We start from the raw sequence: 144,179 nt of genomic DNA, 5'->3' as shown, positions 1-144,179 counted from the left end.
TTACACCACATTTGGCAAAGAGGTAGTCCTTGGTTCAGACTCATGCCTTTTTGTTCAATGGTGTAAATCTGTTCAGTAGTTCTTTAGATATCAAAGGTAGAAATATACATATATCTGGGCAGAGCCTAACGACACATCTCATTGTGAGATCTGATTGGCAGTCAGCACTTTATCTAAGATGTGTTGGCAGCTATCTTGGGAACAATATTCATGACAGCACCTCGTTAAAAAGCATTGCAGTTAATAGAAGGTTTTTAAGACTTCACTTACATTATAAATCATTTGTTGATGGTACCATACTCATTTTAGGAATTGTGGTGTGTTCTAAGGTGATTTTACCAAGTGAAAAAGCCTTCTGCTGGGATATCATGAATCATGTTTGAGAGCAAAAAAAATGTTCTCATGCTTTTACCACAGAGGTTTGGAAGGTGATCTATAAGCTAAACTGAGAGCACATTTTCTGTAAATTCACATTATCTTTCTCAGCCATGTGAGAATCAAGTCTGACATTCTCAGTAAAACATGTACATCCAACAGAGACTGTCAATGGATTCCTTTGTGTTCTACTGCAGCTTCCCAGAGTGTTCTAAAGAACAACTAGAGTGCTAACAGCCTTAATTATGACAAAGGTTTAGCACACCTAAAGCCATCTTGATTGGAATAAAGTGGTAACTCTTAATCCGTTTAATATAAAAAGGAACAACATGAGGGGGTTCATTTTGCCATTGAAAGTTTGGTTAGTGGTGCCGAAAGAAAAATTAGGGCACATTTTGAGTGACTTCTCAAATCCTCTTCTATTTCACTAAAAGAAATTCTGAAATGCAGACCTAAACATGCACTTTGAATACCAGCAGCAGATTTCCCTGGTGAGCAGTAGCTTTACTACAGAGATCTAATGAGCAACTAGAGTGCTAACATACTGAATTTATGGCAAATGTGTGACACATCTGAATGCCTTCTTGATGGAATCAAAGAAAAATAACTGAAAGTATGTCCTACTGACGAGACTATAGTAAATAAGGAAATTAGGAAACTTCATAAGAAAGAAGTCTCCCAAGATGGCCACCAGAGACAAAAGAGCCCAAATGTAGCACAAATATCACCCAGATGTAGCCCAAGTATAGCCCAATGACATAATGTCCCAAAGTGTTCCAAAGAACAATTACAGCCCTAACAGTCTTACTTATGACGAAAGTATGGAACACCTGAAGCCATCTTGATTGGGATCAAGTGGTAATGCTTAAAATATTTAATTTGCAAAGGAACAAAATGAGGGGGTTTATCTTGCCATATAAATTATGACTAGTGCTGCAGAAAGAAAAATTAGGGCACATTTTGACTTCTCAAATCCTCTTCTATTTCATTAAAAAATTCTGACATGCAGACTGAAACATGCACTTTAAATACCCACAGCAGACTTCTGTGGTGAGCTGTATCTTTACTACAGCGATCTAATGAGCAACTAGAGTGCTAACATTCAGAATTTTTGGCAAATGTGTTACATATCTGAATACGTTCTTGATGGAATCAAAGCAATAAACTGAAAGCATTACCTACTAAGGAGACTGCAGTAAATGAGGAAATTAGGAAACTTCAAAACAAATAAATCTCCCAGGATGGCCAACAGAGACAAAAGTAGCACAAATATCACCCAGATATAGCCCAAGTATAGCCCAATGACAGAATGTCAAAGACTGTTCTAAAGAACAACTAGAGCGCTAACAGTCTTACTTATGACAAAAGTATGGCACACCTGAAGCCATCTTGATTGGAATAAAGTGGTAACATCTAAAACATTTTATTTGCAAAGGAACAAAATGAGGAGTTTCATTTTGCCATAGAAATTATGATTAGTGCTACAGAAAGAAAAATTAGGGCACATTTTGAGTAACTTCTTAAATCCTCTCCATTTTCATGAAAAAAATTCTGACATGCAGACGGAAACATGCACTTTAAATACCAGCGGCAGACTTCCGTGGTGAGCAGTAGCTTTACTAAAGTGATCTAATGAGCAACTACAGTGCTAACATTCATAATTTATTGCAAACGTGTTACATATCTGAATGCCTTCTTGATGGAATCAAAGTAATAAACTGAAAGCATTACCTACTGAGGAGACTGCAGTAAATGAGGAAATTAGGAAACTTCATAACAAATAAATCTCCCAAGATGGCCAACAGAGACAAAAGTAGCACAAATATCACTCAGTTGTAGCCCAAGTATAGCCCAATGAGGGAATGTCCTAGGGTGTTCTAAAGAACAACTAGAGCGCTATTAGTCTTACTTATGACAAAAGTATGGCACACCTGAAGCCATCTAGATTGGAATAAAGTGGTAACTTCTAAAACATGTAATTTGCAAAGGAACACAATGAGGGGTTTCTTTTTGCCATATAAATTATGATTAGTTTTGCAGAAAGAAAAACAAGGGCACATTTTGAGTGACTTCTCAAATCTTCTTCTATTTCATAAAAAAAAATCTTAAATGCAGACTGAAACATGCACTTTAAATACCAGCAGCAGACTTCCCTGGTGAGCAGTAGCTTTACTACAGTGATCTGATGAGCAACTAGAGTGCTAACATTCAGAATTTATGGCAAATGTGTGACACATCTGAATGTCTTCTTGATGGAACCAAAGTAAAAAACTGATAGTATTTCCTATGGAAGAGACTGTAGTAAATCTGGAAATTAGGAAACTTCATAACAAATAAGTATCCCAAGATGGTCACCAGAGACAAAAGACCCCAAATGTAGCACAAATATCACTCTGATGTAGCCCAAGTATAGCCCAATGACAGAGTGACACAGAGAGTTCTGAAGAACTAGAGCACTAACAGTCTTACTTATGACAAAAGTATGGAACACCTGAAGCCATCTTGATTGGGATCAAGTGGCAACACTTAAAACATTTAATTTGCAAAGGAAAAAAATGAGGGGGTTTATTTTGCCATTGAAATTATGATTAGTGCTGAAGAATGAAACATTAGGGCTCATTTTGAGTGACTGCTGAAATCCTCTTCAATTTCATTAAAGAAAATCTGACATGCAGACTGAAACATGCACTTTGAATACCAGCAGCAGACTTGCCTGGTGAGCAGTAGCCTTACTACAGTGATCTAATGAATAACTAGAGTGCTAACATTCATAATATATGGCAAATGTGTGACACATCTGAATGCCTTCTTGAGGGAACCAAAGTAAAAAACTGAAACTATTTCCTACTGAGGATACTGCAGTAAATTAGGAAATTAGGAAACTTCATAACACATACGTCTCCCAAGATGGCCAACAGAGACAAAAGAGCCCAAATGTAGCACAAATATTACCCAGATGCAGCCCATGTATAGCCCAATGACAGAATGTCCCAGAGTGTTCTAAAGAACAACTAGAGCGCTAACAGTCTTACATATGACAAAAATATGGCACACGTTAAGCCTTCTTGATTGGAATAAAGTGGTAACACTTGAAACATTTAATTTGCAAAGGAACAAAATGAGGGGGTTCCTTTTGCCATAGAAATTATGATTAGTGCTGAAGAAAGAAAAATTAGGGCACATTTTGAGTGACATTTCAAATCTTCTTCTATTTCATGAAAAGAAATTCTGACATGCAGACTGAAACATGCACTTTTAATACCAGTAGCAGACTTCTGTGGTGAGCAGTAGCTTTACTACAGTGATCTAATGAGCAACTAGAGTGCTAACATTCAGAATGTTTGGCAAATCTGTGACACATATGAATGCCTTCTTGAACGGAATCAAAATAAAAAACTGAAAGTGTTTCATACTGAGGACACTGTAGTAAATGAGAACAATAGGAAACTTCAAAACAAATAAATCTCCCGAGATGGCCAACAGAGACAAAAGACCCCAAATGTAGCACACATATCACCCAGGTGTAGCCAAAATATAGCCCAATGAGAGAATGTACCAGAGTGTTCTAAAGAACGACTAGTGTACTAACAGTCTTACTTATGAAACAATTATGGCACACCTGAAGCCATCTTGACTGGAATAAAGTGGTAACACTTACAACATTTAATTTGCAAAGGAACAAAATGAGGGGGTTCATTTTGCCATAGAAATGATGATTAGTGCTGAAGAAAGAAAAATTAGGGCTCATTTTGAGTGACTGTTGAAATCTTCTTCAATTTCATTAAAGAAAATCTGACATGCAGACTGAAACATGCACTTTGAATAGCAGCAGCAGACTTCCCTGGTGAGCAGTAGCCTTACTACAGTGATCTAATGAGTAACTAGAGTGCTAACATTCAAAATATATGGCAAATGTGTGATACATCTGAATGCCTTCTTGATGGAACCAAAGTAATGAACTGAAACTATTTCCTACTGAGGAGACTGCAGTAAATTAGGAAATTAGGAAACTTCATAACACATAAGTCTCCCAAGATGGCCACCAGAGACAAAAGTGCCCAAATGTAGCACACATATTACCCAGATGCAGCCCAAGTTTAGCCTAATGACAGAATGTCCCAAAGAGTTCTAAAGAACAACTAGAGCGCTAACAGTCTTACTTATGACAAAAGTATGGCACGCCTGAAGCCATCTTGATTGGAATAAAGTGGTAACACTTAAAACATTTAAGTTGCAAAGGAACACAATGAGGGGGTTAATTTTGCCATAGAAATTATGATTAGTGCTGAAGAAAGAAAAATTAGGGCACATTTTGAGTGGCTGCTCAAACCTTTTCAATTTCATTAAAAAAAATCTGACATGCAGACTGAAACATGCACTTTGAATAGCAGCAGCAGACTTTCCTGGTGAGCAGTAGCTTTACTACAGTGATCTAATGAGTAACACAAGTGCTAACATTCATAATATATGGCAAATGTGTGACACATCTGAATGCCTTCTTGATGGTATCAAAGTAATAAACTGAATGTATTTCCTACTGAGGAGACTGCAGTAAATGAAGAAATTAGGACACTTCATAAGAAAAAAGTCTCCCAAGATGGCCACCAGATACAAAAGAGCCCAAATGTAGTACAAATATCACCCAGATGTAGCCCAAATGTAGCCCAATGAGAAAGTTTTTCAGAGTGTTCGAAGGAACAACTAGAGCGCTAACAGTCTTACTTATGACACAATTATGGCACACCTGAAGCCATCTCGATGGGAATAAAGTGGTCACACTTAAAACATTTACTTTGCAAAGGAATAAAATGAGGGTGTTCATTTTGCCATAGAAATTACGATTAGTGCTGCAGAAAGAAAAATTAAGGCACATTTTGAGTGACTTCTCAAATCCTCTCCAATTTCATGAAAAACAATTCTGACATGCAGACAGAAACATGCACTTTAAATACTAGCATCAGACTTCTGTGGTGAGCAGTAGCTTTACTACAGTGATCTAATGAGCAACTAGAGTGCTAACATTCAGAATGTATGGCAAATGTGTGACACATCTGAATGCCTTCTTGAATGGAATCAAAATAAAAAACTGAAAGTATTTCATACTGAAGACACTTGAGGAAATGAGGAAAATAGGAAACTTCATAACAAATAAATCTCCCAAGATGGCCAACATAGACAAAAGACCCCAAATGTAGCACACATATCACCCAGATGTAGCCCAAATATAGCCCAATGAGAGAATGTACCATAGTGTTCTAAAGAACGACTAGTGTGCTAACAGTCTTACTTATGAAACAATTATGGCACACCTGAAGCCATCTTGATTGGAATAAAGTGGGAACACTTACAACATTTAATTTGCAAAGGAACAAAATGAGGGGGTTCATTTTGCCATAGAAAATATAAGTAATGCTGAAGAAAGAAAAATTAGGGCTCATTTTGAGTGACTGTGAAACCCTCTTCAATTTCATTAAATAAAATCTGACATGCAGACTGAAACATGCACTTTGAATACCAGCAGCATACTTCCCTGGTGAGCAGTAGCCTTACTACAGTGCTCTAATCAGCAACTAGAGTGCTAACATTCTGAATTTATGGCAAATGTTTGACACATCTGAATGCCTTCTTGGTGGTCTCATCCTCTTCTTCTTAAAGATCATTTCCATACACCAAATGTGATATAGGATGGGTCTTTCAATTTTATGTTGAGGTTCTCTTTCTTTGGAAGTGTACCCTTTTTCTGTTCCTTCTTCCTCTTGAAATCAGTCTGTCACAGTAGGAGATACTCTGAGGTTCCACAGCACAAGCCATGGGAGTGACTAGAGTTCGCACCTGGATGTCAGTCACAAACATATATGTGTCAAAAGGTTAATGTTAAATCTCACCTGCTGTTTCCGCAGGAGCGATTTGTAAGTTCAGAAGAAAAGGTCCCAACTTCCCTTTCCCACCAAGCATGCCCAAAAGTGTCAAAGCAAAACCGGTATAATGGGGGAAACAGGGACATAAGGGAAGAAAAATTAACCCAGCATACACAGAGAAGCAGGTAAGGTGAATGCAGTCAATTGTGTTCCCTGTCTGTAAAGAGCAAGAAAGGATGATTAATGTATGTACTAGTTTTATATTAATGCTTCACACTTCTATTTAAGTATGTGTTTTGTAGATGCCTTCGCTACCCACTTAACTCCTCTCCTCCTCTATAAATCAATCACAGTACATACAGAAACATTGATGCAATCTATATGAGAGAGAATAGAGACATATTTTATAATCCCATGTTGGTAGAGCAACTATGCCGAATATAAATACATGTGCCAATGAAACACTCACCTGCTATAAGGAGGTAGCAGTGAGTTAAGTATAGCCCACAATGCCATCTATTCATAAGAGAACTGATAAGGAAGTTTTTCACAGCATGAACTGCTTCCTTTAAAAAATAATGAAACGAAAAATATGCAAAAATATGCAGGCTAAATGATGTCTCCTTAACTTCAGATAACACTAATGAGATGTTTCTATTTTACAGTTTTACTTAGCATGCGCAGAGAGAATATGGAATTTCAAAGGCCGTAGAGACAACAATCAGATAAGTTATGTTATGTTATGTTATGTTATAAAGAGCTTCTACAGCGCACGTACACCAGGTGGCTTCATGGTGCTAACTCTAGAGTGTGTCGGGCCATAGGATGAAGTTACTCATGAGCCTGCACAAACAGCCATGTCTTGAGCATTTTCCTAAAGCTCAGAAGATTGTTGCATGACCAGATCTCCAGTGGAAGGGAATTCCACAATTTGAGGGCCAAGGAGGCAAACCTGTTTTAACTTGAAGGCAGGGGTGGTTAATAGCTGAAGGTGAGCTGAGCGCAGGTTGCAGAATGGGGTGTAATTAGATAATAGGCAGTTAATGAATTTAGGGCTCTGGCAGTATAGAGACTTAAAAATTACGCAACCCATCTTGAAGGCCGTGCATTGGGAAACGAGGAGCTGTTGGAGTTTTTGGAAAAAAGGTCTGGCAGATTGCCATCTTAGTTGCTCGTGGATCAGTCTCGCTGCTTGGTTCTGGACCATCTGGAGTTGTTTGATTAATCACAGTGGCATGCCGAGGTAAATTGAGTTTAAAGTGGGGTTGCGGGGTGCACTCCTTATTTCCGTCGCTGTAACCTTTCAGTATGATTATCCTGTGTTTTAATGGGTGTGCTGGAAGGGGAGGAGAGGCCAATCTCCACAGTGAAAGAATGAATTAGTACTAGTGACTGTCGTCATTAGACCCTGTCCGCACTACCTTTGGCTGAAATCCATCTGCCTTTGTAATCCCAATGAATAAACAATGCTTAAAGTTTCCAAACAAAATTTATTGTTGTGGCTGTTATCCGTGTTTTTCAAGATTCATTCACTTATATGTTTTGAGATTGATACTTGTTCATGTTTTTGTTATACAAGTTCAATTCACTGATTTGATAAACAAGACACGCTCATAAGTAACGTAAAATGATAGTTTTTCTTCTCCCAATGCATTTCGGGATTATATCCCTACGTCAGGGGCACTAAAAAACATAAATTTTTAAGCATTTTTATCTTCTGTTTTTCAGCACACAGTGTTATGAATTATTAAGTTTAACAAACTAGAATTCATGGATCACAAAAAACATATAACTCTTTTTTAGAAACTAACTCTGTTGATCATGCTGGTAAATTGCCTTCATACAAGGTGAACATTGTAAGGTAAGAAAAAGAAAGTAGGTGAAAGAACCAATAGTAGTGTACCAAGTCTGTTGTATGAAAAATGGACAAATCTCATACCTATTGGAAACTAATTGAGAACTATTAAAGTTGTATGTCCCCAAAGGTCATAATTTTAACTGAAAGAAGTGTAATGGGGCTGGGGTTGTTAGGGACACAATACAGTGCTGAGTTACATACCATGTCTTGAGTGTCCGTTGTTACTAGAATCTGAATCTTAGAAAAGATAATGGATGACCACTTCTGTAAGTTGGACTGCTGCAAAGTCTACAAGATAAATAATATTAATGTGATTGTAAATCAGAAGTGTGGGCACGATTCCTAACTGAATAACTGAAAAATGAAGGGTCACCTTAGATAATAATATTAATGTGATTGTAAATCAGAAGTGTGGGCACGATTCCTAACTGAATAACTGAAAAATGAAGGGTCACCTTAGTTCTTTCAATAATTCAGACATGGTTTTCGAGAGCGGCGTCCTCTTAGAAATGGTGGGTTCTGTGAAAGATGAAACTCGTACGAGGTTTCTGCAGTAGGAATCTAAATATGAAGATATTATGATAAAATGTAGTAATAAGATGATATCAAAAAATTGATAAGATGGTGACCGAGCTAGGTGAATGAACTGATATGAACTCGTATATACCTATTTGGTTTGAAAATCCCGTAAATGCGTAAATACGTGGAGCTGTCTGGCTATCTGTCCCCTTCCAATTGGCTGTGAACTGGTTTCAAAAAACAAAGACAGGTCATTTTAGTTGCATAGTCACAAGGAAATCCTTGTGCTTAATATGTAAGTGACACAGAATGAGTACCTGTAGTTCCGCAATAATTTTGGAAGACTGAAGCTCCCTCGAGCTGTGATGTCTATCACGGATGCTTTTCAAATGCGGAAATGTCGGCGCTTGTCTAAAATTAAAGTAAAAAGGATCAATTCTAAAATTCTTACTGGAATTTTTGCGTGACTTGTTGGCATTCAGAGTGTTCCATGAAATTAGACAAACACTTTGGCCAAGTAGGGGAGCAAGGAGATGGGGCAGTAGTTAGATAGATTCAGGGGGCCAGCTCCCGGTTTCTTTAGGAGGGGGACCACTATGGCATCCTTAAATGCATTAGGGACCTTGCCCTGTGAGAGGGACTCGTTCAGAAAGGGCATTATGGTATGCGGCAGGACGGAGAGGGTGTCTTTTAAAATATGGGGTGGGCAGCAGTCCCTGGGGGAGCCTGATTTGACTCTGGACAACAAGACCAGGAAGGACTGAGTGCTGAGGGCAGGGAAGTGATCTAGGATGGACGGATTTGTTATCGTGGTGGCGTGAGTCTGCATTGAGCTGGGTGTAGGGATGCTAACTTTAATGTTGGAGATTTTTTCCACGAAGTAGTTGTTCAACTAACTTATACATCTTTTTAACTTGCCAACGTGAGCGTTTTTACCGCAATTCATATGCCGTGTGGTACTTTAGAAATGTTCTCCTTGCTTTCATTTTCTTTGCAGGAATTTCCAATAATGGGTACAGAAGTACAGATGAGGAAGAAAAAAGCAGGAGCTGCAGAGACCTGCTGCACTGGACTGACAAAGGAACGCTGACCACAGAGTGAACCCCACAATCCGAAGAAAGAAGATGAGTGAATCAGACACAGGAGAGCAGAACGCGTTTAGGTGAGGCGTTCTTCTGGTCACAAGGCCTCTTTAAGCGCACACCGCTCCACACCACACCACCCCTGCTGCATCCTGCAGCGGAGGTAGAGCATTTCCTGACAGTTAATTCCAGGCTCCAGCCCAACTCTTTGATTCCTTTATCAGCCCAATCTCTTTCCTGAGATGTGTCCAGGCCTCTTCCTTGGGATCTAGCACTAAATCAAAGAGCACCCTTTTGAAGTGAGTCCCTCTCTTTTCCTTCCTCCAGTGCATCCCACCCAGCTCTCAGGAGTGCAGCAATACAAACATCTGTCTAAGGGATACCGCTATTTCTCATGTCTTCACCAGAAAGGCCTGGGCTTCCCAAAATGACACCCAAAGTCCTGCATGTAATGTACCATTGCAGGCACAATGGCACTCAGTGTATATACACAGCACACATACTGTCCAGTACTGTCACATCCATATGTATAGTTCCACCCCAGAGACACATACATTCAGCACGCACAATCACTCTGTGAGCACTGGTCAGTACTGTATTCTTTCTGAATTGAGCCATGGTGTGCTATTTGCAAACACACACTGCCAGCCATGACTTCACCATGTGCACTGAACACCACTCATTATGCTGCTATGTGCAGCATTCTAAAAGCAACTCATGCAGGCCAATGATGAATTAGTTACACAGCAGCAGAAATGTATAAATTATATGTGAGCCTGTATACCTCAGTCCAGTGACACAGGGTAAAAAGGGCCTGTTCACTCCTACAGTATGCTGCCACCACCACTCATGCTGCTTAACTCTGGGTGAAGGTGATAGACTTTCACCACTATAAAGGTAACTCTTTAGGCATCCCTCTGGGTCCAGCAAGACTACAATAATTGAGAGTGGGCTATGTCATGGCGTACATGTATGATCCATCTTTGCCTATAACAACAAAAATCAGCGCCTTGATACCTGCGGGCTACTGTTCTGCGCATTATAAATCTCATTTCAATTCAATTCAATTCACTAGAAATCCAGACATCAATGTAGTTTGGCACTCAGGGCAGGGTACATGTCTTTTACCACACAGAGTTATTTTCTATATCAACAGGTCCTTTTTAAGGATCATTAATTATGTTCTCCTCACAAGCTGAACCCATGCGAAAAATTCGCTCATGCATGTGAATGATGGACTGTAAATGTGTATTTACAAGGAGAAATATGGTAGTGATTTGCGTCTGATAAATACTTCACTGCAGCAGCATGTTAAATGCTACCAATAGTGGGATATGAGAAAACGTATGGATGATATACAGGAGAATGAAAACAAATGTGTTGTGAGGTGCGAATAAATGCACTTCATTGTACAGGCAATGATTGCTATGGTGCAGGAAATATACGAAGAAAAAAATGAAAATTATACCTCTGACAATTCAAGCGCCAGAAAAACTTTTGAAAAAGCATCATTTGAGAATGCCTACAATAAAAACAGACACTTTATGAACGGTCCACTTAGAGATCAAAGTGGCCAATACTGCTATTATCCGAAGCCTGCTTTCTAATTGTCTTGTAGTTTACAGTCTGGTTCCAGGACTATTTGAAATATTAAACATATTCACATGGATAGCTCAACCCGTGTAACAGATGGCTGAAAATGGCAAGTTCAGAGACAAAATACAAGTGAGAAGAGGAGGGCTTCTACAGGGCATCATGTCACCATTTCTTTTCCCACATTCGGTAAGGACCCAGGCAAGTGTAGTTGCAGCTGAACTGCCATTCTTGGGTGAAAGGTCACAGGGCTCTTATATGCTAATAAGACACTTTTTTGGTACACCTAAAAGACTTCAATCAGCAGTCTTTTGACTCAATTCAAAATTGATTGTGATGTCAGGGAAATTACTGTAAATGTATTAAAGTGTAAGGTTAGGGTTTGTAGTAATGTGTTAAAATACATGTTCTCTTTAGCGAAATCAATAGACTTTATCAATCAATCAATCAATCAATCAATCAGGGAATTATGAAGCATGATACTCACCCATGAGGGTCTCAAGGCGCTGGGGGTAGGGGACCAGCTCCGGTCAGTCGAAGAGCCAGGTCTTGAGGGTCTTCCTTAAGATGTGCAGAGAGGGAGCACATCTAATGTTGATCGGAAGCTCGTTCCAGGTCTTAGCTGCAATGTAGGAGAAGGATCTTCCACCGGTTCTTGCTCTGAGTATTCGTGGTGCTTCGACGTGGGTAAGGTCGGTGGATCAGACATTTTTCCTGAGTACGCAGAAGGAGATACTTTAGTTGCGATAACGGGGCCGGTGTTATGAGGCATTTGTAGGCATGGGTGAGTATCTTGAAGGTTACTCTCTTCTCGACGGGGAGCCGGTGGAGGTCTCGCAGGTGTAGAGTGATGTGTTTGTGTTGTGGGATGTCAAGGGCGGGTATGGCTGCAGTGTTCTGTATGGTCTGGAACTTGCGGAGGAGAGACTTGGTGATTCCGGCGTAGAGGGCATTTCCGCAGTCCACTCTGCTGGTTATGAGTGTGTGGGTGATGGACTTCTTTGATTTGGTGGGGATCCATTTGAAGGTTTTCCGAAGGATGCGGAGTGTGTTGAAACAGGTGGAGGCGATGGCGTTGATTTTTTGGGTCATGGAGATGGAGGAGTCGAGTATGATGCCGAGGTTCCCGGCGTTGTCTGTGGGGTGTGGGGGCTGCCAAGGGCAGTGGGCCACCAGGTGTTGTCCAGTGCAGAGTTGAGCTTTAGGCAGCTGCTGCTCATCCTGGATGCAACATCTTTCATTCCTTTCCTAGAAGCTGAGTCTGGTGGTGACGGGGTCCTTGGTGAAGGAGAGGATGAGCTGGGTGTTGTCGGTGTAGGATAATATGCTGAGGCCGTGCTGTATGACGATGGCGGCAAGTGGGGCATATAGATGTTGAACAGCGTAGGACTGAGTGATGATCCTTGGGGTATTCCGTAGTTGATCTCTGTGGGTTCCGACAGGAAGGGTGGCAGTCTGGTTCTTTGAGTTCTAACAGTGAGAAAGGAGTGGAGCCATTCAAGGGTGATTCCCAGTATGCTGGCGTCATGGAGTGCGCGAGGTGATCGCGCAGTGGGAGAGGGTGTCGAAGGCTGCGGAGAGGTCGAGTGGGATCAGCGCTGCGGTGTGGCCCCTGGCTGAGGAGGGTGCAGAGGTCCCCTGTAGCTGTGAGTTGAGCGGTCTTGGTGCTATGGTTGCTGGGGATTCCGGATTGGGAGGGGTCGAGGATGGCGTTCTCTTTGATGAATTTTGTTAGTTGGATGTTGACAGTCTTCTCAGTGACTTAGGCTGCAAAGGGGAGGAGGGAGATAGGTTGGTAGTTTTTGAGGTTGGTAGGATCTGCTGAGTGCTTCTTGAGTAGGGGCTTGATTTCTGCGCATTTACAGTCATCAGTGAAATTGCTGGTTTCGAACGTGGTGTTGATGGTGCATCGTAGTTCAGGTGCAATGGTGGTGGTGGTACTGTGGAAAATGTGCGGAGGGCAAGGGTCCTTGGGGGCTCATGAGTGGATGCCTTTCATGGTCAATTAGGTGTCTTCTATGGTGGCAGAGGTCTTGGGAGGGGGTGATGTCCGTGGCTTCGTTGGGGGTTTTAGTGAATTCCTGGAGGATGCTGAAGTGTCCCTTTGAGTTGCTCGAGTTGGCAAGGATCTTGTTCTGGATGAAGGTCCTTTTGATAGATCTGATGAATTTGTGGTATTCTGTCATGGTGTTCTTGTATGTGGTGCAGTCGTCTGAGGATTTGCTGTTTTACAATTCTTCTTGAGGCATCTGCAGGTGAGTCTGAATTCTTGGGGGTTGCAGTGAACCAGGTGGCCTTTCTGAGGCGTTATCTGTTGGGGTTGCGGAGGGATGCAAGCTCTTCTGCGCACATGGTGATCCATCTGTGAAGTTCTTTGACTGCAAGGTTGATGTTGGTTGAGGTGGGGGGGCATTGCGATGGAGGGCGGAGTTAAGGTGCTCTTCGGTGACCAGTTCCTTCGCAGTGGGCATGGTGCTGGTTTGGGTGCAGTGGGTTTGTTGACGTGGAAGTGTACTCAGTGGTGGTCCATACAGGGGGGTTGTGTGGTGTGGCTGAATTGGATGTTGTTTCCTCCTGCAAAGATGGGGTTGAGGGTGTATCCTGCCTTGTGGGTGGGGGTGGTGACGAGTTGTGTCAGTCTGAAGTTGGTGAGGTTGTCCAGTAGGGTGGCGGAGTTGTGGGTCGTTGAGGTTGCTGAGCTGAAAGTTGAGGTCTCCGACAAGTATGTAGTCCAGGGAGGTGATGGTGTGGGGTGCGATGAGGTCAGTGATGGTAGTGGTGAATGCATTTCAAGGTCCAGGAGGTCTGTAAGTGAGGGTGCATCTGGGGCTGGTTTGGATCTGGAAATGGTGGTGTTCGGTGGTGTGCGGGCTGTCGCTTGTGCTGGAGGTGGTGAGTCGGAGGAAGCTCTTGTGTGCATTGGTGAGTCCTCCTCCTGGGCGTTTGGAGCAGTCCTTTTTATGGATCTTGTATCCATCTGGATGGCAATGGCGATGTCAGGGAGGAGGTGGAGTTGGTTCAGGTTTCCGTGGAGAAGGCGTTGTCTGGCGAGATGGTGTCGAGGAGGTCCCAAATCCCTACGGCATGTCTGTGCAGGGAGCGCATGTTGAGGAGGATGCACCTCTGGGCTTGGGGGTGCTGGTGTCCAGCGTGGGGTCAGCGGCCGCGGGGGGGCGGAGGGTGGTAAAGGTTTGACAGCAGTGTCTGCAGTGTCGGCAGGAGAACTGGCCATGGGTCGTGTTTGGTGCAAATGGCTAGCAGTTGTTGTTCCTTCCGGGGTTGAGTGCGAGGAGGACAGCTGAGTCATAGTGGTGGGTGGCCAGAGAACCAGGGTCCCTTGCACTCATCGCTGTCGGGTCTCGGCAGGTGCAGAAGGGCTTGACTTTAGTGTCTTCATCACACCAGCGGCAAGCCTGCTTCATGCGTCTACTGTGCGGCCATGCAGCGGCCGTCATTAAGTAGGGAAGAGGGAGGGAAGTGCAGCTAGGAGGCGGGAGTAAGACATGGCGAGGGAGAGGGGCCACGGGGCCTGCAAAGGCTGGAAAAAAGGGTGGCAAAAAATAAGCACAGTGGACAGGGGCATCGTTAAGGAAACATGCAAAAAGGATAAGATCCAAACAATGAGAGAAAATAACAGAAAACGGACAGAGAAACAGTAACCGGGCACAACATGCAGATTTAGGGCCTCTAACCCAACCTACACTGCACAGCAGCAGTGGCACAACAGCAGAGCTGCTGGGAGAGAGAGCAGGTCTCTGACCAGGAGGTCAGAGATCTTGCTCAAACACCCAAACAGTGGCCGCCATTAATTCGGGAAGGGGGGAATGAAGCTGGGAGGTGGGAGCGGGAAACAGCAGGGAGAGGTGCCGCGGGACAGCAGCGGCTGGAAAAAAGGGCGGCGAAAAGCAGGCACAGAGGACAGGGGCACGGGTAAAGAAACAGGCAAAAAGGACAAAATCCAGACAATGAGAGAAAATTCCAGAGCACTAGGAAAATTCAACCCCCCACAGAATCCGTGGGAAGAGTTATCCATAGACATCTTGAGGCCGATTTTAGATGGACAAGGCATTCAAAAATACGTATGCGTCCTCATTGACAGATATTCAAAATGGCCTGAAATGAAAGTGGATGAGGTGATGGACACAGAGACAATCTTAAAGTTCCTGTCCGGCACTTTTGTGAGAGAGGGCATTCCTAAATCCATCTTGAGTGACAATGGCCCCCAATTTACGTCCGACAAGTGGAACAACTTTATGCAGAGAAATGGCATCCTCTCCAAACATACTTCTATCTACCATCCCGCTGGAAATGGGCTGGTAGAACGTTTCAATAGAGTAGTGATGGGGTCAGTGCAAGCAGCGATATCAAGCAACAAAGACTGGGAGATGGAGATATGGCACATGGTGTGGGCGTACAGAATCACCCCCACAGGGATAGGATATAGCCCCTTCCAAATATTGAGGGGTCGTGAACCATTTACCAGGGACAACCGTGTATGGAAAGAGAAAACCATAACGAGCAAATGGTCCCCAGCAGTGGTTCAAGCCAACTTGGAAAAAGCACAGGCCATCTATGCCAAACATTACAACAACCACAGAAACATGAAGAGGACGGAACTGGAAGAAGGCGAGTGGGTGCGAGTCAAGTTAGCAACGCTACAAAAGAAGGGGGACAGCAAGTACAGTAAACCTATGCAGGACAAGGAGGTGTACGACAGAGCGGCTTTGTTGAGCGACGGAAACGTGTGGTCCCAAGACCGCATGGCAAGATGCAACAAAGTATTACGATGGAGTCAAGGTGGATTAGAACTAGAAGATGTGGAGGAAACCAATGCAGAGTTGGAACAAGCGGAGGAGAAGTTGTATGAGAGAAGAGGAGAACAGAACGAGGAACAAGATGACGACAGCAGCCAGGGAGCTGCGAGGGAAATGGACATGAGGAGACATGGAGAGAGCGTGGCTGCGCTAAGAGATGGAGGGGGTGACGTAGAGACTCAGGAGAGGGAGACCACGTCCACCCCGGTAAGACTGATACGGAGGGGAAGAACTGTGGTGAGACCGGCCAGGTTTCGAGACTTTGACATGAGCGGCGGACTGTAAGTTAAACGTTTCATTGTTTGGAAAAAGGGGAGATATGTGGTGTTGCGTTCTAGTGGTTGCACGTCACGTAGTGACGTGACGTGCTGGCGGCCATGTTGGCGGCTGCGCGCGCATCGCATTGCGAGAGGCGCGAAAGCCGTGAGAGAGTGCGCATTGGCTCGGCGCTCTCTAGACGACAATAAGTTAAATAAACAGCGTGAACTACCACTCCGGTGTTATCCGTGTTTTTCAAGATTCATTCACTTATATGTTTTGAGATTGATACTTGTTCATGTTTTTGTTATACAAGTTCAATTCACTGATTTGATAAACAAGACACGCTCATAAGTAACGTAAAATGATAGTTTTTCTTCTCCCAATGCATTTCGGGATTATATCCCTACGTCAGGGGCACTAAAAAACATAAATTTTTAAGCATTTTTATCTTCTGTTTTTCAGCACACAGTGTTATGAATTATTAAGTTTAACAAACTAGAATTCATGGATCACAAAAAACATATAACTCTTTTTTAGAAACTAACTCTGTTGATCATGCTGGTAAATTGCCATCATACAAGGTGAACATTGTAAGGTAAGAAAAAGAAAGTAGGTGAAAGAACCAATAGTAGTGTACCAAGTCTGTTGTATGAAAAATGGACAAATCTCATACCTATTGGAAACTAATTGAGAACTATTAAAGTTGTATGTCCCCAAAGGTCATAATTTTAACTGAAAGAAGTGTAATGGGGCTGGGGTTGTTAGGGACACAATACAGTGCTGAGTTACATACCATGTCTTGAGTGTCCGTTGTTGCTAGAATCTGAATCTTAGAAAAGATAATGGATGACCACTTCTGTAAGTTGGACTGCTGCAAAGTCTACAAGATAAATAATATTAATGTGATTGTAAATCAGAAGTGTGGGCACGATTCCTAACTGAATAACTGAAAAATGAAGGGTCACCTTAGATAATAATATTAATGTGATTGTAAATCAGAAGTGTGGGCACGATTCCTAACTGAATAACTGAAAAATGAAGGGTCACCTTAGTTCTTTCAATAATTCAGACGTGGTTTTCGAGAGCGGCGTCCTCTTAGAAATGGTGGGTTCTGTGAAAGATGAAACTCGTACGAGGTTTCTGCAGTAGGAATCTAAATATGAAGATATTATGATAAAATGTAGTAATAAGATGATATCAAAAAATTGATAAGATGGTGACCGAGCTAGGTGAATGAACTGATATGAACTCGTATATACCTATTTGGTTTGAAAATCCCGTAAATGCGTAAATACGTGGAGCTGTCTGGCTATCTGTCCCCTTCCAATTGGCTGTGAACTGGTTTCAAAAAACAAAGACAGGTCATTTTAGTTGCATAGTCACAAGGAAATCCTTGTGCTTAATATGTAAGTGACACAGAATGAGTACCTGTAGTTCCGCAATAATTTTGGAAGACTGAAGCTCCCTCGAGCTGTGATGTCTATCACGGATGCTTTTCAAATGCGGAAATGTCGGCGCTTGTCTAAAATTAAAGTAAAAAGGATCAATTCTAAAATTCTTACTGGAATTTTTGCGTGACTTGTTGGCATTCAGAGTGTTCCATGAAATTAGACAAACACTTTGGCCAAGTAGGGGAGCAAGGAGATGGGGCAGTAGTTAGATAGATTCAGGGGGCCAGCTCCCGGTTTCTTTAGGAGGGGGACCACTATGGCATCCTTAAATGCATTAGGGACCTTGCCCTGTGAGAGGGACTCGTTCAGAAAGGGCATTATGGTATGCGGCAGGACGGAGAGGGTGTCTTTTAAAATATGGGGTGGGCAGCAGTCCCTGGGGGAGCCTGATTTGACTCTGGACAACAAGACCAGGAAGGACTGAGTGCTGAGGGCAGGGAAGTGATCTAGGATGGACGGATTTGTTATCGTGGTGGCGTGAGTCTGCATTGAGCTGGGTGTAGGGATGCTAACTTTAATGTTGGAGATTTTTTCCACGAAGTAGTTGTTCAACTAACTTATACATCTTTTTAACTTGCCAACGTGAGCGTTTTTACCGCAATTCATATGCCGTGTGGTACTTTAGAAATGTTCTCCTTGCTTTCATTTTCTTTGCAGGAATTTCCAATAATGGGTACAGAAGTACAGATGAGGAAGAAAAAAGCAGGAGCTGCAGAGACCTGCTGCACTGGACTGACAAAGGAACGCTGACCACAGAGTGAACCCCACAATCCGAAGAAACAAGATGAGTGAATCAGACACAGGAGAGCAGAACGCGTTTAGGTGAGGCGTTCTTCTGGTCACAAGGCCTCTTTAAGCGCACACCGCTCCACACCACACCACCCCTGCTGCATCCTGCAGCGGAGGTAGAGCATTTCCTGACAGTTAATTCCAGGCTCCAGCCCAACTCTTTGATTCCTTTATCAGCCCAATCTCTTTCCTGAGATGTGTCCAGGCCTCTTCCTTGGGATCTATCACTAAATCAAAGAGCACCCTTTTGAAGTGAGTCCCTCTCTTTTCCTTCCTCCAGTGCATCCCACCCAGCTCTCAGGAGTGCAGCAATACAAACATCTGTCTAAGGGATACCGCTATTTCTCATGTCTTCACCAGAAAGGCCTGGGCTTCCCAAAATGACACCCAAAGTCCTGCATGTAATGTACCATTGCAGGCACAATGGCACTCAGTGTATATACACAGCACACATACTGTCCAGTACTGTCACATCCATATGTATAGTTCCACCCCAGAGACACATACATTCAGCACGCACAATCACTCTGTGAGCACTGGTCAGTACTGTATTCTTTCTGAATTGAGCCATGGTGTGCTATTTGCAAACACACACTGCCAGCCATGACTTCACCATGTGCACTGAACACCACTCATTATGCTGCTATGTGCAGCATTCTAAAAGCAACTCATGCAGGCCAATGATGAATTAGTTACACAGCAGCAGAAATGTATAAATTATATGTGAGCCTGTATACCTCAGTCCAGTGACACAGGGTAAAAAGGGCCTGTTCACTCCTACAGTATGCTGCCACCACCACTCATGCTGCTTAACTCTGGGTGAAGGTGATAGACTTTCACCACTATAAAGGTAACTCTTTAGGCATCCCTCTGGGTCCAGCAAGACTACAATAATTGAGAGTGGGCTATGTCATGGCGTACATGTATGATCCATCTTTGCCTATAACAACAAAAATCAGCGCCTTGATACCTGCGGGCTACTGTTCTGCGCATTATAAATCTCATTTCAATTCAATTCAATTCACTAGAAATCCAGACATCAATGTAGTTTGGCACTCAGGGCAGGGTACATGTCTTTTACCACACAGAGTTATTTTCTATATCAACAGGTCCTTTTTAAGGATCATTAATTATGTTCTCCTCACAAGCTGAACCCATGCGAAAAATTCGCTCATGCATGTGAATGATGGACTGTAAATGTGTATTTACAAGGAGAAATATGGTAGTGATTTGCGTCTGATAAATACTTCACTGCAGCAGCATGTTAAATGCTACCAATAGTGGGATATGAGAAAACGTATGGATGATATACAGGAGAATGAAAACAAATGTGTTGTGAGGTGCGAATAAATGCACTTCATTGTACAGGTAATGATTGCTATGGTGTAGGAAATATACGAAGAAAAAAATGAAAATTATACCTCTGACAATTCAAGCGCCAGAAAAACTTTTGAAAAAGCATCATTTGAGAATGCCTACAATAAAAACAGACACTTTATGAACGGTCCACTTAGAGATCAAAGTGGCCAATACTGCTATTATCCGAAGCCTGCTTTCTAATTGTCTTGTAGTTTACAGTCTGGTTCCAGGACTATTTGAAATATTAAACATATTCACATGGATAGCTCAACCCGTGTAACAGATGGCTGAAAATGGCAAGTTCAGAGACAAAATACAAGTGAGAAGAGGAGGGCTTCTACAGGGCATCATGTCACCATTTCTTTTCCCACATTCGGTAAGGACCCAGGCAAGTGTAGTTGCAGCTGAACTGCCATTCTTGGGTGAAAGGTCACAGGGCTCTTATATGCTAATAAGACACTTTTTTGGTACACCTAAAAGACTTCAATCAGCAGTCTTTTGACTCAATTCAAAATTGATTGTGATGTCAGGGAAATTACTGTAAATGTATTAAAGTGTAAGGTTAGGGTTTGTAGTAATGTGTTAAAATACATGTTCTCTTTAGCGAAATCAATAGACTTTATCAATCAATCAATCAATCAATCAATCAGGGAATTATGAAGCATGATACTCACCCATGAGGGTCTCAAGGCGCTGGGGGTAGGGGACCAGCTCCGGTCAGTCGAAGAGCCAGGTCTTGAGGGTCTTCCTTAAGATGTGCAGAGAGGGAGCACATCTAATGTTGATCGGAAGCTCGTTCCAGGTCTTAGCTGCAATGTAGGAGAAGGATCTTCCACCGGTTCTTGCTCTGAGTATTCGTGGTGCTTCGACGTGGGTAAGGTCGGTGGATCAGACATTTTTCCTGAGTACGCAGAAGGAGATACTTTAGTTGCGATAACGGGGCCGGTGTTATGAGGCATTTGTAGGCATGGGTGAGTATCTTGAAGGTTACTCTCTTCTCGACGGGGAGCCGGTGGAGGTCTCGCAGGTGTAGAGTGATGTGTTTGTGTTGTGGGATGTCAAGGGCGGGTATGGCTGCAGTGTTCTGTATGGTCTGGAACTTGCGGAGGAGAGACTTGGTGATTCCGGCGTAGAGGGCATTTCCGCAGTCCACTCTGCTGGTTATGAGTGTGTGGGTGATGGACTTCTTTGATTTGGTGGGGATCCATGTGAAGGTTTTCCGAAGGATGCGGAGTGTGTTGAAACAGGTGGAGGCGATGGCGTTGATTTTTTGAGTCATGGAGATGGAGGAGTCGAGTATGATGCCGAGGTTCCCGGCGTTGTCTGTGGGGTGTGGGGGCTGCCAAGGGCAGTGGGCCACCAGGTGTTGTCCAGTGCAGAGTTGAGCTTTAGGCAGCTGCTGCTCATCCTGGATGCAACATCTTTCATTCCTTTCCTAGAAGCTGAGTCTGGTGGTGACGGGGTCCTTGGTGAAGGAGAGGATGAGCTGGGTGTTGTCGGTGCAGGATAATATGCTGAGGCCGTGCTGTATGACGATGGCGGCAAGTGGGGCATATAGATGTTGAAGAGCGTAGGACTGAGTGATGATCCTTGGGGTATTCCGTAGTTGATCTCTGTGGGTTCCGACAGGAAGGGTGGCAGTCTGGTTCTTTGAGTTCTAACAGTGAGAAAGGAGTGGAGCCATTCAAGGGTGATTCCCAGTATGCTGGCGTCATGGAGTGCGCGAGGTGATCGCGCAGTGGGAGAGGGTGTCGAAGGCTGCGGAGAGGTCGAGTGGGATCAGCGCTGCGGTGTGGCCCCTGGCTGAGGAGGGTGCAGATGTCCCCTGTAGCTCTGAGTTGAGCGGTCTTGGTGCTATGGTTGCTGGGGATTCCGGATTGGGAGGGGTCGAGGATGGCGTTCTCTTTGATGAATTTTGTTAGTTGGATGTTGACAGTCTTCTCAGTGACTTAGGCTGCAAAGGGGAGGAGGGAGATAGGTTGGTAGTTTTTGAGGTTGGTAGGATCTGCTGAGTGCTTCTTGAGTAGGGGCTTGACTTCTGCGCATTTACAGTCATCGGTGAAATTGCTGGTTTCGAACGTGGTGTTGATGGTGCATCGTAGTTCAGGTGCAATGGTGGTGGTGGTACTGTGGAAAATGTGCGGAGGGCAAGGGTCCTTGGGGGCTCCTGAGTGGATGCCTTTCATGGTCAATTAGGTGTCTTCTATGGTGGCAGAGGTCTTGGGAGGGGGTGATGTCCGTGGCTTCGTTGGGGGTTTTAGTGAATTCCTGGAGGATGCTGAAGTGTCCCTTTGAGTTGCTCGAGTTGGCAAGGATCTTGTTCTGGATGAAGGTCCTTTTGATAGATCTGATGAATTTGTGGTATTCTGTCATGGTGTTCTTGTATGTGGTGCAGTCGTCTGAGGATTTGCTGTTTTACAATTCTTCTTGAGGCATCTGCAGGTGAGTCTGAATTCTTGGGGGTTGCAGTGAACCAGGTGGCCTTTCTGAGGCGTTATCTGTTGGGGTTGCGGAGGGATGCAAGCTCTTCTGCGCACATGGTGATCCATCTGTGAAGTTCTTTGACTGCAAGGTTGATGTTGGTTGAGGTGGGGGGGCATTGCGATGGAGGGCGGAGTTAAGGTGCTCTTCGGTGACCAGTTCCTTCGCAGTGGGCATGGTGCTGGTTTGGGTGCAGTGGGTTTGTTGACGTGGAAGTGTACTCAGTGGTGGTCCATACAGGGGGGTTGTGTGGTGTGGCTGAATTGGATGTTGTTTCCTCCTGCAAAGATGGGGTTGAGGGTGTATCCTGCCTTGTGGGTGGGGGTGGTGACGAGTTGTGTCAGTCTGAAGTTGGTGAGGTTGTCCAGTAGGGTGGCGGAGTTGTGGGTCGTTGAGGTTGCTGAGCTGAAAGTTGAGGTCTCCGACAAGTATGTAGTCCAGGGAGGTGATGGTGTGGGGTGCGATGAGGTCAGTGATGGTAGTGGTGAATGCATTTCAAGGTCCAGGAGGTCTGTAAGTGAGGGTGCATCTGGGGCTGGTTTGGATCTGGAAATGGTGGTGTTCGGTGGTGTGCGGGCTGTCGCTTGTGCTGGAGGTGGTGAGTCGGAGGAAGCTCTTGTGTGCATTGGTGAGTCCTCCTCCTGGGCGTTTGGAGCAGTCCTTTTTATGGATCTTGTATCCATCTGGATGGCAATGGCGATGTCAGAGAGGAGGTGGAGTTGGTTCAGGTTTCCGTGGAGAAGGCGTTGTCTGGCGAGATGGTGTCGAGGAGGTCCCAAATCCCTACGGCATGTCTGTGCAGGAGCGCATGTTGAGGAGGATGCACCTCTGGGCTTGGGGGTGCTGGTGTCCAGCGTGGGGTCAGCGGCCGCGGGGGGGCGGAGGGTGGTAAAGGTTTGACAGCAGTGTCTGCAGTGTCGGCAGGAGAACTGGCCATGGGTCGTGTTTGGTGCAAATGGCTAGCAGTTGTTGTTCCTTCCGGGGTTGAGTGCGAGGAGGACAGCTGAGTCATAGTGGTGGGTGGCCAGAGAACCAGGGTCCCTTGCACTCATCGCTGTCGGGTCTCGGCAGGTGCAGAAGGGCTTGACTTTAGTGTCTTCATCACACCAGCGGCAAGCCTGCTTCATGCGTCTACTGTGCGGCCATGCAGCGGCCGTCATTAAGTAGGGAAGAGGGAGGGAAGTGCAGCTAGGAGGCGGGAGTAAGACATGGCGAGGGAGAGGGGCCACGGGGCCTGCAAAGGCTGGAAAAAAGGGTGGCAAAAAATAAGCACAGTGGACAGGGGCATCGTTAAAGAAACATGCAAAAAGGATAAGATCCAAACAATGAGAGAAAATAACAGAAAACGGACAGAGAAACAGTAACCGGGCACAACATGCAGATTTAGGGCCTCTAACCCAACCTACACTGCACAGCAGCAGTGGCACAACAGCAGAGCTGCTGGGAGAGAGAGCAGGTCTCTGACCAGGAGGTCAGAGATCTTGCTCAAACACCCAAACAGTGGCCGCCATTAATTCGGGAAGGGGGGAATGAAGCTGGGAGGTGGGAGCGGGAAACAGCAGGGAGAGGTGCCGCGGGACAGCAGCGGCTGGAAAAAAGGGCGGCGAAAAGCAGGCACAGAGGACAGGGGCACGGGTAAAGAAACAGGCAAAAAGGACAAAATCCAGACAATGAGAGAAAATTCCAGAGCAAGGCACAATAAAGAAAAAAAAACTGACAGAGAAACAGAAACCAGGCACAACACACAGACAGAGGGCCTCGAACCCTACCTACACATGGCAGCAGCATCGGCACAACAGCCGAGCTGCTGGGGGAAAGTGCAGAACTCTGACCAGGAGGTCAGAGATCTTGCTCAAACACCCGAGCCTTGGCTGCCATCAAATACGGAAGGGGGGAGTGCAGCTGGGAGGCAGGAGTGGGAAACAGCAGGGGAGGGGCCACTGGGGCAGCAGTGGCTGGAAAAAAGGGCAGCGAAAAACAGGCACAGAGGAAAGGGCACAGGCAAAAAGGACAAGATCCGGACAATGAGAGAAAATAACAGAACAAGGAACAATAAAGAAAAAGAAACAGACAGAGAAACAGAAACCGGGCACAACACGCAGACACAGAGGACAGGGGCACGGGTAAAGAAACAGGCAAAAAGGACAAAATCCAGACAATGAGAGAAAATTCCAGAACATGGCACAACAAAGAAAAAAACTGACAGAGAAACAGAAACCGGGCACAACACACAGACAGAGGGCCTTGAACCCTACCTACACATGGCAGCAGCATCGGCACAACAGCAGAGCTGCTGGGGGAAGTGCAGAACTCTTACCAGGAGGTCAGAGATCTTGCTCAAACACCCGAGCAGTGGCTGCCATTAAATAGGGAAGGGGGGTGTGAAGCTGGGGGAGGGGCCACTGGGGCAGCAGTGGCTAGAAAAAAAGGCAGCGAAAAACAGGCACAGAGGAAAGGGCACAGGCAAAAAGGACAAGATCCTGACAATGAGAGAAAATAACAGAAACAAGGAACAATAAAGAAAAAGAAACAGACAGAGAAACAGACTCCGGGCATAACACACAGACAGAGGGCTTGAACCCTATCTACACAGGGCAGCGGCACAACAGCAGAGCTGCTGAAGGAGAGAGCAGGTCTCTGAGGTCAGAGGTCTTGCTCAGACACCCGAGTAGCGGCCACCATTAAATAGGGAAGGGGGAGGGAAGTGCAGCTGGGAGGTGGGAGATGGAAACCAAAGAAGGAGGGGCCGTGGGTGCAACAACGGCTGGAAAAAAGGGCGGCAGAAAAACGGCACAGAGGTGTGAAGGTGCAGTTTCCCCAATGAAGACAGGACACCGGAGTGGTAGTTCACGCTGTTTATTTAACTTATTGTCGTCTAGAGAGCGCCGAGCCACTGCGCACTCTCTCACGGCTTTCGCGCCTCTCGCAATGCGATGCGCGCGCAGCCGCCAACATGGCCGCCAGCACGTCACGTCACTACGTGACGTGCAACCACTAGAACGCAACACCACATATCTCCCCTTTTTCCAAACAATGAAACGTTTAACTTACAGTCCGCCGCTCATGTCAAAGTCTCGAAACCTGGCCGGTCTCACCACAGTTCTTCCCCTCCGGATCAGTCTTACCGGGGTGGACGTGGTCTCCCTCTCCTGAGTCTCTACGTCACCCCCTCCATCTCTTAGCGCAGCCAGGCTCTCTCCATGTCTCCTCATGTCCATTTCCCTCGCAGCTCCCTGGCTGCTGTCGTCATCTTGTTCCTCGTTCTGTTCTCCTCTTCTCTCATACAACTTCTCCTCCGCTTGTTCCAACTCTGCATTGGTTTCCTCCACATCTTCTAGTTCTAATCCACCTTGACTCCATCGTAATACTTTGTTGCATCTTGCCATGCGGTCTTGGGACCACACGTTTCCGTCGCTCAACAAAGCCGCTCTGTCGTACACCTCCTTGTCCTGCATAGGTTTACTGTACTTGCTGTCCCCCTTCTTTTGTAGCGTTGCTAACTTGACTCGCACCCACTCGCCTTCTTCCAGTTCCGTCCTCTTCATGTTTCTGTGGTTGTTGTAATGTTTGGCATAGATGGCCTGTGCTTTTTCCAAGTTGGCTTGAACCACTGCTGGGGACCATTTGCTCGTTATGGTTTTCTCTTTCCATACACGGTTGTCCCTGGTAAATGGTTCACGACCCCTCAATATTTGGAAGGGGCTATATCCTATCCCTGTGGGGGTGATTCTGTACGCCCACACCATGTGCCATATCTCCATCTCCCAGTCTTTGTTGCTTGATATCGCTGCTTGCACTGACCCCATCACTACTCTATTGAAACGTTCTACCAGCCCATTTCCAGCGGGATGGTAGATAGAAGTATGTTTGGAGAGGATGCCATTTCTCTGCATAAAGTTGTTCCACTTGTCGGACGTAAATTGGGGGCCATTGTCACTCAAGATGGATTTAGGAATGCCCTCTCTCACAAAAGTGTCGGACAGGAACTTTAAGATTGTCTCTGTGTCCATCACCTCATCCACTTTCATTTCAGGCCATTTTGAATATCTGTCAATGAGGACGCATACGTATTTTTGAATGCCTTGTCCATCTAAAATCGGCCTCAAGATGTCTATGGATAACTCTTCCCACGGATTCTGTGGGGGGTTGAATTTTCCTAGTGCTGGGCATAGGAGTTTGAGTGTCTTGTCTGCTCCTTGGCACTGTAGGCAGTCTCTGACGTGCCTCTCAGCTCGTAGGTCCATACTTGGCCACCAGTAATTTTGCTTGGTCCTCAATTCCATCTTTCCAATTCCCAAATGGCCTTCATGGAGCATCGTCAGTAACTTGGGAATGATGTTTGCCGGGGAATGACCTTGTCTCCCCTGTTCACGAACACCCCTTGATCGTCCATCGATAGCTCTTCCCTGACCTCGTAGTATGGATTTAGGCTCTCGTTGGTTTGTCGTTTGTCCGGCCAGCCCTTCGTAATGTACCATTTCACCTCTTGTATGATCTGGTCTTCGTAATAGGCTTCTTTCCATTCCTGATTGCAAATGGCTCTTTCTCAGTTCTCCGTGAGTGCCACCATTTCTTACTTCCCTGCTTGGTCTTCTTCACCCGGTTCCATGGCCGCCGCCCTGCTTAAGTAGTCCGCCACTCTGTTCCGGCTGCCTGGGATGTGTTCTACATCGTATCTGAATTCCAGTAATTTCAGGGTCATCTTCGAAATCGTGGGCGTGGCACTCGCATGTCCGCTGGATGTTAGTACCTTCAGTAGGGGCTTGTGATCCGTCTTCAACTAGAACCGTGTGCCCCACAGGAATTGCCTGAACCATGTCATTGCCCACACAACTGCCAACATCTCCTTCTCTATGACACTGTATTCCTTTTCTGTGTCGCTCAGTGTGCGGGATGCAAAGCTGAGTGTTTCCATCCCTCGTTGCCCTCGGTCCTACATCAACACAGCACCCAGCCCCTTGTCGCTGGCGTCCGTTGTAAGCACTGTCTTGCCCTGGGGGTCGTATCCCTGGAGTGGTATGGCTCCTAAAACGTCTTTCTTGATGATTTCGAATTCTCCTTGAGCTTCCTCCGTCCAACGAAACACTGAACTTTCTCTTGTCAGCTTTCTCATGTGATGTGTCTTTGTGGGGAAGTGTTGCACAAATTTACTGTAGTATTCTGCCATACCTAAAAATGACCTGACCTCCTCCTTGTTGGTGGGTGGCGGTGCTTCGCAAATTGCTCTTACGTTCTCTGTTTTTAAAGTGATTCCTCGCACTCCTATTTCATGGCCTAGGTAGGTCACGGACTCCATGCCCAACCGGCACTTAGTCCATTCAGCTGTGAGGCCCTTATCGTCCAGGAACTTCAGTACCCTGTTGAGCTTTGCGTCGTGGTCTATTTTGTCTCGCATAAAAAGAAACCAAGCGTCGCCGCTTGCCCTCTGCGCACTGTTGCAACCCCACTATGGGGAAATGTTAAACATTAGACTTTTCAATTTCTTTAACTTAAGTTCAAAAATATAGTAAACAATAAAGTATCACCAATATTCTGTGTCATTGATTTTATGTCTTTTACTGATATATCTTTTTTTACTCATACGATATATACTTCATATGCATGTAAATCATGATCACATCAATGAATAACAAACAATTTTCTTTCAAAAGAAATAATGTCGGTTCATAACAACATCCTGATTATTTTATCCCTGCCCAATGCATTTCGGGCCACCAGGCCCTTCGTCAGGGGCGGTACCTAAAAAAGGAAAATAAATGCTGTCACTTACATGTGTATTATCCTGCAGCAATGCAAAGTTCATAGCTTGTCTACAAGTGCAATCATTATATACATAGACCAATAGGTTTGAGAAAAAAACCTTAAGAAACGTGTTAGTCTTGTACTCACTAGAACCATGTGCTTGTGGTGTGCCGAAAACGGTGAGTTCCGGTAAGTCAAATGTGAAGGAAAATTAATCCGAAGTTCTAGAAAGAACAAATATTGTTGACTGCCATGTTTGTGATTGACAACAAAAAATAACCATGGTCTGAGGCTTGAGATTCAAAGACTTACGAAATGCTAGGGAGCATCAATTGGAGATACCGTCATGGTTTGTACAAAATAAACTGGATGATGTGGACTGGTAAAACACTAGTGCAGAAGGATCAAAACGACCGGAGAATCCCCTGGGAAAACACCATCTAAAGAGACATAAGCAAGCGGCATTGGTGACATATACTTTCACACCGGGCGAATCAGCTCTACCTTTAAATAAATACAAATCAACGCGGTCACCACTCGAATAGTAAACACAACGCGCACCTCATTCAGATCCGCAGCTGCTAATGAACTGAGTCGATATACATTTCCACGTGAAATAACCAAATTCGAATGAACTGCAAAAAACGGGAAACCACACTGTTAGTCTATGGGCGCGTGGTCGAGACGCTATACAATTAAACCCTACTGAGAAACAAATAAGGTTTTGGATCCTACGTCTACCTAGCCCGGATCTCAACAGTAAAGTTAACAGAAAAAAGTGGCTAAATAGGGAAAATTTGTGACATAAGTATTAGTGACGCAGTCAATATGTACCACGTAACTACGGTCAACAGTACCAAAACAAATTTGTTACTGTTGACCGTAGTTACGTGGTACATATTGGTACATATTGACTGCGTCACTAATACTTATGTCACAAATTTTCCCTATTTAGCCACTTTTTTCTGTTAACTATACAATTAAACCCAGCATTCTATCTACCTGAATCAGCCAGCGGCGAACGCGTGATCAGCGCCGGTCGACCCTCACTCCATCCTCATAAGCTCCCTCTCTCCTTCCACGTAAACTCCAATAACGCGGTGTGCATCAGTATCCTGCACTCCGTGAAATAATAACGCTCATAGTGATGACGTGTAACGGACGCCTCAGACTGGAAACTAGAAACTGAAGACGGACTACGAATGTTCTAACATAATAATAAGAATACCGTGAAACAGCGCCATGTTGGTGTGGTGTAGTGGGAAAAAATGCATATAACACATGATCAGTGTATACAAGTAATCTGACAGAAAAACTAAATTCATGTACATAACATTACCAATGACAGTGACTTATGGCCTCAAGCGTGCTCTTGGGTGCATATATCAAAGAAAACACGTAAAGTCTACTCGGTCATTGATCCCTTTGGGATCTTGTGTCTGCAACTTTCTGATCCAATAAATTTCTCGCTGTAATAACAGTTTGGTGAGACTTTTTCCGGGTGTAGGGGTCACCATCTCAAGTATCTGGAATTTGAGTTGAGCTATAGTGTGTCTGTGTTTGTCCCAATGCACTGCCAAACTGCTTTTCACATTTTTGTTGCGAATAGTACTTTTGTGTTCTGAAATACGTGTTTTAATCTTTCTCTCTGTTTTCCCCACGTATAACAATCCACAGGGACATTTGATAGCGTATATAACGTTTATCGAATTACAATCTGCATTGATTTTAATGGGGATGGTTTCCCCAGTGTGTGGGTGTTTCACAGTGTTGGTGATGATCACATTATTGCAATGGGTGCAATTATGACATTTCTTCATGCCTTTGAAATTTCCTAAGATTTTCGTGGTGTTGGGTTTCAGTAATTCTTTCACGTTGCGAGATCTTTTATAGGCAAAAATGGGTTTGTCTTTAAACAACTCCTTGAAGTCAGTTTCATTGCTCAATAATTCCCAATGCATGTTAATGCTCTTCTTGATTTCTTGCGAGCAAGTGGAATATTTCGACACAAACACCTGTCGGTTTGTTGAATCTCTGGTTTTTTTGAGCAACAAAGTTTCTCTTGGCAATTTATCAACCTTTTCCTTGGCTGTCTGTAATACAGTAGGGGGATAATTTTTTGATGCATATTTAGTTTGAATGGCATTTAAATTGGTTTGGAACGACTCCTCTTGTGAACATATTCTTTTTGCTCTTAACATCAAAGAAAAAGGTAGATTATTGATCAGATTCTTGGAGTGAAAGCTGTTGTATGCTAATGCCGTATTCTTATCCGTGGCCTTATGGTACACTTCAGTTTCCAATGTATTGTCCTCCAACTTTACTAACACATCCAGGTATGGAATGGCCTTATCATCAATGGTGTGCGTAAATTGAATATTTTCATCCTTAGTGTTCAATTCTTTGATTTTTTGTTCCAACAGTGTTTTGGTATTTTGCCAAATCAGAAAAATATCGTCAATATAACGACAATAGATAACTGTGTTGTCATTCCAGTCTTTGTCATTTATCAAAAATTGATCTTCAAACCTTGCCATATAGGTATTCGCATAGGCAGGGGCCCCCGAAAAACCCATCGAGGTACCTTTGTTTTGCAGGTAATATGCCGCTTGCTTATGTCTCTTTAGATGGTGTTTTCCCAGGGGATTCTCCGGTCGTTTTGATCCTTCTGCACTAGTGTTTTACCAGTCCACATCATTCAGTTTATTTTGTACAAACCATGACGGTATCTCCAATTGATGCTCCCTAGCATTTCGTAAGTCCTTGAATCTCAAGCCTCAGACCATGGTTATTTTTTGTTGTCAATCACAAACATGGCAGTCAACAATATTTGTTCTTTCTAGAACTTCGGATTAATTTTCCTTCACATTTGGCTTACCGGAACTCACCGTTTTCGGCACACCACAAGCACATGGTTCTAGTGAGTACAAGACTAACACGTTTCTTAAGGTTTTTTTCTCAAACCTATTGGTCTATGTATATAATGATTGCACTTGTAGACAAGCTATGAACTTTGCATTGCTGCAGGATAATACACATGTAAGTGACAGCATTTATTTTCCTTTTTTAGGTACCGCCCCTGACGAAGGGCCTGGTGGCCCGAAATGCATTGGGCAGGGATAAAATAATCAGGATGTTGTTATGAACCGACATTATTTCTTTTGAAAGAAAATTGTTTGTTATTCATTGATGTGATCATGATTTACATGCATATGAAGTATATATCGTATGAGTAAAATAAGATATATCAGTAAAAGACATAAAATCAATGACACAGAATATTGGTGATACTTTATTGTTTACTATATTTTTGAACTTAAGTTAAAGAAATTGAAAAGTCTAATGTTTAACATTTCCCCATAGTGGGGTTGCAACAGTGCGCAGAGGGCAAGCGGCGACGCTTGGTTTCTTTTTATGTTTATTCCATTGAAGCTGTTGGACACAGCTTCTCCTTCTGGAGCACGCGTAATAAGTTGTCTTCGTGTAAAGACTAATTGAAGTATAAGCATTGTAACTAAAGGAGTGCCTTCCCCATCTCTAACATCTATTTTGTCTCGCACCATTACCAGGATGTCGTCTCGAAAGTACTGGATGCCATCCATATTTTCAAAAAGTTGGTGCATCAGTTTCTGAAACACCGCAGCCGCCGATGCTAGTCCGAATGGCATGTGGCAGAACTGATAACACCGAAATGGGGTGATAAAGGATGTTAATTTCCTACTTTACGGGTGCAATGCAATTTGATGGTATGCTGAGGTCTAGTCTATGGTGGAGTACCACTTAATTCCCCTGGTCTTGGCCAACATTTCATCGATTCTTGGTAATGGGAACTTCTCCACCACAATATTCTTATTCAATTCACGCAGGTCTACGCAGAGCCTGACTTTCCCGCTGGCCTTCATGACCACCACCAATGGCGCGAGCCACTCCGCACACGTGATCGGTTCGATGATCCCCATTTTCCAGTTCTTGTAGTTCCTCCTGTACCACCTCTCTCACTGCCAGGGGTACATTCCTCACCTTACGGGAAACTGGTATAGGTTCGTCCTTCAGAACTATTTTATGTGAGAATTTCTCCAGTCTTCCCACCGTGCCTCCGAATACTTTGGGGTACTCTCTCTTCCATTTGTCCAGATCTGGCCAAATTTCTGGTTCGGTGAGTAGTATCTGTACTTTCCCACCCGGATCCAGTTTGATGCCCAGATCGCCTTGGTCCAGCCATCCCAGCACCGATGGTCCCTTCTCCGATATATATAGTTTGCAGAATGCGGAGCGACCTCTGAACTCAAATTTTAAAGGTCTGAATCCAACCATGGGTATGCGGTCCCCATTATATGTGACTGGTCGGATGTCCAATTTCTCCAATTCCGGGCCCAAGTGTGGCTTAAAAGTTTCATTCCACACCGCTCTCTGGACAATGGTATAGGGCGAGCCTGTATCTGCCACTATGCTTATCGGCACTCCTCCAATTGACGTTTCCAGTACTGGTTTGGTCGATCTTTTACCGTCCACACTTAACACTTGGTCATATATGCAGAGCACGGTGTCGACATCCTCCTCTGTGTCTTCTCCTCGATCTTCTCGCTCGTGGTCTATATATTTCACCATGCCCTTGGAGGATTTCCTTTGGCACACTTTCTCGTAGTGGCCTACTATTCCGCAGTACATACATTTGGCGCGGAACGCTGGGCACTTCCTATCGTGCGCTTCATGGGACCAGCTTTCGCATCTATAGCACATTTTCTTGTTTTTCCCAGTCTGTTTTCCTGGGGGACCAGGGTTGCCTTGCCATTTGTTGGGTTCCTTCGCTGAGGATCCCTTGTATTTATAGTCTCTGCGGGGCTCTTCGTCGTCTACTTTGTTCACCATGGGGTTGGGTGCCGTCTCCTTCTTTGCCGCTTCTGCGCACCTGTCCGCCAATTCTGCCCACTTGACTATCACCATCACCTCCTTCAGCGTGGCGTCTCCTCTAGCCCACAGCTTGTCCTGCATGGCCGTGCTCGTGGTGTGCATCACTATTTGATCTTTGATGAATTCCTCTTCGAACGTGTCCTACTTGCATGTGGTCGCCAGTTTCTTCAGAGCTGCCACGTACTCTTCCACTGACTCCCCTGGACGTTGCTTCCGTTGCTGGAAGTTGAATCTGTCTATCGATACGCACACTGCTGGCTTGTAGTGTTCATTTAAGTCATCTATGGCATGGGCATACATGTCGTCGTCTGTGCTTCCTCGTTGTTTGGGCACCAGGTTCTTGTAGATTCTAAGCCCTTCTGGGCCTAGGTTATGTAGTAGAATGCGCTTCTTCCTCTTGCTGTTGAACTTTTCTTCATTTTCATCTTTGAGTACTTCTATGAAGTTGTCAATGTAGTCTCTCCAATCTTCCCACTTCATGAGTGGCTCTCCTGGTTTAGGCAGGAATTGCACTGGGGCTGTTGCGTACACTGCTTGCGCGCTCATCTTTTCGCGCTTGACCGTGGGTGGCGTGCCGCTGTCACTTCTGGGACTGCCTGGCGTGCTGTCTGACTCCTGTTTCTCGGTCTGTAACTGGGGTCTTTCTGTGTCTGCCCCTACGCTCTTTCCTGAGGTAGCCAGCGGGGTTTCCCAGTCGCAGTGTCACAGTGCTCTTGAGCACCCTTGTCACTGGCTCCGTCTCAGTTCTTTCTTCCCCCCGTGCTTGTCTTTCTCCCGTGGGGTTGGGTGGGCTCTGCCACGCTCTCTAGGGTTAGATGCGACGTGTGGTAGCTTACTTGCAAGTCGGTGCTTGGTTGCTCCTCTCAATTGCCAGGGTCAGCTACCTTTCTCCTTGTCCTGAATGCTTGACTCCACCGGTGCTTCTTTAAGGGTTTATGGTTTTTTTTGTTGTTTTTTTTGTGCAGGTGTTCAGCATCCCGCACTCGTCGCCATTGTGAAGGTGCAGTTTCCCCAATGAAGACAGGACACCGGAGTGGTAGTTCATGTTGTTTATTTGACTTATTCTCCCCTAGAGAGCGCCGAGACGATGCGCACTCTCTCACGGCTTTCGGCCTCTCGGAATGCGATGTGCGCACATCCGCCAACATGGCCGCCAGCCCGTCACGTCACTACGTGACGTGCAACCACTAGAACGCAACACCACAAGAGGACAGGGGTACAGGTAAAGAAACAGGGAAAAAGGACAAGATCCAGACACTGAGAGAAAATAACCGAACAAGGCACAATAAAGAAGAAAAAAAAGGACAGAGAAACAGAATCCGGGCACAACATGCAGACAGAGGGCCTTGAACCCTACCTACACAGGGCAGCGTCAGCGGCACAACAGAGGAGCTGCTGGAGGAATAAGCAGGTCTCTGACCAGGAGGTCAGAGATCTTGCTCAGACACCCAAGCAGCGGCCACCATTAAATAAGGAAGGGGGAGGGAAGTGCAGCTGGGAGGCAGGAGCGGGTAACAACAAGGGGAGGGGCCATGGGGCAGCAGCAGCTGGAAAACAGGGCAGTGAAAAACTGGCACAAAGGACAGGGGCACAGGTAAAGAAACAGGCAAAAAGGACAAGATCCATATAATGAAAGAAAATAACGAAACAAGGCACAATGAAAGAAAAGAAAACGGACAGAGAAACAGAAAGGGGGGCTACACGCAAACAGAGGGCCTCGAACCCTACCTATACAAAGCAGCCACACAACAGCGGAGCACCTTAAGATTTTAGAGTGCAGATAATAACAACCACATGCTTCTGCTTTATTCTGCTTCTTGTGTTTTGGGTATGATGATATCACAGAAATTCCACAAAGCCCTGTCTACTCTGGGAAATGTGCATATGGAGTGCTAAAAAGTGTATGGCCACGTCACCTGCTGAGGGAAATTAAAGGGGACAGTCCTTTAGTGTTTCCTCACTGCATGACTGATCATATTTTCTTTCAGTGACCACTTGGCTAAGCAAGCTCGTCGCAGTCAGCACAAAATCTCAGCCCCTGAACCTGGGAGGGTGACATCATGTTGGGTCCTGGGGTTGGGAAGTGGTATTTAGGTGGGCACGCTATCAACATAGAGGTTCTCTGTATAGAAATGCAGAACATCCTAGCTAGGTATGGTACAGGAACTGTGACTTCACCTTCTTGTTCATAAGGTCAGGTTAGCGGAGGTCCAGCTCAGATGAAAGCATGAGTTCAGTACTTCATGCTATGGGCAAGAGATAACTGGAAATCTTTGCCTTGGTGTGCAGCCATTGGAGAGCAATAGCATACTTCAACAAGCGAGCTGGACAAGCCAACTCCACTAGTAGTTGTTGGCTACACCCTGCCCTGAAAAGTTGGGCATGGAATGAGCCCAAGGCACCGGACAGCAGGCTGTCAATGGAATTTGGGATCTTAAAAAGCATGCTCAATGTGCTAGGGAACAAGTGCACCACAAAATATGAGGAAGCATTATACAAGGCATCATTTTCATTGCCATTCTTAGGCGCCTTCAGATACAGTGAGTTGGTAGCTCTTTCTAAAGTGGATACAACAATAAAAGCCTTGCAGTCCAGGACATTGAAGTAGAAGGATTCAAAAAGGGGCTGGTGATGAACAGAGTGTCTGAATTAAGTGGACCACTCTTACCCAGTCCAAAGATCAGGGCTTGATCCATCACCGTTTTTTAGCTCACTGCACCATCCCAACTCAGAACTTGGCTATATGCAAATTAGTCTGACCCTGGCCCAGTGCATCATGGGAACAAGGCAGACCAAACTACCAAGCCAATTCTTATACTGGGAAGGAAACAAGCTACCGGAGACCGGTTTCTGGCATTTCAGTCGTCTTCGGCCGGGCTTGCTTGGATCCTGATGGTGCAATGAGCTAGGGACTCACATCTGAGTATACCCTTCCACGCTTATGGTGGACAAAAATGATTCAAAAAAGGGGGTGGTGATGAACAGAGTGTCTGAATTAAGCAGACCACTCTTACCCAGTCCAAAGATCAGGGCTTGATCCATCACCGTTTTTTAGCTCACTGCACCATCCCAGCTCAGAACTTGGCTATATGCAAATTAGTCTGACCCTGGCCCAGTGCATCATGGGAACAGGGCAGACCAAACTACCAAGCCAATTCTTATACTGGGAAGGAAACAAGCTACCGGGGACCGGTTTCTGGCATTTCAGCCGTCTTCGGCACGGCTTGCTTGGATCCTGATGGTGCAATGAGCTAGGGACTCACATCTGAGTATACCCTTCCACGCTTATGGTGGACAAAAATGATTCAAAAAAGGGGGTGGTGATGAACAGAGTGTCTGAATTAAGCAGACCACTATTACCCAGTCCAAAGATCAGGGCTTGATCCATCACCGTTTTTTAGCTCACTGCACCATCCCAGCTCAGAACTTGGCTATATACAAATTAGTCTGACCCTGGCCCAGAGCATCATGGGAACAGGGCAGACCAAACTACCAAGCCAATTCTTATACAGGGAAGGAAACAAGCTACCGGGGACCGGTTTCTGGCATTTTAGCCGTCTTCGGCCCGGCTTGCTTGGATCCTGATGGTGCAATGAGCTAGGGACTCACATCTGAGTATACCCTTCCACGCTTATGGTGGACAAAAATGATTAAAAAAAGGGGGTAGTGATGAACAGAGTGTCTGAATTAAGCAGACCACTCTTACCCAGTCCAAAGATCAAGGCTTGATCCATCACCGTTTTTTAGCTCACTGCACCATCCCAGCTCAGAACTTGGCTATATGCAAATTAGTCTGACCCTGGCACAGTGCATCATGGGAACAGGGCAGACCAAACTACCAAGCCAATTCTTATTCTGGGAAGGAAACAAGCTACCGCGGACCGGTTTCTGGCATTTCAGCCGTCTTCGGCCCGGCTTGCTTGGATCCTGATAGTGCAATGAGCTAGGGACTCACATCTGAGTATACCCTTCCACGCTTATGGTGGACAAAAATGATTCAAAAAAGGGGGTGGTGATGAACAGAGTGTCTGAATTAAGCAGACCACTCTTACCCAGTCCAAAGATCAGGGCTTGATCCATCACCGTTTTTTAGCTCACTGCACCATCCCAGCTCAGAACTTGGCTATATGCAAATTAGTCTGACCCTGGCCCAGTGCATCATGGGAACAAGGCAGACCAAACTACTAAGCCAATTCTTATACTGGGAAGGAAACAAGCTACCGGGGACCGGTTTCTGGCATTTCAGTCGTCTTCGGCCCGGCTTGCTTGGATCCTGATGGTGCAATGAGCTAGGGACTCACATCTGAGTATACCCTTCCACGCTTATGGTGGACAAAAATGATTCAAAAAAGGGGGTGGTGATGAACAGAGTGTCTGAATTAAGCAGACCACTCTTACCCAGTCCAAAGATCAGGGCTTGATCCATCACCGTTTTTTAGCTCACTGCACCATCCCAGCTCAGAACTTGGCTATATGCAAATTACTCTGACCCTGGCCCAGTGCATCATGGGAACAGGGCAGACCAAACTACAAAGCCAATTCTTATACAGGGAAGGAAATAAGCTACCGGGGACCGGTTTCTGGCATTTCAGCCGTCTTCGGCCCGGCTTGCTTGGATCCTGATGGTGCAATGAGCTAGGGACTCACATCTGAGTATACCCTTCCACGCTTATGGTGGACAAAAATGATTCAAAAAAGGGGGTGGTGATGAACAGAGTGTCTGAATTAAGCAGACCACTCTTACCCAGTCCAAAGATCAGGGCTTGATCCATCACCGTTTTTTAGCTCACTGCACCATCCCAGCTCAGAACTTGGCTATATGCAAATTAGTCTGACCCTGGCCCAGAGCATCATGGGAACAGGGCAGACCAAACTACCAAGCCAATTCTTATACAGGGAAGGAAACAAGCTACCGGGGACCGGTTTCTGGCATTTTAGCCGTCTTCGTCCCGGCTTGCTTGGATCCTGATGGTGCAATGAGCTAGGGACTCACATCTGAGTATACCCTTCCACGCTTATGGGGGACAAAAATGATTAAAAAAAGGGGGTGGTGATGAACAGAGTGTCTGAATTAAGCAGACCACTCTTACCCAGTCCAAAGATCAGGGCTTGATCCATCACCGTTTTTTAGCTCACTGCACCATCCCAGCTCAGAACTTGGCTATATGCAAATTAGTCTGACCCTGGCCCAGTGCATCATGGGAACAGGGCAGACCAAACTACCAAGCCAATTCTTATTCTGGGAAGGAAACAAGCTACCGGGGACCGGTTTCTGGCATTTCAGCCGTCTTCGGCCCGGCTTGCTTGGATCCTGATGGTGCAATGAGCTAGGGACTCACATCTGAGTATACCCTTCCACGCTTATGGTGGACAAAAATGATTCAAAAAAGGGGGTGGTGATGAACAGAGTGTCTGAATTAAGCAGACCACTCTTACCCAGTCCAAAGATCAGGGCTTGATCCATCACCGTTTTTTAGCTCACTGCACCATCCCAGCTCAGAACTTGGCTATATGCAAATTAGTCTGACCCTGGCCCAGTGCATCATGGGAACAAGGCAGACCAAACTACCAAGCCAATTCTTATACTGGGAAGGAAATAAGCCTCCGGGGACCGGTTTCTGGCATTTCAGCCGTCTTCGGCCCGGCTTGCTTGGATCCTGATGGTGCAATGAGCTAGGGACTCACATCTGAGTGTACCCTTCCACGCTTATGGTGGACAAAAATGATTCAAAAAAGGGGGTGGTGATGAACAGAGTGTCTGAATTAAGCAGACCACTCTTACCCAGTCCAAAGATCAGGGCTTGATCCATCACCGTTTTTTAGCTCACTGCACCATCCCAGCTCAGAACTTGGCTATATGCAAATTAGTCTGACCCTGGCCCAGTGCATCATGGGAACAGGGCAGACCAAACTACCAAGCCAATTCTTATAAAGGGAAGGAAACAAGCTACCGGGGACCGGTTTCTGGCATTTCAGCCGTCTTCGGCCCGGCTTGCTTGGATCCTGATGGTGCAATGAGCTAGGGACTCACATCTGAGTATACCCTTCCACGCTTATGGTGGACAAAAATGATTCAAAAAAGGGGGTGGTGATGAACAGAGTGTCTGAATTAAGCAGACCACTCTTACCCAGTCCAAAGATCAGGGCTTGATCCATCACCGTTTTTTAGCTCACTGCACCATCCCAGCTCAGAACTTGGCTATATGCAAATTAGTCTGGCCCTGGCCCAGTGCATCATGGGAACAGGGCAGACCAAACTACCAAGCCAATTCTTAGACTGGGAAGGAAACAAGCTACCGGGGACCGGTTTCTGGCATTTCAGCCGTCTTTGGCCCAGCTTGCTTGGATCCTGATGGTGCAATGAGCTAGGGACTCACATCTGAGTATACCCTTCCACGCTGATGGTGGACAAAAATGATTAAAAAAAGGGGGTGTTGATGAACAGAGTGTCTGAATTAAGCAGACCACTCTTACCAAGTCCAAAGATCAGGGCTTGATCCATCACCGTTTTTTAGCTCACTGCACCATCCCAGCTCAGATGTTGGCTATATGCAAATTAGTCTCACCCTGGCCAAGTGCATCATGGGAACAGGGCAGACCAAACTACCAAGCCAATTCTTATACTGGGATGGAAACAAGCTACCGGGGACCGGTTTCTGGCATTTCAGCCGTCTTCGGCCCGGCTTGCTTGGATCCTGATGGTGCAATGAGCTAGGGACTCACATCTGAGTATACCCTTCCACGCTTATGGTGGACAAAATGATTCAAAAAAGGGGGTGGTGATGAACAGAGTGTCTGAATTAAGCAGACCCCCTTAGTCACATGGTTCATAGTGAAACCATGCAAGTACGTGTACGCACAGAAGGGTTTTTCTCATACAGATGGATTGTACAGCTCACACTACGTTTCAGTTCCAAAGAGTTCTGGCCAAACCCTAACAAATGGCAGGTTACACAAAAGGAGTCTCCACTGCACATTCTTTTAGGATTAGGGCAGTAAGAACACCATTCAAGGAAGGCTTCCCCAATGACAGAATCACAAGCATTGGCTTCTGGTCATCAGATAAGTACAAGCTATACATGACACCATTAGAGCTGGTTGAATATACAATGGTACAGCCGTACACCACAGACAACCGATAGCCGTCCTAAGTGAGGTGAGGTGAGGTGAGACATGAAAATAACTGTCAAGGACTACTGTTGTGGTGATTTTACATTGTACATAGTTGCTGAAACCAGGGTGTGCCATTGTATCTCTCAATGGAAGCTGCAGGAGGAACTGAAACCAATGGGTCACATGGAGAAGTGAAACATCTTATGGCAAAGTCAATGATGCAATATGTTAACTGTGCATGCGAATGCAGCACAGCACACGCTTATCAATGACATATTAGATGTAGTATATGAGTGACGTGATGAATAAACAATTGAACATGGATTGTTGCAAATGATGAATGGGTATGTGCCCCAATCCACAAGAATAAGTCCAGTTGGGGAAGAACAGTGGCAACAGTGCTGCAAACAAGGGCACATGGCAAGGGGACACACATGCATAATGGGCATCATAGTTCCTTAAGCTTCCAATTGTTGAAGTGTTACATTTTCCTTGTGCACAGGTGCAAGAGTATAGATTATCGGCCATCCTTTTTATGGCCAGGGAAATAAGATGGGCAAGTTCACACAATTGGAGTGACAACCTGAGGGCAAACGTGATGTGGATCGGCACATTCAGCATGATGGGGGCAATTCTGGAACCCAAATTGAGGCACATCCTGAGGGGAGGCGAAAATGTTCCCAACAAACTGGTGATACACCTAGGAGGAAATGACCTTACCACACTTGGGAAGGCCCAGATGCTCCATGAAATGAGGGCTACATGGATTAGATTGACAGAAGAGCTGGTCCCCTACAACATAGGTTGGTCAGAGATAATCCCCAGAGGCGAATGGTTGGGGCCCGGTCACACTCAGTAGTGGAAGCTTCAAGGAGAAGGGTGAATGCAACAATGCAGAAGTTCATGAAGAAGTATGGGTTCAGCTTTGTAAGGCATGGCTTGCTATGCACTAGGGCACCCATCTACTTTGCACATGATGGAGTTCCCCTATCATACATGGGCAATGAAGTGTTTGCAAGGAATATTTGGTGGGCCCTGAGATTATTTGGCTGTGTTAAGTGAGCCTTTGAGCTTCACAGGTGGGGAACTCAGGTTCGCTGTAGACCACCCTGAGCCATGGCTGGTCTTACGGGGGACCTTAATCCAAAATGTGAATATTAACCCATAAGATGGAGATGGTGCCACTGAGGCTATAGTGGGTCATGAGAAGAACGTGACAGGAACACGGTAATTCCCCAAGGGAACAGTTGGTATCCTGACATCTGGGGTTTGAGCTTACTTCACTCTGTGGTGGCACGGGTGCAGCACCTATAGATATTTTATCAGGATGCAGCCCCAATGCCAAATACAGAGCACCGGATGTCTAATAAGACATCACTGTGATTCCCGATGGCTTGAAACTGGTTCAGGATAGGTGTCAGAGGTTAGTCCTGAATGGCGCTGAAGAATGTGATCACCCGTAAGTTAACCCTACCTTTGTACTGCATGAAGAAAATATAAATAAACGTGTGACTCTCAAAGAAAATATGTATGCCAGATGACAAACGTGCTCGGGTGAAAATGCTAGGTGCATGGCCATGTCACCTGTTGGGGGACATTAAAGGGGACAGCTCCTTAGTGTTTCTTCACTGCCTGGAGGATAGTATTTTTTCAGTGGCCACTTGGCTAAGTAAGCTAGCCACAGCCAGCATGAGATCTTAGCCCCTGAACCTGTGTGGATAACAGCATGTTTAGTTCTGCGGTTGGGAAGGGGTATTTAGGTGGGCTCACTATCTTGCTCTTCCTTTTTTCGTTTGGCAGCAGCACAGGAATTTACCACCCACCCACTTGGTCGGCACAGGAGGGCCAAAGAAGAACAAACATTGCTCTAGAGCATCGTAAGGGGAGACTGGGTTATCCTAAAGCAAGAAGTGAATAATACCCCCTAAAATGGTAAAGGACACCGCTAACTTTGAGATCCTGAGGCCATAGTGGACCTTGAGAAGTATGCAACAGTGACCCTGTTATCCCGCAAAGGACAGTTGGTATCCTGATAGCTGGGGGTTGGCCACTCCGTGGCGGCACAGGGTGCAGCAACTATAACATTGGATTGGGCCACAAACCCAATAAGAAATACAGAACACCAAGTGGCTAATAAGACATCACTGTGATTCTCGGTGGGTTGATATTGGTTCAGGATGGGTGTCAACGGTTAGTCCTAAACAGCACTGAACACTGATCACCGGTAAGTTAACCCTACCTGTGTACTGCATAAAGAAAACGTAAATAAACTTGCAAAAGTTTCTCCCATTTGGGGATACAAACTGTGAATTTGTCACAGAAAGTATGCATGCCAGATATGTCAGATGCCAGACAGGCTAGGAGTGGAAACTCTAGGGGCTAATGCTCTGACATTGAGCCCAACGCAATAGTTTGAAGTCTCAGCTGAGCTATCCCTTTATTGGGCATCATGAGGCCTAGTGTGAAGACTGAGGCGGATGTATTCCTTCACTTGCACAGTTTGCTTTTAAGGGGAGTGGAATCCATAGCACCTATACGACTAAGCACACCTATGGCAACATTGAGCTTCATTGCTGTGGTTTAATTAGAAAACGGTTATGCTATTTACATACTGTATCAAAGACAATTAACCAAACAAGGTTATACATGTGTATGTCAGTGCTGTAAAGCATTTCCATAGCAACAATCAATGCATAAGATCATTCTCTATTCTTATTTTTGAATACGGAAACCAAGGAAACAAAGTATTCAAGCATTAAAATAACTCTTGGAAAATTCAATGCTTCACATCTTACGATCATCGTTTACATGGAAACCATTTTCTTCGCATGTCGACCAACTCTGTCCTTGCACTTTTAAGATCAGATGGTGTTGTTGCTAATTGTTACCTGGTGAACTAACAAGAATTGCTTTCTCGCACTATTTTATTCCGTAATGATTCCATTGGTTTAATATAATTTCTGTTTCAAGCATGAGAAATCAGATAAACATTTGATATTTTTGACAAGGTCGTGATGTTAGTCTTCAGCATACCCTATTAAAAGTAATTCGTATGCACTGTGCCTACTATTTCTGACCATATATTAATGATTGCAATGCTGCTTTGAGCAAAACTTGAAAGTACATATGTAAAGGGATCCACCATCATAAGATATTCTTCGCCTCAAACGTGCTGCACTACAGACTTTGGGGCATATTAGCAAGAGCTTTATCGCTGCTTTAGCGACACTTTTTGCCTCTTAAGCAGCACATTTTTTATTTCCCTATCAGCAAGCTGTCGCTAACAGGCTTTAGCGACAACTTCCTGTCGATAGCGGGCGGTTTTCCTATCACCTTGCATGCCAGCGATGATTAACGCTAATGACATGCAAGGTGGGCGATCCTAACTAGAAGTGACTGAAAACAGTCGCTAACACTACTTCCCCCTATTACCAACGCAGGTGATGCGATAAAAAAAGGCGCGCTAAGCACGATTATCGCTAATATTTAACACCTGCTGAAAACCAGACTTACCTGTATTCCTCAATGGGAGGTAGATTTTCAGGCTAAGTCCTCCATGGCGTTAATGCGTGAGTATCGCTGGATTTCCAGCGATATTCAGGCATTTTGCCGCTATCGCTTGATATTTTATCACAGTGGAGATAAACGTTGCTAAAAGCATGTTTTCTCCGCTAAAATATCCAGCGATAGGCAGCGAAAAAAATAAACGCGATAAGCGCATTTTGCAATAGATATTGCACGTTCTTGCTAATACGCCCTCTTGTTTTGTTGCCGTCATGTTGAAACAAAGTAGCAAACATTCCAATGGGAGGGCGTCAGGGAAAACGCACTAGCAAAGTGCTGATTAATTTACCAAAGTTAAAAAAGAGATGAATATAAGAAACAGGTCTCAAATGTAGCTGCCTAAAACAAAATATAGTTGAGCGGAAGTGAATTGTATTATTATTATTATTTTGATTTTATTTAGCACGGACAGTGCCCACAGGCATCAGAGCACTTCACCATAAAGCAGAACGTATTACAGTTAGCCTCCCCTAGTGGTATAGCACTTCATACCTGTCCAATGTAAAACAAAGCAGGTGGTACAAAATGAGGGGCTTATTTACAAGCCTCTTTTGCCCCGCCGGTGCGTCACATTTAATATGGGAAAAAGTGACGGACTGGTGGCGCAAGGGTTCCTCTAAATAAGCAGAAGGTATCAATAATAGAAATAAGATTGACATGTCACATTAAAGGTGGAGAGAACACCAGGTTGGCCTTCCCGTAAGGTAGATCCCTTTACATGTATTCATTTGTGTGACATAGCAGTGACAAGCAGGTAGTATAGTACCATGAGCTGGACAACCATCGTTGGTTCTGGTTGAGATTGGTTTGCATTTGGCAGGAGCGTGAGGGAGAGGGAGCAAGCTTAGCCAGGTGTCGTTCCAAAAGAAGGGCTTTGAAATCTTTTTTTTCTGTTCAAATTTTTATTGAGTTTTTCGATGGGGAAAAAAGGTAAGCACATGTTCACAAAATGAATAAAATGCCATTGTTTGTTTTTTTAGCTTATTACAACAATTCCTTGATGGTGATAATTAGAAAAATTCACAGAACAGGATATATTCAAAACAGGCAAAAGTCTAATACCTCCATTAAGACACTGAGGGGCATATTATCAAGGGGGTTTATCTCCGCTTTTTTGGCTTTAAAAGCCAAGAAAGCGGAGATAAAATTATCTCCTTATTACCTAGCTGTCGCTAACACCAGTTAGCGACAGCTAGTAGGAGATAGCGACCATCTTGGGCCTCGTTTTGCATGTCAGTGATATTTATCACTAATGACATGCAAAGTGGGCGTGCCAAGATGTTAGCGACTGGAAACAGTCGCTAACATCGCTATCTCCTATTACCAACTTTTGGAGATATTCGCGCTGAGCGCGTATATCTCCAAAAGCTAACACCTGCCCCTGAGCAGTTCTTAGCCATGTTATCCAATGGTAGGTGGATAACATGGCTAAGAGCATTAGCACGGTACTGCATGAATATCGCTGACTTTTCAGCGATATTCATGCATTTCGGCCGATTTTTATCGCTTAGGAGATAAACCTTGATAATAGCAAGGTTCCTAAGCGATAAAAATCGCCGCTGCTCGGCGATAAAAATATTGCCGCTAAGCCAACATAGCGATACTTATCCCTAGTTGTTGGTAATATGCCCCCAAGAGATCATGCGTATGGGGAGCATGGTTGGTGGCTTAATTGAATGGAGGAAAATTAAACAGGAGAGAGAGAAAAGAAGTGGGAGGTGATAGGGGAGAAATGGTGTCCTTTATTTGTGAGTATATCAGGAGGAATATATATGAACCACCTGAGTTTAGGGTGACATGATAAAAATGGGGGTACAGCATTTGGTAGTATTCATGGTGGTTTTAACTTTTCGATATAGAGATCATGTTTATTCCAAAGCTTGTGTGAGGATCTGGGATTAACGTTTTTGTTGGTTACCGAGTTGTCAGGGCCTTTTTCTAAGCAAACCCAGGCCCACCAGGTATGGTGTGATATATCTTATATAAGATTTCCAGTCACAGAGAATGTTTTTGGTCGCTACAGTTAACTGAAGATGGAGATAGCAGACATTATTAGTCGTTTGAGGGGCCAAGGGCCCAGGGTCACTGCATGGTAATTTAGGGTGATATCTGTATGAAATATATCCTCAAGGGTTCGATATGTTTCTGCCCAGAACTTGTCAGGTAGTTTCCATGCGAAGAGCATATGTGAAAGTGAGTCAGAGAGCTTGTGGCAATTTCAGTAAGCATCTAATTCTATGAGTCCCGATTTTAGTTTATCTGGTGTTTTTTCAAGGTGGCATGACATTTGGTCAGGTGTAGACTTGGCAGGAGAGAGTTCCATAATTTTGTGGCGCTTTCGAAGGATTGTCTCATGTATTGCTCATGCTTGAAGGCGGAAGGTTGGAGGAGGAGCAACATTTTGCGTTTCATGAATCATGGCCTGCTCTTGTGATTTTCAGTTGCTCTGCTAGGTAAAAGGGTAAAGAGGATTGCATAGCTTTATGAGTGACACAGGCAGTTTTAAATTTAGCTCTCGCTTCTATAAAGAGCCATTGAAGGGAGTGTAGAATCAGGGAGATGTTGAATTTCTTGTGTCCTGTCATGAAGCGGGCTGCTGTATTTAGGACTGCTCTGTGAGGATTTAGGTGAACTTTAGAAATGCTTGAAATGAGAGCAAATTCTGTAGTCGAGTCCGGAGAGCACAAGTGATTGGACAAATGTTTTAAGCTTGTGGGCAGAGATGAGGTTTCGGATTCTCCAAAGGAGCCTTAGCTGGAAACGGACACTTACAGCCAAATTGGAAATATGGTTCTGGAGATTCGGACATCTGTCGAGGGTGAATCTCAGATATTTGGCATTCTGAATGATGGAAGGGCGGCGACCCATTTCCAGGATGAGATCCATCCAGTCTTGGGCCGGCAGTTAGCTTTTTTTCTGGAGAGATGGGAGGAATTCTGGGGCATATTACCAACAACTAGCGATAATTATGGCTATGTTGGCTTAGCGGCAATATTATTAAGGCCGAACATTGCTATTATCAAGGTTTATCTCAAAAGCGATAAAAATCGGCCAAAATGCATGAATATCGCTGAAAAGTCAGCGATATTCATGCATTACCGAGCTAATGCTCTTAGCCATGTTATCCACCTACCATTGGATAACATGGCTAAGAACTGCACTGGGCAGGCGTTAGCTTATGGAGATATTCGCACTTAGCGCGGATATTTCCAAAAGTAGGTAATAGGAGATAGCGATGTTAGCGACTGTTTCCAGTCGCTAACATCTTGGCATGCCCACTTTGCATGTCATTAGCGATAAATATCGCTGACATGCAAAGCGGGCCCCAAGATGATCGCTATCTCCTACTAGCTGTCGCTAACTGGTGTTAGCGACAGCTAGGTAATAGGGCGATAAAATTATCGCCGCTTTAACGGGAAAAATTCCTGCTAAAGGGGCAATAAGGCCCTTGGTAATATGCCCCTCTTTTTTTGCTGGGTTTAGTTTGAGGTGGCTGTTAGCCATCCATGTTTGAATTCTTTTCAAGCAGTTGGATTATTGGGTGCAGTCTTCTGGGCATGATACCTTCAAGCAGATTTGGGTGTCAGGGTATAGGTGGAATTGGGTTCAGTAGTTCCTGAGGATTGTGCAGAGGGGTTCAAAGTAGAGTTTGAAAACGGTTGGGGAGGAAATGGAAACTTGTGGGACCCCTAGTTGCTGGCTGACCGAACCAGAAATGGCATCCCCAATTTTTACAATTTGTGAGCAGTTAGTTAGATAAGTGGTGACCCATTTAAGCATAACACCATCAATACCCATTCGATGCTTCAGAGTGTCTAACAACTCCCGGTGGTGACTCTGTTGAATGACAAAGAGAAGTCGAGGAGCACAAGTGGACAAGAATCCCATGTCTAGGATGTGGAAGGTGTCGTTCACAGTCTGTCAAATTGCAGTCTCAGTGATGTGGCCCTGATGGAATCCAGATTGAAAGAAGCCAAGAAAGGTATTGTCCTGGATGTGGGAAGACATTTGGGAGTCTACGCAAATTTCAATCACCTTGCCTAGGAGAGGCAGGGTGGACACTGGGTGGAAGTTTTTGAAGTCGTCAGGGTCCAGAAATGTTTTTTTTTAGGAGAGGAGAAATTTGACCCCTTTTTAGACAGTCTCGGAACAAGCCTTGGTTCAATGATGAGTAAACCAGGATTGTCCAAATAAGGGGAAGCAATTTTGCTAGGGATTTACTGATAGAGTCTGGAATGAGGTTGCACAGAAGGTTAGGGGGTTTCACCACTGATAGAGTAAGTAGTAAATATGTCTCAACATTAGGAAGAAAAAGAACCATGGCTGAAGTGTTTTGCAATGCAGTACCTCGTTAATTATGTACTTTTCTTTGGAAGGAAGGGAGGTGTTAATGTCTTTGATTTATTTTGTTACAGAACACTGCAAAGTTATTGCAAAGGATTTCCAATTCCTTAAATCCGGGGTTTCGAGGGAGTTTTATTGGCATGATTGATTATCCTCTATTGTTCTAATCTTGGCCGTATTGAGGAAGTATCTAATAGGAGATGCCTTGGCTATTGCAGAGGCTGCTCCCGAAGGGGGCTCGAGAGCCGGCGCCATAACCAGCGGCGTGCCCCCCCAGACAAACTAGGGGTGGAGCGGCGTGTGGCGCGAAGAGGACAAAGAGGACAAAAAACCACCCTCTTCCCTTCCCCCGCAGCGGCCACTGGACTGGTGCAGACACCCCGGCGGCCAATGGGGGTCAAAGCGGGTTACAAACTTCGCCCAATAGGAAGAGGGGCCTAGCGGAAGGCGAAGGCAAGCCAGGAGGCATATAAACCCTGCTCCCCCAGGCATGCTCCTATCTGCACGGAGCGGGGGGAGCAGCAACAACGGCGGAGCACAATCTTGTGTCGAGGTCCCTGTACGGGCTAAGGTTGCTAACTACATTGTTAGGTGGCCAGACAGCCCGTTGCTCCCCGAGGGAGGCCGAAGCGGACGCCAGAAGCCAGTGCGGGAACTCCTAGGGCTTGAGAGCATGAGCAAGCCCAGGCGCCGTGGGCGCAGGACCAGGCCCTCCCAGAAGAGCACACCCTTGTCCAGCCGGAACGGCGTACCAGGGAAGAGTAAAGCGGGATCAGCATGGATGTCGGAAGACTGAGGAGGCGGAATCGAAAGGCAGGCCACAACCGGTGGAACCTGGGCAGGGAAGCCGAGACCGTCGACCATCGGCCAGCCGAGGGCGTAGGATCTGAGTGACGAGCGGCAGGCCTTTCACCCACAAAGGAGCACACACAAGGCCGGCGCCTGCAGCCAGAACGGCAGCGCCAGGGACGGCAGATGGGAGTAGAGCGGCGCAGCCATCACCAGGATGAATCCGAATAGGCGGGCCAAGCACCACGCAGGGGTCGGAGCGGGCGAGGATGCCCCCGAAGCCTCGTGGGCAGCAGAGGGCGAGGTAAGCAGGGGCGCGAAACGGGGACACCCCCCAGCAGAAGGGGCAATCAGCGCGGGACAACAGATACTCCCCCCGGTAACGCTAGGTACAGGGCCGAGGGCGGCGGGGCTTAACGTACGGCCATAGATTGGGGGGCGGTTGAAAACCTCAAGCTAGCCTCAGGCACGGGGATGCAGTGAATCTGCCCCCTCCCCCCCCGCTGCAGGGAGGCAGTCCGGACACGGGCGATCGCCTGCATGCACACAATAACCCTGCCTTCCCGGAAGAACAAGGCTGGGCAATTGTTGTAGTCTTTTGCATTTGGGGTCCTTTCCAGGGAGTTAAAGGACCTGGCAAGAATACGCTAAAGAGAGCCACAGGATGGCAGTAGGAGGTCAGATTCTGTCGAGGAAGCCCCCCCACCGTCACATAGCAAAGACAGGTTTCGCGCTATATGAAGGCTAATAGAGAGGCCTGCGAGAACGGAGGAGCGGCATGGCGACAAATCACTCTAGGACAGCACGTGTGTTGAAAGGTTGCATGCTAAATAGTTACAACAAGCCCGGGCTCCAGGAGCGCTCGAAGTTAAAGTCGGGCAGCGGGAGGTTTTTAAGGGCTAAGAAATGCAGTAGTGCATGGTAGCGGCGCCGTGAGGCCAACCAGAGAGGTTCGGACCTACGAGTCAGGACGCAATCCTCCCCAGCCCTAGACATTGTGCTCCTTGGTAAACCCATTCAAAACAGGGCAGTCCGTTTTATTTTCCGTCCTTCCCGGGACTCACACATAGCCGGTTGCAAAGCTTCACCTCACTATCTGCGCTTTACAACTCACTCAGTCAGGATTCTTGGCCCGACCCATCAGGAGGTCCGGCATGCTGAACACGTTTCTCTCGTACAAAGACGGTCAGGTATAAGCCACTGGGAATTTAGAGCCTCCTCGGTTGGGTGTCAGGTACCCAAGATGTACTTTTAATACTAGGTGGACAATGGGTCACTTATTTTGGCGCCTATAAACTGGAACGTTTGGCGCTATTTCTCTGTGTGATTCCTGATCTTGTCAGGGGCTGTGTTTTTAACCTAAAGTTAAGTGCGAAGCAGACAGTTCTCCACATATCGCATCACGATGCAGTTTGCACCTCGGAGCGCAACTCAAGAGGGCAGAGAACATATTTGCAGATGCGCCAGGGCACAGTTCATGACCCCCGACACCGCTGGGGAGTCACATAAATGTTACAAATAGCGCGGGGCAAAGGAGAAGCTGCAACAGATTTTCCATCACCATAGACTTTGATAACTACTGCTTCCTTTATAACGCTTCTCAGATCGGAGAAATTGACTTCAGTGAAAACTTCCCCGTGATTTAAAGCAGGAAATGCATAATTGGGAATTTTATTTGCAAAGTGTACTTGAGGAATTATGAAACAGCACACTTGGATACAGGAGAAACAATGCACAGTAGTTAGGGGACGTAACAATTCTGAGCGCCAGCTAGTGCAGGGTAGAACAGAGACCATGTCGGAGGTGGCAATTCTTAAAGCGGCCAGACTACGTTAGACGTCCCTGCCATTAAGGGCAGATCAGGCCGGGAGTGTTAGATCAAAGTCTCGCTATGCACGGCATTTAGCGCGTACAGCGGGAAGACCGCACCTCACGGTGATTATATAACGTAAACCCGGGCCTGGCACTGCTAAGGATCACACTTATAAGCGTATCAGCAGGCACATCGCCAAAGGATCGTCCGGCGCCCGATTTGCCCGGGTGCTTAATCACCCTCAATAAAATGGTGTGTCCAGTCTCAGCGCGGCCTCACCTACGAAAGAACGAAGTCGGTGCTTGGACCACAGATGGAACCGCTCGTCCTGAACCGCTCGTCCCCCCAGGTATAGCATACATGCCAGGGACTGTTAGGTCATATACTGTGGAGAGCAGATCTCGCCGGTAGGCTGTCAGGTTTTAAAAAACGTGCGCCTTTCAGGCAGGTTTGCGTGCAAAACTTAGTAAACACTTATGGTTCTAAGTATATGTGATCAAAATCTCGCAGAGGCCGACCCAAACTTGTAGCTATTTCAGCCTCCCTGGTACATAGTTGTATAGGCCCGGCACTGACTCTTAATTATCCCGTGAGTCTAGGCAAATCACTTAATCTCCCCGTGCCTAGCCAAAGTATGAAGTTGGGTCCTAGAGGAACAGAACTGGCACGATGTAAATCACGCTGATACCCGATCCGGGTCAGGTTCATGCAAGTACATCCTGCATATTTCGTCCTGAAGATGTACAAGATACATTGAATAGCTTCAATACTGCAAGTGGCAGTCGATGCCCGCTTGGATGGCTATTGCTGGAAACTTTTTCAGTTTATCATGATTTTAGGGGGGAAATACCAGGAAGCGGGAGCAGGGCTAGCTAGACACATGTCACATCGACGGGAAAGCCAAGGATTGCTGAAGATCTAATAAACAAGTTCATTAGTGCCTGGCTGCAAGCACTGGACACTGTTTTCGCCATAAATTCATGTTTTGTAAAGCTAGCAATAACAGTCAGCATATCGAGTCTGCATTGTAACTGGTTTTATTTGAATGACAACATGGGTGTAGAGAAAAACACAGATCATTCACCCCTCACCTGAGACACAGGTGTGTAAAGGCAGAAAAGACGGAGGATCAGACTCTTATTAAAGACCCTCAAGGATTCAAAGGCAGAAACATACTTGCCAGATCTTGGTTATCTGAGACAATCAGATGTGAGTAAGCAGAAACATATGAGGCATGCAGCGGCGCAAAAGCAGAAGCCCTCTGACCAACCCCCTTCACCTGAACCCCACCTATAGGCAAAGGCAGACGCTGTGGTACGTGTGGGTCCTGTAATGCGCGATGGGAAAAAATAATAATAAAAAAATAAAAAATGGGTGTATTTTAATCATGTACGGTCTAGCTAGTTTAAAGGGGCCTCGCCCATCAGAATAAGTTCGGGCATACTAAGGATTGGTGGAGCCCCTGGCACGATACCTGTTTAGCACCGTGCTGGAATTAACATTCAATCTCTTGGGAGGCCAAACAAGAGGGAATCTGTGGTTGAATCATCAAAAAAACAAAAAAAAAACTAAATTCAAAGTGTCCGACAGACAAATAGCCAAGCCTTGGCGCCCCCCCCCCCTTGTTGTCCCAGCCATTGACAGTGCGCAAGGCACTCGGGCAAAAGTGAGTGCGCATAGAGCTAAGATTCAAACATAGGGGCAAGGCGTTGGCAAGGTGTGCGTAACATGGCAGCAGCTTAAGAATTCTGCCAATAACCTAGGTGTCAAGCGCCCCTGGGGGCAGGGCACAGCCAGCGAGCAGGTCACTCGTGCAAAGCTAAAGGCATGACAGCGAACAGGCAAGGGTAGGGCCAACGCTGTGCAATTATGATAGTAGCGCAGTAATAATTCTGTCAACAACCCATGGGGCACCCCTTATCAGTGTAGTGGCTAGGTTCGGTTTTTTCGGTTGAGCCGAGGGATAAGGCAAAGAGGATAAGGATAAGCCAAAGAGGCGGTTAAGGGTCATGCCTCACCGTTGACAGTCCCCGGGCAGCCAACACTCAGAGAGTTCTCAGCAGAATCAGATCGGCGAGGGTGCACTTTCGACCACAAAGCTGAACAGGCGCGTCAAGTGGGTTATAGTGTCCAATTCCATATTGGAGGTTACCACGATAGGCTGTTGATTACAAGGATCATACTACGATCCCCCAGCTGGAGACCCTGTGTAGGTCTAGCAAGCGATAGGAACTTTGAAGTCCTCGGACGGAGATTCTGGGGAACATCACAGGAATGATGATTGCCAGACAACACCTCGACGTCAGGAAAAGCTCAGAGTAGGGGCACGGTCGGGAGTACATTGAGTTCTCCGTCGTACGATGAAAGGCGACTGGGGCTGGGCCCTCAAAGAGACGGAGAGCTTCCAGACCTCCAGCATATGCTGTAGAGATGCTAGATAAGGCAGCAGAGGATGCCATAAGATGCTGGGAAAGAACGTTCACGTGCGCCAGGCAGTACGGTGTATGGTGCATTTGTTTAAATAAATAGAAAAATAAATATATATATAATAATAAGAAGAAGAAAATGTGGAACCACTCCCATTTAGATTTGAGCTCCTCCAATCGTTAAGGGAGGGCTGTTCATATCCAACAAACCGTCGGAGGCTCAGTCTAAGGACAAGGACGGGCGGGCAAGAGCCAGCACAGGGCAGGGTCCTGCAGCAAAACCCAGGCGTTCCGCCGAGGCTGGACAGGGCAGTGACGGATTAGGGTGACAATCTCATTACAGAGGGCCCCCCTGATGGCCAGCCTGAATAGGCTTGGCGGCTACTATTTACAGCTGCCGGCAGCCCCAAGTGATGTGCGGGCAGACACAGCAGGGTATCCGGGAGTGTTGATCAGCCACCTACAGAGTGAGGTGTTAGCAGGCAAGAGGTGAGAAGGCCCATCAGAAACCAAACCTCACAGTGAACACAGGCTGCAGATCGAAGGGTCTGGGGGACTGCCAGGCAAGGGCTCGTCCACACGGGGTTGCCCAGAAGTACATGCCAAAGAGGTAGTGCGCCTGTCGACTGAAGGCAGTGGTGGGTTTGGGAGCAGCCTTTGGGGCGCAATGGGGCCTGCAAGTTGTAAGTGACAGAGCATAGGGCGTAGTTGGGGGCAGCCGTAGGGAGACGGAAGCCTCCCAGACGGCGTGGCGAAGAACTACGCTGATATCGGTTGGTACGGAGGCACACCGGAGGGCGGTGTGCCAGAATAGGTCCACTCACCTTCAGATGTCTCACGGCTGGGTGAGTTGGCCTAAGGACAGGCGTGTAGGACCACACACTCTGGGATGCCTCACGGCTGGGTAACTTGGCCTACCAAATAGGGGGGGTAGCAAACGGAGACGGCACTCGCAGCCCAGCCCCCGCCGGACGGACGGCAGGGCACAACAAAGTCGGACAAGGTAGCGAGGTGGCCTAACTCCGGGACAGAAGCTACTCACCTCCCGCGCAAACGGAGTGCAAAAATCCAACCTACCAAAGGAAACGACCCAGAAGGGACAAGAGACAATACCAAGGAAGTTGTGATGACATAGCATGATGCAAAGTATATACATGTTGTTTCCTTGTATTCCTAATAAACTGCGGCCAACAAATGACCACCACAAGACAAACGTGTACGTTGGCTTTTCTTGTCATAATAAGGAATACAGTACAAGGGGTATATACGAATACAGGAGGGAGTGGGGCAGAGTGCGGAGGTTATTGCAGAGGCTGCTCCCGAAGGGGGCTTGAGAGCCGGCACCATAACCAGCGGCGTGCCCCCCCAGACAAACTAGGGGTGGAGCGGCGTGTGGCGCGAAGAGGACAAAAAAACACCCTCTTCCCTTCCCCCGCAGCGGCCACTGGACTGGTGCAGACACCCCGGCGGCCAATGGGGGTCAAAGCGGGTTACAAACTTCGCCCAATAGGAAGAGGGGCCTAGCGGAAGGCGAAGGCAAGCCAGGAGGCATATAAACCCTGCTCCCCCAGGCATGCTCCTATCTGCACGGAGCGGGGGGAGCAGCAACAACGGCGGAGCACAATCTTGTCCCACCCACCCACACCTAAGGATCAGCAATGTCGCAGGGCTGAGGAAGATGCAAGGCACGGCGAAGAACTACGCTGATATCGGTTGGTACGGAGGCACACCTGAGGGCGGTGTGCCAGAATAGGTCCACTCACCTTCAGATGCCTCACGGCTAGGTGAGTTGGCCTAAGGACAGGCGTGTAGGACCACACACTCTGGGATGCCTCACGGCTGGGTAACTTGGCCTACCGAATAGGGGGGGTAGCAAACGGAGACGGCACTCGCAGCCCAGCCCCCGCCGGACGGACGGCAGGGCACAACAAAGTCGGACAAGGTAGCGAGGTGGCCTAACTCCGGGACAGAAGCTACTCACCTCCCGCGCAAACGGAGCGCAAAAATCCAACCTACCAAAGGAAACGACCCAGAAGGGACAAGAGACAATACCAAGGAAGTTGTGATGACATAGCATGATGCAAAGTATATACATGTTGTTTCCTTGTATTCCTAATAAACTGCGGCCAACAAATGACCACCACAAGACAAACGTGTACGTTGGCTTTTCTTGTCATAATAAGGAATACAGTACAAGGGGTATATACGACTACAGGAGGGAGTGGGGCAGAGTGCGGAGGTTATTAAGATGTGTACTTTTGTCTCACAGTAGGAGGCTTCATTAGATGTAAGGGTGAGGACGATCGCTGCCAGCCTTTCTCCAATTTTCTGATGCCGCCTGGTTGTGCTTAATGCAATGTTATGTTTGACTTTACATTGCACGGTCGGTCCGACAAGACCAAATAGGCCCCCAGCAAGGCCGTCTGAGCACAACTATTCTCTCCAGGCTGCATAAAATGCTGGTGCTCAGTCCGTGGGTCACGTGATGTGAGCAGTGACCCTCCGGCCGATTTCAATGTCATTTAGGCAGCAGCAGGCAGCCTACTAGGCTATACTTGACTCATTATAATAATTTGTTTAAAAAACACCTGACCATGTGATAATGACATAGACACGCACAGCGCGTAGATGATGCCGCTGCCTGCGAGTCTGCGTGCCGTGGTTAGGGGGTCGTCTTCTGCCTGGTGAAGCTTATGCGCCTTTGGCTCGCGCATAGTGATAGTAGAGTGGTCTGCCTTTGATTTCTTTAAACCAAAATATCATTTTTCATCTTTGGTTTGGCACATGGCCTCAGAAAAATGGTGCTTTGTTTCTAAAATATCAGGGTCGAAAAATATAAGGAGTTGGAAACTGTTTTTTCCGGAAACCCATAAATTGTGGGTGAAGATGTGGCAGAGGGAAGGGAGTGCAGTCATAAGGGGCCAAGTTTGAAAAGTAAAGTCTAACAGACTGCATATACATTTTTTTAATATCAGCTGCAAATAAGTTGGCAACAAGGATATATATTCCAGTAAATCTTTTCTTGCTTGGTCACAAAGTGGCTGCATTTTAAAATATTCTACAGGGTTTAGACACCTGCTGCAGAGATCATTATCTGAAAAGCAGTTTTGAATGAATTACATTAGCGGCAAAACAATTTTAGTGGTTAACACAGTTCTGGGAGAGTTCTGTGTTTTGTCCAGTGATAGGTTTGATTTATAAAGTAGCACAGCGGGCTAATGCGCCTGTTGCAAATCCCATCGTTTAACATGTGCAAATTTGGAGTTCAATTAGGTATGTGTGTGGGCTACTGCTTTTGATATATATCTGTTTGTAACTTCCATTTCACACACACAAGCCTTTTAATATAGCACAGTGAGCTATATACCAGCATCGAGGAGCTACATACAACCTGTAAGTCGTGGATTTAGATCCTTATTGTTGTAAAGAAATGTTCTTTTGGGGGTTAATAAAGTTGTGTTGGTGCAGACAACCCAAATCGCTTTGTCCAAGTTTACATTTACAAAATTGTGGACTTTGTCATGCCAAGTCAAAGTCACAGTCACGTACATGCCAATAGAACTGATTCAGGCAGGAGACTCACAATTTTTTTAAATGAAATATTGTTATATTTTAAATCTCTTCCATCTAAAAATGTCTGTGATTCAATATAAATTATTGTGAAAAGTCCATTCCCCTGAAGTTTATTTACACGTTTTTCACAGTCCATTTTAAATTATTGGCATGTATGTTAAATCGTTTCACTCCGTGCAAGCTTCCAAACCAAGCGCTGCATAGCACCTAGGACCGAACCCCGTGACTTCCCAAAAAGTGAAAGTAAAATGCTGAAGGAACCAACCAGATTAAAAAGCTGGAGGACATGTTCTACAGGCACTAAAGGTGCAGCTGGGGGCGTGACCAGCCCTCTACCTATTCTCAGTTAGTCGACAGTTGTCACTGAGGGGACCTGTTGCTTTTCTCTCGCCATGGACCCTGCACTCGACATGGTAAATAAAGCTTGCTGTTCATGTATGCCCGTCTGTCTTTGTATGTGTCTGGCAGAGAGGGTATTCGTCGCCCATCTTTCACCTTCGCTGGATTTCAGAGCCCGCCCCACGGGGCAAATGCACATTTTTGGGCGGATTCTGAATGTGTGAAAAGCTCAAGCGGCTAAACTTTAAGCCACGGCACCTTATACTGAAAGAAAAGCGTGTTTGTCACTAGTCCTAGGAAATGAATGCCAGTGTATCAAAAGCAGCTGAAATACATGAAACTACATGCAGTTGACAACCAGTCACTTTCACTTTCAGTTGGCAGGTGCGTCTTTAGAATCCTACAGCACAGGGCTCTGCACCTGTTTCAGCGAAGATTAGAAATTTAACTTAGAAACTTGGAAAGTGAAAGTAAGGTGGGCTGCCTTCGATTTCTTTAAACCACAATATAATTTTCCATAATTGGTTTGGCACATACTTTCAGAAAATAGTGTCACAAAATGCAGTCTACGTGCACGTGATCTTTTAAGGGTTTTGATTTCCTGACAACAGATCCAGCAGCCAAGGTGAAAGGACGTTATGCAGCATCTTACGGATCTCAGAGGCCAGGCGAGGGACTGGGAAAGTCAGCACCGCATAATGTTATTCTCCCTGTCTGCCACCCGCAGGTGAGTCTATTTTTAACTGGACCAGACGCCGTCCAGTCATTTAAATTGAATTCAATAATCCTCCTGCTTCTGGCCTGATCATTGATGGTTGCTGGGGCCTAGGCCCTTGCCCCTTAGGCCACTTTTGCTTTATTAAAGTGTTTCTGGGCCTGGCCCGGTCGTAAGTTACGTGGCACTGGTTGTTGCGAGTCTGAACAGACGGTGGGTGCCACGGTGGTACTAGCTCATGCGACCGGGGCAGGCGGGCCAGAAGTTGAATTATCATGGCTCCTCTGATGCTGAAACACCGCGTGCTGGCACTGCTTTCCTGTCCAAGAAAGGGTGCATTGTGCAGGGGCATTGTTGTGACGTGAGTGATTGGAGCTTTGGCAGAAGGAGGGTTATCAGGCCTGATGGTTATGTTGGTAGGACTGCCTGAAGTGAGCCTAATTCTGGTGCAATATCCTTAGGTTGGGTTGTCCTTGTATGGAGCTGGTAACGCTGTACGTGTCCTTCACGGTGTCAGCCTCACCGTTACATAGAATTATCCCCGTCTTCCATTTACAGCAGCACTTGCACTTGACATCGCTAACATTGAAAATTGCTGTTCCTCTTGACCTCTCTCTAATGACGTTCATTTGCACATGATTTACTGTTACCAGAGTAGATTGGGATGAAAGTTAATTTGTGGAGAAAGACATGAACCCTGCTTTTTGAAAGGCTCACAGATAAGAGAAGAGCTCAGTTAAGATTGAACAAAATGAGAACTATCCAGTTAGGGTCATGCTGCTGACTTTGCCGAAACAATGTAAGCAGAGTACCACATTATCTTTATTTTTACTCTAAATTTTACATTCTAATCGGAGAACAGGTGATCTGTATTTAATGTGCGGGTGTTCCTTCTTGATTCCGCCTGCATCAGCAGAAAAATTGTGTTGGTGGCAGGGAGGGGAGACAGGCCTGTGAAAATACAGTGCATTGTGGATAAACGTCTGTGGACTTTGTTTTACACAGTTCTGGGAAACCTAAATTACCATTTAAAAACATCCCCAAAATAGATCTAAATTGCATTTAAAAAAATCTCCAAAATAGATGAAATTCTACAAAATAGATTATTTAAAGCTGACTGATTAGATGCAAAAACATGATTCATTTGCTTCAGCATTCTTCCTTCAGTTCCTCCACTGTGAGAGAGTGGACATGTTTGTCAGGCCCAGCAAAGCAACGTTTTTAATCAACGCCTTCATTTTGCCTTCATCTAATTAAACAACACTATTGGAATTAGCATGTAGATATTCCCTTTGCTAGAAACAAATTTCACACAGATGTTGCACTCCTCGTTTTATGACCTATCTTCCTGAATTACTGAACCTGGGAAAGCAAAAGGGGCCTAAGGTTCAAGGACCTAGGCCTCAGAAGGGTGATGGCTAAGATTGCGCTGTCCCCCATGAACATTTGCACGTTCTGCCTGAATTCAGTTGTGCAGCAGTCTACCCTACAACAGTGGGTCATTGAGGTTGGGAATTGGGAAAGAGAGTAGAAGGAAGAGGAGACAAGAGGAATACGTGAGAGAAGGAATGGAATCAAGTGATAGGGTGAAAGGAAGGAGGAACAAGGGTAAAGGAGGGAGGAAGGAGAGAGCCTTAACCAGGATAGGAATTAAGTAAAGAATCTTAGGTGATCATGGAGAAATGGTAGGGAAAAGAACGGAACACAATGGAATGAGAGGGGAGATTACATTTAGACCATGGTTTAGAAAAAAGGAGAGACAAGCAGGATCAGAACTGAAAGGATAAGAGAGCAGAGGAAAAAGGGAGGAAAATCAAAAGGCAAAACAAATTTAGGAATGGAGAATTTGACATCTGAGTAAAAAGCGTAGATGGCAGGATTAGGAAAAAGAGTTGCAAGGGAAAGAAAGGTAACTGGGAGAATGCCCTTCTTTCTGGGAAAGAACACGTTTAAAAAAACATGATAAACAGCTAGATGAAAGATTATTGAATCTGGCTGAAGGTTCCTGAACAGGAGTGAATGTGAAGAAGCCAGGGGAATCTCATAGATAGGAAATATGTTTCATAGCCAAAGTAGTGCAGTCAGAACATTCTATTATATCCGAGCTAAACTTGCAATTAAGGGAGATGGCGGTCTTGTTGTAACTGGTGCTCCTCAGTGAGACATTAGATGCCACCTCCAATGTATTTATTAAAATGCAAACAGAAAAAAGATGTATACTTTCTAACGCATGTTAATCAGAATAATGGTAATGAAAACGATCAAAAATGTCAAATTCATACTATGAAATTCTCATTGTACAAGTTCATGACATTTAAGACAACAGCCAACACATGTTTTGCAAAAGTGTAAAACCGCTTTCTCAGGGCTCTTTCTCTCAATTTGGAAAAGTTACTCTTTCCATCCATTTATCACATATTGTGTTCCAAATTAAAAATATCAATGTATCTAGTTAGGACGGTTTATTCTGTTTATTTATTCGTGAAGTGTTTTTTCTGCCCAACATTTAGTACAATACCTCTTTCTTCCCAATGCATGCACTAGATTTACCTCACTAGGTACTGCCTGTGCATGTTCTCTTCCAAATAGAAGCAGTCTCTACTGTAGCATACCTGTAACATAGCATGAGTTCCTTCTGACCTGCAGCATGCCAGCTGCTTGGTGGTTTACCCCACTACTTACTAGTATGCATCGTAGCTTGCTGACTGTACATGACCTGTGTGGCTACCCAAGGCCATCTCAGCCTACAGCCTGTGCAAGAGCATTCTTGCCTGTCCTTGATGCGCCTCTTTCCTTTCCATAGCTTAACACAGAGTCAAATAAAGCTGTCTCTAGGCCAGACTTAAATAAGAAACACAGATGTTCCTGTGGTGTTGGAAGCCTGTCCACATTTCTACCGAGCCAATAGCTTTTTCTGATATCCTTGGAAACAGTCATTATCTTCACAAGGAGCACAACGGAGGACATGGTTTTTCCTAGACTGTAAAATGAGCAATCCCCTCTTGCCAACCAGACCTGTTCTACCATTGGTTGGTTTGATGGTCTGTTGTTAGTAGGGGTTTTGCATGGCCCCAGCTCGAAATCCTCACAGTGCAAACTGAATGAGCACAGCGTGCCCTTTCCACGTCTGATAATGAGCTCACTGATGGTGTGATGAACATGAAGGATTTTCCTTGTTTGGCACACATGTGTGCATAGGCTGTGCGATTATAATATATGATGGTGCACTGTTTATATTTTGAAGGCGATGGCTTTATCTTAAATTTACTGTGATAAAACTGTTTGGCCAAACTCTTACAATGTCCTTTGCATACATCTTTGTCCTCTCATCAAAGCTAATCCATCTTATCCATCCATCCATATATCTATCCATTTAAATGGGATTACTCTCCGTAGTCCCCTCCAGGTTCTTTTGAGATTCAAAAGGCTGCTTACATGCGATGCACATGTAAAGCACATGCCTTTCACAAAGTGTCCTACAAGTTGTCACACAAGTTAATTGTCACATAAATGGTGTTCCCTTGAGTACAACCTATGCTTCACGTTCATGGTAAAGCTAAATGGTTGGTGGAGTCTGTAACTATTTGCTGATGATACAATGGAAGTAGGATATGTCAATTATTAACTCCTCAAAGTAAATGGACATACGGATCTGCTAATGTGCTTCACATAACATTCAGAATACTTGAAAAGAACTTTTAAGAATATGCATCCGTAAACTCTCTCCTGTGTTAAACATTCAAAATGATACTGGGACTTCATGGGGAGATGCTCTTCAAGGATGAAGAGCTGTAGAACTAGTCTTCCCCAGGCCTCCCTTGTGAAGTGTTTTTTAGATACATTATTGTTCATAGTGACTGCTGAGACATGATTTGATAAGTCTTTGTTGGCCTAAGATTTCTCCAAATTAAATGCAGGTTTTATTCTGCTTTATTACATAAAAAGCCATTTTTGTTGGCTCAGTGCACTTTACCACCACTAACCAGTGCTAAAGTTTTTCTTTTAAACATGGTAAAATTGGCAAATTTTATTTACTTGTAAGTCCCTAAAAATGTGGTTCTACATGTACCCAGGGACTGTAAATTAAATGCTGCTAGTGGGCCTGCAACACTTATTGTGCCACCTTTGTAAGTAGCCAATTCAAACATGTGTCAAGGCCAGGACATGTTATTGCAGTCTGCCTGTGCAGATGCAAAACTGCCATTTTGATCTGGAAAAAGGAACCTTTTACCAGTTCTAAAAATATGACCTTTTACTACATATGTCAGCAGGATGTCACCACTAGCGCAATCCCTTTCCATAAGGCAGGGTGCAGCATGCAGAGTATTTAAATGGTTTGGCATCTGCTTTTAAGTTGTATGTGTCCCCGTATAGTCAAGGCTGAATTAGGTAATCATTTACTATGCTTTAAAAGTTAATACAATTTAGTATGTAATGTAAAATGTGTTGAAAAATGCTTTGTTTTGGCCTTTCTGTCTCCAAAATTTTCATGGGGGGGACAAGTTCAACCCCCAAACTTCCCCTAGTAGTGGTTGCTCACTGCGCTTGCTCGCTACACACCATGTGGGGCTGGTCTCACTTTTACTTTGTTCTCTATGATGCACTACTTGTGTCTATTTTTGGTGCTCTCGGAAAGAATGTCTATGGATACATATGACTGGGTGGGTAACCTGGTGCTCTTTAAGGTCATCATCTACTATTTACTGTGCTTTGCAAGTTAATACAATTGAATATGTAATGAAAAATGTGCTGTAAAATTCACTCCTTTGGTCTGTCATTTTCCAAAACTTTGAAAGTGTGGAAATCCCCCCAAAGTCCCCTAATAGCTTTTGGGCTCGCTCACTGCGCTTCCTCGCTACCCGCCGGGTGGGGGCTGATCTGTAAAAATTTGCACAGGCTGCTTTCAGTTGCCATTCCGGCACGGTTTGTTTGTGCGACGCTGTGCATACATATCAGCCCATGTGTAAACCTCTTCGAGCTTGTAATCGATGGTATCACGTTTAAATTTGCATAATTTTCATTCATGCACTTCTTTTGCATGTTCATCAATATGTTCATTAATGCCATTCAATGTCTTAGTGATTTCATCTGCCGTCATCATCCCTTCTAAGGTTGTCTTTAGGTCTTCAATTGCTGTTGCCAACTCTTTTAAGATGCTGGAAAGTTCTTCTACTATCAGAAGGATAAGATCTAATGAACATTTGTTTAATATAGCATACCACCTCAGCATGAATGGTTTATTAAATTTGAAGAGCAAAGGCCATAAAGATAATCTTAATTCTCTGGGTATACTTTTAACTTTATGGTATTGGATAAGTGTGGTGGCATGCAGCCTTTGGTTAACCTCTCTTCTTAATGTGTACTGTAACTGTTTAAGACTTTATTTGCGGATCTAGGTTTTGCCTGGAAGGCCCAGGTGTCTGTATGAGTGAGTATATGGACTCTGCCTCTTCTGTGGTATACACTTTTGTGTCTGCTTGATTTGTAGTGAGATGTGAGATTTCCTCAAATGACATGATGAATGGGTGCTCGTTATATGGTGGAACTGTAGAGGGTAAATAGTCACTGCTGTAGTTATAACCTGCACACCTACATTTTTTATATTTGCTTTTTTACTTTGTTTTACATAAATAAACAATACTTGAATAGGGTGCTACCTTGTTTACTGACCAGTTCCTGTCAGTTATAAAATCACTGAAGATTGAGACACAAAAATGTCGCAATTAAACAAAGTGCACTTTTCACAAGCCAATCCTGGCACTCATTCTTCAATTTTTAAGCAAATGTATAAAATTAATGAAAAGAGCTGCAGATACAGTTAAAGTCTTTAATTGGTGCAATTATGTACAAGAAATGTTCCACGAAAACACAAATAATCACATGAACAATCATTTAATGTAGCTTGGCAATACACTTCCCAAGAAGTGTTTATCAGTCCCAAAGCATTTCAGCATGACCCTTCATCAGGGAAACACGGTAAGTAACATAAATCCATTAAGATGCTTGAATTTTAACAACCTTATAATTAAAACCACTAATTAATTCATTATGGTCTATTAGGTGTATACCCAGAACGGCAAATTAAATACATCCATGCTTTAATAAGAAGAAGTTATCATAAGATTCAAGCTGTGCAATACAGATGAAAGGGGGCTAAAGCCCCAAGCGGGAGAGTAACCCAAGGATCATGAGTTAATGAAACCACCGACTGAACCCAACTATTCATGAAAGTGAAATGGAGTGCCCCTCATAGCCTCAACGGTATGCAGTGTAGAAGTAGACCTGAACATCTCACCTATCCATGGATTGAACGAACACATTATTCGACTAAGAGAAAACAGACACAAATCAACATTGTACATTTTAAGTGTATTAAAATGTACACATCAACCAAGTATTGCGAGAGTGTGCTCAGAGATAAAACTCACATGAACTGAAGCTCTCTATGTGTCTCAAGCAAAATTCTGGAAGAGGTAATATATGTTACACGACCAGTGGAGGCAGCTCGAGTGAATCTTAAAGTGACGAGCATCTGCTGTAGGGATAAAGGCTCATATGAGAGATTTTATAACTGACAGGAACTGGTCAGTAAACAAGGTAGCACCCTATTCAAGTATTGTTTATTTATGTAAAAAAGGAAAAAAGCAGATAGAAAAAATTCAGGTGTGCAGGTTATAACTACACCAGTGAAGGATAGTTCTCCCCACATTTCAGCTGGAGGGGACACATGTTAGACCTGGTATTGGCGTGAGTCTCCCTTTTATTTTTTACTGATTGCCTCCTCTGTTTTTGATATGTTTTGCTGGTTAGATGCTTTGGGCACTGTGCCCCTGCTATTCAGTGCCACAGTGCCTTGTGCTCCCTATGGTAAATTGATCTATTAATTAGTGACTCCATGATTGGGTTATTTGATTTACTTGTCAGACCCTAGAACAGTGCACCATGTGTGCTCAGGGCTTGTAAATCAAATGCTGCTGGTGGGCTTGCAGCATTGGTTGTGCCACCCCCAGAAGCAGCTTGTAAAGTGTGTCTCAGGCCTGCCATTGCAAAGCCTGTGGGCAGTCTAACTCTGCCATGTCGACTTGATAAGTGCACCCACTTGCCAGTCCCTAAACATTCCCTTTTATTCATATCAGACACCCCTAAGGTAGGACCAAGGGCAGGGTGCATTGTAAGTATAAGGTAAGACATGCCCTGATGTGTGTGGCATGTCCTAATAGGGAATTACAGCCATTTTCGTTTTTCACTATTGCAAGGCTACCTGTTCTCTACAGGCCAGAACGGGCAGTTTGATTATAACATCTTATAATCCTAACTGACTCAGGGAACTAGGTATAAATTCGAGTTTAGTATGCCTGAACTCTGAATGATAAAATGCATCTTTTAGTGAAGTTTGTTTTAACATTCTGTGTTTGCGAATACCACTTTTAGAAAGTAGGTATTTTCTTGCCTAACTATGCAAGCCTGCCTCTGCTAAGTTGTGTATTCCTTGTCTGGAGATTGAGTGACAGGTACAGGGGGATTCCAGGAGACATGGTGAGTCAGCACAGGGCTGAATATACACATATGCATGTAGAGTGAGGGGAGGAGAAAACCTGGGACCTGAATTGGGTTGAACCTGCCTTCCACAATGCTGGCTCCATCTCCTGTGGTGCGTCTGATATCCCTGGCCCACACTGTCAAAGGAAAGAAGGAGTCTTATCAACAAGGTGCTCAAGGACTGCACAGGACTGGTTTGGACTGGGCACAGGACTCTCTGCCTTCAAAGGACAAAGGATTTGCTAGTATGAATTTTGGCGCCCAGACCCCAAGACGTTAGATCACTTCTGGAACAAGACAAACCTCTGCCAAGGAGAAGAACCAAGGAAGCTGTAAGAGTTGGACTGCCCCCCTGCCAGTGTACTGTGTTGCTGGAGTGGCTTACAGTGGTTTCTTCAGTTCCAAGAAGAGGAGAAGGAACTTTCAAAGGACTTTCATCAGCTTGCAGTATATTACTCCAAGGGTTTGATTTGAGCTTGCCTCCTGACCGAAGTCTCAGGGATAGCTGATTTCACCCCTTCTGTCTGCCTGCATCTGGAACATGCTGTTCTAGCTGCTACGGAAGTAATTCTGCAACATTGACGCCGGCGAGCGATGCCGTCATCTGTATCGAAGCCGTGAGCACTGCTCCGACTTACAACGTAGACCTGCCGCCGGCCTCTGGCCGCCGGCCGCCGTGTCGCATCGACGTCAACGCAATTACTTCATAAGTCTGTGATAGCTGTGAGCGCTGCTCTGACTGGCAATGCTGTCCCAACGGCTGCTGCTGTGCCGCAACAACTCTGAAGCTGACATCATTGCGGAGGCGATCGTCGATATGGGTGGTCAAGAATCCATCAAAATCGTGACATCGTACGGAACCGTGGTCTCGGCGCCATCTTGATATCACCTCCTTTCTGGTCAGGAACTGACACCTCCACTGCCTGCGCAAGCATCCATGTCCTGACGCATCATATCCCCCGAAGCAAGGAACCGACGCCCCAACGCGCCAACGACAGCGCACCTCTCCGACGCTGTGATCTGTCTTTGTTTTCACTTTCCCCAGGTACTGTTCTCTGTGGGTTTGTTTTGATTCCGAGCCTGACGCCGCGCACCTCGCGATTGGTGCTGTACTTTGGGATTTCTTTGACCTTGACCTCGTGATCGCTCCAGTTTCTGTTGCTAGAGACTGCTTTTAAGTGAATCACTTATTTTTTTAACTATTTCTACCATCTTGAAGAATTATTATCGATTACAGTATTGTGGATTTATGTCATTTATGGTCTTGTGATAAATCTATATAAAGAATATTTATTTTTATAAAATCTGTGTGGTGTCCATCTGTAGTGTTTTCACTGTATTACTGTATGTGTTCACAAATGCTTAACACACAGCCTCTGAGATAAGTCTGTCTGCTTGTGCCATGCTACCAAAGGGGTGAGCATGGGTTAACCAGTACTGTAATCCCCTTTCCCTGATTAGAAGCAGGGGTCCCTGTTTGGTCAAAGACGTATACCATTGCCAAATAGAGACCCCCCGTTCTAACATCACATAGTAGGGATGCTTAAGTACCATAAAGATGATGATAGCTCTGCTGATCAATTTCATCTTTTGCTTGCTCCCGTTATCCCTATCCATCACCTTCTTCAAATCCCTGGATGTTGCCATATCAAAATTTATATGGAAAAAGAAAAAAAGCAAGAATCTTTATGGAAAATCCTAAAGAGGAATACATTTTCTGGAGTCATAAATACATGTTTCACTTGCCAACAATCTGCACATTAATGATATGAGCTGGCAAAAAATTGGAAATCCCCTTTGACATTTCTCTCACCATAGCACAAGCCAGACTATGGTCTATTCAAAAAACTGACTGCACCCCAGAGAGATTGTACCAACTCAGACTGAAGAATTTCCCCTTATGATCTCCCTCACAAAAGTCCAAGACCTGCTTCGGCAGCTCAACAGGAGCCCAATCAAAATTGATTTCGTTAAAAAACCGTCAAAGGATGTCATGCTAATCCTCACACAACTCTATTAGATCCACTCACATCATCTTTAGTAGATTCCTCCTATCCCTAGGTACAAAAACAATTCTTTATGACTAGAAATCAACATCCCCTACTGCCTTTGATAAGTGGTGGAACTAACTATGCTTGATCAAAACTGCGGATAGCACACTATAATTTAACACTCATGGCTCCTCAAACCCAAGGAGACGTTGGGATGCACTTGATAAATTTCTACAGGACCACAAACCTCCATAGGCCCCTCTACCGCTCTTCTCCCACGTAGGACCTTGCCCCGTGCCACAACATGTGAATAGTCAACCATTGCCCAGAGTAGTATCCCTCTCTCTCCCTTACATGTTACCTTCTACACTCTCTCTCTCTTTTCTCCTTTTTTCACTTACTTTCCTCTTTAGACCAGCGGACTGGCATCTGCAGTACACTCTGCCCTGTAAGCTCATAAATCTATCTCCCAGCATTCGCATTTACAATTTGCTCTGTTTACCCATTCATCTATCCTGAGTAATGTACACTGTCTGGTAACAACATTATATGTTAAACATAGTTCTACATGCTGCAATGACAGGTTTTTATTTCAGAATGGCCTGCATACTTTGCTTTTGTATTTTCTTTCTTACACTTACTTTCTGTTTCACTTCACGTAAAATAAAAACTATCTAAAATCAAAAAATTAAAGTTATATGTGAAAGGGCCCCATAAAAAATGTGAGATGTTCCCAAGCTTTTTGCAGCCTTAGTAACAAAGGTACCTTATTGTAGTCACAATGTCGACTGCTTAATCTGAATGGTATTATGCATGATAAAAAAGAGAACCTCTCATACAACCTACAATTCTTTATAATCTGGCCTCTTAAGGCTCATTAACAGCATCCAACCCAATGTCAATGACATACAACAACATTAATTAACATTTATTTTTATTATTGTTAATTTTTCCATATAAAAATATTTTATACTTTTTTATGTAATAGTGGTTTTGTCAATCAGAGACATTTTTCATCATTATCTATAGATACATACACATAACATTTGAACAGATAAATAGTTATCAATATGCCCTCTGACATGTTGATTTACAAAACTACTCCATTGTTTGGAGCATATAATGTCAATACTTAAGCAGTGGATAGATACTTGAACAGTAGATCAAATTAAGATTACTTATAATTGTGCCAATGTCTTCATCTCAGGCTGTGTTGGAGGCAAGGTGATTAACATATCAACGCAAAAATCTAAATACAATTAATAAATGCACAGATAACCCCACATTCAACCATCAACACTACACTCTCACCTATCATACTGTCTCATTCTCACAGACACTCATACAGCAGTAGAGATACAATCCCAGCGGAGATCCTGAGCAGCTTGAAGGAGACAGATTATATTATTATTTTTGATACAAATATCACACATCAGATTCCTCAGGTGTATGTGTCTCTGAGAGGATGCTCCACATGAATAATTATGGTCTATGCACGTTTCGGTGGGCCAACTTTTAGACCACTGTCATCAGGACGAAAATAAAATCAGCAAGATCACTAATAGAGTGGACTAGGGTTATCAAAAAGACAAGTTATGTGACCATTCTCAATAATGAATGACCGGTGCTAGCCCCCAGGCCTTTGAGGGCCCAGTATTGATGCATCAAATTAGGTTCTGATTCATTCCAGTTTGCGATAGAGAAAAGATCATGGACTGCAATTGATTGTCCAAGGTGATAAAATATATTCTTTCTTATTATCCTGAGATTGGTTACACACCTGAAATCCGGGCATATGGCGTCTCGGTAAATAAATACGTACCGATCTGCGCTGCCAGTGTTTACTAGTAGTAAAGTTACTAGTAGTAACTTACCTTTGTGAATACCAAAAAGTAGTAAACTTAGACCTATGTCTAAGTTTACTGTTATAATCTAGCAAGTGATTAATGCATCCTCTCTATTGTTGCCCTTTGCCTTGCTGCTCAGTCTATGTGATGTCATCAGAATGTTAAGTGTGTTTGAGTGGAAGAAGGAATCAGTTGGTGTGGAATTTTGTCTTAAGTCTGTCTTAAGTCAGTCTTAAGTCTGTCCTAGGTTTGTCTCTGTCTTAAGTCTGTCTTAAGTCTGTCCTAAGTTTGTCTTAAGTTTGTCTTAAGACCTTCTTAAGTTTGTCTCAAGTTTGTTCAAAGTCAAACTTAAGTCAAACTTAAGACTAAAAACGAACTTTACTACTACTAAATGCCTTCTGTGAATACCAAAAGTAGTAGGACAGACTTAAGACAGACTTAAGACAGACTTAGGACAAACTTAGGACAGACTTAAGACAGACTTCAGACAGACTTAAGACAAAAGTAGGACAGACTTAAGACAGACTTAAGACAAAATCCTAACTTTACTACTACTAAATGCCTTCTGAGAATACCAAAAGTAGTAAGTTTAGGATTTTGTCTTAAGTTAGTTCTGTGAATCGGGCCCCCTGTGTTTATGGGTTGCAAAATTACTCTTATGGTGTTATGACTTTAAGCTTTGTGTTATTCTTGAAGCTCGTTGGCTTTTTGCATGTGTGTTTGTCCACCGAGCACATTTTATTTATAGCTAGTCACTTTGCATGTCTGTACAATGAGCTTGCATGCTTGTACTTTTACAATGTTGATGAGGGGGGATGTGTTATAATCTAGCAAGTGAATAATGCATTGTCTATATTGTTGCCGTTTGCCTTGCTGCTCAGTTTATGTGATGTCATCAGAATGTTGAGTGTGTTTGAGTGGAAGAAGGAATCAGTTTGTGTGGAAGAGCTGAACAGCAAGGAAGCTGCTCCTGGTGGGGCCTAATATGGATCTAACTTGTTTACTGTAACCAACTAACAAGGAAGTAATCTTATGAATAAGTCTACTATCCTGTTCTACATCACTCGGCCTACGTATCATTCTTCCTTACAACATTTACCTTTGTGAATCGGGCCCTGTATCTGTTTAACTGTTCACCTAAAGCTATGAGGATGACTAAATCCCAATATATTTTTATCATGAGAGAATCCTTGAATGTTTCAGCACGAGCATGTGAATTTACCTAACTAGTATTTGTCCAATCAGGGAGCACCAAAGTCTATTTCAAGGCAACACTACTCCTGGTCCAAGCCGTTGTTGTGCCCCATGAGTTAGAATTGTAGACAAGTTTGTGTAGTGATATACTCTTCGATGAAGGTATTGGTTTGACTGGGAGGGTGATAGATCACATTCAACCTGAAGTTAGAGGAAGCTTGTGAGATGAATTCCAGTGATAAACACTTGAAGGATTGAAAGCAAATGTTTGGGAGTAGTCTGCAACTCAGACAGTTTCTGTAAATGACCATTAGACATCCACCTTGTTTGCCTTCCTGGTCTCGTCTAAGAATGGAATGTGGTGGGCTATATGAGCAGGAGAATGCTGTTTGTGGTATCATTCAGTTAGGTTTTGGTGAGAATCAGGATGTCAAAGCTGAGTTCGGTGATCGTGTCTGAGATTTCAAAACAGTGTTTGACTGCAGAGTGGCAGTAGTGAGATACACAAGACAAGGACGAACTGGCAGGTTTGTGTTTGGTTTGTCCGAGAAGAAGGGTGGTGATAGGATCAGGTTGCAGGATAAATTGCAATTTTAGATCGGGATGGGAAAGCATCTTACATGTGGTTTGCGATAATGTTGGTTATAGGGAGGACATTTTGTGTTTGTTTGAGGGGCTGAGTGATAGAAGCATTGGTGTTTTCTTAGCTTTTAAAAAAGTTTAGAATTTTGTAATCTGAGTGGAGAAGGTTGCTGTTTGTGTCTGGGGGATCGATTATCCTGAGGGATTATGATTGGAGAGGGGCTCTTGATCTCTGCTGGATAAGGTGGATTGTATTTGTGAGAGGTAATTGAGTTGTTAAAACAAGAGAATGATTGGGTGAGGATGTCTCATTTCTTTTCCAGATAAAGTATAAAGGACAGGATTGAAGAGAAGGGGGCAGTGGAGTACAGACGACAGTTGAGGCATAACTTTTTTTTGTGCTAGGTGGTGGGATGGTTTCTCGGAGCCAAAGAGTCAAATGCAAGTGGGATGAATCGGCAGTTAAGGTAGGAACGGTTCAGGAGGTAATTGCTCCTGTTGGATGACTTGGTGAGGGAGGAGAGGTTAATATTCTGGGGAATTATCAGCAAGTGACTTATGAGGTGTGTTTCAGTTGTGCCCACACTTACACTGATGCATTATGCAAACACCTGCCTGAAATAAACTCGGGTTGTCCATTAACAAACAACTGAAAGACCTTGAGCCCATCCTGTCCAGACTACTATGTCAAATCATGTAAGTGTCAAAGCACAGCTTGTGCTTTTAACTCCATCCCTCCTTCCAGCAGTGTACTCACCACTCAGGAGTGCCTGGAAAAAAGGCTATGGGCCAGATGTAGAAAGCCTAATACCGGTCGGTAACTGCCAAAATTACTGAATTTTGACCGTTACCGACCGGTATTAGGCATTTGAGATGTAGGTGGCTACATTTCAGATTCGGTAATTTATCGAATCGGTAATTTAAGGAATCGGTAAATTACCGAATTCTTAAATACCGATTCGGTAAATTACCGAATCTAAAATGTAGGAAGCACTCAAGTGAGTGCTTTTCGCTTGTAAGGATTTGTTATTTACCACCAACTACGAGTTGGTGGTAAATAACGAAAACCGTTAAAAAAGCAATTTTGTGCTTTTTTAACAGTGCCATGTGGTAGGACATACATGCCCTTAGGGCATGTATGTGTGCCACATGTGCACCCATGCACTATTCAGGGGTGCAACAGGGTGTCAATGTGACACCCTGCCAACCTTGTGGGTCTCCCCCCTCTTACCGATTCGGTATGGGCCTGGAGGCCCATAGGAATGAATGGGGAATACCGATTCAATAAATATCGAATCGGTATTTACCAAATTTGACTGATTCTGTAAAAATTACCTAATGAATACCTACAAACCATTTACCCATTCTAAAATACCGAATCGGTAAAATTCGGTATTTTAGAATCAGTAAATGGTATTTACCTACATCTGGCCCTAAGACTGCTTTCTTTGCCTTTGGAGGCCTTCAAGCTCCATTTCAGCCTTTAAAATCCATAAAATCCAAGCAGGAGCAGACATGAATGGGTCATCATGGTTAGCATAGCTCAGTGAGCAGCAGCAGTAGCCATTGGGCAGCCTGCTCTATAATTAGTCCAGCTGCTTTAGACAGCTCCCATGATATCACACTTGTGGTGTGCGTTAACTCCTTGCGGAGGGGCAGAGGGGCACACGGAGAGGGAGGAGGTCAGCCTTCATGTGTATACCATGGGCACTGGCTGATTACAGGCGAGTGAGGAATTCTCTATTGCCCATTTGAACATTGATTTCCCTACTTCAGACAACTTCACAGAACTCACCGAACCACCACAACATCCCAACTGAGTTTGAAGCTGTGAGAAGTTGGCCTGGCATATGCTGTCCACTATTCTAATGGGCACCTTGTACCAGTCCAAATGACCCTTATTGATGGTAGGTTTAAGACAAGCTTTATAAAAAGCTATCCCAGTGGTAGCTGTGGAGAGCAGCCTTCAGGCTAAGTCTTGAAGGAATGTAAAGCAGCTTGTTTTACCAGTCTATAATCTCATGAATGATCAAATGAAATAAGACCCACACCAGGTATATATGAAAAAAGATGTATTTATTCTAAACACAAACCCCTAATCTCTTTATGAGGCTAGAGGCAAAAGTACAATACAGGAACTTAATTAGCACACAGTAAATTAGCACAGTATACTTTTTGCCCTAGGGGCTTCACAAACCATATACTAAAAAAGTGGTATAAGTATAGGTGTGAACATAGAGACAAGGCCTAGGGCCTGTAGAACCGCTGGGGCAACCAGGAACCACCCAAGGTTGGGATGCAGGAGACCCACGGGGGAAGGGTGCAGTGTCTAAACACAGCAGCGAATCACTATTGACTTCATTGGAGGAAGTTAATGTTAGAATTTTAAAGAATAAGGACACTTAGGAGTGGGCTACGGTAAAACCCCTTCAGTACTGGACACTTCGAGAGTCAAGACGTATGGGAGCACCGAAGTACTCTTGTTACCTCACCCAGGGAAGCTGGGTGCATAGGTGTCTTTTCGTGTTGGTTTCCGTCGTTGTTTCCTATGGAGAGCTGCAAAGAAGTGCTGCAGGCGACCAGAGGAAGAGTGCCCGGATGGATCCAAGAGTGGATCAGAGATCTGAAGAACCTGAAAGCAGAGGGGACAGAGTCTGGGTCACTAGCCAGTGACCAGGAAGGTGACAAGAAGATGCCAGCCAATGTTAGAGTTAGCTGGGGGCATAGAGATGGGGGATCCAGCAGACGCAACCGCAACCTCTCCTCCAGATCAGCAAGCCCCCACTGTAGCAGCGGGAAGTAACACAAATGACTTGGATCAATGCAGCGGGGGTTGCGAAGATAACGGCAGTGACGATACCATTCAAGCCATACTTCTCAGTATGAGGAAAGAGATCAGAAACGGATTTGAGGAATCAAAGAGATGTTTTGAGGAGTCCAGACTCACTCAATCAGAGATCCGGACAATGTGTGAAAATTTAGAGTCCAAGGTGGATGGTCTCTCACTAAGAACTGGGGGATTAGAGAACAGTGTTGAAGAACTCAAGGCAAAACTGGAGCTTGCCGAGGGAAAGATTCAGTCACTAAGAAGAGAAGGCAATACAGTCAAAGAGAGGGTTGAGTCTCTAGAAAATTTCTCTAGAAGAAACAACTTAAGGCTTCTTAAAATACCGGAGGGAAAAGAAGGAGGAGATCTAAAGAACTTTGTCGCAACTATATTAAAGGACTCTCTAAATATGGATGAACCTTTGTCTGAGATAGAAACAGACATTCAAAGGGTACACCGAGATCCGTTCCGCCTTAAACAAGGTAGAGATAAACCAAGGAAGATACTGGTAAATTTCTTAACATACTCCCTGAAAGAAAGGATTTTGACTTTAGCCTTGAAAGCTAAGACCTTGAAAACCCTAGATTTCTCTTTTGAAGTGAGATCGGATTTGTCCAAAACTACACTGGATAGACAGTGGGAACTAGGTCAACGGATGGATAAATTCAGAAGTTTAGGAGCTACTGTCCAAATGAGATTCCCCGCCTTTCTAAGGGTAATGTACAATAATAAAATGTACAATGTCAAGTCTCCCTTTGAAGCTGATGAGTTACTTGTGACTATCAGCGAACACGCGAATCCTCCGGAACAGGGGTGAATAATAAATAATTAAATAAATAATAGAGCAATCTGTTCAATGAGTTAAGAAAGGGGGGTAAAGGAAAAGGAAAAAAAGAGTAAAAAGGGAAAAAATTAAAAAATAAAAATAGATTAAGAATAGGAAATAATAGGAAAATGAATAAAAACTCATGAAGGGGAAATAGGGAAGGAAAAGGAAGGAAAAAAAAAAAAAAAGTGGGAAGAAGGGAAATAAAAAGGTGAAGGATAAATGGAAAAAAAAAAAAAAAAAAGAAAAAAATGATAGAATGGAAGGAGGAAAGAAAAAGGAAAAAAAAAAGGGGAAAAAAAAAAAGGGATAAAAAGGTGGGGATGTGGAAGGGAAAAAGGAAAAGGGGAAGGAAAAAGAAAGGAAAGGAAAAAGGGAAAGGAAAAAAAAAAAAAAAAAGAAATAAGGAAAAATGAGGAAAGGGATAAAGAAAGGGGAAAGGAAAGGAAAAAGGAGGAAAAAAGAGAAAAGAAGGGGAAAAGTAAGGAAAAAAGAAAGTAAGAGAAAAGAGAAAGGAAAGAGGGAAGAAGATACAGAGAAAAAAAAAAAGAGAAAAAAGGATTTTTTTTTTTTTTTTTTTTTTTTTTAAAAGATGGAATACACAAAAGTATGTGTATACTTATGGGACGTTATATAGTTTCGTTATTAAAAACATAAGAAAACTAAACAGTAGGACGAGACAATTAAGTATAAGTTTATTAAACATGGAATCTCACACAGAACTTATACTCCTAGCATACTTATCCTCAATAGTCTGGGGGTAAAAGCGTACTGGGTCTTACTTCTAGCTCCCACACTACAGCTCTAAATCACCCTTGGCCACCTAAGCATCTTTAATAGTATAATCACCTTACAAAAGATCTAAAATAGGGCTTTATGAGTCATTACTGCCTTCATCTTAAACGTAGTGACCAATAATATAGATAATAGGGCATGGAGCAGGAAAACGCCAGAGACGACAAGCTGGCAACACATCAAGCCAGAGTAAGTTGGGGGGGGTTTTCCAGGGGAGGGGGGGGTGGGAAGGCAAAATATAAAAGTCCTCATAAACCGAATTTTAAAATCATAAAGGATATAGATCCATCAGTATTTCAAAGCGGCTGCTTGGTCAAAATAGTAAGAGTTACAATTAACATCAGGCATTTTTGCAAAAAAAAGTATCAGAGGAGAGGGGAGGGCAACTCCCTTATATATTAATGTCGGACATCAAATTTTTATCCTGGAACGTAAATGGTCTGCGTGTCAGGGCTAGAAGAAATAGAATTTTACAGTACCTACGGGACTCACCCGCGCAGATCATTGCGATCCAGGAAACGCACTTGAACAAACAAGAGATCACAGACATACTTAAGAAGCTCAAATGGGTTGACATATTTATAACTACAGATCACAACACTAGCATTCGTGGTATAGCCATAATTTTTAAAAAAGCAGCAAGGGCCCAGATCACGAGCTGGGAAACAGATTTAAGCAGCAGGTGGCTGATAGTTAAGGCTCAATTACATTCGAAGGATGTTACCATCGTCAGCTATTACGGACCTAACCAGGACGACCCTTCTTACTTAAACATCCTGCAGAACCACTTGATTACTTGTTCCGATCCCATAATATGGGTGGGAGACTTTAATCTTGTCCTAGATCCAAAGCTAGACAAATCTCCCACTTCTAGAGCGGTCGTTCATAGTAATATGAGGGATACATTGCTCAGATGTATGTCGAACCTTGGCCTAATAGATCTATGGAGACAAAGGTCCGGCAAGGTTTTGGGAGTCTCTTACCACAACTATAAATACAGACATAAATCACGAATTGATTATGCTCTATTTAGTCGATCTATCAAAGACCTGGTTAAAAGTATAACATACCTCCCTCTACACTTGTCAGACCACTCTGCCATCTTTTTCTCTGTAAAATTAGATCAGAAACCTACCCACCATTCTTGGTCTTTCGACCGTACAATTCTACTGGAGGAGGAGGAGAAAGAGTATCTGACGCAGGAAACAGTTTCCTTCCTAGACCAAAATTTAGGTTCTACCTCCGTGGTTATAGTATGGGAGGCTTGGAAGGCCTTCATCAGGGGGTGCATTACAGGGAGGGCCTCATACAGGAGAAAGAAATATGAAGAAGGAATAAGAAATATAGAGCAGGAATTAATTCTTTTAGAATCACTAGAACAGCCCCCCTCAGATAATCAAGAGGAGAAAGCCGAATTAAAAGCCAAGCTAGACACACTATTGCAGGAGAGAATTAATAAAAGATGGCAGGCAAGTAAACTTGCCCACTTTGAATATGGGGAATCTGCAGGAAAACTGTTGGCCTGGAAAATTAAAGCGGACCAATCAAGAAATTGTATTAAAGAAGTGAGGGTCACTGGGGAAGCTAATAGTAGGTCAACAACCACAGCCATAGGAGAAGCTTTTAGGGAGTTCTTCCAGAACATATACACAGAGGATTTGAATGTCAATGATGATGAAAGGAACGAATGGCTGAATAATATAATCCTCCCGGAACTGGAAAGTTCCCAAACAGAGAATATAGATAAGGAGATCACTGAATTAGAAGTCTATAACACCATTAAGCAATTATCACAGGGCAAAGCCGCGGGACCAGATGGCCTCCCTGGGGAATTATATAGGACACTCAATTCCACCCTTACCCCTGTCCTTACAAATCTTTTTAATGACATAATGATCAGAGGGCAGACACCACCAAGCTCCTGGGGGGAAGCCAATATAGCTCTAATATTAAAAACTGGCAAGGACCCAGCCGAATGTGGATCATACCGCCCAATCTCGCTTCTCAATAATGATTACAAGATTTTTACTTCAATTTTGGCTGCGAGATTGGGAAGCGAGATTGGTTCGATCATCCACCCTGATCAAAAGGGGTTTATCAGAGGTCGGCAATTGGCTGATTTAACCTATGATTTGGTGGGAGCCTCGGATATTGCCTCAACCTTCGGCCTACCCCTGGCTATCATGACCCTCGACGCCACTAAAGCGTTCGATAGGGTAAATTGGGCATACTTAAATTTAATAATGACCAAATTTCACTTGGGACCCAAATTTTGTAGGACTATAGGCTTACTATATAGCAACCCCAGAGCATCTCTACTAATAAACGGTACACGAACAGTTCCTTTTAAAATCAGCCGAGGAACAAGACAGGGTTGCCCCCTGTCCCCCCTTCTCTTTAATTTATATGTAGAACCGTTTGCACAATCCATTAGGGAGGATACCAACATCCCACATTTTAATTTTTCGGGCTGGGAAAAGAAGATTGGCCTCTATGCCGATGACATTCTCATATACACAACTGATCCTACATTGGCATTTCCCATCATTATAAAGAAAGCGGAAAATTTTGGGAAATTCTCTGGTTACGAAATCAACGCAGGAAAAACCGAAATTATGGTCTGGAACATTCACAATCCTCAACTTCCGACAAAATCCTCAATGAGGTACCTTGGCATCACAATAACTAAAGATCTGGATCACTTGGCTCAAAACAACTTAGCCCGTATTTCCCGAGAATCCCAAATTCTTATGAAAGCCTGGTCTTTTCTCCAGCTCAACATTTATGGGAGAACTAGCCTGATAAAAATGAGTATTCTCCCGAAATTCACTTTTATTTTTAATTCCATTCCATTAATTTTTGACACCAAGCAGCTTGCAAAATGCCAGCAAAACATCAACTCATTCATTTGGGGATATAAATCCAGCAGATTAGCTTGGAAAAAGCTGAGAAGGAGAAGAGAAAAAGGGGGGCTCGCTTTGCCAGACCTAGAATATTATGCCTGGGCATTTCATCTGACCCACTCTAGGATGTTACTTAAGCTCCCCTGGGAAAATGCAAATGGGCTTATGTACAAGGCAATGTTATTGGGTTCGGACCTTCCAGTGAATGGTTTTCTCTTCAAGTTCGGCCACCAGAAGTTTTTAAAAAAAATTAGACTAAAGACACTATTGAGTAGCTTAAAAGAATGGTCCCAAATAAAATCTAAGATCGGGATAGGACACTTATCCGAACACGCCCCAATTTGGGACCTACCTGGACTAGCACCACAGGAAGCCAACACAGTCAAAAGAATCCTGCTGGACGCAGGGATCACAAAGTGGGGGGATCTGCTGATGGAAGGAACAATCTTGGGCTGGGATATCTTCAAGCTTAAAGTAACATCACCACTCTCCTGGATAGTATATCTACAAATAGGAAGTTGGATTCGAACTCAAATTAAGAAGAAAGGAATGATGGGACAGGAGAGCCCTCTCGAGAATATCCTAGTGGAAAGACCGGCGGGGAAAAAAGAAGTTGCGCTCTTCTATTGGCATATTATAGAGGATGGAGAGCGAGACTTTAACCTCCCGGAAAAACTTTGGGGTGCTGAGGGAGAACCAGATAGGGGAGATATTTGGGAGGAATCTTTTATCCTCCTCTATAAAATCGTCAAGCCAGCATGGCTGAGGCGCAATCATTTCTTCACACTTCATAGAGCATATTACTCTCCTAAACGGTTGTCGAAATTCCAAACAGGGAAGTGCTGTAGTAAATGTTCCTTACCGGCAGCGTCAGACCTGCATATGTTCTGTGACTGTCCGAGTATTGCCACCTTTTGGCATGAAGTTAGAACAACACTCGAATCTATTCTTAGTGTCACTATCCCGTGGTCATGGTCTTTGGTCATCTTCGGATTAAATCATAACATCAAGGGATCAGAGAGAGATTTTCTGTTTTATGCCATCTTACTGGCTAGAAGAGAGATCTGTAAAAACTGGATTAACATAAATCCCCCAACGCATGCAGAGTGGCTGTCTTCATTATACGCAACCTCAAAGATGGACTTAATGAGAACATGCAGCCCTCGATCTCTTACATTTTGGCACCTTTTGATCGATTGGAGGAGGGATAGTTAGCCTACCCGGGGTTTTTTTTTTTTTTTTTCTTTTTTTTTTCCCCGGGTCCGATGATTAGGCCTAAAATCTCTCTGTCCAAAAGGGTGGTATCGTACAGCAACTGGACATCTGGCCGAACTGGTCTGAAGGGAGTACGTCTATTCAAGCTCTGCTGGAAGCATGGGGGCCGGCTCTCTGGGCACCTGGGGCTCAGCATTGGGCTCCTTGGTGCTATGGGGGGGACGGTCCTCGTGTCTGAGAGGCTAAGAGCATAGTTGGATCGACTTTATGGCTAATGAGGACACAAAAAAAAAAAAAAAAAAAAAAAAAAAAAAGAAGATGCCAGCCAATGTTGTGTGATTTCAGGTGATGTAGGTGGAGCTTGACTCTTCAGCAACGAGGTCCAGGAGGTGTCAACGACAACCAGGAGCTGGATTAGAGCTGTCTTAAGTCGAGTGTTGAGTGCTGCAGCATCGGTATCCAGATTGAACCCAAGAAACCTTGGCAACAGCAACTCACGCAGAATGGAAAGATTGGCTTCGGTGCAGACCAGCAAGGTCTGAGGGACTCACCCTTTGGAGGAGAGTGAGGGCACGTCTACAGCAACCAAGAAAGCCCAAGAAACAAAGAAGAATCCTTTGTGGGGACCCACCAGTTGATGGACCAGGATCGTGAGGGGGCCTTGAGCGGAAATGCAGGAAGCGGGCCTACGGAACCGTCGTGGAGTGTAGGCCCACAAACTTCAGTGCAAAACGTGCTCAGGGCTTGGACTACAAGTAGACCAATGCACAACTAAGGGGAAACCTCAGGAAGTTGATGCACTAGCAAATGTGCTGGATGTCCAGGAGCTCCGGTCCCACGTCTCTCGTAATGGCTACAGGTCTCAGCTTTGCTGGGGACTCGTGCCGGACTCAGAGATATCTGGAAGTTCATGTCCTGTGTCGCAGATTCTTCGGGATCTGGCGGGAGCCTCAAAAATGCAGACTGGCAAGATGCTTTTGTGGTGCCTGTTTGAAGAGAGGAGTCACTCCTTGACCCCAAGGGAGATTTCTTCCATCTTCCAGTCGAAATGGAATGTAGAAGGTCCAAGATATATGTTGCAGAGTTTCGTCCAGGGTAATCTAAAGTCCTAGGGACTGGGGTCCTATACTTATACTAAGTTTAGGGGATGGACTAATTCTAAGGTCCCACATATGAGAGGACCTCGGAAGGGGGTGGTTACACCCCTTCCCCTTTGTCCAGTTTTGCGCCAGATCTGGGGCTGAGTACCCCAGCAACCGGTTTGAACTGGGAAATACACGGGGCACCTTGTGTGCCCTAAGCACTGTCTGAAAAGCGTTCACTGAATCCACCCACCCTGCTCCAATACACTAAAGCCTGTCTGAGGAGGTGCTGGCACCTCCCTGGATAGGAAACCTATTGTCCAGGCCTCCCCTGCTGGAGTTTCGTCCAGCAGCAGGAGGTCAGACTCGTGTCTGTGGCAGCAGCATCCATTTTGTGATACTGGTTCTCTTTCTAACTATTACCGGGCAGACCAGTGTGTGCATGTCTTCTCACTCTAGAAGGGTGGAGTGCTACCCCCGTTCACAGAACTTGCGGGGGGGGTTAGTATTCCAAAGTGTCTGACACCAAACAGGACATGTTTTGAGGTAGCCATTCTAAAGTTGGCATTAACCGTGAGGTTATAATGCACTTAAGAGTATATGGTATGGCTGTATCACAGAACAGCTATAAGGAAGGGATTCTGAAAGCTTCAGAGGGGCTTATCTCATGCTTGGGCACCCTCTCACACAAAACCAAACACTCTGCCTTCAAGATTGTCAAGGCCTGCCATAGGAGTGACTTATAGGTTTATATATGTCTATATATATAGGTAGATTTAGGTATACTATATCTAAGTAAGGGGTGCTCACACCACCTTACCCAGGCTGCAAAAGCAGACCTGTGATGCCATTTTGGAAGGCTTCCCAGGGGTGGCATAATACATGCTTCAGCCCTGGTAGGCCTCTGTGGTACCTATGCCCTTGGTACCTAAGGTACCATATACTAGGGACTCACAAGGGTAACCCAGTAACCAATCTGGAGTATACCTAATGTACATTCAATCAATTTAGAGAGGATGCAGCTAGACTGGGTTCCTGGTTAGCAGGGCCCCAGCCAGACTAAAGTCGATAAATCAGTGAAACACAGCAAAAAGTGGGGGTAACCATAGTAAGCAGATCCTACTCTCCTACACAATCCCCCCCCCACCAAACACAGGGACATTAAACTAACCTTGACCAGTTGAGTCTTCATGTTCTAAGTGGAAATATCTGGAGAGTCCATCTGCATTGGCATGTTTACTCTCAGGTCTATGTTCCAATGTATAGTCCATCCCCTGTAGAGAATTGGACCTCCTCAAAAGATTGGGGTTTTCACCCTTCATCTGTTTTAGCCATAAGAGGGGCTTATGGTCTGTCTGAACAGTGAAGTGAGTGCCAAATAAGTAGGGCATCAGCTTCTTCAGAGCCCAAACCACAGCAATGGCTTCTCTCTCAATAGCTGGCCAACATTTATCTCTAGGGCTCAGCCTTCTGCTAATAAAAGCTACTGGCTGGTCCTGACCTTCATCATTCAATTGTGACAGCACAGCTCCTACCCCCAACTCAGATGCATCTGTTTGGACAATTAATTCTTTGGAGTAGTTAGGACTCTGCAGAATGGGTGCAGTGCACATGGCCTGCTTTAGGTCATCAAATGCCTTTTGACAGCTCCACTGAACTTTCTTAGGCATTCTTTTAGAAGTTAAGTCATTCAGGGGTGTCACAATGGATCCATACCCCTTGAAAAATCTTCTATAGTACCCAGTCAGGCCCAAGAAAGGTCTGACCTGAGTCTGGGTAGTGGGAGCAACCCAGTCCATTATGGTCTGGATGTTGTTTTACAATGGTTGAACTTTACCTCCACCTACAAGGTGGCCCAAGTACACAACCTGACTATGCCCTATCTGACACTTAGTAGCCTTGATAGTTAGGCCTGCCTCTTGCAGGGCCTTCAAAACATTTTTCAGGTGGATCAGGTGATCTTCCCAGGTGGAGCTAAAGACAGCAATATCATCTATATAAACTGCACTATAGTCTTCCAGGCCTGTTAAGACTTTGTTCACCAACCTTTGAAATGTGGCAGGTGCGTTCTTCAGACCAAAGGGCATTACCACAAAATGATAATGTCCACTAGGGGTTGAGAATGCTGTTTCTGGCTTTGTATCATCAGCTAGTCTGATCTGCCAGTAGCCAGCTGTTAGATCAAATGTGCCAGGAAATTTGGCAGAGGCCAACATATCTATGAGCTCATCTGCTCTGGGAATTGGATGGGCATCAGTCCTAGTGACTGCACTGAGACCCCTGTAGTCAACACAAAATCTCATCTCTCTCTTACCACCATGGGTGTGAGCTTTTGGTACCAAGACTACTGGACTAGCCCAAGGGCTATCTGAGGGTTCAATCACTCCCAAATCCAACATTTTCTGGACTTCAGTCCAGATACAGTTCCTGACATGATCACGTGGCATGTAAATCTTATTTTTAACAGGCAGACTGTCCCCAGTGTCCACTTCATGAGTGCACAAGGTAGTCTGACTTGGAGTCAGTGAAAACATATGTCTAAACTGATTTAGAACTTGTCTGTGATCAGTTTGCTGCTGATCAGTGAGGCTGCCTGCCAAGGCTACTCCATCAACTGATCCATCATCAGGGTTCTGAGAGAGCAGGTCTGGGAGAGGGTCACTCTCTTCGTCCTGTCCTTCATCAGAAGCAATGAGCAAGCCCAGATCTGCCCTGTCAACATATGGTTTCAATCTGTTGACATGAAGCACCCTATGGGGGCTCCTGGGAGTTCCAAGATCTACCAGATAGGTAGCCTCTCCCTTTTGTTCAACAATAGTGTTGGGTCTACTCCACTTGTCTTGGAGAGCTCTTTGGGCCACAGGCTCCAACACCCACACTTTCTGTCCTGGCTGGTAAACAGTCAGTCCAGCCTTTTGGTCATGCCAGGCTTTCTGTAATTCCTGGCTAGCCTCAAGGTTTTTAGTTGCCGTTTTCATGTACTCAGCCATCCTGGAGCGGAGATCAAATACATAGTCCACAATATCCTGTTTAGGGGATTTGAGAGGTAACTCCCATCCCTCCTTCACCAGACAAAGTGGTCCTCTGACAGGGTGTCCAAACAGAAGTTCAAATGGGCTGTAGCCAACCCCCTTCTGAGGAACCTCCCTCAATGGAAACAAAAAGCAGGGTAGTAGGATATCCCATCTCCGCCTGAGCTTTTCTGGGAGACCCTTTATCATACCCTTTAAGGTTTTGTTGAACCTTTCAACTAAACCATTGCACTGTGGATGATGGGATGTGGTGAATTTATAGCTCACTCCACATTCCTTCCACATTGCAGTCAAGTAGCTAGACATCAAGTTTGCACATCTATCAGACACTACCTCCTTAGAAACCCCCACTCTTGAGAACACTCCCAAGAGGGCTCTTGCCACAACAGGTGATGTAGTGGTCCTAAGAGGAATAGCTTCTGGGTGCCTAGTGGCATGATCCACTACCACTAGGATAAACCTGTGCCACATGCTGTCTTAGGATCCCTTGGTCCAACAAGGTCAATACTCACTCTTTCAAAGGAAACCCCACCACAGGTAGTGGTATCAGGGGGGCCTTTGTAGTGCCACCTACCTTACCACTGGCTTGACAGGTTACGCAGGAGCGGCAAAACTCCTTTTTGTCTTCAGAAATGTGGGGCCAGTGAAAGTGAGGGACAATTCTGTCCCAAGTCTTGTTTTGGCCTAGGTGTCCTGTAAGGGGAATATCATGGGTTAGTGCCAATAGGAAGCCCCTGAATTTCAAAGGTATAACCAACCTCGTGGCTGTACCAGGCTTGGGGTCTCTACTCTCTGAGTACAGGAGTCCATCATCCCAAAAAATCTTATTGGTGCCACTGGCATTCCCAGCAGCCTCAGCAGCAGCTTCCTGTCTGAGGGGTTCAAGAGAAGGGCAGCTCAGCTGCTCCTGACTCAGATCTGCCTCAGAAGGGCCCCCTGTCCCCAAGAACTCAACCTGATCAGGCTCAAGCTCCTCGGGGACAGTTCCTTCTTCAGGCTCACAATCATCTCCCTCAAGAGAATGATCATCACTCTGAGTCGGGGGGAATGCACTGCCTTAACCCTATTGCTCATTTTCTTGGAAGGCACCTGGTCCATTATTCCAGAATCCAGGGCCTGTCCAGTGTTAGACTTGTTGACCTGTGACCTAGTCACTGCAAGGACATGTGCTGAGATACCTAACATTTCTGCATGTGTCCTAAACTCCACTTCAGACCAGGCTGAAGTCTCAAGGTAATTTCCAAGCAAGCATTCAACAGGGAGGTCTGCACTTACCATAACCTTCTTGAGGCCAGTTACCCCTCCCCATGAGAAATTAACAACTGCCAGGGCATGGATGGTACTGACATTGCTAGCATTGATCACCTGGTAAGTCTCATCAAGTATAACTTTTCTAGGGTACATAAAGTCTGATGTTACTTTTGTGACAATTGCCCCTGTGTCCTTCTAGGCAAAAGTCTCTTTCTCATTTATCAACGGTGTTTGTCTGTCCTTGCCCAGGTTACTGGGACTCACAGAGGAGGACATATCCATGCCTCCATCACAGACTAAAACAGCTTGAGTTGGAACTCTGACTAGGCCGGAGCCCATCTCAGATCCCAGGGTTTACCCTACTTAACCCTTCTGCTGAGAACCACCATTTGTAGCTGAACTAGGAGGAACAGTTGCCTTAGGGGCAATGGTGGCTGGAGTTGTCTACTTCTTGGTGCAGTCACTGGTCCAGTGACAATTCTGCTTACAGACTTTGCACCATGGTTTTCTTGGGCCTTCTTTCTTTTTGGAAGATTGGGGATTCCAACCATTAGAAGCTGTTTGGGGACCTTGTGAAGAGTTCTGGTATTTACCCTTCTCCCTTCTTTCTGATCTTGCTTCTTCTGGCTACCACCTTGGTTCTGTACCTTCTGCTTCACCCTGGTTCTGACCCATTTATCTGCCTTCTTTCCAAATTCTTGGGGAGAGATCAGATCAGAGTCTACCAGGCGCTGATGCAACAGCTGATGTTGACAGTTAATAGGGATCTGCTCCCTCATGATCAGATCATTCAATCCTGTATAGTCACACACTTTACTGCCCAATCACCAGCCCCCCAGAGCATTAGTAGCACAATCAACAAAGTCAACCTAGTCCTGAGTCTGTGTATTCTGGGTGTCTCTGAACTGTATTCTATATTGCTCAGTGGTTAAGCCAAGCCCATCTATTAGAGCACTCTTCAGGACGTTGTAATAATTAGCATCCTCTTCTCAGTCAGTGAGGAGCTTGTCTCTACCTTTGTCTGCAAAGGAGAGCCACAAGATTGCTGCCCACTGCTCCTGGGGTACCATCTGTACTTTGAAGGCCCTCTCCAGTGCAGTAATCCATTTGTGGATGTCAGCCCCATTCTTATAGGGAGGGACAATCTTGTGAAGGTTTCTATGGGCATAAGACCTATCCCTACCACTAGGGAAATTGTTGCCACCATGGGGCTCTAGCCCCATCTTTTTTCTTGCTATTTCAAGCTATAGGGTCTCCTTCTTTTAGGCTACTTGCAGTCTCCTTATTCTCAGCTGGGCTTCTTTCATCCTCACCTGATGCTCTCTCTGCTCCTGGGAGGCACCCTTCCTATGAGCAGGGACAGAGGACCATACAGATGTGTCAGAATGATTAGACTCCTGTGAAGGGGACCTGTCTCTTCTGGGCACACCACCAACTCTTCCTGGGGGGACAACGATAGGGCCACCTTCACCATCTCCATCTCCAGTAGGAGCTGGGTTCTCCAGGTCTAAGTCATTGTCACCTGCCTGGTTTTCATCAGAGTCTGAGTCCTGGTGGGGCAACCCACCAGGGGTCTCTTCCTCTGATGTACCCATCCCATTGTCTACCCTTACAGGCTCTGTAGCCAGCCTAAAGTCATCAAGCAATATTGCCTCTATGAGGCGTTGGTTATTGGGATTGTGTTCTGTCTTTAATTTCCTCATGGCACGCAGAGCCCTTAACTCTTGGAAAGGGAAAGTGTCATACTAAAATGTCTGTACTTGACTGACATCTGGCAGAGACCCACTAGGTCCTGCTCTAAAAGTCATGACTAGTGAGGTGTGGTGTATGCACTACCTACACTATTTGTTCACCTACTAAACCTCTCTTGAGTTGTAAAAAGTGTGTGCTAAGCCCTTGACACCCAGCTCTAAGTTCAGTAGAACTTACTATATTATAAGCTTGTATTATATGTACCTATGGTACCTTTAGTGGTTTTTCAAATGATCAAGACTTGAGATTATCTGGTAAAACAATGCAAGCTGGAATCCACACACTGCACACCAATGTGAGAAGTTGGCCTGGCATATGCTGTCCATTATTCTAGTGGGCACCTTGCACCAGTCCAAACGACTCTTATTGATGGTAGGTTTAAGACAATCTTCACAGAAAGCTATCCTAGTGGTAGCTGTGGAGAGCAGCCTTCAGGCTAAATCTTGAAGGAATGTAAAGCAGCTTGTTTTACCAACCTATAATATCATGAATGATCAAATGAAAGGAGAACCACACCAGGTATATATGAAAATAGATGTATTTATTCTAAACACAATCTTCTAGTCTCTTTATGAGGCTAGAGGCAAAAATAATATACAGTAACTTAATTAGCACACAGTAAATTAGCACAGTATATGCGTTACCCTAGGGGCCTCACAAACTATATACTAAGAAAGTGGATGTGAACGTAGAGACAAGGCCTAGGGCTTGTAGAACTGGTGGGACAACCAGGAACCACCCAAGGTAGGGATGCAGGAGACCCACGGGGGACGCATACAGTGTCTAAACACAGCCGCGAATCACCATTGACTTCTAGGGAGAAAGTTAATGTTAAAAGTTTAAAGAATAAGGACACTTAGGAGTGGGCTACGGTAAAACCCCTTCAGTACTGGACACTTTGAGACTCAAGACCCACAGGAGCACCAAAGTACTCATGTTACCTCACCCAGGGAAACCGGGTGCATAGGTGTCTTTTCGTGAGGGGTTTCATTGTCATTTTTTATGAAGAGCTGCAAAGAAGTGCTGCAGGCGACCAGAGGAAGAGTGTCCGTATGGATCTAAGGGTGGATCCGAGATCTGAAGAACCTGAAAGCAGAGGCAACAGAGTCTGGGTCACTAGTCAGTGACCAGGAAGGCGACAAGAAGATGCCAGCCGATGTTGGGTGATTTCAGGTGATGTAGGTGAAGCTGGATTCTTCAGCCAAGAGGTCCAGGAGGCGTCGACGACAACCAAGAGCTGGATTTGAGCTGTTCCATGTTGGATGTCGAGTGTTGCAGTGTCAGTATCCGAATTGGACCCAACAGGCCTTGGCAACAGCAACCCACGCAGAATGGAAATATTGGCTTTAGTGCTGTCCAGCAAGGTCTGAGGGACTCACCTTTTGGAGGGGAGTCAGGGCACGTCTGTGGTAACCAGGAAAGCCCAAGAAACAAAGAAGATTCCTTCATGGGGACCCACCAGTTGACAGACCAGGGATCACGAAGAGGCCTCCAGCAGAAATGCAGGAAGCAGGCCCACGGAACACTTGTGGAGTGTAGGCCCACAAACCTCAGTGAAAAAGGTGCTCAGGGCTTGGACTACAAGTAGCCCAAAGCACAACTTCAGGAAAGCTCGAGAAGTCAATGCACTAATGTGCTGGATGTCCGGGAGTTCCGGTCCCACGTCTCTCGTGAGGGCTACAGGCCTCAGCTTTGCTGGGGACTTGTGTCGGTCTCGGAGATGTCTGGCAGTCCATATCCTGTGTCGCAGATTCGTCGGGATCCGGCGGGAGCCTCAAAAATACAAACCGGCAAGATGCTTCTGTGGTGCCTGTTTGAACAGGGGAGTTACTCATTGACCCCAAGGGAGATTTCTTCCGTCTTCCTTTCAAAATGGAATGTCGAAGGTCCAAGATATATGTTGCAGAGTTCAGGGTAATCTAAAGTCCTAGGGACTGGGTTCCTGTACTAATACTATGTTTAGGGGCTGGACTAACTCTAAGGTCCCGCCTACGGGAGGAGCTGGGGAGGGGGTGGTTACACCCCTTCCCCTTTGTCCAGTTTCATGTCAGAGCTGGGGCTGAGTTCCCCAGAAAACAGTTTGAACTGGGGAATGCACAGGGACACCTAGTGTGCTTCAGGCACCGTCTGAAAAGCATTCACTGAATGCACCCACCCTGCCCCAATACACTAAAGCCTGTCTGGGGAGGTGCTGACATCTCCCTGGATATTGTCCAGACCTCCCCTGCTGGAGTTTTGTCCAGCAGCAGGAGGTCAGACTCGTGTCTGTGGCAGCAGCATCCATTTTGTGATGCTGGGGCTCTTTCTAACTATTACCGGGCAGACCAGTGTGTGCATGTCTTCTCCCTCTAGAAGGGTGGAATGCTACCCCCGTCACCAGAACTGGCGGGGGGGGGGGTTAGTATTCCAAAGTGTCTGACACCAAACACAACATGTTTTGATGTAGCCATTCTAAAGTTGGCATTAACCCGAGGTTATAATGCACTTAAGAGTATATGGTGTGGCTGTATCATAGAACAGGTATAAGGAAGGGATTCCAAAAGCTGCAGAGGGGCTTATCTCATGCTTGGGCACCCTCTCACACAAAACCAAACACTCTGCCTTCAAGATTGTCAAGGCCTGCCGTAGGAGTGACTTATAGGTTTATATATGTCTATATATATAGGTAGATATAGGTATACTATATCTAAGTAAGGGGTGCTTACACCACCTTACCCAGGCTGCAAGAGCAGACCTGTGATGCCATTTTGGAAGGCTTCCAAGGGGTGGCAAAATACATGCTTTGGCCCCTGGTAGGCCTCTGGGGTACCTATGCCCTTGGAACCTAATGTACCATATACTAGGGACTCACTAGGGTAACCCATAAACCAATCTTGAGTGTACCTAATGTGCATGCAATCAATTTAGAGAGGAAGCAGCTAGGCTGGGGTCCTGGTTAGCAGTGCCCCAGCCAGACTAAAGTGAAATACAGCAACAAATGGGGGTAACCATAGTAAGCAGATCCTACTCTCCTACAGAAGATATCAAATCTCTGCCATTTTTTGTACAAACGTATACAAGGTGGACACTCTGCCAGCCAATGGACTTCCGGCAGGGAATTAAACCTGTTCCACTCTCCGGTGCGCACCTTTCGGGGTACAATGTTAAAGCACAAACACCAAGCTCCTGAAGTGAACTGATTGGTTAAAACAGCCACTTGACAATGTCTAATGTCCTTATAGTCCCTCTTTACCATCACTGACTATGTGCGCTTTACGATAATGAACACAAGTCTCTTTAGTTATATGCAGTCTCACTACAAAAATATGGGGCCCCAACAAAATATGATGAGGGTATCCTGAGATTTGGGCATTACAAACAAATGTGTTCATTAAAGTGTATGGGGCTCCTCTTAAAGGCTGTAACCCCTGTGCCCCAGACCCTAGGTACATGGACAATCATCTGATTTTGATAGAATGATCCAAAATAGTGCTTAGAAGTCAATAGCGCTAAAAAGTTCCTTGAGGTTGGAGGAACACCAAATCCACAGAAGCCTACAACAACTTCAAAGCCGCCACCAATGCCCAGCACCAACTCATCATAAAAGCGAGGAAAAATGCGATTGAAGACAGAATCTCCACTCATGCACACAACAGCAAAGAACTCTTCAACATCATCAAGGAGTTCTCCCAACCCACCAACGAGTCCACTGACATCCCTCCCTCACATGACCTCTGCAACAAACTCAGCATCTTTTTCCAACGCAAAATCAAGAGCATCTACGACAACTTTGATGAAGACAACAAACACACTGAACCCTCACCAACCAACTCGACACAGTAAAGCCAGCGATGGACAACTGGACAGCCCTCACCACCGAAGACACACTGAAGACGATGAAGTCAATCCACTCCGGGGCCCCCAAGGATGCCTGCCCCCACCACATTTTCAACAGAGCCACCGACACCATCGCACCCATGCTCTGCCACACCATCAACCGCTCCTTGGCAACCAACACGTTCCCCGACGACTGGAAACACGCAGAGGTCAACTCCCTCCTGAAGAAACCCTCAACTGACCTCACCGACCTCAGAAACTACAGACCCATCCCCATGCTCCCGTTCCCAGCAAAAGTCATTGAAAAAGCCATCAACAGCCAACTCGCCACATTCATCGAAGAGCACAACATCCTCGACTCCTCCCAATCCGGCTTCAGAAAAAGACACAGTTCGGAAACCGCCCTCCTCGCTGCAACAGATGACATCTGCACCCCACTGGACAAAGGACAAACAGCAGCCCTCATCCTCCTCGACCTCTCAGCGGCGTTCAACACAGTCTCTCACCGCACCCTAATATGCAGACTCCACGACACAGGGATCCAAGACAAGGTCCTCAACTGGATTTGATCCTTCCTCTCTGGCAGAATGCAGTCTCCCCCCTTTCCTCTCCGACCCTACACCTACCACCTGCAGAGTCGCCCAGGGTCCTCCTTCAGCCCTACACGCTTCAACGTCGACATGGCTCCTCTCGCCCCCATAATCAGAATCTACAAACTCAATATTGTGTCATACGCAGACGAGAACCGACTTATCCTCTCCCTATTCAATAAACCCAACACCGCCAGGCACAACCTTTGAGAAGGCATAGAAGCCATCGCCAAATGAATGAAAAACAGCGGCCCACAACTAAACACCAACAAAACAGAAGTACTCATCATGGGTTCAAACCCCGATGCATGGAATGACACCTGGTGGCCCCCCACCCTCGAAAGCCCGCCCACCCCCGCAGACCATGCACACAACCTGGGAATCATCCTGTACTCCGAGCTCAAAGGGACCACCAGATCAACTCCATCTCATCCTCCTGCTTCCACACCCTCCACCTACTACGTAAGACCTTCAAATGGATCCCCCTCGAACACAGAAAGATCTTCACTAACTCCCTGGTCACCAGCAGACTCGACTATGGCAACACACTCTACGCTGGAATAAACAAAACCCTCACCTGCACGCTACAGAACATCCAGAACGCCACCGCAAGACTGGTCCGAGGCCTGCCAAGACACTGCCACATCTCCCAGCACCTACGCACACTCCACTGGCTCCCCATCGAAGCTAGAATCACCTTCAAGATGCTCACCCACGCCCACAAGGCCCTCCACAACACCGGACCAGCATACCTGAACAGCCAACTCAAATTCTACGCACCCCAGAGGACCCTGTGATCTGCCCAGCTCTCCTATGCTGTGGTCTCTTGCACCAGAAAGACCAGATCGAGAGGCCGCTCCTTCTCCTTTCTTGCAGCCCGAGCCAAGAACACCCTGCCGCTTCACCTCAGACAGACAACATCACTCCCCATCTTCGCAATAAACCTCATAATTTGGCTCTTCGACAGCCTGCAAACCCCACCCCCAACACCTTGAGACCCTTACAGGTGTGTAGTTGCACTAAACAAACACCTGATTGATTGATTGATTGCTATCCAGGGTAAATCCAAATTAAGGGAGGCTGGCTCCAGGACTCAAATAGGTGCCGCCGAAAAAAGTACCTTGGATGGAGCAAAGCGCTGTCACCAAGAGTCTGGTGCATCAGGTCCATTTCATGCAGTCGGGTTGATGCATGAAATCATCATGAGTTCGAACCTCAGATCGATACAGAGTCATCATGAAGCCAAACAGGGATGTCTTCGGAATGGCCCCACATTCTTGTTGAGCCCTGCAGGGATGTTTTTGGATGGGTGCTGTGCTGGCATCGAAGGGCACTGCCTCTGTTCAGATTGGTGCAGTTCGACAATGTAGCAACTTTGTAGCAAAACAGCTGCAGAACCCACTTTCGAGAACAAGGGCTAGAGGTTTCACCTCTCAAAAGGGAAGGGTTTACAGGTGGCAGAGTCCAGCAGCACCAACAGAGTTGCAAAAAGTATTTTATGACCCTGAGACTTCAGAAAACAGGATGCAATGCAGCATGCCCTTAGAGGCACTCTGGGTTCAAGTGAGAAGGGTCCAGTCCTTGTCCTCGCAAGCCGGAGATCAGCAGGACAGCTCAGCAAAGCAGAGCGGTAGTTCCTCAGAACAGTCAGTCATGGCAAAGTGGCAATCTTTACAGCACAGCAGTCTTTACTCCAACAGAGTTCTTCCCAGGTCCAGCAGTGGACTGATTTTGTAGGGTCAGACCCCAAGTACTTATACCAAAATGCGCCTTTGAAGTGGGGGGTGACTTCAAAGCAGCTCCTTGAAGTTCACAAGTCCCCTTTCTTCCCAGCCCTTTCTGCCAGGCTGTCTGTGGAGAATAATCATTCCTTTGTATGGGGACAACCCACAGCCTATTCAGATGTAAGTGTCAGGTCCCTACCCCTCTTCTTGTCCAGGAAGGCTATTAGAATGCAGATGAGTCCTCTGCCATACCCACCTTTCCCATGTTTGTGACTGTCTAGAGGGAATGCATAAAATGTAGCTCTAACCCAGCCCAGACGTGTAGTGGAGACAGGCTGCAGGCACATGGAGCAAAGTTAAACGCAGAAAAATGTCCACTTTCTAAAAGTGTCGTTTCTAAAATAGTAATGTTAAATCCAACTTTACCATTAAAGATGATTTACCATTATCATTACAAAGAAAGGAAACATAATGTATGAATTACAGCTTAAAAGTGCTTTAAGACATTCCCAAAGCTAGCGTATTAGCGGAGAAGACCACACAGTAGTGAAACTCTGAAATAGCAGTTTGTCACTACCAGGACATGTAAAACTTAAACATACATGTCCTACATTTTAGTTGCACCGCACCCTGCCCATAGGGCTACCAAAGGGCTACATTAGTGGTGACCTATGGGTAATAAAAGGGGAGTTTAGGGCTTGGTAAGTGGTTTTAACTGCCAAGTTGAAGTGGCAGTAAACTGCACACTCAGGCCCTGCAATGGCAGGCCTGTGACATGTTTGAAAGGGCACTTGTGTGGTTGGCACAACCAGTGCTGCAGGCCCAATAGGAGCATTTAGACTGCAGGCCCTGGGTATATTGTATACCACATTGCAAGGGACTTACAGGTAGCCTAAATATGCCAATCAGGTATATACCAATGTCACCATTTTTAGGGGAGAAGCACATGCACTTTAGCACTGGTTAGCAATGGCAAAGTGCTCATAGTCCTAAAACCAACAACAAAATACAGTAAAAAGTGGAGGTATTTAGGCAAAAAGTTGGGGGAACACCACCCTAAGGACTTACTACAAGTCTCTGCACCTACAGATCGACATTTACAACATCTCTCATTATACCTCAAGGTGTTCAAGTGTGATGGCTGCTCATAGAAATAAAGACTCAAAGGACTCCAGGAATAACAAATTCTCCTTAAAACACTCTAAGGCAGATCCTCCAAAACCAGAAACACCATCAAAGCAAAGGCAGACTCGGATTCAAGAATGGAGAGGATGCTGCAACGTTTCAATGCATTACACAACCATGCACAATACACTAAGACAAACACAGATGCTATGCATTTGGATATACAGGCCCTAAGGAATGACTACCAGAACATGTCAAGCTAAATCTCAGAAGCAGAAACGAGGATCGGTCTGCTGGAGGATTGCATGTCAAATGAGAAACTAAACTGGATAAAGTGATCAGCAAGATCAAATCCCTTATGAGAGAGATCTCAGAGATGGAAGATTGTAACCACAGAAAAGGTTGGGGATGATGCCAACTCATGTGTTGAGCCTCTGGAGGCCTGGCTACATCTCACACTGGGAATTACATTTGGCAGAGACTTTGAAATAAAACGGGCCCATCACATCCCTATGAGCAAATCATGCTCGGACTCAACTAACGTGTGTCCCAGAGCAATGATTTTCAGACTGCTATGATACCACCATGAGGAAATCATACTTGCTCACATGAGGAAGGTTCAACAGATTACCTGGAATGGCTCCACAATTGACATTATGCAAGACTATTCAAAAGACACAGTCACAACCAGGGAAGGCTTCTTGTCTATCTGTCAACCTCTGAGGGATCACAACATCCTGTATGTCTTTGCAGGACCATCAAAGTTCAGGATTGTCTCCCATTGAAAAACTTTGATCGTCACAGAGCCATGTGAACTACAACATTTTCTAGACTCCCCAGTTCTGTCAGTTATGAACATGTGATAAGCCTGTACTATCTTCAGATTCTGCTGTGCTATATTTCCTTCCTGCCAAGCTTCGATCTCATGGCAGGCGTTGCATGTTCCATCGACAAGATCATAGTGCTTCCACAATGAAGACCACATCGTCAGGGTAAAGTTATCGCACTTCAGACATTTAAGGGCTCATTAGGATCGCGGACGGACTTGAGTCCGTCCACGACCCCAGAGTAGGAGGGAACGTCCGCATGGGCAGCGGTGTTCCCTCTGTGCTGATGAGGATGTGACCGCCAGGGTGGCGGTCACATCCTATATCTTTAACATTGCGGCGGGTGCAGCTTCAAGCTGCCCCCGCCGCAATGTTAGAAATGCATGCAATGCATTTGTATGCAGAAAGCGGCAGGCACCGCGCGGTGCCTGCCGATTTCTGCATACAAATGCAGGGGGGTACCATGGGTACCCCCCATGTGCACCTCCCACCCCCCCCTTCACCCATCTCTTTCACTCTATCCTAATATGGCTGGCGGTGTCTGATAGACACCACCAGCCATGTTACAGCTTTTCCGCCGCGGTTGCAAGTCAACCGCGTCGGAAAAGCGGCGGACTGATACCAGGACCCACCAGCCATCCTAATGTGGCGGTGGCTTCCGCCGGCCCGGAGGATGTGGAAAATCCTCCATCTTAATCAGCCCCTAAATGTCTGGCTGATTTCAATGTTCATGAAAAAACGATTGTGATCCTGCTCCCAGATCCTCTCTGTCGGTTACGTAAGATTGTTGTATTGCTATCACTGTACTCTCATGCCTGCTTAACCTTTACTCTCCCAATGTATATATAGCAAGGTTTATGTGACTATTAGATCTGCTCAGTATTGTCTGCTTTGCGTTTGGCTTAATCAGCCTTGCAAGTCACGTTTCGTGGCTATCTACCTCTTCTGAGCATGTAGTATTTAGGTATACTGCTATACTTTTATTACACAAAACATTAAGAATGTTCACTGTTTTATGTTAATTGATTTTGCATTACAGTAATATTGCAGTGCATTTTTACACTTGTTATGCAAAATGTTCAGTGACACACTCCATACTATGTCTCCACATATATGACGTTGTTACTATCCGCGTTTCTTATGAAGGGTATGTCCTATTTCTTCATCCTAGAAACATTAACCTCATTGGGTATTATGTTCTTATAGTCTGATTTAACAATATTTAAGGTCTGGTATCCTATTTGAGCTCCTATGTGTTAGGACTCTGGAACTCCCCATATATATAGCAATTGTAATATCTCTCCTCCTATCATTCAAACATACTCCTAAACCTAAAGGGATATACCCCGCCTCATTCTGACATTGCACTGCATCGTCAAAATTGCAACATATTTATTTATCCAATAGACTTCTCACATGAACATGGCTCAAACTTTCTATGCAAGGACATCTCTAACCATCATTTTGATTTAGCATATGTACAACCGCTTCCATCTTACTAGGCACTTCAAATGGATCAAAAATCCATGCTATGCTGTCGGTTGATAGCCTGGCATCCTGCCCACAATTTTATAAAACTTTGATTCTCAGAGGGGTCCTGACGCGGGTTTACTACTTTCTTTCTTCCTGCTATTTCTCTTCTTCGCAGGGCTGGATAGCTCCCGAGCTGGATTGGGCTAGCCCTCTCATGGGTCAGTGTATCCCCGATAGAACATGGGTACTGCGTACTATATGCAGTCCAAGGGTGGAGTGTTGGTGGGTAAAAAGGGGTTTGTGGGTTTTGTTGATTTTGTTACAGTTTCTATGCCATATTCTGTTCCACAGAAATTCTTTTCTTCATTCATTCTAGTTTTCTTTATCCTCCTCCTTTCCATGGCTACCTAGGGCTACCTAGTTTGGCTACCTCCGCAGCCCTCCATCTCTTTCCACATGACAGGGATCACTTGCACATTCTGGAGTTCTATGCTCATCCAGGTCCCAAGTCCAGTATGGTGGGTCACATGTATCAAACATAACACTAACACCACTTTCCCACAGTGTTTGACACATGTGGGCCCTGCTATACCATCTACTAATGTTCTAAGAATCTCTACATACTCACCATGGCACACATCATGAATATACTCCTTGTTGTCTGTGGGGGCCTATGTTCATGCTGCTGGAGAGAAATGTAACTTGGCCCAGCACAGTGATAAAAGTTATACCCTCAGATCCTGAGCTGAGCAAGACAAAGATGATAATCTGGATGACCCAAAATATGTACATGTAGGGTCTTGGGACATGTGAATATGAACTGTATATTCCTTTTCCGTCCCAGTTTCATACCTCAGTGGTCTTTGAAGGATCTACAGAAGCAAAACTGCACTCTAAGGCAGATTCCCCCTTATATGTATATTAAAGTGCCACCACAGACAAAACAGTAAATCACCCTGACTTTAGCTACAAGTACCCACTAATATTATAAGGCCTATCCCAGGTCAATATCTAACTCTGCAGAGTCCCCTCTGTGTCGCGCTACCTCTACGTAGTTACCAGGGTTTGGGCAATGGTAGTCTCACAAGCTCAGCCGGCACACCTGGGCACATGCATGTGCTAATTTGTTCACGTGCACATTTGTTCATGTGTAACCTGCTAAGTGCATCTTATCCTAGCTATGTTGCAAAAACCTTGTCTTAAAAGGCAGACACTGACTGTAAACATGCGCAGTCCACTTATAGTGTGATTACAGAGGGTGAGACACGTAGTGAGACTCACGCATGGTAAAAAGTCCTAAACCAGGTGATACAAAAAACACAAATCTGGGCATATTAAATGGTCAGAAGCCATTTTGCAACAAGAGGATTTATAATTCATTCGATTTGCAAAATGACTGGTTGCAGTGAGGTACCAGACGGCTGCTTCATTCATTTTATTGGGACAGGAATCAGCTTTGTTTCTCATTGAATGCAATGGCAACACCTGGGAAAGAGCTGTGCTTGGGACAGCAGACCTCTGTCTCAGCATTCGAATTTTCAATAGCATCAAAATAGTGCGCTGCTGGGTATGCAACATAGGGGAAGAGCATGCAATGGGATTTGAGATTGCTGTCTCCTCCTCCTGATGCCTCTAGCATGCCCAAGCTGTCTAACCTGTCACGTGCTGACATCTTCCAATTTTGTTAAGTTACTGCTATCCTCGGAATCGAGTAAACGTTGCATAGTGTTTAACTGAGGTCACAAAATATTTATGCATTCATTTGTGAGCAACAAGGAGGGGAGGAGCATCCCTAAATACCTATTCTGTTTGACAACTCACAACTTTCTAAATGTGTTTTCGCAATTTGCAATGGGAACTGCAAATCATATTCCACGTTTGTGTGTTTGAAGTTGGAGCTTTGCAACTACAAGCTGTACTGCATTTGTGAATGCAAAGTATCTTTGTGAATCAAGCCCCAAATCTTTTCAAAGGAGTGAAGATTTCCCAGCTCATCAATGGTCCAGCAAAAAATAGATGTGATCAAAGAAAAGAAGAACTGCTAATGATAGGATGGTGTGAAATGTTGACAAAAACAACCAGTGCTTAATTTGTCATAAAAGAAGTGCCAGGAGCCTCGTCAGAACACCACTGCAGCTCGAAGCACCCAATACCGCTACCAGCGACAGTACCTACACATCTACTAACCATAACACTTCTACAACTGTGACAATTCACACTATTCCCGGCCCCCAAAGCTATAAGAATGGCTTGGACGGACGGTATTTGGCGTTTTTAATGTATTTTGGAGTAATAAATAACTCTTTTCATGCTCATGCCTAAACTACACAAACACCGCCCTCATGGGGTAGACTGTCATACCTGCAGGTGTTCACAAATAAGTGCTGGTACTGAGCACCGGAAACCACGGGCTCAAATTAAGCACTGAAAACAACTTTTTTTTAAGGACCACTAATTGTGTCTATAGTTCTGTAAAACGGCACATATGAGTAGGTTTTCAGTGTGCCACAGATTGAAGACTGAGTACATGGGTTGGAATCCGGTCTTCCACATTAGATTGCACAATTCTATCCTGGGCAGATCACTTTATACTCACGTGTTGCAGTCAATCAATCAATCAGATTTCTTGTGTAGCTGGACTCTCACCCATTAGGATCTCAAGATAATGTGGGGGCAGGGGGTGTCACCGTACTGGATAGAACATGTCTAGAGTGCTTTGAAAAAGGCAGTTGGAAGTGTCATGTGCCTTCCCATTACATACAGACAGTCTCATATAAAGAGGACAACTATTGTATACTTTTTCAGATGCAAGCTATCCCTTCATAAATACAGATGCAGCATGCTGTTTAATGTGAGGGAAGAAAACAGCACCTCTAAGTAGTTTTGCTATGAAGTTTTAAATGAATATTAACAGTACTTCCCAGATGGCCTATTATAACTTTAATGAAGCAGTACAAGAACCTCTGAGAAGGACGCTGTTAATTTCAATGGTATAGTATGTTTAAACTGAGATAGTAACAGCATTTCTTGGCAGACCTGAAGAAGAACTGAATGTGCAAAATGTGAGGCCCTGTTTCACCTTTCAGGTTAGGCACGACACAGTCGAATTTTCAATTCCAAAAGATTGCACAGCTGTGCAGGACATTTACGGTCTGATTTAGAGTTTGACGGACAGGTTACTCCATCACAAATGCGATGGATATATCGGGTTTTTTCAAGTGTGATAGAATATTATATACTTGTAATAAAGCCAACGGGACACAGTAGGTATCCAGAAACTCTAAATTAGGCACTTAGTCATGGTTTACCAACAAGCTAACACATTTTATGACCTCAATTCTGAACACTCTTTTAACCCACTGAGAAGCACTGTGAGAAACTCACGCTGCCTTCAACCTCAGCTCCAGAGAGCTCAATCTTGGCTGTTGTAAACACCCATAGGCGGCTCAGTTGAAAGTATGCACCATACAAGAGCAAATAGAATACAGCAACACATCATCCTGGCAAAAGGTAACACTCTTAGGGAACGCAATATTAAGTAAAACACGTGAAATAAAAACAGAAAGTAAATCACTGACATGGATAACCTAAAAGTTTTTACATTCGTAGTTTAGTATTTGTTGCTTCGGGGCTGATAGGGACTCGTTTTAATGTCTGTTTTTAATTACAGCTGGCTCTGAGTCCGGGAGGGACCCGGCCTACTAAAAGCCCAGGCTCTATCTATAACGAGAAAGCATACGTTCTTGGAAAAGGGGTTTTATGGATTTGTATAATCACTTCTCATGAAGGTTAATCAAACGTTTAGAAAGAAAGTGATGACATTCTTTTTGCAAGTCTGCTTCGTATTGCATTGTGTATATTAATTTGTAAAGGCAATGCACACCAAAGCTTCTTGGTGCGAGTAGCTAAAATGAACAAAATGTTTAAAGAATAAAGAGAGTACGTTTTCAGTAGTTTATGGAAGAAGAGTAATGAAGCAGAGGTCTGAAATTCATTGGGGAGCTCGCTCCGTTCCCTGTTAGCAGCAATGGAGAAGGCTTCAAGCGTGAAGGGTTTGGCGTGTTTTGGGGATGTAAAGTACCAGCAGACGTCTAGGTCTTGGGTACCTGGATGGTTCTTACTGAAAAAAATGGTGCTGAGAAATTGAGGTGCTGAACTTATGAAATACACAATGTAGGATTACAATGTCCTTATAGAGGGTTCGCTTTTGGATGGGGAACCAGCACAGCTCATTAAGATCGGGGGAGATTCTTCATCGCTAGGGGTTGCCTGTGATGGGCTGAGTGTCTGCAATTTGAAACGCTTGAAGGCATTTGAGTGATTTCTCTTGGAGGTCCAGGTAAAAGGTGATATCATAATCCAGGTGGTGCAGTACTAGAACTCGCACCATGGATACGTGGTATGCACTGTCTATATTTGAGAACATCCTTTTAGCCATTTTTAGATACTTGAAATAAGTTATGAAGATGTTCGCTATATTTTACTGTTGGGACAGGTGGATGTTGAGATATATGCCCCGGCTGCAAACAACTTTGAAGGGCACTCTTGCAGTCCTAATTGCAGCAGGTCAGAAGGCAAGTTGTGAGTTACAAATTGCACTTTTATATATGAGTAATTCTGCTTTTACAGTATTACATTTAAGGATGTTTCTTGACATCCAGTGTCAAGTTATGGTTAGGTTAAGTGCCAAACCGGATTTATTTGATGTAGGACTTACAGAGGGTACTTTTGAGTCATGTAGTTTGAACAGTGTAAGAAATTGGGTTATAGGTTCAAGGAGTGGAAGCCACACTCAGGCAGTAAACGCAATATTTGTCATGGTTAATCATAAAAGTCACTAAATTAACATGTGCCTAACCCTCCGGAGGCTATTTACAAAAGCTGTCAGGCCTAAAGTATTTATGCGTTCCCCAACAGTAATAAAGTGAAAACTCAAGGCAAGACAAATCCCAAACTAATTTAGAAAAATAAAGAACATTTTAATAACTAAAATGACAACAAAATAAATGTAATCCAATCAGTAGAACCGTAGTCATAAATGTGTAAAGTTTGTAGTTAAATTTATCACATGGAGGATCAAAAACCAGTCATAGGTGTCTGCTTGCACAAGAATGGGGCAAAGTCAAAAGTTAAGGTCGACTGTGATGGAGTGTCGGTCAGGTACAAAGGATTGATTGGCCAGTCTTGGCTTATCTTTGGACTTATAAAAATTTCAGGAAGAAAGTTTTGGAGAAGGTAGATTTCAGTAGGGCAAGGTAGCAGACAGTCTCTGAGGAGGAATCGTTGACACCAGGAAGCCGATGGACGAAGTCTCAGGGATGTCATCGACTATGGCGGGAGAAACTTTCTGTGAGAAACGCTGGATTTTCAGTCTCAGAAGGTTGCATTGTCAATGGGGTGCCGGTCATCCTCGAGCTTTGTGAATATTTTTCAACATTTGGACTTGAACAACATTTTGGAAATCGTATTTGTCCAGCAGGATGAAGCTGGAGGTGGTAGCCAAAGAGGGGTCCAGAAGGCCAGATACCGCTGCTAAGAGGTCCCAATGAATGGATTTGCCTCTGTGGAAAAGAACGTAGCGTGATCTACCACAAAGTCAGGTCGACTGGTGATACACCTTGGTAGAATGAGATAGCAGGTAGGTCCTGGTCTTTGGTCATTTCCGCAGGAAGTTCTTGTTGAAAATGTTCTAAGTCCTAGCTTTTAGGGTTAGGCAAGAGCAGTACCACCAATACCACTTCCAATGGTCCAGGACCTGAGGGGCACCATTTGGGGTTCAGGACTCACTCCAGCATGGGAAAGAGGCAGAGTTCAAGGCTTCAGGAGCTTATTAAGACCCTGTAGCTCACACAAGAGTCTAACCAGCTAATTCTTGAAGTCACTCTGGTGGTCCTGGGTTCAATAAGCTAGTCTAGTTCTCCTTCAAGCAGCAAGGCAGTCCTACAAGCCATGCACCAAATCAGTTGTTCTGGAGTAGGGCCGAAAGCAGTCATTCTGGCAGCAGGGCCATCCTTCTGAATCTTCCACAGGTCAGGAGCATACTACAGAGTTGTTCTGAGGGTGCATTTGTATTTCTGGCGCCAGTCTTTGTGTCTGGGAAAACACTCTGTCCTACCCCCACATCTGGTTCTGAGAAGTTCTTCCCTTCCCCTGTCAAGGATCCAAAAAGTCTAGGATGAAAAAAGTCCTTGTGTCAGGTTCCTTTATGGATGCTGGAGGACAGGGCACAGCTCCACCCCCAGCCATTATGGGAGGGTGGCCTATCCTGCCCACAGGTAGTCCCCTTTGTGTAACAGCCTCAGAGAAATTCACCAACCCAAATAGCAGAGCCATTCACACCCTTCACAATGGCAAAAGGCACAAATTATTAGGATAAGAAAATAGTAAATTGCCAACAAGGGGATCATTTAGAAGGATTAACATCTAAATAGGGGAAACAACACTTACAACACAACTTTTACAACGCGCTACCTTTACAACAAAACTTTTACAACGCAACATCCATTACAACGCATGCCATTACAACGCAACCATTACAACACATTTAACTACAACGCATACCACTACAGTGCATGTCATTAAAACGCAGTCATTACAACGCATACCATTACAACGCATACCAACACAATCCAACACTTACCCTACTGTTGCACCCCCTGGAGTTAGAATAGTAATTTTTACCCCTACACTATCCAACACTTACCCTACTGTTGCACCCCCTGGAGTTAGAATAGTAATTTTTACCCCTACACTTACCATACATGCTATTTAATGGCATGCGTTGTAATGGTATGCGTTGTAAATGTAGTATGCGTTGTAGTGGAATACGTTGTAAAGGTAGTTTCAAAGAATTTGTTGCAATGGCATGCGTTGTAATGGACGTTGCAGTTTAAAAAATGCGTTGTAAAGGTAGGCGTTGTAAAAGTATGCGTTGTAACAACATACATCCTCTAAATAGAAATAGATTGTCCCTTGAATTCGCTGTTCGTTCCCCGTAACTACCTGCATTCCTGTATTAGCGCCGTAGAGTAGAGACGTCTTTGGCATTCCTCTATGGGCATCTCCAGAGCTCTGTTGCTTCAGGGTTGCCGCTCCTTCTTCTGGGGCATAGTTTCTGCATCCGCGGTCCCTCATCGGCCAGGTTCATTGTTTCTCACTTTGGGCAGCATTTCGTAACGCTGCTATTCCAGTGCCTTAATATTTAGAAGTACAAGAAAATGAGGTATTTAAAGAATCATAGTTCTTGGCTAAGGTAGGACTGAAAGGTTAATGGTCTGTGGTATATTCTTCGGAATTATGGCGCCACACAGGAAAGTAGCACATGTATTTGTATACTCTTTGAATTTTTAGTGAGGGTGCTGCAAGGTAAGGAGAACCACTGACCTCCTCAATGTTAGTGGCATAAGCCAACTAATTACAAATCCATAGAAATCCTCAGCACACGTCTAGTGTGTCTCAAATGCTATCAAGATACGCAGTGTAAGCACAAATAATTTACAAGTAGATGAATCCTTTTCTAGTTTCTTTAATCTCAGGGTGTTCAAACAGTCGACACGTGTTTAGTCACTTACATGGGAAATCGTCTTGCAACTTTATCAAGGCTGCACAAAACAAGACAGGAGAATGTGTCACCTTACAAAATATCAGGTGTACATATACTCAAAAAATCAAAATTAACACCAAGGTTTCCGGTCAAACACCTCTTTGTAGGAATACAAGAGCATGCACAAGGTGGAGAGAATCAACAATAAAAGTGAGAGATCCCAATATAGAAACAGATAAAAAAATTATCCATGCTACCAAAAAAGATGGAGTGAAAAACACAGTGTGCCTGTGTCCTGAGGCGGAAAGCCGGGATCTCTGAGTGTGTGTGTGCTATTTTTATTTTGTTATCCCTTAAGACCCTTACTTTCACGGAGCTTGTTTTTAAATACTCACTCTTCCGAATTGTGCCGAAAATTGTAAAATTTTAAAAATTACTAATCGCACTCCCTGAGCTTAAAAGGGACTGCTCAGATCCGCCCCACCTTGCTTTCTTGCCCTGCTGCTGCCCCATTCAGCCGATTAGGCGCTGCTTGGGTGTCAGCCCCTGGCCACCGCTATCTTGGGTGAGGAGTAGGCGAGCGTTCTAGTGCTCAGCCCTCCCGACCTCGCTGGTACAAAATGGATCCCCCATCTAAGGAGCGCAGCGGACGGGCGCAGCGGGCGCGACGATGACGCGCCGAAGTTGCACCTAAGTTAAGCCCGTCTGCGCCCGTCCACGCACGACCCGGCCCAGGGGCCTGTCCCCCTGGCCATCGATTGACATATTCCCCAGGTGAGCTACACCTATTAGATTCAAGTACCTGTACCCTAAGTTCAACTACTCTGGCCAAGCTAAAGGAGACCTGCATCCTATGGACCAACAATAGCATGACTATGAATCTACCTACTCTGAAGTTAACTAGCCTGAATACAAGATCGTTACAAAAACACAATATTGAAATTTTTACCCTCCTTCAGAATGAGGACATAGATGTCCTAACTCTCACAGAAACGTGGTTGGGCGACAGCTCGCTACCAGATATCATAGCCGCCCTCCCAAACAAATAATATGCTATGTGGCACAATCGTGCAGATAATGTCAGGGGGGGTGGCAATTCTGTTAAAAAAACATCTAACAGTTGATCTAGCAGATATACTTGGGGTGAAGATCACTTTAAAAAACACCTGCCTTGCTGTTCTTACAGTCTATCGTCCCCCGAAATCTACCCCATTGTTCAATGACTTACTTGCCCCCATCATCTCAGATAATTGTACACGCTACCAAAAAGTCTTAGTAACTGGAGATTACAACGTTCACTGGGACAAAACTCATAAAGATGTGGCCACCCAACAGCTGAAGACCACCATGACCACACTTGGGCTCCAACAATTAGTAGAGGCACCCACACATAATAAAGGCCATACCCTCGATCTTATTTGGACCTCAGATCCGGAGGTAGTTCTCACAGGCATCCTACCCTGTATATGGTCGGATCACTACTTAATAGACTGTGATATCCCAATAGATGGGTATCTGTTTCAACCACCCCCCAAAATTAAAAAAGTACGTCAATGGAGGAAAGTTGACTCAAAAACACTGACGGACACCCTCTTTAAATACACACAGTTACCTGATACTCAGGGTGATCTAGATCAGGAATATGTGAATGTGATGCAAAATCTTAGTCAGGCCATCGATCAAATAGCACATGAAAGGAAATAGAAGATAAATGGAGCAGTAAAAGGTTCAACTCTTCTATGAGGGAAAGCAATGAAAGCTCCGCCATTTAGAGAGATGCTGGAGGAAACCAAATGATCACATAGATCGGGATCATTATAAAGCATTTCTTAAGCTGTATAAAAAGTGTATTCCATCAGCAAAAGCAGAATACTATGAATCCCGAATTAACAACGCGGATAATATCCAGAAAGAAACCTTTAAAATTCTAACAGAGTAAGAAAGCAGAAAAATCAGAAACCCCGATAGATTGTAACACCCTTCAACACTATTTTCTCAATAAAGTGAAAACTATTCTCTCTGACATCAAGAATACCTCCAGCAGTCACACCCCATTGCTGCACTCTCAACCCCCCCCCCTAGAATATACCATCTCTAAGTTTCCCTTGATAGATTCTACAGTCCTCGGGCAGCTTATGAGTCGAACCAAGTCAGGCTCCCCAGCGGACCCATGTCCCCCTAGCGTCTTTCGACTGGCGCTCCCTACTTTAGAGAGTCATATTGTCTCCCTACTGAATAAATCATTAGATACTGGCCATTTACCTTCTAGCCTTAAAGAAGCACGAGTTAGGCCCCTAATAAAAAGCCTGGGGCTGACCCTGCCAATCTATAAAACTATAGGCCAATATCCCAGCTGCCTTTTCTGTCCAAGATTTTGGAACAACACATTTTGATGTCTCTTTCATCATTCCTGGAGTCACACTATCTACTCCAGGAGCGTCAAGCGGGGTTTCATAGGCATCACAGCACTGAACTGGTGATGCTCTCAGTGCTGGATGAGCTCAGAGGTATGGATGACAGTAAGAAGCTGAGTGCCCTGATATTATTAGATCTGTCAGCGGCATTCGATACTGTCAGCCACACCCTGCTTCTTGACAGACTGGCCGCATTTGGGATACAAGACTTAGCCTATCAGTGGCTAAAATCCTTTCTTTTTGGGAGAACTCAAAGGATTCAACTAGGGGACTGTACATCAGACCTGGGTACCCTTGAGTGCGGAGTCCCTCAGAAATCTGCATTGTCCCCACTTTTATTTAACCTTTATCTGCAACCCCTAATTGGCTCTTTGGTAAACATGGGCTGCAGAACCTTCAACTATGCCAACGATACTCAGTTGCTACTCAGCATTGACAACACGGCATCTGCACAGATCCAAGCCCAAAATATTCTCAGATACACTGTGAGTTGGATGACAGCGAGCTCGTTGAAGATTAACCCGGACAAAACAGATGTCGTAATTGGCCCGCTTGGATTAGCGACTAGCTGAACCTACACGTTGTCCTCCTTAACTTGGCTATATACGATAAACGCCATTTTTGAATGTTGCAGCGGCCATCTTAGACCATGAGCGGCCTCGTGGCCGACGTGCCCTTTAGTCCTTTGTCCGTTCCACTGACCACTCTCATCTGCCCAGCAACAGGCTATTTTTAGTACTGGTCAAGTCACACATGCGCAGTTCTTACTGACCCGTAAACCCTCGGGAATGTGCCGCTAACTGACCAACGGGTTTGAAACCCACCAATGAGCTGGCAGTGTTCCAAAACATGACCATATATGTCTCTAAAACTGTGTCTTAACTTATGCCGCCTATCTTTTATTGCCCCAAAATTGTATATAAACGGGGTCACACCGGTGTTCGGGGTGATACCTCTTGCATTACCGAAGGGTGCTGTTTGAGTGTACCACCACCCCATGGGGTCTTAATAAACTTGTTCTTTGCATTTTACAGTTTCCGTGCCAACAGTTCTTGTGTGTAAGTGGGTAATCTCTGGAGCGTGTAGGCCTTGGGAACCCCGCAATACTTCAATTGGCGACCACGAAGGGACTCATCGGCGACTCGGATGCCCGAAGGAGAGGTCGTGACGAAGGCTTGGAAATCCGCCATGGGCGCGCGCTGCCACGAGTGACCCGAGTCTTGGCTGCCACGGTGTTTTTTCCTTTCCTTCCGATCTGACCTTCCAGGTGGCGCCGGTCTCCGACTGAGTTTTCGAAGTGTCCGCATCACTGAGAGAGTGCCGTTTGGCTGATTTGGCTTACAAGACCTTGGCAGTTGGAACCTGGACAGTTGAGTATTTGGTAAGCTTTGTGTTCGGTAAGGTAGTCTTCGGACGCTTACTGAAGTCCTACGAATTGTGTTCGGTAAGGTAGTCTTCGGACGCTTACTGAAAATCTGTGCTTTGTGATCGGTGAGGACGCTTGCCGAATTCTATGAACTTTGATTTGAGTTAGCTAACATTTTGAATTTGTGATCTTTGAACTTATATGTGTAGTGCACTTCACATAGGCAGGCATGTAGAGATGTTTCTCTAACTTTGTTTTTTCCTTTGAGCGGCACAATCGTGAGAAGAACTGTAAGTGCCATTTGGTCCGGTGTCACGCTTTCGTGATACTCTTTGAACATGCCTGTTTTTAGCACACTCCGGGGAATGTGTTGTTTAGGAGATGGTACCTCAATTAGGTTAGCGGAATCACAGCCGGCTCCCCCAGAGGGAACACCAAATAGGGAGATGTATATTAAGTTTGGCCTCCCCCCTATTATGTACGGTAAATTATGGCATAAGTACACTAAGGCCGATCCCGAATTGCAATGGCCCCTACACGGGTCGTACGATTTGAGTAAAATCCAATTTGTAGAGCAATGTATGTTTCAACGCAGGTCTAGACAAAACATGTTTGATTGTGTGCGAATGTGGGAGAAAGCGGCGCGTGAACGAATGAAGCGTGAGGTTGCCTTGGCGGACAAAGAGCAGCGCAAGGCTGCTCGGGATAAGGCTTTACAGCTGGAGGAGAAGGAGGCTCAGGAGAAGAAAGAAAGGGAGGAACGGGAGCGTAAATTGCTAACGACTGGTCAATTTCCTATTCGCCGACCACTTTATCCTGTCCTTAATAATGAAATTGATGATTTCTCTTTGTTAGATCGGTCACCGCCTCCGTACGTTACGCCGACGGCTCCAGCTGTGGATCCTGATGATGACGGACGGGATAAGTTGGGCAAGAAGGGTGTATCGGCTCTCAGGTTTACCGCGGAGAGGTCCGCTCATTTACGTAGTTGGGCTCGCAAAGTGAATAAGCATAGTGTTACCCAGGATCAATTGATATCAGAGAAAACGGGGTGGTCGGATCTTGAATTAATGTAGTTTTTGTCCAGCCTAGCGGATGAAGTTGTAAGCGCATATCGTGAGTTTTCTGATACGTTAGAGCCTAAAGTTTTGTCGGTGTATCGTGAGAATTTAGCTAAAGGTGATTTTGATCTTACAGATGTTGATGACCTGTTCAAGCATTTGATCGCGCTGCGGGATGAGACAACCCATTTGCGACAGGAACGGAAACGGAGGCAAAAGGAGTCTGAGCCGGGAAATGATGAGGCGGTTAAGGAGTGTTCTCTTCGTGGTTCAGATAAGAGCTCTGCGTTGCATGTTATGCCTATGCGTGAAGCGGCGCCTTTGTATGTTCCACCAAAAGGGGAAGGTACGGATGATGATAAGTTGTCGAAGGATGCGAAAGGGTATTTTGTGTACAATTGGGTATATACGCCATGGAATAGGGCAGATGTTATGGCACTGAAAAACTCTTTACCTGATCTCCGAAAGAACCCAGCGGCATTCTATGAGGGGGTAGAGGGGGCTATATCGTCTTGTGTGATGACTCTTGTAGATATAGATTTGTTTTTTGGGCTAATTTTACCACCTGATATGTGGAGGCAAATTCGTAAAACTAATGACGAAACGATTTTGGGGGGGACCTGGAAAGAGATAAATGCTGCAGATTTAGATAGAGAACCAGCATGTAAGCCTTGTCAGCTAATTCTAGATCTTCCGGCAGCTATTTTGCATAAATTGAAAACGCTCGTTCCTGCCAAAAAGATAGATTGGACCATGTTAACGTCGTGCAAGCAGAAACCAGATGAAACAGTCTCAGATTTCTTTACACGCTTCGAGGAGGCATTTCATGATTACAGTGGTCAATCTTTAACTGACGATACGGGTCGACATTTGTTTGTAGATAAGTATGTGGCTAATCTCCTACCAGAGATTGCTAAGCGATTGAAATTGAGTGAAAGTTCCTGGGCCACGGCGACCCCTGCGTCCTTGTTAACTATGGCTCAGTATTATGAGCGGCAGGAGGTGGAGGCTAAAGAAAGTGTAGAGAAAAAGACGAAGGAATTGAAAACGAAGGTGATGTTGGCGCAGGTTCGGGGAACACAGGGTAGAGGGAATGAGAGAGGTAGACGAGGTGGAGGTAACGCATCGTATGGTCGTACGGACATTGCGGAGGATCAGTGTGCTTATTGTAAGGAGTTTGGGCATTGGGCCGACGATTGTCCGGTACTTCGTGAACAGCGTAGCCAGCGTGGGCGAGGTAGTGGAAGGTCAAGAGGAGGTTATACTGGAATGAGAGGTGGAGGAGGTGATCGTAGACAGGTTGAGGAGAGGGGCCGTGGCCAGGACGAACGAAATACGTTTGATAGACGGAATCAATATCAGATTTTGGAAGGAGAGAATGTGGAACATCAGGATTATGTGCATGCATAGGATTGCGTAGGATGGGGTAAGGAATCAGTTGAAGTGCCAGTAGATCAGCAAGGTCCATATGTAACAGCGGGTATTTTGGGTTCTACTGACCAGTTTCTAGTCGACACAGGAGCTACTCGTAGCGCTCTGTCGAAAAACTTGGTTCCGAGGGCTCCCCTGTCTGGCGAAATGATTACGTGTGTAGGGTTTGATGGCACACCCTCCCCCAGCCCATTGTCCAAGCCCCTTGCATTATGCATTGACAAGTACTTTAGTTTTGGCCAATTTTTGTTATCGCCCCATACCCCAGATAATATTTTGGGCATTGACTTGCTTAAATATTTTCGAGCAACAATACGCTGCGCTCCAGAGGGAGTGCGGGTTATTCTGAATGATAACTACCCTGACCCTGATGATTGCCCTGAACATGACAGATTTTGTGTCATTTTAGATGTTCCCGCTTTGGCCTCTCTGCCGCACACGTTGTGGGCGACATCAGATACGGATGTGGGAGAGATGCGTATTCCACCAATACACATTACCGTTAAGGAGGGGGCCCCCCTACCACGAGTGCCACAGTATAAGATCTCGAAGGAAGGCGAAATTGCACTAACACACATTGTCCAGGATTTGATTTCTGCAGGGGTGGTGGAGGAGGTCCCTTATAATGTCTGTAACAGCCCTATTCTACCAATTCTTAAGAGAGATTCAGATGGCAAGATCTATCGATTTATTATTGATTTGCGTGAAATAAATAAAATTGTCATTCCCCAATACCCAGTGGTGTCCGATATTACGACCTTGCTTACATTGGTTCCTCCGACGGCCACCATTTTCACTGTTATCGACCTAAAGAATGCGTTCTTTTCTATCCCTGTCCATCCAGATAGTAGATATCTGTTTGGTTTTACGCTCAATAATAAATCATATAGATTTTGTCGAGTTCCCCAAGGATATACTGAGAGCCCTAGCATCTACAGCCAGGCTTTGAAACGACAACTAGATTCCTTTGAATTGCAGTCTGGCGTTGCGCTCATCCAGTACGTGGATGACCTTCTGCTTGCCGCCGACTCCTATGCACAATGTGAACAGAGTACGCTTGCGTTGCTTTCCTTTTTGGCACAAAACAATCACAAGGTCTCCAAGAAAAAGCTTCAATACTGTAGACCCCAGGTGACCTACCTCGGTCATCTGTTGTCTAAGGAGGGGAGGGCATTAACATCTGATCGAATTCAAGCAATTTTAGACACACCAGTCCCCCGCACGCAGAGAGATGTGCGTGCTTTTATAGGGTTGACATCTTTTTGTAGACAATGGATTATGGGTTTCTCTCATATCATAAAACCTCTGCTAGCATTATTGTCCAAAACCACACCGATGCCTCTTGAGTGGACAGACGAATGTCAGAAAGCCTTTGAACATTATATGTTGGTAATTATATGTTTTTACCTGGCATTTTAGCAGCGCGGTAGCGCCCTCTCACTTGCACCATAATCGGGCCCCCCACCGCTTACAGAAGCGGAGCGCTGTCACCGACATAGGTAGTGTAGGGAAGTCGGGCCGCCATCTTGGGGCTGCTGCCTTGCAGCGCGCCACCTGACTCAGCGCTCTAGCTCTCCGTGTTGGAGAACGAGGAGGCTGCACTTAAGGCGAGCTGGTGGGAGCTGCTCGACCTTCGGTAAGGAGATATTCGCATTTGCTTTGGCGCCTGTCTGTGTTGGCTGCAGGAGGCGCGCAGCGCTTTTTAAACATTGCATTTTTCATTTGTTTGTGTGATGATGTAATTATATGTTTTTACCTGGCATTTTAGCAGCGCGGTAGCGCCCTCTCACTTGCACCATAATCGGGCCCCCCACCGCTTACAGAAGCGGAGCGCTGTCACCGACATAGGTAGTGTAGGGAAGTCGGGCCGCCATCTTGGGGCTGCTGCCTTGCAGCGCGCCACCTGACTCAGCGCTCTAGCTCTCCGTGTTGGAGAACGAGGAGGCTGCACTTAAAGCTCGCTCTTCCCGCGCAGCGGTGACGCGCAGCGGAGGCGCCTGACTCGCGCCTGAGTCAAGCCAGAGTCCTGCCCGTCTGCGCCCGTCAGCGTCCCGGTGGCGTTGCGGTCGGCGGGCGGGGCTCTGTAATCTCCATCATGTGCAAAGCTGACGCACCCAGGGTGCGCTATACGTTCAAGGAGCTGTGCTCTCTTAATCATCGGGAGAGCCGTTGCTGCTCTGTCTTCCCTGGACGCCACAGGGGCAAGCTTCGCTGCCCGTGCTGTGGATGGCGCCCCAACCGGGCTTTGTCATCTGCCCCCATTAGTGACATAGTTGGCGCTGAGTATTCCTGCATGCTGCTTAACACCAGATCGGCGTGCAGTCACGCGCAAGACATTTTTGAGCTTCTCGACACAGAGAAACCTCTCTGTCTGATGCTAACTGAGACCTGGTGGGGAGAATCCTCCAACCCTGACATGGTAATGGCTATCCCACCCGATTATAACATCTTCAGGAAGGACAGAGCCAAGGGAAGGGGCGGAGGGGTCGCACTGGTGGTGAAGAAGGGCACGTTGTGTACCGTCTTGCCGACGGAGGACATCCGTGGCTCGGAGTCGCTTGCTTTTTCCATCACGCTTGCGCCACACCAATCAGTGAAGGGGCTGTTGGTCTACCGACCCCCGGGCCCGCTTGGAACGTTCTTCTCTGACCTTGACTCAGTGTTGCTGGGACTGGCCCTGAGAGCAGAACACTGTATAGTCGCGGGTGATTTCAACGTTCGGATGGATGATCCGTCTGACCCCGCTGCTATGAAGCTTTCCGAGGCCATGATCCCGTTGGGTCTCATCCCCTATCTGCAGGGGCCGACTCACGTCAAGGGACATACTCTTGACCAGGTCTTTTCTACATCGCCTTTGGTGGTGAAAGAGACCCTCCCGGTTCTGTGGTCGGATCATTGGCTTGCCAAATTTGTTATCACTGGCACCGCCAGACCGGCCTCTTCTGCCCCGCAGCAGCGGGGTTGCGCGTTCAGAGCATTTAACAGAGTGACCCCTGAGATGCTGGCGCAGGCTGCTTTGGATCATCCCTGCCTTCTCTCTGGTGACCTAGAGGCAGATGTGGAGTCCCTGCAAGCATGGCTTTCTGATAGGCTCAACGACCTGGCCCCGGTGCTGCCCCCCCGACTGACATCGAAGCGGGTTTCCGCCCCGTGGTTCTCCTCTGCACTGTGGGCTAAGCGGCAGCAGTGCAAGGTGGCCGAAAGGGCCTGGCGGGCACACTATGATAACTCGGACAGGGTGGCCTACAAGGCTGTGGTTAAGGCTTACCACCGGGATATCCGCCTTGAAAAAAAAGCCTATCTGGCGGGGAGAATTGAGGCAGCCTCAAATTCCAGCAGGGAGATTTTTACCATAGTCAGAGAATTTATATCTCCTCGGACCACGTCATCGGAAGAGGCGCCTTCAGATTCTTGGGCGGCAGACATTGCGTGTTTTTTCACCAGCAAGATAAAACTCATACAGGACTCTTTTCCATCTGGGGTACCTGTTATGCCGGTGATACCTGAGGCCAGTTTGTTCCATCCGGCCGCGCAGGGCGTCACTTTAGCTGAGTTTCCATCTTTACCAGCCGCAGCTTCCCTAGCGCTTATGGGCAACCTGAAATCTGGGTCTCCACTTGACCCTTGCCCAGCTAAGCTTCTGGGCAAGCTGGCGGAAGTGATCAATCCACTGGCGAACCCTCTTCTGAATCGCTCGCTGAGGCAGGGAGTGGTCCCGCCAGTCTGGAAGCAGGCAATGGTCATCCCGCTGCTTAAGAAACCAGGTCTGGACCCGAAGGCTCCTGCCAACTATAGGCCGATCTCCCTGTTGCCGGCCCTCGTTAAGATCTTGGAGAAACATGTTCAGTCGGTGCTCTCCAATTTTTTGGAGACCCATGAGATCTTACATGACTCCCAGTCGGGCTTCCGTTCTAATCGTAGCACCGAGACCGCGCTCCTTGAGGTTTCTGAAACTATCAAGGGGGTGTTGGATACCGGGGGCAAAGTCATGCTGGTGTTGTTGGACTTGTCGGCGGCTTTCGACACCGTCCCCCATGATGGCCTTCTCGCTAGACTCTATGAGATTGGTCTTAGGGGGACGGTGCTCAGCTGGTTTTCGTCCTTCCTAGCGGGCCGCCGGCAAACGATCTGGACGCCGCCTGACACCGCCGCCATGCCGCCTTTGGGAGTTGGGGTCCCTCAGGGCTCTATATTGAGCCCTACCCTTTTTAACATCTTCATGACCCCCTTGGCGGCGGTGGTGGAGTCGTTTGGCGCCCGGATCGTGTCGTATGCCGACGACACCCAGCTCCTCTTTTCTTGTGAGAGAGGGGCTGACTTTGACGGGGAGAGTATCCGGAATTGCCTTGGGGCGGTGTTCACATGGTTCCAACTGAACAGCCTCAAGTGCAATTCCGAGAAATCTGAGGTACTCTTTTTCGGGTGCGATACGGAGCCGAGCTGGCAGGCCTGGTGGCCCATCGATATGTTCCCTCCGTCCGGTTCTTCCCTCATGGCCAAAAACTTGGGGGTTAAGATGGACAAGGGGCTGACGATGAAAGCCCAGATCCTCGGAGTGACCGGCACCTGCTTCGGCCTATTGAAGATGTTGCGGAGGTTTCTGCCTTTTTTGTCGCCGGAGCACAGGCAGCTGACTGTACAGGCCCTGATAGGTTCCAGGTTGGATTATGCCAACATTCTTTACCTGGGCCTACCAGAGTACCTGTTGCAGCGTCTTCAAGTTGCGCAGAACGCAGCTGCCAGGGCCATTTTTGGTCTCAATAGACGTGCCAGTGCATCGGGCTTGTTATCGACCCTGCATTGGCTACCCATCCGCAAACGGATCGCCTTCAAGGCCTTGACTCTGGCATACAAGGCTCTCCATGCGGTGGGAGCAAGGTATCTTCAAAAGAGACTGGCTTTTTATCATCCTGCTCGTTCTCTGAGATCCGAATCCTTGCTCTTGGCGGTTGTTCCTCGTGTTAAGAGAGCGCGCCTGGGAGGCCGCTCCTTCAGCCTGCTGGCCCCACAGATGTGGAATTCGCTCCCGCTCCCTCTTAGGGGGGCCTCAAGTCTGCTTGAGTTTAGGAGAGGTCTTAAGACCTGGTTGTTCTCTCAATAGTCCTGTTAGCAGTTCCCTCCTCTGTCTTATGTGCTTTCTGCTGTTTTTAATGTGTTATGTTATTGTGAATAAGTTCTCCTTACCCAAAGCGCCGGGACACTCTTCTTGAGTAGCCGTTGCGCTATACAAAAGTATAAATAACATAACATAACATAACATAACATAACAACAGTTGAGACAGGCCCTTTGTTCTGCACCCGTGTTAGGAACACCAGACTACACGAAACTTTTCACATTGTACGTGCATGAGAATGATGGGTGCGCGTTGTCAGTGTTAGTGCAGTTACACGGGGATAAGCAGAGACCATGTGCATACTTCTCTGCCATTTTGGATCCTGTAGCACGAGGGTTGCCTGGGTGTTTTCGAGCGGTAGCGGCAACAGCAGTAGCCATACGACAGAGTGAGGGCATAGTGTTATCACACAAACTGTTGGTGTTAGTTCCTCACGCAGTAGATGCCCTGTTAAACCAAACAAAGACCCAATACCTCACGAGTGCACGACTTACAGGATATGAGCTGACACTTTTAGCGCCACACATAACATTGAAAAGATGCGCTACTTTGAACCCCGCGACTTTATTGCCCTATCCGGCCGAGGAGGGTCAGGAAGAAAAACATCATGATTGTGTTTTCCTGACTGAGGAACAGACAAAGGGTCGTGTTGACTTACAGGATGTGCCACTTCCAGATGTGGATGGGGAACTGTGGGTTGATGGATCGTGTTTGAGGCTGCCAGATGGTACGACTTCCGCAGCATATGCGATCACGACTCTTAAGACGGTGGTTGAAACAGCTAGAATACCACAAAAATCGGCTCAGGCAGCAGAGCTGATAGCTTTAACAAGAGCCTGCGAATTGAGTGCTGGCCTATGTGTGAACATATTCACAGACAGCCGGTATGCCTTTGGAGTGGCCCATGACTTCGGACTTCTCTGGAGGGAACGTGGGTTTCTGACATCACACGGAGAGCACATTATGCACGGAGAGTTAGTGCGTGATCTCCTAAACGCGTTGCTCTGCCCCAAGAAAGTAGCGATAGTGAAGTGCAGTGCCCATAAAAAGATCACGGATAAAGTGGGTCAAGGAAATGCCTTCGCAGACAGCATAGCAAGGCAGACGGCTATGTCCCGAACTAGCTCCCCTATGTACGTGGTACAATCACAGGCCGAGAGATGGAGTGATGCTAGAGCAGAGATACGGGATATTCAAAAAACAGCTACAGAATCTGAGCTTGCGGCTTGGGCAGCAGAGGGGGTGCTAGATGATGAAGGTTGTTGGAGAAGCAAAGACATGGAGAAGTGGAAATTGCCTGCGGCTTATGTACAGGCGATGGTCCAGATGACTCATGGACTGGCCCATGTCGGAGCTCTTGCAATCACCCGGCTTTTAACACGAGTTTGGGAACATTCTGAGATTGCGAATACTGCAAAGAGAGTAGTGCAGACCTGCCTGGTATGCTTGCAACACAATCCTGGGAAGGGGACCCATACTCCGAAAGGAGGGTTCGTTCCACCTTCAGCACCGTTTGAAGTGCTTCAAATGGATTACATCCAACTCGAGCGCTGCAACAACCTGAAGTACGTCCTAGTGGTGGTGTGTGCTTTTAGCAAATGGGTTGAGGCCTACCCCACGAAAGACAATACAGCTTTGACAACAGCTAAGGTGTTGCTTAAGGAGTTCTTTCCTCGCTTTGGAGTTTGCAAATTTCTGTGGAGCGATAATGGGCCCCATTTTGTTGGAAAGATTGTGGAATATGTACTGAAGGGGTTAGGGATTCAGCAAAAGTTCCACGCTGTATTCCACCCTCAGTCAGCAGGTTTGGTCGAGCGGTACAATGCCACCTTGAAGCTTAAGCTGGCCAAAATCGTGGCGTCTACATCGTTGAAGTGGCCAGATGCATTGCCGCTAGCACTGCTCTCTCTTAGATCAGTACCCCACTCACGAACTGGCCTTACGCCCTATGAGGTGGTGTTTGGCCGCCCCATGAATATCTGGGGGGTGCCCAAGCCGCGATTAATACATGATGTGCCTTGTGTTATGATGAATGATTATTTGGCACGATTAACAAATGATTTGCTCTCTATTCACCAACAGGTTCGAGAAGCGCTCCCTGACAACTCTGCTGGAGAGGGCCACGATCTTCGTCCTGGGGATCATGTGATGATCCGTTCGTTTGAAAGAGCAAGCAGTCTGGAGCCCAGGTGGAAGGGCCCCGAGCAGGTCCTTCTGGCGACCCGCACCGCCGTACGAGTGACCAACAGGAAGCGGTGGGTGCATTCGACACATTGTCGCCGAATCTCTCCGGATCTGGTGACTCCTGTTGTGCTGACTGATTATAAGGAGATCTTGGAGAAAGAAAAGAGCCCAGCTGTGACGTCGGCCGAAGTGTAGGGAGCCTTCCCGGACCAATCTGCTACCGGAAGAGAGCGCTACAATCTACGTCCGCGATAAGAAGTTTTTTTTGTCCTTTTTTTTATGACTGGTTGGTAACCGCTCCAGGTTTGTGAAACAGAAACCGGGAATTCCAAGGGGGGGGGATCAGTTCTGCCAGAGTAGCGACACCCGTCTTGGCCCGGAGAAGAAAACAACGGCTACCTCGGAGTTCAGCACCGCATTTTTCTTTTTTAGGTATACACGTACGTGTATCTGAGACTATTTGTGAAAACTTGTGAACAATTTGTGTCATTTGAGACTTTGCACAGACTTTCTTGAACTATGGCATCAACGGCATCTCGTGACAAGAAACTGTTGGGTGCCTTTCTTTTTCTTCTAACCATTGTGGTGATAGCTGTTATAGCCTGGGTAGTCGAACTTGTGGTGCCTGTACGTGAACATTTGCTGCCGACTACCCCGGCACCGTCTGAACATTTCCATTTTACATTGCCCTTCCATGAAGAACGCCATCGCCAAACGTATTTAAATAACAGCTTCATTCAGATTCTTCACCACACGCATAACATGACCAATACCTCTAACTGCTGGGTGTGTGGAATGTTGCCTGGGCACCAGAAGAGAGGGGGCACCCCACTTATTCCACTCCCGTTTTCGCACAATGGGTCTTGCAATGCTTGGTACACTCTCCTCTTTACTTTGAGATGGCCAACAAAAGGGGGGGTGCTTTTTCGCCTAAATAAAGAATGTCCCCATGACAAGGATGGGTTTCCACGGGCAGAGGGTACACGTTTTGAATGGGAAGAATACAGGCCTGATAATGTGTCTGCCCCACGAATATATAGCAATCAGCGAAACGTGAATGTATCCAGTGCTCATGTTATAAATGTCATTCCCACCAAAGCCGATTTATGCATCAGAAACAAGGGCACGATTGCAGTGGGGAAAAGTGAATGTAATATTACTCTCACGTTTGATAGCCCGAATGGCATTTCATTTGTTGCATCTCGAAACACCTACTTCATCTGTGGAACGAAGGGGTACCATCAGCTTCCGGTGGGGTGGTTGGGCACATGCTATGTATCGTTTGTGCTACCTCCTGTATTCATTGCCCCTCCGATGTATCATAACGACTATACTCTGTACCACGATTTTGTTTTGAACAGAGTTAAGCGAACTGTTGCTTTAGAGGACATTGATCAAACGGACACTGCATTACAACAGTATGTGGATTTCAATCTGGGACTATTCTCCTTTGTGGGGGCTGCATTGAACAGCCGGAAAATCAGACGGCTGACTCGCGTTGTCGAGGCTGTTGCGAATGACACTGCTATTGCCCTGGGGAATATTACCGAAGAACTGCAGATTTCCAGAATTGTCACCCTTCAAAACAGGATGGTGCTGGATGTTGTTTTGGCTGATCGTGGGGGGGCATGTAGAATCATCGGAAGCAGCTGTTGTGTTTACGTGCCTGATAATTCTCCATCTGTGTATGATGCGATTTCCAAGCTGCATAAGATAGCTGCCGAAATACACCCGGACAATGGAACTTGGACACTTTCTGGATGGTTCTGGTCCATGATTGCAACTTGGGGCTGGAAACTGTTGACAATTCTCTGCATACTTGTGGGAGCAATGTTCTTTATATGCTTGTGTATCCAATGTGGCCCTACCTTATGTTCAATGTGTCTATCAGCTTGCTTACCATCGAGGCGAGCTCTTGCCCATGACAAAATAATGCTACACAAAGAGGTGACACAAATTATGTTAATAGACATCGAGGACGAACATCCAGAGTATGTTCATTATGAGGTAGATTCAGCTAAACGCTAAAAGGGTCGTCTGTCGTAATTGGCCCGCTTGGATTAGCGACTAGCTGAACCTACACGTTGTCCTCCTTAACTTGGCTATATACGATAAACGCCATTTTTGAATGTTGCAGCGGCCATCTTAGACCATGAGCGGCCTCGTGGCCGACGTGCCCTTTAGTCCTTTGTCCGTTCCACTGACCACTCTCATCTGCCCAGCAACAGGCTATTTTTAGTACTGGTCAAGTCACACATGCGCAGTTCTTACTGACCCGTAAACCCTCGGGAATGTGCCGCTAACTGACCAACGGGTTTGAAACCCACCAATGAGCTGGCAGTGTTCCAAAACATGACCATATATGTCTCTAAAACTGTGTCTTAACTTATGCCGCCTATCTTTTATTGCCCCAAAATTGTATATAAACGGGGTCACACCGGTGTTCGGGGTGATACCTCTTGCATTACCGAAGGGTGCTGTTTGAGTGTACCACCACCCCATGGGGTCTTAATAAACTTGTTCTTTGCATTTTACAGTTTCCGTGCCAACAGTTCTTGTGTGTAAGTGGGTAATCTCTGGAGCGTGTAGGCCTTGGGAACCCCGCAATACTTCACAGAGGTCCTAGTAGTTTCAACTGCCGCTTCACCGTGGTGTGACCTGCTTTGGCCCTACCCCGAAACCATGTCCTAATGTAAAAAGTCTTGGTATAAAGATCGACCATGAGCTGTCAATGGCCAGCCAGATTTCCTCTGTTGTTGGGACTTGCACAAATCTAATTAGACAGCTACGAAAGCTAGTCCCTCTTCTCTCCCCTTCCACGCTTCGTACAATTGTCTCCGCCACAATAATTTCAAGACTGGAATACGGGAATGCCCTTTATTTGGGATTGCCTAAAACTTTGACCAGCAGGCTGCAAGTGGTCTTAAACGATGCAGCTAGGTTAATATTTAGGCTACCTAGACGGACCCATGCCTCTCCATTGCTGTGCAGGTTACACTGGCTCCCCATAAAGCAAAGGGTGGAGTTTAAAAGTTTATGCATTGCCCATAAGGCAATCTATGGCCAAGCACCTGCCTATATCAAAGAACGTCTCAGGGTTTATAACCCCACAGGATCATTAAGGTCCTCTAACACACAGTTGCTGTCCTGTCCCCCGATACAAATTGGTAACCAAGGGAGGGAGATCCTTTTCTGTGTTGGTTCCACAGATCTGGAAAAAACTTCCAGAGTATCTCCGCAAAGAATCACATTTGTTGCACTTTAGGAAGTCTTTAAAAACGCTCCTGTTTAGGGAAGTCTTAAGCACCGTATAGTGCCACGGCCACACGCATTTTTTTTTTCATCTACTCAGCTGTTGTTACCTCCATCTGTCATGAGCGCCTAGAGACCTGATGGTGATTTGGCGCTATACAAGCTTCAGTTAACAATAACAAAATGAGTATAGGGTCAAGGTTTAAGGAGCTACAACTGTGTGCGATAATTTTCAAATAAGCATGAATTTGAAAGAGTCGAACTGTGATCGTGATTATATAAAATGGTACCCGTTAGTTTCTGAAATTAACTTCCGAAGCTTAAAGCGATTGACTATTAGTGGTCCCTATACAACCCAGATCGTGATTCAAAGGAGGACACGTTAAATACCTATGTCTTCCTAGATATAGTCTCTCTGGAAGTAAACAAGGACAGACATTGAATTAGCATATATGTCCACCTAATGATGTGGTCTTCTAGTTTCCAGCAAAGCCTGTAATCATTAGAAACCTACTTAATTTGTGGTGATAATGCCGATCCACAAAGGGGTTATGTGTCTGACGACGTCTTAACTGCAGTCGTGTGTATAACAGGGGGAATTCCAATATGTTCCTAAAGTCTCCAGCTATGCTAGAGGGAATTAAGAACAGGGATTTTTCAGTCATTATGTCACTCTACTTTTAACAAAATTATCAATTCTACATATTTCAATCTTCCCAGAGTAATCTTCACTCTTGATGAGCTAAATTAAAATGCTCAGCTTCATGTCTCATACAATCATCAAAGGTAATCTCTATATGCGAGCACTCCTAAGTAGCACGTTCATCTTTGGCACGCTGTCTATGTACTGTTAACTTCACAAAGGAAGCTATCTCTCACAATAGCAAGTCAATTCAATTCAATTCAATTCAGTGATTTATATAGCGCGCTACATACCCAGAGGGTGTCAAGGCGCTTGGAGAAGGGTGGGTAGTCACTTGTCGAATATCCAGGTTTTAAGTTGCTTTCTGAATGCTAGGTGGTTCTGAGTGAAGCGAAGGTGAGTGGGAAGTGAGTTCCAGGTTTTAGCCGCCAGGTAGGAGAAGGATCTTCCTCCCATGGTGGTTTTGTTGATGCGAGGAACAACAGCAAGGGCTTGGTGGGAGGAGTGTATCTGGTGGGAGGGGGTGTAGAAGGAAAGTCGTGTGTTGAGGCATTCGGGTCCGAGTTCGTAAAGTGCTTTGTGTGCGTGGGTTAGAAGGCAGAATGTTTTTCTCTTATTGATGGGGAGCCAGTGGAGGTTTTTCAGGTGACCAGAAATGTGATCTTTACGCGGAATGTCAAGAATGAGTCTGGCTGATGCATTCTGGATGCGTTGGAGTTTTTTCTGAAGTTTTGCGGTGGTACCAGCGTATAGGGTGTTTCCGTAGTCCAGACGGCTTGTGACCAGTGCGTGGGTGACTGTTTTTCTAGTTTCAGTGGGGATCCAGCGAAATGTTTTTTTGAGCATGCGAAGAATGTTGAAGCAAGATGATGAAACTGCGTTGACTTGTCTGGTCATCGAGAGTGAGGAGTCCAGAATGACGCCTAGGTTTCGTGCGTGGTCTGTTGGGATGGGTGCTTTTCCAAGGGATTCTGGCCACCACAAGTCGTCCCAGGCGGAGGGGGAGGTACCTAAGATAAGGACTTCTGTTTTATCGGAATTCAGTTTCAGGCGGCTGTGCTTCATCCATTCGGCTACTTCTTTCATTCCTTTATGTAGGTTGGTTTTGGCGGTGTTAGGGTCATTGGTGAGTGAAAGGATCAGTTGAGTGTCGTCAGCGTAGGAGATGATGTTGAGGTTGTGTTGACGTGCGATGGTCGCGAGGGGGCTCATGTATACGTTAAAGAGGGTGGGGCTGAGTGAAGATCCTTGTGGCACGCCGCAAATGACTTCAGTGGCCTCTGACTTGAATGGTGGGAGGCGGACTCTCTGAGTTCTTCCGGCAAGGAACGAGGTGATCCATTCCAGTGCTTTTCCTTGAATTCCGATGTTTCTGAGGCGTTGTAACAGGGTGCTATGACAGACTGTGTCGAACGCTGCGGAGAGGTCTAGGAGGATGAGGGCGACTGTGTCTCCATTGTCCAGTAGAGTTCGAATGTCGTCTGTTGCTGCGATGAGTGCGGTCTCAGTGCTGTGTTTGGCTCGGAAGCTGGACTGTGAGGAGTCGAGGGATTTGTTGGTTTCTAGAAAGGCGGCGAGCTGTTTGTTGACAGCTTTCTCGATGACTTTGGCCGGGAATGGAAGGAGTGATATGGGGCGGTAGTTTTTGAGTTCGGTGGGGTCAGCTGTGGGGTTTTTTTTTCAAAAGGGCGCTGAGTTTGGCGTGTTTCCAGCTATCAGGGAAGGTGGTGGAGGTGAGGGAGCAGTTGATGACATCTCGGAGGTGGGGTGCGATGATGGAATCTGCTTTGTTGAAGATGTGGTGAGGGCATGGGTCTGTGGGGGATCCTGAGTGGATGGAGTTCATCAGGCGGATGGTGTCCTCAGTGGAGATTGGGTTCCAGTTATTAAGGGTGTTCAAGGGGGGTGAAGGTGAGGCAGAATGTTGGGTGGGTTGGTCTCCGGGTTGGTTGCCGAAGCTGTTGTGGATGTCTGCGATTTTGTCATGGAAAAACGAAGCTAGGGAGTCGCAGAGGTCTTGAGAGGGAGTGATGTCGTTGGAGTTGGCAGTGGGGTTGGTGAATTCTTTGACGATGTTGAATAACTCCTTGCTGTTGTGGGCGTTGTTGTCAAGTCGGTCTTTGAAAGCATCTTTCTTGGCAGTTCGGATCAGTTGGTGGTGTATGCGGGTGGCGTTTTTGAAGGCGTCTTTGGTGCTGGAGTTTGGGTCTTTTTTCCAGACCTTCTCAAGGGAGCGACAGAGTTTCTTGGATTTCTTAAGATCATCGTTGAACCAGGGGGCGTTTTTGTTGCCTTGTTTGATTTGGCATTTTTTCAGGGGTGCTAGGTTGTCGGCACTGCTGGTTAGCCATTGAGTGAGGTTAATGGCTGCTTGGTTGGGGTTCGAAGAGGGGGCAGGGGGTTTTGAAGGAGCGATGAGGAGATCTGGTCGATGGTGATTTTGTTTCAGTTTCTTCGTAGAGTGGGTTGAGGATGGTTGTGGGTTGTGGTCTTTTTGTAGATAAAGTGAACGCAGCTGTGGTCTGTCCAATGGAGAGCTGTGGTGTGACTGAAGGAGATATGTTTGCTGGAGGTGAAGATAGGGTCGAGTGTGTGACCTGCGAGGTGAGTGGGGGTATTGACAAGTTGTTTGAGTCCGAGGTTGGCGAGATTGTCCAGAAGGGCGGTGGTGTTGCTGTCGTTACTTTTTTCCAGATGGAAATTGAGGTCTCCCAATAGAATGTAGTCCTCGGAGGGGAGGGCGTGTGGGGTGATAAAGTCAGTGATGTCTTCACTGAATTGTGCTCGGGGTCCTGGTGGCCTGTAGAGGAGGGTGCCTCTGAGTGTGGTCTTGGGGTCGGTGTGGATCTGGAAGTGAAGGTGCTCGGCGCTAGCGAGGTTGACGTCTGAGCTGGTTGAGATGCGGATGGAATTCTTGTGGATAATAGCGATGCCTCCTCCTGTTTGCTTGTTGCGGTCTTTTTGGATGATCTTGTAGCCTTCCGGGATGGCAATGGTGATGTCTGGGGCTGAGGAGGCGTTCATCCATGTTTCAGTTAGGAAGGCGACGTCCGGAGAGGTGGTGTCTAGTAGATTCCAGAGGTCGATGGCGTGTTTGTGGACCGAGCGGGTGTTGAGCAGGATGCATTTTAGGTGGTTGGTGTCAGGTCTCTGTTTGGTGTTAGTGGATGTGGAGTTGGTCTTGGTGGCGTCAAACTTGCAGGAGTTGCACGTGAAGGGTCCATGGGTGTGTCCGGGGGCGGCTTGAACGCAGTCGGAGAGTCGGCCATGGTTAAGGGCTAGGAGGGTGGGGGCGGCGTATGTAATGCGGGAGGGGTGGGTCGGAGGGGGGCCAGTGGGTCTGGCGCTGGGCGCGGGCCAGGCGCGGACGGGCGTAGACGGGCTTACCTTTGGCGCACCTTCGGCGCGGCCTTAGCGCGTGGACGCTGCGCGTTGGGACATCTGTCCATATATGGATAGTGGGGGGCGGAGTGTGGGAGGGTCAGCTGGGAGGCGGGAGCAAGGGAGGAGACACGGGGACAGGTAAACAGCAACAACAACAACAGCAAAATGGCGGTAGGGTAGCGCGATTCCAAGCAGGGGCACAGTAGAACTTTAAATTGCCAGAAAGCAGTACACGCGCAGTTACTTAAAAAGTATATAAAGTTTCCACTATGCAGGAGCACTAAGCAAATTAATACAATAAATTAAACAGCTCAAAAACGAAACCAGGCAAATTAATTAATTAATTACAAGAGAACGATACCAGGCGCTATGCAAGGAGCGCTAAGCACAAGAGATATCAGGCGCTATGGAGTTGCACTTTCTCTGGAAGGCAGGGCTCGGCGAGGAGCGAGTGGGAGCAACCGCTGAATGCGAGAGCCAGACGGTCACAGAGGTAGAGGAGGACAGGGGCTGCAGATCGATGCTAGTGTGTGGGAGGGTCAGCTGGGAGGCGGGAGCAAGGGAGGAGACACGGGGACAGGTAAACAGCAACAACAACAACAGCAAAATGGCGGTAGGGTAGCGCGATTCCAAGCAGGGGCACAGTAGAACTTTAAATTGCCAGAAAGCAGTACACGCGCAGTTACTTAAAAAGTATATTAAGTTTCCACTATGCAGGAGCACTAAGCAAATTAATACAATAAATTAAACAGCTCAAAAACGAAAGCATATTGTGTTGTGGTTCAAGTCCATGTCGGGACATCTATGGCATTATATTATAATCTCTCATGTGATCACCGTATTGTTAAGTATGTCAGAATCGGCGATCTGATTAATCCAAATGGTGGTTACCGTTAAGGTTGGTATGTTTCACACTTATCATTGTTTAAAGCTTGAATTCGGCAGTCCTTAAGAATAAGAAGTGTATGTTTACTTTTTAGATACACTATGTGAGTCTCACGCTTCAGTTGTTCGATATCTCCACTGGTAGAACATTCAACAGGTAGATCCCTAGAGTAGCCAAACATATATATATCAGTCTCATAGTTCTAACTTCGGGGCATATTAGCAAGGGCTGGCGATATAATTATCGCCGCTTTATCCTCCGTTTTTGGGCGAAAAGCGGCGATAATTATTTCGCAATAAAAATCAAGGACACGCTAGCACGTGTTTCCTTGATGTAGAGCCCGTTTTTTCACAGCCGCGCCTCGCTAATGAGATGCAATGAAGGCGTGGCTGTGAAAACAACACATGTTAATATTGTGAAGGCAGCTCTGCGATATTAACAAGGAGGTGCAGCGATAAATAAAATTGCGCTACCTCAGCCTTAACTCAGGAATTTAACGTCTGTTAAATTCCTGACTAAGGCATACTTTTAATGGGAGATGGATTATGCTGATACAACCACAGGGTCGTATTAGCAATGTTATCTCTGTTTTCAATGGAACATCGCTGGAGAACCAGCGATGTTCCATTGAAAACACCGCTTATCTTTGAAATATTATCGCCATAGAGCTATGCGTTGTAAATATAGCGTTATCAAGGAGATAATATTCAGCGATAGCCAGCGATAATATTTCTATCTCAATGTACGGCCAGCGATAATTATCGCTGGCCGTTGATAATATGCCCCTTCATACTTACATTTGTGTCTTTTCCCATTAGGAAACATTGCGACAACACACCGGACAGACCAGTGGATTTGACTCCTTTTCCCTTTCCTGGTTTTGTTTCCCCCTCTTCCCCACCTTCTCCTCGTTTGCTTTGACTTTGTTGGGTAAAGGATGTGGGTGAGGGAAGTTGGGATCAAAAATCTGTTCAATCCGCTTCACCCCTGTGGAAAACCCAGGTGAGACTCACAACTCTCTGCAAATGTTTAAGAGCTCCTTGCTGTTGTTGGACCTTGCATCGATGCGGGCACCCAGGGCACTTCTTTTCATATTTTTTAGTAGTTAGTGGCATTGGTTGGGAGTGGATTTGAAGGTTGTTCGGTCCTTGGGCTTCATGATAGTGCATCATTTTCTTTTGAGTTGTTTGCTGGTGCGCTTCATTGTTCTTAGTTCTGCTATGTATCAATCTGCTTGCTTGCTCAGAGGATCTTATGGGTTTAGTGAGTTTGCAGGGGGTGACTCAGTTGGCGAAGTCTGTGATCCAAGTGGAGATGTTCTTGACTGCCTGTTTGAGTTTGGTTCTGGTGTGAGGGCAGGAGGTGTTGAGGGTGTAGGTCCATTGGCTTTCTGAGATCTTGGTACAGCTGTGGTGTGGCATGCTGGGTGGCTTGGGGCTGTGCCAGGGATTCCAGAGATGGAGGAGTGGACAATAGTGTGGTCTGTCCCAATTAGCTTTTTTGACATGGCTGGACTTGATTCTGTCACTGGCCATGTGTCCTATGCGTAGTATGTGTAGGATGGGTGACCAGTTGTTTGAGGCCGATGTTGCTCATGGTTTCAAGGAGATTGGTGGTAATGGTGTTGTTTAAGTCATTGAGGTGGAAATTGAGGTTGCTTACTACTTAGAGTCTAATCCAACTTGCAATTTAAATTTTAGAGGCTATTTAATAAACTAGTTGTAATCAATATTTCATCATTTATTCTATAAAAATTGTCGATATGTTGGCTGTGTGGGAATACATTATTAATGACGCTTTCAAAGAAATACATTTGCTGAAACAATGAAAATACTGTATAGTTTGTGAAAGATCCATGTTGGACTTGTCCCTTTTTGCAGGGTCATCACTGAACTTTTTGCCTTCCTCCTGTATTTTTTCTGACCTGTTTTTGTTGGTTTTATGACTCTGGGCACTTCACCACTGCTGATCAGTGCTAAAGTGCATATGCTTTCCCTATTATAAATTAATGCATGAATTAGTGATTCCATGATTGGCTGGTTTGCTTTACCTGTCAGACCCTAGTACAGTGCACCAGGAGTGCCCAGGGCTTGTAAACCAAATGCTGCCGGTGGGCTTGCAGCACTGGTTGCGCCACCCACAGGAGCAGCCTGTAAAAGTGTGTCTAAGGTCTGCCATTGCAGAGCCTGTGTGCAGTCTGGGACTGCCATGTTAACTGGCACGTGCACCCACTTGCCATTCCCTAAACCTTCCCTTTTCTTCATATCAGACACCCCTATGGTAGGCCCTAGAGCAGGGTGCATTGTGAGTATAAGGAGGACATGCCCCGGTGTGTGTGGAATGTCCTAATAGTGAATTACAGCAATTTTCATTTTTCACTATTGCAAAGCTACCTGTTCTCCATAGGCCAGAATGGGCAGTTCGATTATTACGTTTTATAATCCTAACTGACTCAGGGAACGTGGTGGAAATTCGAGTTTAGAATGCCGAACGCAGAATGAGAAAATACATCTTTTAGTAAAGTTGGTTTTAACATTCTGTGTTTGAAAATACCACTTTTAGAAAGTAGGTATTTTCTTGCCTAACTAGCAAAGCTGGCCTGTGCTAGGTTGTGTTTCCTTGTCTGGAGTTTGAGTGACAGGGCTGCGGTATTCCAAGAGACAGGATGAGTCCGCCCAGTAATGAATAGAGAGATCTGCATCTAGATGGGAGGGAGGAGTTGCACCTGGGACCTGAATAGGACTGTGTCTGCCCCCCACAGTGCTGGCTCCACCCCCTTTGGTGCATCTGATGTCTCTGCCCTGCACTGTGAAAGGAAAGAAGGAATCAGGTCAATGGAGTGCTCCAGGGCCTTTTAAAGAAAATATGGCTGTGTAACAGGGTTGGGACATTGAAAGAAGCAACCTTAGTTCTCTTTTCCTGCACCATACCCCAGGACTTGGCCAGATTTGGGAGATGCATGGTGTGTTGCGTCTTAGGCTTATTGAAGAAAAGGGGCCAGGCACCATAAAAGTCAAACTGGTTTGATAAACAAGTATTCTCAAACAATTAAATCGATAAGACACAGTTTAAAAAAATATATATATTTTTTATTTTTTATTATTATTAAATCTCAGTACCAGTATCAAATCTGCAAATAGGTTGAACCGACAATGTTTTTTCACCATTTTATCAATGTACATAACATATCTTACTCAGTTACCTGTATCAAATTTGCAAAAAGGTTGAACTGACAATCATTTGCCGATTTATAAATGTATATAATATATCTTCTTATTCGGTATTTATAATGTTGTATGTAAACCCATTTTTTTTAAGAATGTCTTCCTTTTAAACAATTGTTCTAATCTTCTTTTAACATTGTATGTAAGTCATATTGCAGATGGTTTTAAGTAACTGTGCAATACAAAATAAAATATTCATTCAAGAGTGCTCCAGGGCTGCGCTTTTCCTCCACAATGCTGGCTCCACCTCCTGTGGGGCGTCTGATTTTTCTGCCCTGCACTGTGAAAGGAAAGAAGGAGTCATGTAAACAGAGTGCTCCAGGACTGACCAGAACTGGTTTGGATTAGGCAAAGGCCCCTCTGCCCTCAGAGGACAAAGGATTTTGGGGTATAAATAGTGGGACCCTGATCCCTAGAATTTAGATCACTTTTGGACAAACAAGATGAAACCTTTACTGAGGAAAGGAACCTGAAGAAACTGAGGCGCGACTATCTCTAAGCTGAAGTGCTGCTTGGAGGATTGGCCTGCAGTGGTTGCCTGACTGCCAAAGGAAAGAGAAAAAAACTTTGTGTGCTTTATTTTCAACTTGTGAAGGATCTCCAAGGGCTTGGATCAGAGCTTGCCTCCTGCTGAAGTCTCAGGGGCAATAGACTTCAACCCCCAGCTCCCCAGAGTTCTTTGGAAGTGCCTGCTGCTGTTTTTTGACCTTCTGAGGGACTGCGTGTCGCAAGGAGATGGAAATGCGGCTCAAGAGGAAGAAGCGTGTCGCGGTCGCTGCTGCTGCTGTCGCATCGTGGATGTCACAGCTGTATCTGTGGTATTGCACCGCATCGAGAGAAGCATCTCGCAACGAAGATGGAGCGTGTCGCTGCTGCTGCCATTGCATCTTAAATGTCAGTGCTGTAGATGTCGTATTGCACCATATCAAGAGAAGTGTCTCGCATTGAGGAAGAAGGGCTTTGCCATTGCTGCCGTAACATCGTGGATGTCGTTGCTGTAGCTGTCATATTGCACCGCTTCAAGAAAAGCGCCTCGCATCCACGGAGAAGCACGCCACCGTCGGAGCTGCTGCCGTCACATCTTGGATGTCTCCGCTGTAGTTGTCGCATTGTGCAGAAGCCTCTCACAACGTCGGAGAAGAGTGCCGCAGCCGAGGCTGTTGCTGTCATATCGCTGAAGAAGGGAGACGCCGCTGCAGCTGACGCATCGAACCGAGACTTCTTGCATCCCCTGAGAAGCGTTCCGCATCTGGAAGATCTTCACGTCTTTATTTCTTTGCACTGCAGCATTTCCCTCGCTGCGACATTGCTTGTCTTGGAAGCACAACGCATCGTAAGGTACATTGACCCAAAGTATCGCATCTTAAGAACTGAACTAAGCTAAGCTAAATCTACCATCTTAAAATAACAGTATTGTGTATTTTTGTTGTTTATGGTCTTGTGGTAAATCTATATAAAGTATACTTATTTTTGATATAAAACCTTGTGTGGTGTCCATCTGTAGTGTTGTCACTGGTTTACTGTATGTGGTCACAAATGCTTTACACACTGCCTCTGAGATAAGTCTATTTGTCACAAGTACCTACCTGTGCCAACTAGAGACCCCCAAATCTAACAATCCATTCTTCATAAAGTACCAACCTTTGTGTATGTCATGCTGTCTGTCTAACGTGGCATTGCTGTACCTATACAAGATAAATGTGGGGAGGGTCAAAAAGGGCATATTTAACGACCCAGACCACTCGCGCCCTTATTATAACTGACAAAACACAAGGAAGTAGCCTGGTCAGAAGACTGTTAGTGTGCCGCAACTGAACTATAACCCCAAAACCATTAGTAACACTAGAAGTGATAACCTGGGTCTGGTAAAGAAATACCCATCAGCCCACCCATTTGGTGGAATGTAGTCATGTGGGAAATGTCATCAATCCAAATCTCAGACAGTGCACCTAGTCATGGTGCAGAGATGGATTATCATGATGTAAGTTCAGACCACTGGGCTTCACTGGTGGTGCTAATGGGGTGCAGTGCAAGTGGAAAAATTAAAGTGAAAAAAGTGAAGATAAAATTGACTCCAAGAACCAAAATTTAATTTTAATCAGTATGGTGCTAGGGTCAATATTAAAAATGCCAAAATAGTTTGAAATAATAACTATATGTAGGCAAAGTGAGTGAAGGTCGACATGTTTCAGCTATACTGACTATTGGTCTAAGCTTTCTTCAGGACCATTAGGAAACTGCAACTGCAAATCAAAACAGAAACTTAGTGACTATTTACGCTATGTACGTTGGATAAATCCTACCAGTTCCTCTGAGCCCAGATGAATACTGGAGGGAATCCAGAACTTTCAGTATCTCCTAAAAAAGAGAGGCATAAGCGTGAATCAAAAAGATGTAGTGTATAACAGAGTTAGGGAAACAAGAACAAATTGCTAAGCACACAAACAGTGCGGTGGAGACAATCTCTCCCCGCTGACAGAACTAATGGTCAGATCCTGTCTGTATTTAACCTGTGTATATAATCACGCACATGAGAATAAGCGTAATAACTTACCCAGCATTATGTGGGAATACGCCTCACCTCAACCGGCACCCACTCGGGAAGAAGGAGGCCCCGCTCTAGTTAGGATGGAAATATAAAAGAAGAACCTCAGAAAAATAGCAGAGGGACTTAAACCCAAATTGTCTACATTCCCAATAGTCTCCTAACAAAACCTAGCTATATACAGAAAAAAGACTCAACCTCTTGTAAAGCAAATGGCCAGAATTATGCAGGAAAAAGAGTTAAACAGGGTCTCTGAATAGAACCACTACTCAAGGAACTCTTTATGGCGTTAAGATGACTGAAAAGAGACTAGCAATAAAGGAGGGGCACCAAGATGTATTGCCCTACCTGTCCGTCGGTACCTCAACACCAGCGTCCGAGAGGGAGTGGAGGTACCGACTCTAGGGCGCGCGTGTCTATTTATGTCCGAGCTGATTAGGTAATTAGCTACAGCTGTATCGGATATTATGACAACGTCTCGCTAACAGGATACCGGAGCTGTTGTACGCATGCGCTAAGTATCGCGGCTCGACTGCGCATGTGTCGACTAAAAGTTTGTTATTGTCGAACTGCGCATGCGCTATCCAGTCCGCTGGAGTGAACTGGCATTGCTGTACCTATGTCACTGCTTTCAATCTCCCATGGAACTTCCACAAAGCCAAATCCATAATCATTGAAAGAGCTATCACTACTTAGAGCAACTTAGGCAGCTATGTTCACTAGATGGCAAATCGCAACTCACATATCTATCTTTGTTTCCAATTTGACAGAGAATCTAGACTGTGCTTGTACTTACAAAGAGTCTGGTGAGTGCCATTTATTCACCTATGTTGCATGGACAAGCAAAGATGTTGCATGGACAAGCAAAGATGATGCTGGGAATTTACTTTACTAGTCTGTCACACGTTTTAAAGTATTTGGGTAAAACACACATTTTCCAAAAAAAGGTTGCTAAATAATTTGTTGTCTTAGTTCCAGTCCTAGAACTCTCTGGGGAAACTTACAATTTTGAAAATGTTCAAAGAGTCCAGTTATAAAATTATGCTACATCCAGAAACAATTCTCTAACATGACTTCCATCCATAGAACTTGATGCATTTCCAGATTTACGACATTCATTAAAAGTGGGAATGAGTCTAAATCCTACGCTTCCCCAGGGGCGGGGTAGGAATGACATTCTGCAGCACACATATTTGCTCTTCAATATGATTATTCAGTGCTTTAATGACAGAAGGCAATTTGTGATCTAGTAGCTCACTAATTTCAAGCTCATTTCTTTCTGCTCGCATATTCTTTCTAGAAAGGAAATGTTTAAATATTATTAACACCCATAGGGAAGCTTACATGCATCCTAGACAATTTCTTGTGCAGAGCCTTTCAGATTCAGAGATTTCACCCTTCATCTCTGCCACCCAGCTATGAATTTCTTAATATATTTTATTGAAAACCCATCTCTTAGGAATGGGGGAATCTCTTAAAATGCCTTAACTGTAGAATAAGAGCTAAATTTTCAGAGAAACTGTTTGTTAAAGTGGACTTACATACTAACTGAATTGTTGGAGGTAGACAGAAAAACAACTATGTGGCTTGCTGTTTTAAACCTAGCTGATATGCAAGAATATTCACAAATATATGGGAATAATGCCTGCCATGAATCAATCAGCATTACATCTTCCTTATACTGTCTCATTACCCTTGCTATGTTTTAATTGAGTTTTTTCTTTCTTACTATTGTAGTATTGAGTGCTGGATTTTAAAAAAAACATAAATGGCTCCTTATAGCTATTTTCCCTGGGATTAAAATCAGTGATTGGAAACGCGAAGAAAATGGTCCTGGACTATCTATGTTTGAAGCATAGAAACCAACAAAATGTAAATAAATTGTAGCAATTGCAGAAGATCTCAAGATGGTTTTCAAGAGTCAAATCTAACACCCCAACCTACAGATTTACGTCAATTGGAAATCCTGATTGCTACTGTCTAGGTCAATGGACCTTTGCCCCCGTAATTCAAATGGAGCTAGAATGAAAATAATGTATATATCTGCAGATTCTTAATATTTAGTGAATAATGAGAGGTTGGTAACGTTTCGAAATCTTTATTTATCTTAATGGATTAGTATGTGCTTTTGTTATCTTCATTTAGATTGGTTTGGTTTATAGAATTATCAAATAAAAGATTGATTACTGACAGGCATAAACCAATACAAAGTGCTCTTTAAAGAAAATTTGTCACTAAACTAACTAAGAGACTGAGCTACCCCGTAAGGGAACCCACAAAGAGTTCCTTTTTGGAAAAGAGCAAAGTAGAACTTCCCATAAAGAGTCATTTTTAAAGGTCAGCCGAGTTCACTACAGTTGCAGTAGCAACCTTTAAGATCTCAGCAAAGGATGAATAATTGTTTCAGTAGCATTGGTCTGAAATAAGGTTTAGGTAGTTAGAGAGTAAAGGCTCAGAAGAAATTCATCAGGAGCATAAAAATTAACAACTAAAGTAAAAATGGAGAGGACGGTCAGAGGAGCCTGCATTCCCTTGTCTGTCAGATGAGCAGTAGCTTAGCTAGGGGTAGGATCACATGGTTTACGCAGCGGCTATCACACGCAGTATGATGCATATGTAGCGCAACTCCGCTACTGTTAATGGAGCTTTAGCCTAGCATTGTTAGCTGTCGGTTCAAACATCGATTACATCAAGGTATACTATTCTATAATTAACTGGGGTCTGGTACGGCTTGAGGGAATACATGTACTTCTGACCATCTTCCCGATGAGTAGTTTAGTTTTCACCTTTAACGTTCCTGACACATTGCCTCGATCATCTTTTTGACACATACATGGCAAGAAACATGTTGACCTTTAACTGTATTTAGAGTCAACTTGGATCATTATATTCCCTTCTGCCTAAACTTGTGTTTAGTATAACCGAGGGATCCATAAACTAAACATTTGCTTTGTGATCGTCTAGAGTTATTTTTAATACACCACTCACTCACAGCACTTCTACACAGAACATCACACTTCACTATGGCATCTTAAGACAACTCCTGCAAAAAGTCCCTCTGCGGGCCCTTTGGGCATTGCAGTGCAGGCCCAATGAGGAGTTACCTTATGGTGAAGCATAATAGCCCTTAGGGTGTGTGACGGCCCTTGCTCCTGAAGGATCAGATTCCTCGACTTGATCCATCAGGTACCTCCAACCTTTTTCTTACAATAGGAACCGCACATCCCTGTGTATACATTCATAAGCTTAACTCCACATGTTTATATTAAAGAACAGTGCCTTGTTGGTCTTGAACATCCATAGGGGGCTGCCATAATGGCAGGTGCGTAATCCCGTGCTGGTTCAAGAACAATATCAGCCTACAATAGAGAACTCCATTATGAAGGTTAGAACGATAACACAAAGGGGTCGATTCCGATTCCCGCTAGAAATCAAACCGACCGACACGGACTGGGAACGGAGTCCGACCAACACATACAGGTGCCGTACGACCCATGTAGTATAATGCAACACCCGTGACGTACAACCGACCCCTATGGAATACAAGCCGTACGACCGAGCCGTACGGAAACCAGTGATTCGCCCAGAAATGGGACGCAAGACACACCAACCAACACAAACCAGGAATGAACCCGACCGACACGTACCCGTGATGTCTGACCCGCACAGTACAATGCAATGCATGTGAAACCAGACCGACTCACACGGAGCTCAAGCTGCATGACCCACATGCTCAGAAAACATGGACACAAAGCAACAGAGACGCCCGCGAGCGAGGCGCATGCAACACAGAAGAAAGCCAGCGTGAAAGACTTAGAGAAACCCGCATGAGCCAGCATCCACGTCCGAATCGGTCAGAAGAACATCTCCTACATGCCTAAAATACACTAAGGAAAAACACAAAAAAAGGACCAAACAAGCAATGACAAAGTCAATAAATAATAAAAAAAACTTGGAACAAAGACACACCCACAACTCCACCTATATGTAGCCAAGAGCATGATGGGAGTTGCAATCAGCTGACAATCCCCACCCACCTACATGGCCCAGCATGCTCACACTGAACAATACTCACCTCATAGGGAGTGGAAATGGACTGACAAGATGTCTGAGACTGGGCTCTGCTGTGGGGAGCACAAGGCCCTGCTGGGAACTGGGTAGCAAGTAACACCATGACAACACTGTCAGCCATCTTTTCAACACAGGCACACTCCTTCACATGGAAGCAGAGTACAAAAGCAGGAAGTATGGGCATGCTGGGAAGGGGGTTGTAGCCATGAACATGATGGGAGTTGCAGTCTCTGACAATCCCCACCCACCTACATGGCCGAGCATGCTCACACTGAACCATATTCACCTCATAGGGAGTGGAAATGTACTTACAAGATGTCTGAGACTGGGCTCTGCTGTGGGGAGCACAAGGCCCTGCTGGGAACTTAGCACCAACTAACAACAAGACAACACTGTCAGCAATCTTGACAGCACAGGCACACTCCCTCACAGGGAAGCAGAGCCAAAAAGCAGGAAGTGTGGGCATGCTGGGAAGGGGAGTGTATCCAAGAGCAAGATGGGAGTTGCAGTCTCTGACAATCCCCACCCACCTGCATGGCCCAGCAAGCTCACACTGAACCATGCTCACCTCACAGGGAGTGGAAATAGACTGACAAGATGCCTGACACTGAGCTCTGCTGTGGGGAGCACAAGGGCCTGCTGCGAACGTAGCACCAACTAACACCAGGACAAATCTTTTAGCCATCTTGTCAGCACAGTCACACTCCCTCACGGGGTAGCAGAGTAAAAAAGCATGAAGTATGGACATGCTGAGAAGGGGGTGTAGCCAAGAGCATGATGGGAGTTGCAGTTTCTGACAATCCCCACCACCTACATGGCCCAGCAAGCTCACACAGAACCATGCTCACCTCACAAGCAGTGGAAATGGACTGACAAGATGTTTGATACCGGGCTCTTTTGTGGGGAGCACAAGGCCCTGCTGGGAGCTGGGCACCAACTAGGACCAGGACAACTATGTCAGCCATCTTGTCAGCACAGGCAGACTCTCTCACAGGGAAGCAGAGTCAAATTTGAACAGGGATGACACATCTGTGTCAACCACATGATGGCCCTTGAGTAGCAATGGCCATGTACAGCCAAATCCATACATGAAATGGTCATGCACACACTTTGACATGCACATTGAAATGCTTCGTGTTGGCTGGACAATGTGCCACAACAATAGCAATCTCTGTCCCTGACAACTTAGGACAATGAAGTGTACAGGCACGCATCCTAACGTACAGTTGCAAATGTCATGTATGTGAACCATTGATGCTTGTATAAATATAACTCACATTGTGTGTCTCTTTCAAACACAGTTGGTGCTGGGGACACAGCAGCAAATGAAGATGAGACTCTGTCCCAGACTTCGGTGGAGCCTGAGCTCTCTGGTGCGGATCGGTCTCTGCCCTCTTTGGATGACGAAGAACAACATGGCACCTCGGGTGTAAGTCTTCATGCAGCATCAGCAGTACAAACATCTGCACCCCCTGCACCCATGCCTACAACATCCGGCAACAGACCGTGCACCCCCACCAACACAGACAGACCAAGGACACAGATTTCCAACAGGACAGGGCCCCCGGCCACCCAGGAAGCTATGGACAACACCACCAGTACCAACACCTAAGGGGGCCCAGGCTCACCTGTGCGTGCAATTGCAGGTCCTGCCCATGTGGCTAGGGGTGGTGGGAGGGGTGGTAGGCAGAGGTCACGGCTTGCAGAGGGATCTGGACTGCATGATGACCCCCAACTGCTACGCATCATTGATGTCTACCAGGATAGCACCAAAGGATTCGGCCAGGTAGTGGGGATCCTCAAGGACATTTAACAGGATCAGGCTGCCTATCATGCTAGCATGGAGTCCAAGTGGGATGACATTACTGGGGTGCATAGGGACATACTGACATGCCTCCGCCAGATCAGCACCAACATGTCCACACCTCCCTGTGTGCCCACAACATCTGTTGCTGCAAGATCTGTAAATGCCACAGGGAGGGAGGGAGGATGACTCTGGTGGAGAGTCCTTTGCACCGCAGACGCCTTCACCTGAGCATCCCCCCCTGAAGAAGAAGAGAGGTCGTCCGAAGAAGGACAAGTGAGTCACAGATGGCCATGCACATCCCCCAGGAACACAAAACGTGTTCTGAATTTTGCTCTTTGTGTGCAAACCATTCACCTTGTTGCATATGACCCAACTCGTCCGCATGACATGGAGGGTTCATGTAGGTCTGATGTAACAGATGACTGTGGCCTTTACTCTGGATATTTCAGCTACCAAGACTTCAAACTCATCTGTGAACTTTGGATTCCAAACCTAATGTAGATCACCCACAATCCTGTGCACTATCTTCACACATGTATGTAAATAAACTCACTATTACACTATAATTGCCTCTGTTGTGATTCAAACTTGGTATGTGTCACGGAGAGGATGACCTTCTAAAGAACACAGTGCATGCTAACTACTACAGCAATGTGATTACCATTATGTGAGTAGTGTTGATGTGACACATATGAGGGAGACACATCACTAGGGCATCACAACACATACTCACCATGGCCATGTAACTCATCGCCTACAAAGACTTGACCAGAAATACAGTGGAATGCACAGACACCACACCTATCTACAGTCAGTGGTAACAAGCCCACAGGTGAGGTAAGCAAATTTCAGTCAGATGTGTGAAGACACACAACACACATAACTAAGTGAAGCACAGGTTCATTACACATAAGCAACATGTTTATTCCACAACATTTGCAAGGTAATTCCGCGTGACAGTGGGCACACTGTCACCAAGTGTTTAAGAATTGAGGTTCAGGTGTGTGTGGTACATCACTTGATGGGAATCAACAACTTCCATCCTGGGATTGGATTCTGGGTGTTGGGGGTCAGAGTTCACCAAACAACAGGCAAAGTACCCTGGGAAGGACAGACATAAGACACAGTCAAAAGAACAGCAGAACAGGATAGAAATGCAATATACATGCACAAAACATGTCACATGAAACCTGCACAGAAAAAATTTAGCATGTCGACACTATTGTGGAGTACAGACCATCTGACAGGACACATCACTGCACGCATCCAGTCAAGTAGGACAAAGACAAAGTCAAACAGCAACTGAGCAGGACCAACACATTTCAGGCTAACTCAATACATTGACATAACTACCCTGTAAACTCAGATTCAGGTGAAGAAGTTGTTGATGAGCTGTGTGCAGACGTCACCCTCATCATCATCATCACTGGCATCATGGCCCAGGCCAGGATCTTCCACAGGTGGCGGATGTTGGACACCCCATGAGAACAAAGGAGAGAGGATTGTGAGATCCGAAAGGGTCTGAGCACCAGTTACAGTAATAGTAAAAATATTTTACCCTCTGGATCAAAAGTAAATACACTTATCCACTACAGACACTCTTTTTGCATACTCTGGAACAACTCCATAGGCAAATCCTATATTAGTACAAACGTTTATTCATAAAAAATCATATAATGTTTAAAACAATAAATTCATCATAAAACATAATTAATACATTAAGAAAACATTAGACATATTCATTTAAGCAATTAACAATATTTCTCAGTGTTCTACATACAAACATCTAAATACAGACTGCTTGGTCATTTAAATACAATTCCCCATGATAATCTACTACTTAAAAGAGGTTAGATTATGCATATATTATTATTTACCTTGATTTGATAGCCTTATTGTCGTTCTTATTATTAGGTCCTTTCGTTTCTTAGTACTGGCTAGGTTCAAGAAGAGTTATTTAATTCCAATGCATCCTACAATGCAAAAAAACATAATGAGAAACCATACTGTATCTTTTCAGGTCTCACCCTGCTCTCTTAAGTGTATATATATTATTTTTTTCATTTCTATGTCATCTTCCAAGGTGATTCCCACCAGCGAGAATTTATGCTCACCTCATTAGCTTATCGGTGAGTTCCACGTGACAATCTGGCTTGTAACCAATGTGTGTATATTTATTATCTTCTTATCCCAATAGTTTTATTCATCTGGGGGTAATATTACCTGAAAGAAGCATTTATGTAAGAAACGTTTTATTCCCACAAGAACTTCCCTATTGATTTAACACTAGATAGAATAACCTTTGCTTACCTCCTCAGCAGATGGTATGTTGTCTCAGTTAAAAAGGTAATTCCGTTATGTTCAATTGGGATAAGCGCTGATATATCCGCTTAATATCAAAATGACAGGGCTAAAAGAGGTAGATCCAAAAAAAAGGCCCAATTAGTGTCTTGTTGCGTGCATGATGTAAAGCTAAACTAGCATATGATAAATATACACTGTGCCTCCGCCTAAATATGCCACTCGACAAATAAATAAAGTTATATATTGTGGTGAATGATAAATCGTATCAAGAAAAACTATTGAAAACATGACCCGCTCTGCGATCTTTTATGCTGCATTCTTAACAAAGCCGAGTTATGCCGCCCTTATGGTTCAGCTTGTTTTTAAACTACGACTTATTGGCAAATGCTGCCACTCGAATTTTGGCCCTTCATCATATAAGTGAGACCTCACGTTAGTAGTAGTAGATTAGCATGGGGAATTGTATTTAAAATAAGATGGAGCCACCCAATTGAATAAGGTATATCCCTAGTCTACTTGTATGTAGATATATGCCAAATAGGAGAAATACTGATATGGTGTGTATGAATAGATTAATGCAGAAATACTGGAACATCCCCAAATGTTAGTTGAAATCTTTTTTTTATATAGACATAAAAAATGGTTCTTAAGTAGAAATTGTTGTGAAAACCTAAAGGATGTTATCTGACCAAAGCATCTGTTTTTAGATAGTGTGATAAATGACCAAGCAGTCTGTATTTAGATGTTTGTATGTAGTAGATTGTGAGATGTTTTTTATTTTAATTTAATGTATTAACTGTATTATGTTTTTGTTAGAGATTGTTTATTGAAGACAAGATGGAAGGATCTTTTTAAGATTTGTCCTGAAGATGGTGGAAATAAACATATATCTCCGCCGAAACTCGTCGGCGCAAATTAAACCGTTAAATCTGGGACAGGACAATTAACATAGTAAGCAATTATCGTTTCATGTTATGTCACTAGTCAATGACATATTAACATGTGAATGGTTTATTTCTGTTGCCTAGAATAGTTTTTTCCTTCTGTATAATATATTGTTATACTGCTGCTAAAGAATATTGCTTCTTGTTCAGAACACTCTGAATTATTGTTAATTGCTTAAATGATTATGTCTAATGTTTTATAATGTATTAATTATGTTTTATAATGAATTTATTGTTCTTAAACATTATATGATTTTTTATCAATAACCTTTTGTACTAATATAGGATTTGCCTTTGGAGTTGTTCCGGAGTATGAAAGAAGAGTGTCTGTAGTGGATAAGTGTATTTACTTTTGATCCAGAGGGTAAAATATTTTTACTATTATGGATGTTGGTCATCGCCATCCTGGATGAGGCAACTTCTTACGCACTGCCATGTTGTGTAGCATGCAGCATACTATGATAATTTTGCACACCTTAGCAGGGTCTATGGGAGGGCCCCTCCGGTCTTGTCCAGGCAGCAGAAGCAGCTTTTCAGGAGACCAAAGGTCCACTTGATCACTCTCCTGGTCCGACCATGTGCCTCATTGTAGCGCATCTCGGCTGCTGTCACAGGGTTCCAGCAACCACGGCATGTTGGGGTATCCAGAGTCACCTACATACAAAGAATTGCACATTAGATGAGTTTTGAAAGAGGGTGGAATACAACATTGCCAAACACACACAATAGTAAACAGTCAGTACACACCGACAAGCCAGGCACACTGGTTTGGAATCTGTGACATCATAGTCGCAATGCGACTACTCCTCATGATGTAGGCATCGTGCGCAAAACTGGGGAAACATACACACACATGTGATACACATGTCCACTAGACATACCACCAGAGCATTGATGGAGTAGAAATGTTTTGTGTTCTGTTATGTCTGTTCATGTGCCCGTGGTGGTACCAGGGCCACATGTGTGCCATCAATAGATCCAATGACGTTCGGCATTCTCCCCAGTGTATAAGAAGCATCCTTTATGTTAGTGAGTTGACCTGTGCTAGGAAACTTGATGTACAGGTCAAGGAAATGCAACATCCCCTTCAAGACATCACATATCACACTGCTGAACATAGTTTGTGACATCCCAACAACAGTCGCCAAGGGTGTACTGGAAGGTACCGGGAGCAAAGAAGTGCAGGGCTGCCATCACCTTCACCTTTGGTGTCAGTGCTGTAGGGTATGTCCGGCTGGTGCCCTGCAGTACAGAGAAGGATAAAGGAAGATTGTACATTTATCTACCTATGTGGCAATTACCATGCAAAATATCACATGATACATCATGACAATACACAATGAACTGAGGTGTGTGCTGTTGGGTACGGACACATATGTCATCTTCATGCCCATCATCTCACATATCAAGTCAACATGTGTACATCAATTCCATGGAGTGCAATGGCAAATCATTGGGCTGTGTCACAGTACTTATGTACTGCAGTTACGTTCAAAACACACAGCACAGTGACAAGTGAGGACTGATGTCTCCCAGGCATAACATCTCTATGATAGGCAGATACCCAGGGTACCTGTATTGCCATATGTACAATGGCATGACATGGCATATCATGTACACACCAGAAAAAACCATGAGTCCCACAGGTAGTGGCCCCTGTTGTCTCTGCAGGCCATACATGGACGTCTCTGAGACACACACACAACTTCAATGTTGATGCACAAACCATATGGATGTTGAGACTGACTCCCATTGGGCACATGGAATCAGAGACATCTGAGACACAACATGCACCCAGACTATAGGTGTCAGAATTGTGGCTATGGGTCTCGCTGTGACGTACATGCCATCCCACCCTGGACTCAGGGTGTAGGTGACAAGTCATACACATATCCAAACTGCAACTGTGTACATCACCCATGCCCATAACTGAACAGTTGCACATCACAGTGGTAATGTACACAACACACACACAATTCTATCCCCATGAACTTGTGCCCAGCCTGGGAGTGGCTGCACCAAAGTGCCACATAACAAACCAAATTGTGCCACCATACACACACAGGTAATGCAGCCTTACATGCCATGGGATACAGTGTGGCACATTTTGTGGTGTTGGAGGTGTGCACCTGAGTCCCTGGCAAGTAATTGTGTGTGGAATCCGTCAACAAGTAACACCAATGTAAACCGACGCGGGTGACTCCTACAGAGACGTGTCGTGGCCACTGACTGCAATATGATCCGACGCGGGTGACTTCTACAGAGATGCATCGTGCAGGACTGAGCCCTGCGCACGCAGGTGACTTAAATGCATTAGAGTAGAGAATCAAGATACAATAGCGTACGTAGGTAGAGCGAAGCTTCCTAAACAGTATCCTTTAGACAGACCTTTTGACAGACCCATTCGTCTAGAAAACAAGAAACGTTTCCTTTCCCCCATTCCAGAACAATGTTCCCTTGAACATGTATTTCAACATACTGATAAAATACTGAAAGAAAGAACAGGTTACAACGAACTTCATACAATGCATGAACAAGAACTAGCACGGTCCGCAGTACAGTGGGCCGACAATAACAGCGTATATAATGATTATTCAGTAGCGCAGACATTTTTGAGCCTTTCCCCAGACGAACAGCGACTAGCTGGTATGTACATGATCCAACATCTCGTTATACTGTATGAAAATCAGCATTCTGATCCAGGTCCCTTATATAATATATTAGACGACTTACTTCTGAAAAGATGGAGAGGCTTAGGTACCGATTTGATTAACACCATTTTAGAACAACGTCACAAATACAGAACTTTCCTGACTCCACATTTTGTTTCTGTCCCACCCCCAGTGAGACAGCCATATCACCTAGACAGACAGAATCCCTTGCGAGAAGTACATCCAATCCGGAAGCCAGATGATACGCTTCAACGCGTATTCTTATACACTCCTTTGACCAAAATGGAATTATTGGAAATGAAGAAACTAGTACCTTGTCACGATAAAGATCCTGCAGGGTTCCACCGTGAATTAAAAGCCATGTTACTGATGGGAGATTACACGTATTCAGACATTCTTAAAATGTTAAAAGTACTGTTACCAGCAGGTATTTACGAAAAACTGAAAGAGAAAGAATGGGAGGTGGGAGACAAAAAGATTGTTTGGACTGAATTAGAAGACGAAGACAAGGGACGTACCCCAGGTTTAGGTCTTGGGGACAAAACTAAAGCATTACCAGGATTATTAGTACAAGTTTTGCCTAGATTATTGACAGTTAAAAAAGAGGACTGGGATGCAATCTCAGCCTGTAACCAGAAACAAGACGAAGACACTAGTGATTTTGATTCTAGATTCGAGAAATGTTTTATTATTAATAGTGGCCTGAAAACAAGTAGCGAGTCATATCCACACCTTTTTGTGACCAAATTAGTCGAGAATTCCTTACCCCAGGTTAAGAACCGTGTATTGAAAGTTGAAAGTACATGGCAAGCAAATACGCCTTCCCAAATGCTACAAATGTTACAGTACCACCAGAACAGAATTAGAGAGGAACACGATCATGAACAGAGACGTATAAAAGACACGAAAATGAAGGTTTTAGTAGCTCAGTCAGTTCCAGCTGATGGTCAGAAAAGGGGTACGACACAGTCAAATAATCCGACAGCTCCTGTTAAAGGGACCTGCAACTATTGTAAACAGCCAGGTCACTATATAAATGAATGTACAGTTCTGAAACACAATATAGCTACAGGTAAAACGAAAGAAAGACCGCGTCCACCTAGACAGGATCAGGTCCAGCAACATATTCCGCAGAATGTGCAGCCTATGCAGATTCCACAACAGACCGTAGCGG

Source organism: Lissotriton vulgaris, chromosome 3_1, assembly GCF_964263255.1.
Source record: "Lissotriton vulgaris chromosome 3_1, aLisVul1.2, whole genome shotgun sequence".
Classification (NCBI taxonomy): Eukaryota; Metazoa; Chordata; class Amphibia; order Caudata; family Salamandridae; genus Lissotriton; species Lissotriton vulgaris.
Note: the sequence above shows the minus strand (reverse complement) of the source record.